The following is a 144,179-nucleotide window of genomic DNA, read 5'->3' on the forward strand; positions in this document are numbered from 1 at the left end:
ATTCTTCTGAATTCCAATGAGTATAGCCCCAGTCTACTCAGTCTCGCCTCATAAGCCAACCCTCACAACTCCAGAATCAACCTAGTGAATCTCTCCTGCAGCCCCCTCCAGTGCCAGTATATCCTTTCTCAAGTAAGGAGACCAAAACTGTACACAGTACTCCAGATGTGGCCTCACCAGCACCTTATACAGCTGCAACATAATCGCGCTGTTTTTAAACTCCATCCCTCTAGCAGTGAAGGACAAAATTCCATTTGCCTTCTTAATTATCTGCTGCACCTGCAAACCAACTCCTTGAGATTCCTGCACAAGGACACCCAGGTCCCTCTGCACAGCAGCATGCTGCAATTTTTTACCATTTAAATAATAGTCCATTTTGCTGTTATTCCGACCAAAATGGATGACCTCACATTTACCAACATTGTACTCCATCTGCCAGACCCTCGCCCCTCACTTAGACTATCTATATCCCTTTGCAGACTTTCAGCGTCCTCTGCACACTTTACTCTTCCACCCATCTTAGTGTCATCTGCGAATTTTGACACACTACACTTGGTCCCCAACTCCAAATCATCTATGTAAATTGTAAATATAGTAAGAGTTTTAACAATACCAGGTTAAAGTCCAACAGGTTTATTTGGTAGCAAATACCATTAGCTTTCGGAGCGCTGCTCCTTCGTCAGATGGAGTGGAAATGTGCTCTCAAACAGTGCACAGACACAAAATCAAGTAACAGAACACTGATTAGAATGCGAATCCCTACAACCAAGCAGATCTTAAAGATACAGACAATGTGGGTGGAGGGAGCATTAAGCACAGGTTAAAGAGATGTGTATTGTCTCCAGACAGGATAGCCCGCAAGTCCAGGAGGCAAGCTGTGGGGGTTACTGATAATGTGACATAAATCCAACATCCCGGTTTAGGCCGTCCTCATGTGTGCGGAACTTGGCTATCAGTTTCTGCTCAGCGACTCTGCGCTGTCATGTGTCGTGAAGGCCGCCTTGGAGAACGCTTACCTGAAGATCAGAGGCTGAATGCCAATGACTGCTGAAGTGCTCCCCCACAGGAAGAGAACAGTCTTGCCTGGTGATTGTCGAGCGGTGTTCATTCATCCGTTGTTGTAGCGTCTGCATGGTTTCCTCAATGTACCATGCCTCGGGACATCCTTTCCTGCAGCGTATCAGGTAGACAACGTTGGCCGAGTTGCAAGAGTATGTACCGTGTACCTGGTAGATGGTGTTCTCACGTGAGATGATGGCATCCATGTCGATGATCTGGCACATCTTGCAGAGGTTGCTGTGGAGGGTTGTGTGGTGTCGTGGTCACTGTTCTCCTGAAGGCTGGGTAGTTTGCTGCGGACAATGGTCTGCTTGAGGTTGCGCGGTTGTTTGAAGGCAAGAAGTGGGGGTGTGGGGAAAGCCTTGGCGAGATGTTCATCTTCATCAATGACATGTTGAAGGCTCCGGAGGAGATGCCATAGCTACTCCACTCCGGGGAAGTACTGGACGATGAAGGATACTCTGTCCACCGTGTCCTGTGTTTGTCTTCTGAGGAGATCGGTGCGGTTTTTCGCTGTGGCGCGTCGGAACTGTTGATCGATGAGTCGAGCGTCATATCCTGTTCTTATGAGGGCATCTTTCAGCATCTGGAGGTGTCTGTTATGATCCTCCTCATCCGAGCAGATCCTGTGTATACGGAGGGCTTGGCCGTAGGGGATGGCTTCTTTAACGTGTTTAGGGTGGAAGCTGGAGAAGTGGAGCATCGTGAGGTTATCCGTGGGCTTGCGGTACAGTGAAATGCTGAGGTGACCGTCCTTAATGGAGATGCGTGTCCAAGAATGCAACCGATTCCGGAGAGTAGTCCATGGTGAGTCTGATGGTGGGATGGAACTTGTTGATGTCATCATATAGTTGTTTCAGTGATTGTTCACCATGACTCCAAAGAAAGAAAATGTCATCGATGTATCTAGTGTATAGCATCGGTTGAAGGTCCTGTGCGGTGAAGAAGTCTTGTTCGAACCTGTGCATGAAGATGTTGGCATATTGAGGTGCGAATTTGGTCCCCATGGCTGTTCCGTGTGTCTGGATGAAGAACTGGTTGTTGAAGGTGAAGACATTGTGGTCCAGGATGAAGCGAATGAGTTGTAAAATTGCATCTGGAAACTGGCAGTCCACATCAATCGTAAACATGGCAGGGCTATGTTGCTGGGATTGACTTGGTAACGCAGGCAGGCTTGGTAACGTAGGCAAGTTTCCCAGCCTTTACCCAGGCGTGTATCAGTCAGTCTCTCATACAGTTGAGCAGGCTCCAAACTTTTCTCTCAGGCTTAGTCGAGTCTGAGAGAAAATACAATCATCCAACCATTTGTTCACCTCCCTCAGGGAATTTAAATCATGCCCACAACACTGGATATTAGAACTGGTAAGGCTTATCAGTAGGTCAGCTGCAGGCGACAGGAAAGGCAAGGACATGAGGAAGTGGTTCCTGAAGAATTTCTTGCCTTCTGCAATGGCTCAGTGACTGCTGTGCTCGCTGGCAACCAGTGGCTCCCAATGCCTCAATTTTGAAATTCTCAGATTCCTTCCCAGTCTCTCCCCTTCCTACCTCTAACTCCACTAGCAGTACAATCCTGAGATTCTCCTTCTTCCTCCAGCTTTGACCTCTTCCCCCTTCTCCTTCACCCCATCGTTGAAGGGTAACTTTTCCTGCCGAGAATCGCTGAAATTCCCTCCAGCGGCCATTCATCCATCTATACCTTTAAGATCCTTCTGCCTCTCGACCCTCCCTCTCTCTCCTCCTAATCCCTTTCTCTCCTCTCTCGCTCTCTCCTCACCCTTTCCGTTCTTCCTCTCCCAACTCTTCACCACCCCTCCCCTCTGATTTGATTTGATTTATTATTGTCACATGTATTAACACACAGTGAAAAGAATTGTTTCTTGCTCACTATACAGACAGAGCATACCGTTCATAGAGAAGGAAACGAAAGAGTGCAGAATGTAGTGTTACAGTCATAGCTAGGCTGTAAAGAAAGATCAACTTAATGCAAGGTAAGTCCATTCAAAAGTCTGAAAGCAGCAGGGAAGGAGCTGTTCTTGAGTCGGTTGGTACGTGACCTCAGATTTTTGTATCTTTTTCCCGACGGAAGAACGTGGAAGAGAGAATGTCCGGGGTGCGTGGGGTCCTTAATTATGCAGGCTGCTTTGCTGAGGCAGCGAGAAGTGTAGACAGAGTCAATGGATGGGAGCCTGGTTTGTGTGATGGATTGGGCTACATTCACGACCTTTTGTAGTTCCTTGCGGTCTTGCGCAGAGCAGGGGCCATACCAAGCTGTGATACAACCAGAAAGAATGCTTTCTATGGGGCATCTGTAAAAGTTGGTGAGAGTCATGGCTGACATGCCAAATTTCCTTCGTCTTCTGAGAAAGTAGAGGCATTGGTGGGCTTTCTTAACTATGGTGTTGGCATGGGGGTCCAGGACAGGTTGTTGGTGATCTGGACACCTAAAAACTTGAAGCTCTCGATCCTTTCTAATTCGTCCCCGTTGATATAGTCAGGGATATGTTCTCCTTTATGCTTCCTGAAGTCGATGACAATCTGATTCGTTTTGTTGACATTGAGGGAGAGATTATTGTCGAACCAGTTCACCAGATGGTGACTTCACCAGGTGGTGAGTCTGCCCTCTCCTCCTCCCCTCCCCCTACTCCCCCAACTCTGAAGCTTAGCCCTCTTGCACTCTCCCTTCTGCATCCTTATTCCTCCCTCTCATGCGTCTCACTCCTGTTCCCATCACCCCTCTTATCTCTCCTACTCCCCCACTGTCTCTCCTCACCCTCTCCATCCTCTCTCCACTTCTGTCTCTCCTCACTCTTTTCCCACTCCTTCCCCTCTCTCTCCTCCACCCCACTCTCTCTAACCCCTGCCCCTCCGCTCCCCTCCCCAACTCTCCTTACCCTCCCCTTGGTCTTCGTCCTCCAACATTTTGTCCTCCCCCTCTGTGTTTCTCTCCAATCTTCTCCACTCCATCTCCTTCTCCTCCACCTCTCCCATTCCACCCACTCTCTTCCCATCTCTTCCCCATTTCCCTCCCCCTCACATGTCCAAACCACTCCCCTGACCCTCCATCCCTCTCCCTTTCTCCTCCCCCTCTTCCCCTCCCCTCAAGCGCTCTTCCCAGCCCTCCGCCTCTCTTCCCAGCCCTCTTCTCCATCTCAACTGTGCCTCTCCTCTCTCACTCTCCCTGTCTCTCCCCTGCCCATACCCACACTCCCTCGCTATCTTACAACCCCTCCCCTCCTCTTCCCCCCTCCCTGTCTTCTATCTCCATCTCCCTAATGTCTCCGTTCAATACCCCTCCTGTCCTCTCCCAACACCCCCCCCCCACTTTGCCCACATCCAAACCCCTGTCCTCTCTACACCCTGTTCTCCGCCCCTCCCACCCCATCCTTACCCCCCCTCCTTTGCCCAATTCCCTCCCATCCCTTTACCCCATCCGATCCCTCTTCCTCTCCTCAACCCACTGCCTCCTCCCAGCCTGGCCTTTCTACCACATACCACTCCTCTCCCCGTTTTGCCTCCCCCTCACACTGCTTTCACTCCTCCTGCCCCTCCTCCTATCTGCCCTCCCCTTCCCTCTCCCCGCTCCACCTCTCCACCCTCTTCCGATTCTTCCGACTCTACCCCTTTATTTCCTCCCCCTCCCCATCTTCCTCCCTCTCTATTCCCATCCCCATCCTGCTCACTGTCTCGCACCCTCCCACTCTCTCCCTTCCCTCCACCCACCTCTTCCACCTCTGCTCCTAACTCCCCCTGCTCCATCCCCTCACCCCCAACGTACCCCCAAAATACCCAACCCTGCTCCATCCCCCTCGACCTCATGTCCTCCTCCCTCCCCTCCCCATGCACTCCCACTCATCCTCACTGCTCTCTCCCTCCCCTCTCTATCTCCCTCCGTTCCCCCTCCCCACCGCTCCTACCTCTCCCCCCTCCCTTAGCCCTTCCCACTTCCCTCTCTCTCTGCGCCTCTCTCCCCGATGCTGTCCCCTCACGCCACTCCTGTTCCAACCCCTGCAAGCCCAACCCTACTCTCCACACACTCCTATCCCATCCCCCCTTGTTTCTGATCACCCTCTCCTCCATTATCTTTCTTCCCATCCCGTCCCTCCATCCCCATCCATCTCTATCTTCTTCCCCTCCCTCCATTCCCCTTCCCCCTCCCACCTCCTCTCTTCCCCTCCACACCTCCTCTTCCACTCTCTTCCTCATCCATGCCTCTCACCACGTCCCCTCCCCACTCCCAACCCTCTGCCGGCTCCCTCACTTCCCTCTTTCTCCCTGCCCATCCTTCCCCATTCTGCCTTCCCCTTACTCTGATCCCTCTTCTTCCCTTCCAGCATCCCCTCCCCTTTCATTCCCCCTTACCCCTTCCCTCCTCCTAACCCTGGCCTGTCCCTTCAATCCTTCCCCTGTCCTCACCCCTCTCTTTCCGCCTCCCTTCCCCATCTCCCCCCCCCCCCTCTCCTTCCACCTCCCTTCCCCATCTCCCTCCTCCTCCCCTTCCACCTTGGTTTAACTCCTTCCTCTTCCCCTCCCCCTCACACTCCTCCACTCCCCTTGCCCCGTCCCTCCAACACCTTCCCATCATCTACCTTCCCTCTTCCTCTCCTCCTCCCTCTCCTCACCCCTCCACCATTGGACTCTCCGTTCCCTTCTTCCCCCTCAGCTCTCTCCTCCCCACCAGCTCCCCTCACCCCCTCCTCCAATCTCTTCCTTTTCCAATCTTTCTTTCGTCTTCTGGTACAGAAGGTGAAGTCTCACGGGATCAGAGGTGAGCTGGCAAGATGGATACAGAACTGACTTAGTCATAGAAGACAGAGGGTGGCATGGAAGGGTGCGTTTCTCAATGGAGGGCTGTGACTAATGACGTTCCTCAGGGATCAGTGCTGGGACCTTTGCTGTTTGTAATTTATATAAATGATTTGGAGGAAAATGTAACTGGTTTGATTCGTAAGTTTGCGGCCGACACAAAGGTTGGTGGATTTGCAGGTGGTAATGAGGACCGTCAGAGGATACAGCAGGATATAGATTGGTTAGAGACTTGGGCGGAGAGATGGCAGATAGAGTTTAATCCGGACAAATGTGAGGCAATGCATTTTGGAAGGTCTAAGACAGATAGGAAATGTACAGTAAATGGCAGAACCCTGAAGAGTATTGATAGGCAAAGAGATCTGGGTGTACAAGTACACAGGTCACTGAAAGTGGCATCGCAGGTAGAGAAGGTAATCAAGAAGGCATACGGCATGCTTGCCTTCATCGGCCGGGGCATTGAGTTAAAAATTGGCAAGTCATGTTGCAACTTTATAGAACCTTATGAGAACACACTTGGAATATAGTGTTCAATTCTAGTCGCCACACTACCAGAAAGATGTGGAGGCTTTGGAGAGGATACAGAAAAGATTTACCAGGATGTTGCCTGGTATGGAGGGCATTAGCTATGAGGAGAGGTTGGAAAAAATTGGTCTGTTCTCACTGGAACGATGGAGGTTGAGGGGAGGCCTGATAGAAGTCTACAAGATTATGAAGGGCTTGGACAGAGTGGATAGTCAGAAGTTTTTTCCCAGGGCGGAAGAGTCAATTACTAGGGGCACAAGTTTAAGGTGCGAGGGGCAAGGTTTAAAGGAGATGTATGAGGCAAGTTTTTTACACAGAGGGTAGTGTGTGCCTGGAACTCACTGCCGGGGGAGGAGTGGAAGCGGATACGATAGTGACTTTTAAAGGGCATCTGGACAAATACATGAATAAGATGGGAATAGAGGGATATGGTCCCCGGAAGGGTAGGGGGTTTTAGTTCAGTCGGGCAGCATGGTCGGTGTAGGCTTGGAGGACCGAAGGGCCTGTTCCTGTGCTGTAATTTTCTCACATTGTCCCACTCTTCTCTCCCTGCCTGTAGATTATGAGGAGAGACTGAGCAGATTAGGTTTGTACTCGTTGGAGTTTAGAAGGCTGAGGGGTGATCTTATAGAGGCATATAAGATAATGAAGGGGCTGGATAGGGTAGAAGTGGAGAGATTCTTTCCACTTAGAAAGGAAACCAGAACTAGAGGGCACAGCCTCAAAATAAAGGGGGGGGGGGTCAGTTTAGGACAGAGTTGAGGAGGAACTTCTTCTCTCAGAGGGTGGTGAATCTCTGGAATTCTCTGCCCACTGAAGTGGTGGAGGCTACCTTGTTGAATATGTTTAAGTCACGGATAGATGGATTCCTGATCGGTAAGGGAATTAAGGGTTATGGGGAGCAGGCGGGTAAGTGGAACTGATTCACTTCAGATCAGCCATGATCTTATTGAATGGCGGGGCAGGCTCAAGGGGCTAGATGGCCTACTCCTGCTCCTATTTCTTATGTTCTTATACCCATTCCCCAGCCACCTGGTTCTCTCTGTGGCTCCTCCCCGACCCCTCCCTACTCTCTCCTCTCCTCCCTCTTTCCCCACCCCCTTCTCCCTTCACCTCCCCCCAACTCCCCTCCCCTCTCTCCCCTGCTCTCCCCCCTTTCTCTTGTCCATCTTCCCATCTCTTCCCTTCCCTTACCCCCTCTCCCATCCCTCTATTCCTCGCACTCTTTACCCTCCCCTGCTCTCCTGTCTTCTCCCGCTGTAGAAACCTACAAAGTTCAAACAGGATTAGACAGGGAAGATTCAGAATGTTCTATGTTCTATAAGTCTTGGGGCTAAAGGGATCAAGGGATATGGGGGGAAGGGGGGATCAGGATATTGAATTCGATGATCAGCCATGATCATAATGAATGGCAGAGCAGGCTCGAAGGGCCGATTGGCCTACTTTTGTTTCCATTTTCTATGTTTCTATCTCCTCTTCTACCCTCCAGCTCCCTCCCCCTTATCCCTCCCTACCATATCCCCTCCCCAATTCTTCGCTCCTCAGATCCCTTCCCGCCCTCTCAGGCCCAGCCGCCTTCCCAGACGACTCCTCCTCCCCCCAGGTCCCTCCCCCACTCCCCAGGCTTCTCCACTCTCCCCAGACCCCTTCCTCTCTCCACAGGTCCCACCTCCTTTCTGAGGCTCTTCCCCACTCCCTGTGCCCCCTGCACCCTTCCCTCTCTCCTCAGACCCCTCCCCATCTTCCCAGGCTCACCCGCTCTCCCTAGGCCCCTCCTCCACTCCCCAGGCTTCTCCCCTGTCCCCAAACCCCTCCCAGGCTCCTCCCCTCCCCAATGGTCCCTCCCCCTCTCACCTGGCCCCTCCTACCCTCCCCTGGCCCCTCCCCTTTCCCCCTCTCCTGGCCCCCTCTTCCCCGGCCCCGCCTCCTCTCCCCTGGCCCCCCCTCCTCCTCCCTGGCCCTTCCCCCTTCCCAGGCCACGCCCCCTCGCCTCGGGCCCCTCCCCCTCTTCCCTGGCCCCGCCCCCTCTTCAGTCTCCTCACCTCCCCCGTGGCCCCATCCCCCCCACCGTGGCCCCTCCCCCTTCCCCAGGCCCCTCCCCCCGCCCTGGCCCCGCCCTCCCGCGCTGCAGTCTGGGAGCCGCCAGCAGAGGCCGAGGCTGCGAGAGGAGCGCGGGGCCCGGGAGGAGCAGCAGCAGCAGCAGCGCGGGGCCATGGCGGCTCGGGACGGCAAGCTGCCCACCGCCGAGCGGGTGGTGAAAGGTGAGTGAGGCCGCGGCTCAGGCCAGCACAGCACAGCCCGGGGAGGCGGCTCGGCGCCGGGGCGGACTGTCAGCCGGAGAGCCCGGGGCCTGGGCCCGTCCCCCAGCCTCAGCCCCGAGTGCTGGGAGCGAGGGCAGCGCCTGAGGCCCGGGGGAGGGGGTGTGGGAGGGAGGTGTGGGGGGTGAGGGAGGGAGAGGGGCTCTGGAGGTAACGGGTTGGGGATTGCAGAGCTTGGGGTGCGGGGTTGTCTCCTGTGGTCCTGTTAATTTTGGTCTGGGGGATGGGATTTCCCTCAGTTTGAGGAGACCCAGGGTTTGTGTCAGTGGCTCTGGATTTATCATCGTGTTCATGCTTTTCAGGTGCCTGGGTGAGATCAAAGAGTTCACTTGACCCCCCTCCCCCTCATTTCTTCGTATTCCTGAGTCCAGCACAGGATGATTTTCTCCTAACTTGTTCCTGATTGCAACAATTCCAAACTCTTTTAGTTGTCAAATGGTTTAGGACCCTGTTTCTGTGAAAATAGAGGTATAAATGCTCTTGCTTTCTGTTTGATTGTTGGCATTTTGTTTGTCCTGAGCACGATGTGGGGAGATCGCCTCTCCACATAATGCCAAACACTGCAGTTCAATATTGAGGGAGCGTTCTCTGTCAGGTGTGGCTGTTGTAGGTTGACCAGTGCAACTGACACACCATCTGTTTCCATGGCATGATATAAATGATCCCATTGCACTGTTTGAAGATCCAGTGGTGTTTTATCAATGTCCTGGCCAGTATTTACTCGTTCAGTCGCCAGATTAATCTTGTGGAACTTTGATGGGTGCAAACTTGGCAGCTACGCTGCATTACGAGCGTGACTACATGTCGGATGTGCTTCATTGGCTTTGAAGTGCTTTGGCACATCCATCCTTCGCTAACTCTAGTCTCGATCGTGGGGTGGCACGTTGGCACAGTGCTTAGCGCTGCTGCCTCACAGTGCCAGTCACCTGGGTTTGATTCCGGCCTTGGGTCACTGTCTGTGCGCAGTTTGCACGTTCTCCTGTGTCTGCGGGGTTTCCTCTGGGTGCTCCGGTTTCCTTCCACTGTCTGAAAGATATGCTGGTTAGGTGCATTGGCCATGCTAAATTGCCTGCAAAGATGTGCAGGTTAGGTGGATAATCATGCCAAATTGCCCCTTAGTGTCAAGGGTTTAGTGGAATAAATACGTGGGGTTTCAGGAATAGGGCCTGGGTGAGATTATTGGTGCAGGCTTGTTGGGCCGAATGATGACCTTCTGTGCTGTAGGGATTCTATGATTTTATGATCTTTATGTAAATACAACTGTATTAATCCATGTAAATAGTCTATTTAAATTCTTGATCCCATTAATTTGCATTTTGTGTTAATAATGTATCTGGGTCTTCTGATTTGATGTTTTATCCACCATTGATGCAACAGCACAAATGATAGCCCTTGTAAACCTCAAATCCACAGAGGAAACTCCAGAGGTAGAAATGGGGAAAGGAAATGTTTTGCCTGGGCTCCTTGCTTGGTAAGAAGTCTCACAACACCAGGTTAAAGAGTCAGGGGGTTGGGTTTAATGGCGAGAAATGGTTCAGTGGTAGTTGCTGTTGGCCTTGAGACACTGAAGGAAATGATGAAATACGCAGCGGTTGTATTTAACATGGAGAAGTTCTGTTGCAGGCCCATCTGCTTTGGGAATCTACTCTACGGTTGGTGAGACTTTGCTGCTGTTGTATAACATTTGTCGTGAATTACTTGTGCGTGTACTGAAGCAAAGCTCTTGTTTATGAAACAGCAAACAATCATGGTCGCCCAGTGCTTGTGGGTAATGCTGTTTGACGTGAGACCAGTGTGTTAATATTTTTATCTCTGTATTTTCTGTATTTTTCAGCTTTGACCAATTCTTTGCTTTGCAGAGGCAAATATCTGGAGGGGATGATGCTTGGATGTTTTAAAACAAAATATTGGGCTTACTCAAAACTTTTTGCTTCAAACTTTCTTGTTTTACTGAAATTGGCAGTTCTGTTTACCAGAGTGGAGGCCCTTTAAGTCATGTGTCCAAACTAAATCGCTAGCTGGATTCTGTTGCCTGGAAGATTTGCGTGCCAAACCTATGGAGTGGTTTTCCAAGGTTGGGCAGCACGTGGGTTAGTTTGGAGTCAGTCTGTGCTGCTTGATGAGTATCTGTGGGATCCTTCCCAAAATTGATGCTTCATGATGCAAGAGCTGCATGGGACTGTCTCTTTTCCGGCAATAAAATCTATTATTCAAACTGAGGGGGGGAGGCCATTGCCTCTATTCAATACAATGAAGGAACCATTTGAAACTTTTTAATAATTCCACCTTGCCCTTAGTTTGTGCTGTTCTGGTTGAAAGTAGTAAAAGTGTTATTCTGAAAATAGTGGACTAGCAGAGACATTGAGCAAGGACTATACTTGCAGGAGAAATGGAGGCAATTATGGAGGGTGAAAAGATAATACTGAGGATGTGATTCTGCTGTTTCAGAAAAGCAAACCGAAACCATTTTGATTTCTCAAATTGAAGTGCCCCAGATACCAGCAGTATTGTATTCTGTGAGCAGATGTTTTGCATTATTTTACATAAATGGTCTGCCAGTATTGCTTTTCTTTTTATGCATTCGAAATGCAGACTCCAGTTTTTGAATATCAGAAACAAGTATATTATGTATTTATCATATGCAAACTGAGCTTAAAGATGAAGTGGGCAGCTTATAATTACTGTAATCGGAGGCAGATGAACCATTGGATATTATTCGCAGACACCGTTCCATATTTTTTCACGAATTTCAGTCCAGTACTTCATAGTAAATTCTGCTTTGCTGTGCTCTTTGAATCATTGCCCATTCGTATACTCATGATTTTCTTTGAAAGAACTAAACATATTTAAATGTCTCTTATTTGCGTCGCAAAAGTCTTTCAGATTAATCGCAGGCAAGGCAGCAAGAAATGCTGTAGCTAGCCGATGAAATTCACTCCATAAGCCACAAAGGCCAGACATTCCCAAGTCTGATTCTAGCTCTGCTGAGTTAGCTGATCTTGGTTGGACAGCAGGTGAGGCACTACTATTAGCTTCACCATCCCTATGCCAAGAAGGGGGAGGGGAATGCGGCAGACTTCCAGCTTCTTTTAGCTGTCTAGAGACCCTGCTGGAAAAATGTGTTAGTACAGGAGTTGGCTTTGCTGTGCTCAATAGTCTTTGTTAACACTCACTATTCACGATCAGTGTGTGCTCGGTACCCACGGGCGAGGATCCAAACGAGTGCCAGCAGATTCACAGGGAATTTTAGTAAATATTAAATGTAATATTTTGGGAAGTGATGGCCTCGTGGTATTGTCACTAGACTATTAATCCAGATACTCAGCCAATGTTTTGGGGATCCAGGTTCGAATCCCGCCACAGCAAGTGGTAGAATTTGAATTCAACAAAAAATATCTGGAATTAAAAGTCTACCGATGGCCATGAAACCATTGTCAATTGTCGGAAAAACCCATCTGGTTCATTGATGTGCTTTAGGGAAGGAAATCTGCCATCCTTACCTGGTCTGGCCTACAGGTGACTCCAGAGCCACAGCAAAAGCCCCTGAGAACTCGGGATGGGCAGTAAATGCTGGCCAGCCAGCGACGCCCATGTTCCACGAATGAATATAAAAAAACAAAGTCGCTTCCTCCCCTTAATTTAGGGAGGAGTGTACCCATGTTGATTGTCAAACTTGCATCTCCACCCATGTAAAACTAAGCTGATTGACCTGTTGTTTAAGACACTGTAACTTGTGCGATCTTGTGCTTGGATTGCCTGCTGTGTTATGGAGACTATAATTCAAAAGTGTCTGATTGGCTGAAAAGTAATTTGAGACATCAGGCATTTGAAAGACCCTCACCAAATGCAATATCATCAGCTGGTCATCACCTCAGTTCAAATGTATTCTTGAGATTTACTGATTATGAAAATATATCTAATGGTTTGAGTTTATGAATTGAAATTCAAGTATATGCAAATTCTTCTCAAAAGGATGTAAATAAATAAAATTGCACACAGTTTTTGGGAAAGAAGGTTGCCAGCTTTTCTGTGGCAAAGTGGATAATGGGGTTCCTGTGGATGCAGTGTATCTGGACTTCCAGAAAGCATTTGATAAGGTGCCGCACTAAAGGTTAGTTCACATAGGGATAGGAGTAAGTTGTTAGCTTAGATAGAGGATTGGATAACCGACAGAAAGCAGAGAGTTTGGATAAATGGGTCTTTCTTGGATTGGCAAGATGTAATTAGTGGGGTGCCACAGAGTTCTGCCCTCGGGCACTTGCAGATGATACTAAAATAGGTGGGATAGTGAGTTGCAATAAGAAATGAGCAATTTATAAATGGGTATGGATAGGTTAGGTGAGTGGCCAAAATTTGGCAGATGGAGTTTAACGTGGATAAGTGTGAGGTTATCCATTTTGGTTAGAAAAATACAAAGGCAACTTATTATCTAAATGGAGAGAAACTTTGGGACGCTTCGTTGCAGAGGGATCCGAGTGTCCTCGTGCATGAATCACAGAAAACTGGTATTCGGGTGCAGCAGGTAATAAGGAAGGCAAATGGGAATTTGACATTTATTGTGAAAGGAATAGAATATAAAAGTAGTGAAGTGTTGCTGCTACTGTACAAAGCATTAGCTAGACCGCATTTACAATATTATGTATAGTTTTGGTCCCCTTACTTGAGGAGGAACGTAGTTGCATTGGAGGCGGTTCAGAGGAGGTTCACTAGATTGATTCCAGAGGCGAAGGATTTGACTTATGAAGAGAGATTGTGTAGTGTAGGCCTATACTCTCCCTAGAGTTTAGAAGAATGAGGGGAGATCTAATTGAGGTATACAAGATATAAAAGCAGATCGACAGGGTAGGTAAACATAGAGAAGATGTTTCCTCTTGTGAGCAACCTAGGATGAGAGATCATAATAGGATAAGGGGTAGCAAACTTAAAACCGCGATAAGGAGAAACTACTTCTCTCAAAGGGTGGTGAATCTGTGGAATTCACTACCCCAGAGTGCAGTGGATGCCGGGACATTGAGTACATTTAAGGAGGAGATACGGATTTTTAATTAGTAATGGATTGAAGGGTTATGGAGAATGGGCAGGAAAGTGGAGACAGGGCCGAGATATCAGCCATGATCATATTGAATGGTGGAGCAGCCTTGAGGGGCTGAATGGCCTGCACCTGTTCCTAGTTCCTGCAAGAAGTTGTGGCATGATCAAAACATTACAATGTACAATAGCATGTGTGAACTTGACTATAAAATTGTGACTTTGAATGCTTTCTGTAGCATTTCTGAAGACTTTATTCTGCCTTCAAACCTTGGATTTGTCTTATTAGTTCCCTCCTGAAAGCTGTAGCTCATCCAGTTGAAAGGGGATGCAACAGTGGTTTGGAAAAGGCTGTGTGCCTCTTCAAATTATTTTTCTTTCTTCCAATTAATTTGAAAACTGGTTCCAAATTGAATTATTCAGCTGTTAATTTATTGTTAGCAGTTTTAGTTCAGAGTGACAGAGTAAGTTAGAGATGGGAAAATGATTTGAGTTGTTTTTCAAAACGTAAACTAAACTGCAATAGAGCTCTGAAAGGTAAACATTACACCATGACAGAAGATAATTACAGACAACAAAGCACCCTTTGTTTATACCTCTTTCAAACATGTAATTAATACAGCTCTGTGGGAAAGGGTTCACAGTTTACAGGAGAAAAATATAGAATTGTGGAACTTCAAATTGGGCGGGGGTTTGGGAAGGAGCCTCTGGATAAGATAGCTCACTCCAGTAGCCTGCCCCCGCAGTTGAGTGCTGCCTCAATCATTTGTTTTTGTCCTCTTTGTGTTTTCCAGCTTTGCGAGGGAAATAATTTGTCAACAGTCCAACGGTCTCTCTCACCAACAAATCCTAAATTTCCAGAATAGGTTAATAGATATTAAAATGGTTCCATGATTTAAAAAAAAGTTAAAATCAGTGATAAAACACAGGCGATTCAAACTGTATGTGCCCTTCTGCTTCATTCTTTGAGTGACGACTTCTTCCCATATGCTGGGTGGCACAGTGGTTAGCACTGCTGCCTCAGCGCCAGGGACCCGGTTCGATTCCCAGCTTGGGTCACTGTCTGTGTGGAGTCTGCACGTTCGCCCTGTGTTTGCGTGGGTTTCCTCCGGGTGCTCCGGTTTCCTTCCACAGTCTGAAAGATATGCTGGTTAGGTGCATCGGCCATGCTAAATTCTCCCTCAGTGTACCTGAACAGGTGACCGAGTGTGGTGACTAGGGGATTTTCACAGTAATTTCTTTGCAGTGTTAATGTAAGCCTACTTGTGACACTAATAAATAAACTTTAAAACGCAATCAGACCGTATTGGGAGGATATTGCTTCCTCTGGAGAAGACTAGAAGGAGGAGATGCAGTAAGAATATTAGGTGGATTTTTGATAAACAATGGAGTCAGGGTTGTGGTGGCGGACAGGAAAGTGAGAGTTGAGACCATAACCAGATCAGCCACAATCTTATCGAATGGCCTCCTACTTGCTCCTATGTTCCAGTCAGTCTCTGCTTAGTTCGTGTCGGCATTGATGCTGCACTCAAGCCTCTCCTTCCTCATCTAACTTCATCATCCTAACCCATTGTCCTGTATATGTATGCCTGTCTGGCATCCTCTTTTATTCATCCCTGCTGTTTGCCTCCCTGCACAAGCAAATGGATTCTGCGTTCCCACTACTCTCTGGGTAAAGAAGCTTCTTCTGAATTCCTTATCGATATCTTTTTGGCCATCCCTTGTTGATGGTTTCATTTTTGCTTTGCCTTGCAGGATGAAACACACTGTATCCTCTATCAAAAATGTTAATAATTTTAGACACTGCTGTTCCTCAGCGTGCTCTTTTCAAGAGCAACGTGGGCTGAGCCTGTTGTAGAACATAGGAGCTAGATGTAGGAGTAAGCCATTTGGCCCTTCGAGCTTGCTCTGTCATTCATTTTGATCCTGGCTGATCATCAAATTTAATATCCTGATCTCTCCTTTCCCCTGTCCTTTCTGGGCAGATATCATCCTTGTAAATCTTTATTGCACTCTCTCCAGTGCCTTGATCTCCCTTCCATCAGAGTGGAACTCTTTGCCGCAGAACGCTGTGGAGGCCTGGTTATTGGGTGTCTTTAAGGTAGAGATAGATAGGTTCTTGATTAATAAGGGGATCAGAGGTTAAGGGGAAAATGCAGGAGAATGGGGATGAGAAAAATATCAGCCATGATTGAATGGTGGAACATACTTGATGGGCCGAGTGGCCTAATTCTGCTCCTGTGTCTTATGGTCCATGATTTGGGAAACAGATTGTACGTTGCACTCCCAAGTTTACCTTTATAATGGCCTTATTGACATGCAGCACCTTTTCGTGCTTTTTATGTATTGTCACTCCCAGGTACCTTTGCTGATTTAGATTTATACTTTCCGAGTAACATTACTTATTTACAAAATGTACTACCTAGCACTTATCCAAGGTCATTTAATTCATAAATTAATTTACATTTAAATTTTATTGCTGTTGTCTTCATAGCATAACATCCCTACAGTGCAGAAAGAGGCCATTTGGCCCATCGAGTCTGCACCGACCACAATCCCACCCAGATCCTACCCCCATATCCCTACATATTTACCTGCTACTCCCTCTAACCTATGCATCTCAGGACTCTAAGGTGCAATTTTTAGCATGGCCAATCAACCTAACCCGCACATCTTTGGACTGTGGGAGGAAACCAGAGCACCCGGAGGAAACCCACGCGCACACGAGGAGAATGTGCAAACTCCACAAAGACAGTGACCCAAGCCGGTAATTGAACCCAGGTTCCTGGAGCTGTGAAGCAGCAGTGCTAACCACTGTGCTACCGTGCCGCCCGATGTCTTGTAATTTATTTCACTCCCTCTCAGTGCAGACTCTCACTGGGCAGCACAGTGGCATAGTGGTTAGCACTGCTGTGTCTCAGCAGCAGGGACCCGGGCTCAATTCCAGCTTTGGGTGCCTGCCTGAGTGAAGTTCCCTAATGGAAGGGAAATCAAGGCACTGGAGAGAGTGCGAAAAAGGATTTATAAGGATGATATCTGCCCAGAAAGGACAAGGGAAAGGAGGGATCAGGATATTAAATTCGATGATCAGCCAGAATCAAAATGATCAGAGTGTGGTGACTAGGGGATTTTCATAGTAACTTCATTGCAGTGTTAATGTAAACCTACTTGTGACACTAATAAATAAACTTTAAAATACAATCAAACCATACTGGGAGGATATTGCTTCTGGAGAAGACTAGAACTAGGAGATGCAGTAAGAATATTAAATCCCCTAGTCATAGAATCATAGAAACCCTACAGTGCAGAAAGAGGCCATTCGGCCCATTGAGTCTGCACCGACCACAATCCCACCCAGGCCCTACCCCCATATCCCTACACGTTTACCTGCTAATCCCTCTAACCTACGTATCTCAGGACACCAAGGGGCAATTTTAGCATGGCCAGTTAACCTAACCTGCACATCTTTGGACTGTGGGAGGAAACCGGAGCACCCAGAGGAAACCCACGCAGACACGAGGAGAATGTGCAAACTCCACAGTGACCCAAGCCGGGAATCGAACCCAGATTCCTGGAGCTGTGAAGCAGCAGTGCTAACCACTGTGCTACCGTAGTCACCACACTCTGGCGTCTGTTCCCGTACACTGAGGGAGAATTTAGCATGGCCAATACATCTAACCAGCGTGTCTTTTGGACTGTGGGAGGAAACCGGAGCACCTGGAGGAAACCCGTGCAGACTCCGCACAGACATCTGATTCTCTGAAGTTGGTGTCATTCACAAATTTAGAAATTGTATTTCTGATTCAAAAGTCTCAAAAATAATAATCGTGGGCAGCAGTGATCTCAGTATCGATCCGTGTGGGTTCACACTGACAACATTTGTCACTTTTACGTCTGCTTTCTGTCTTGCAAACTGTTCACCATCCATTTTGCTAATTGTTCTCCAAGTCCATATGCACTGATTTTATCCATCAGTCTATTAAGTGGTGTCTTGTTGAAGGCCTTTTAGAAATGTAAATATATTACATCTCCTTAATTATGCTTTTCTGCTATCTCTGCCTCTTCAAAGAATTCAATGAGGCTTACCTTTTGCAATCCATGTCAACTATTCATTATTAGTCTTGGTTTCTGGTTGCTTTCCAATTTTATCTTTTAACATGGATCCCATTTTTTTTTCTGCTACCGATGTCATTGTTCCTTGGACATGTTTTCTCTCCCTCCTCAAAGACCACTGTAATGTCATTTACCCACCAATCCTCTGGCACTCATCTTATTAGCACAAATTATTCAATATATTTAATAGTGCCTTAGCTTTCTCTAGTTTCTTTCAGATTGCACATTGTGGAGGGATGTGGAGAATCTGAGACAACACTCGTTTGGAGGCTTCTAAAGTTTTTGTTATTTTAGTGTCACAAGTAGGCTTGCATTAACACTGCAATTAAATTACTGTGAAAATCCACTAGCTGCCACACTCCGGCACCTGTTCAGGTACACTGAGGAAGAATTTAGTATGGCCAATGCACCTAACCTTTCGGACTGTAGGAGGAAACCAGAGCATCCAGAGGAAACTCACGCAGACACGGGAAGAACATGCAAACTCCGCACAGACACAAGCCAGGAGCCGAACCCAGCTCCCTGGCAGTGAGGCAGCAGCACTAGCCACTGCACTACCCAATCTGTTCCCAGTAAGAAGTGTCACAACACCAGGTTAAAGTCCAACAGGTTTATTTGGTAGCAAATACCATAAGCTTTCGGAGTGCTGCTCCTTCGTCAGATGGAGTGGAAATGTGCTCTCAAACAGTGCACAGAGACACAAAATCAAGTTACAGAATACTATTCTGTATTCTGTAACTCTGTACTCTGTAACTTGATTTTGTGTCTCTGTGCACTGTTTGAGAGCACATTTCCACTCCATCTGACGAAGGAGCAGTGCTCCGAAAGCTTATGGTATTTGCTACCAAATAAACCTGTTGGACTTTAACCTGGTGTTGTGACACTTCTTACTGTGTTCACCCCAGTCCAACGCCGGCATCTCCACATCAATCTGTTCCAATCAGAGTTGTGCAATGAGTTCAATGGAAATATTGGGGAGAGGTGAAGAGAAGTATTCTCAATTTGAAGTATTCTTTCTGTGAAGGACTGTAACCAAAATTGTTAAAATTTTCTCCCCATCTGCAAGGTGAAATTTCACCTTCAGAAAGCTGTTTGATCGGTTGCACCTCTATCAGCTGCTGATGAACATCGATCATCTCTGATTGTGAGGATTGGCTTTGTTTTCTGCACTCACTGGCAATCCCAACTTTGTGACCCAGCTAGAAGTGTCGTTATTAATTGAGGAATAAGTCTGCCTTATTTTGTCGTGAGTGTGACAGGAGCGGGTACATGTAAATCAAGGATATGTTTGGAAGACCTGCAGTTCAGTCTGGAGTGGCAAGTCTTTGAAGCTGGACATTTCCTTTCTGGACTTTACCTGGTGTCTGACCATGGACAGCCTCGGTATTTAAACTTGCTGGAGTGCTTGGGTAAGTTCCACTCAAAGAAGGTTCCCTTCCACTGGGCAGCCATGTGGTGACAATCTGTCCCCCTTTAATTTAATGCCTCATGTCCAGGAGTGGACATGAGATGTACATACCAATATTCAGAAAAGCTATGAAAATATTAGTTTTGTCCAGAATTTTATATTTTTATGAAAGAAATTCTGTTTACATGGCACCTGCTTGTGTCTTCAAAGTTTTAATTGTTTGCTTTTTGAAATGAAGTCTGTGATATTTAATAAAATGTGGCAGCGCATTTACAAACAATCAATGGATGATCAGTTAGTCCGTTGTTTGCTGTTGGTTGAGGGAAGAATGTTGGCCTGGGTACTGGCAGAAGTGCTTGCCCATGGTGCTTGAAGCCACAACCTCGCTGATCAGTGGAGAGTACTGAGTTAAGCTAACACTTGTAAAGGAGTTTTGTGTGCTTTGGTTGCTCGTGGCATTTCAGTCCTCCACGCCTGATGGTTGCATTATTGGGGGAGGGGTAGCATTATTGGTCAGAGATTGTATCACAGTGTCAGAGAGGAGGTTTGATGAGGACTTATCTGTTGAGGTAGTATGGGCGGAGATTAGAAATAGGAGAGGAGAGGTCACCCTGTTGGGAGTCTTTTATAGACCTCCTAAAAGTTCTAGAGAGGTTGAGGAAAGGATTGCGGAGTCAATCCTGCTTAGGAGTGAAAGTAATAGGGCAATTGTTATGGGGGATTTTAACTTGACTAATATTGACTGGAATTGTTATAGCTCTAGCTCGTTAGAGGGGTGAGTTTTTGTTCAAAGCGTGCAGGAAGGTTTTTTGACTCAGTATGTAGACAGGCCAACTAGAGGTGAGGCTATATTGGATCTGGTGCTGGGAAATGAGCCAGACCAGGTGCTAGACTTGGAAGTTGGTGTGCATTTTGGTGATAGTGACCACAATTCGGTTACGTTCACCTTAGTGATGGAAAGGGATAGGCATGAACCTCGGGCCAATGGTTTTAGCTGGGGGAAGGGTAATTATGAGGCTATTAGGAGAGAATTAGGAAACATAGGTTGGACTAGGAGATTACAGGGACTGGGAACGTCCGACATGTGGAGTTTTTTCAAGGAGCAGCTACTGCGAGTCTGTGATAGGTATGTCCCTGTCAGGCAAGGAGGAATTGGTAGGGCTAGGGAACCGTGGTGCACCAAAAAAGTTTCTTTGTTGGTTAAAAAGAAAAAGGAGGCTTATGTTCGGATGAGACGTGAGCACTCGGGTAGTGCACTAGAAAGCTTTAGATTGGCTAAGAGGGAGTTGAAGAGCGAGCTTAGAAGGGCTAAAAGGGGACATGAGAAGACTTTGGCGGATAGGGTTAAAGAGAATCCTAAGGCGTTCTATAGGTATGTCAAGAACAGAAGGTTGGTTAGGGCAAGTTTAGGGCCAGTTATAGATGGCAGAGGGAAGTTATGTGTGGAACCGGAGGAGATTGGTGAAGCATTGAACCAATATTTCTCTTCGGTGTTCACGCAAGGGGACATGAATATAGCTGAGGAGGACACTGGGTTGCAAGGGAGTAGAATAGACAGTATTACAGTTGATAAGGAGGATGTGCAGGATATTCTGGAGGGTCTGAAAATAGATAAATCCCCTGGTCCGGATGGGATTTATCCAAGGATTCTCTGGGAGGCAAGAGAAGTGATTGCAGAGCCTCTGGCTCTGATCTTCAGGTCGTCGTTGGCCTCTGGTATAGTACCAGAAGATTGGAGGTTAGCGAATGTTGTCCCATTGTTTAAGAAGGGGAACAGAGACTTCCCCGGGAATTATAGACCGGTGAGTCTCACTTCTGTTGTCGGCAAGATGTTGGAAAAAATTATAAGGGATAGGATTTATAGTTATTTGGAGAGTAATGAATTGATAGGTGATAGTCAGCATGGTTTTGTGGCAGGTAGGTCGTGCCTTACTAACCTTATTGAGTTTTTTGAGAAAGTGACCAAGGAGGTGGATGGGGGCAAGGCAGTGGACGTGGTATATATGGATTTTAGTAAGGCGTTTGATAAGGTTCACCATGGTAGGCTTCTGCAGAAAATGCAGATGTATGGGATTGGGGGTGATCTCGGAAATTGGATCAGGAATTGGCTGGCGGATAGGAAACAGAGGGTGGTGGTTGATAGTAAATATTCATCATGGAGTGCGGTTACAAGTGGTGTACCTCAGGGATCTGTTTTGGGGCCACTGCTGTTTGTAATATTTATTAATGATCTGGATGAGGGTATAGTTGGGTGGATTAGCAAATTTGCTGATGACACCAAAGTCGGTGGTGTGGTAGACAGTGAGGAAGGGTGTCGTAGTTTGCAGGAAGACTTAGACAGGTTGCAAAGTTGGGCCGAGAGGTGGCGGATGGAGTTTAATGCGGAGAAGTGTGAGGTAATTCACTTTGGTAGGAATAACAGATGTGTTGAGTATAGGGCTAACGGGAGGACTTTGAATAGTGTGGAGGAGCAGAGGGATCTAGGTGTATGTGTGCATAGATCCCTGAAAGTTGGGAATCAAGTAGATAAGGTTGTTAAGAAGGCATATGGTGTCTTGGCGTTTATTGGTAGGGGGATTGAATTTAGGAGTCGTAGCGTTATGTTGCAACTGTACACAACTCTGGTGCGGCCGCACTTGGAGTACTGTGTGCAGTTCTGGTCCCCACATTACAGGAAGGATGTGGAGGCTTTGGAGAGGGTGCAGAGGAGGTTTACCAGGATGTTGCCTGGTATGGAGGGGAGATCCTATGAGGAGAGGCTGAGGGATTTGGGATTGTTTTCGCTGGAAAGGCGGCGGCTAAGAGGGGATCTTATTGAAACATATAAGATGATTAGAGGTTTAGATAGGGTGGATAGTGATAGCCTTTTTCCTCTGATGGAGAAATCCAGCACGAGGGGGCATGGCTTTAAATTGAGGGGGGGTAGTTATAGAACCGATGTCAGGGGTAGGTTCTTTACCCAGAGGGTGGTGAGGGATTGGAATGCCCTGCCAGCATCAGTAGTAAATGCGCCTAGTTTGGGGGCGTTTAAGAGATCCGTAGATAGGTTCATGGACGAAAAGAAATTGGTTTAGGTTGGAGGGTCACAGTTTTTTTTTTAACTGGTCGGTGCAACATCGTGGGCCGAAGGGCCTGTTCTGCGCTGTAATGTTCTATGTTCTATGTTCTATTATTCTGGATCTCAAAAGGATAAAAGAGTCCAGACTGCATTGATTTGATTGGTTAGAGTATTGCGCTGATAATTCTTTATCGTCCAGATCTTTAGTCTTCATGGTGGGATTTGCAATGTTTCATCTCAGTTCTGCTTTTCATACTCCTGTTACTCTCAACATTGTAATCTCTCCTCTAATCTGTTCTTTTGCTGTTGCCCAGAGTATAATTCACTAATGCCATTTAAGCAGGTATGCTCTCCTAATTGCTCCCAGAGGGATTCACTCAATTTGTCCCGAGTGGGTGGGTGGTGGGTTAAATGTTGAGATTAGACACTGATGTTGCTCGGATAAAGCACAGCGGTGGGCGTGTGAATTTTTTGTATTCTGACTACTTCAAGTTTAAAAAACACCCACTTATGGTTTTAGGTTCTGCAGGTAATGCCTGGAGGGAGCGCTTTGATTTGGACAAAATCATGCTTAAAATACCGGTTTATGCAATTTGCCAACAGCATTGTTACTGATTGTGCAATTTGAGGCAGTGAGTAAAGAACATCATAATAGAAGCACATCCCACAATATAATCATAGAATCATAAAACCCCTACCATGCAGAAGAGGCCAATTGAGTGCATCGGGTATTTTACCCAGGCCCCCTCCCCTGTCCTATTCCTGTAACCCCGCACATTTCCCATGGCTAATCCTGGGACACTAAGGGGTAATTTACCATGGCCAATCCACCTAATCTGCACATCTTTGGAATGTGGGAGGAAACTGGAGCACCCGGATGTGACACGTGCAAACCCCACACAGACAGTGACCCGAGGCTGGAATGGAACCCAGGTCCTTGGCGTTGTGAGGCAGCAGTGCTAACCACTGTGCCACCTTTGGCTGCAGCAGGAATGAACTCAACCCTTTACCCACTTGAGTCCCAATGTTATGTGGAGGAATTTACACTGTGTTCCTCATCAACTCCATTCCTGTTTCCGTTCTGATTAGACAGGATTGCCATCTTTAATTTGGTAAAACTGCAAAGGCATGTTGTCACCATGCTGCAAGCCTATTGGTGGATTCATCCTAAAGTCAGCAACACGGAGCAGACTTTCCAAACTGCCAGTTCAGCCACGCTTGCGCGGACGTTGCTGTACATAGGAACACCATACTGAAAAACACAACCATGTGTTTCCATTTGTCTGAACCACACTTCAGACGGCAAAAAAAATTCAGATTGAGGGAGCACTGAAACATAAATATGAATTTGGGGTGAACCTGCCTCTCGGCTCAGGGCCTCTGAATGTTACAATTCCACAGTTTTAATCCCGCTGCAGAGTCTCATTATTATTACATATAATTCATGGCGTGTGGTTTGCAGTAAGAGTAGGGAAATATTCAGTAATTAAACCACATGCCTACAACTTAAACACCATGGCAACATATGGATCTTTAACTTGTTCTGGCGTGCAACCTTGTTTTTCTGACGTGGAAACAATTCGGCGAGAACATCACAGCCTGTGCTTGATCCTGCCCTAACCTGATGTCCACACGTACACTCTCTCTCTTTGGAGAGGCCAATAAATAGTAAGCAGTAGTGGGAGCTTTGATTTCTGACCCTTTTGGAGTTTGTACCAAATATTCCCTTGGGTGCAGTACCATGAGTCACGAAACAGAAATTGTGTCTCTTGTGATCTCAGTTGATGTTTATTGCTGTTATCTAGTTAAACAATAGTGCCCCAGAGGTTACAACATTTATAGTCATAGAGCCCTTATTGTGCAGCCTGGCAATTGTACTTTTGTATGTCTCATAACAGGGAGTCGTGTCTTTGGGAGAGGCAGACTGCAAAGCACTCATGCAACAAGACAGAATTGTAAACCAGCAAGCTGGTTTAGTTTACATGAAATGCATGAATCAAGACAATACGATTATTACACAGACCCATCCATGAAAGTAGTAAAAGCACTAATTCAACTGACACTTCTGAGAAAACAGCACTTCCAGGGAGGCTAACCTTAAGCTTATTGGTCATGTAGCACATGTTCTTAACAGAATAGTAAGTCATAACTACTTTACTGTGGTCATGCCTGAAGTAGATAGGGAGAAGAACCCCTTAAGAATTTAACAGGAGTTAGGGGTGGTGGCTTGGTCCACAAGATGTTAAATCAAAATGATCATCTTGATTGAAATATTTCCCTATTGGTATAGTTGCATCCCAGTGCATGACAGTCTATTCTGTGGGAAAATCATTGCTATAATTAATACACAAAATATCAATGAATCATTCTTGTTGTTTACAAATTAATATTTCCAAGTGCATGTCAGCAGTTTTGCTTTAAATGTGGCTTTATTTAAACAAAATGTCGTTAATGTGATAAGAAGCACGACGAACTAAAAAACAATCTGCATGGGGAAGACTCAAAATATTGCAGTGGAGTTTCCCTTCATGATTTAGTTATACTTAATAACCCACAGGGCTATTTAGGTGTATTTTCCGCGAATTGTTTGCTTTCGTTCTGGTTGTAGAAAATAAAATTAACTAGTGACCCGGTAAATGTATAAATATTTTGGACCTTAGAACAAGTGGGGATCCCTCAGTTATTCACACCAATTTAAAAGGATTTATGCCCATAGTTTATGCGTGTTATTTGGACACATTATTTTCTCCTCTTTGGAAATATGGACCTTAGCTACAGTAGGGCCCAACGGGCACCTAAAATGTTTAATAATTTTTAAAGCTTATTATTAGTCACAAGTAGGCTTACATTAACACTGCAATGAAGTTGCTGTGAAAATCCCCTAGTCACCACACTCTAGCACCTGTTTGGGTACGCTGAGGAGGAATTTGGCATGGCCAATGCAGGTGACCAGCACGTCTTTCGGACTGTGGGAGGAAACCGGAGGACCCGGAGGAAACCCACACAGACACGGGGAGAAGGTGCAGACTCTGCACAGACAGTGACCCAAGCCAGGAATCGAACCTGCGTCCCTGACACTGAGAGGCAGCAGTGCTAACCACTCTGCGTCTCCGTAGAATTTCACAGCATAGAGGAGGTCATTTGATCTATTTCACACTCCAAAAAATACATCAACTTAGTCCTTTTTCAGTTATTTGCTTCCCTTATTCATATTCTACTTGTAGTTCTGCTTCCACCATTTTCCTTAAGAACCAGTAACCTATTCTTTACCCTTTAACCGCCTTCCCATCCTGCTCCAGACACCGCTTAATATTATCTGCCCTAGTCTTTTCCTCTGGTGTTCCAGTTTTCTCCCACAGTCCGAAAGATGTGTTGGTTAGGTGCATTGGCCATGCTAAATTCTCCCTCAATGTACCCGAACAGGCACCGGAGTGTGGTGATTATGGGATTTTCACAGTAACTTCATTAATGTATTAATGTAAGCCTACCTGTGACACTAATAAATAAACTTAAACTTTATCAATGGACCTTCTCTGTGGCATATTATCAACTCTTGTTAAAAATCTGCACACAGTATTCATGGTATAAAGAGAACCCCAAATAGTGCACATGGATTCATCTTTCCTTAGAGAGCAAAAATGCTGCCCAGTTGGAATCGTTGAACAGGAGTTAACAAATCACCTCAGTGACCATGGAGGAAAAATGAGTTGTGCCTCTTGTTTCTTGTCATTATTCAATCCATTTGGTTTAAATAATTTTAAGTTAGGCAGTGGACCAAGCAGTGTTTTTAATTTTGGCTTCCTGTGAGATCTATTTCAACTCTCCCTCCTTCCTCCCTTTATAAGAGCTGATTCTGCGGCTGCTACAGGAGTCATAGCAGTAGTCTAACTAGCAGATGGAGTGTTACAGCAGCAGCTTATTGCAATCAGTGCTTAGATTAGTGTGGAAAGTTAGCCATTGGGAAGTATGTCCCCTGACAAACCATACAACCAGACGGAAAATACAGTTATTGCTGTCAGTGTTACAGGCTGGACTGGAAGAATGTCATGGCAACAAAATGCAGATGCTGGAAATCTGAAACAAAAACAGAAAATGCTGGATAAACTCAACAGGTCTGGCAGCATCTGTGGAGAGAGAAGCAGAGTTAACGTTTCAAGTCCCCATGACACTTTCTCAGAAGGTCATTTTTATAATAAAGTGGTACTGTAACCATTTAAATATTCAAACATTGCAGAAACTTTCCATCCTACTTTCTCAAGAGAAACTCTTCTGGTCTTTTTTGTGAGCTAATCATTATGCTTGTTAAGGTGAAAGATGTCAAAACTGAGGAACGAAATATTGTAATTATTAACATTTTGCATTATCGGTTTATTCCACCATGGGGATTCCCCAGTCTATTTCTGAATTGGGTATAAAATTAGATGCAGCCATTTCTACTCTACTCAAACAATGCTTGAATAACCCTATTGTACTATGGACCTTTGCCCATTTGGACCTGTGCTAAAACTGCTTAGCTTTGTCCTTGGGAATAATGGATCATGTGCCAGGGGGGAAGCATTTAAGACACATGGATCATATTATTGTAAGGTTTAGGTTAGCCATGGAAAAGGACATGGAGCAATCTAGAGTAAAAATACTTAATTGGTGGAGGGATTATTTAGAACCATAGAATCTCTGCAGTGCAGAAAGAGAACATCCAGCCCATCGAGTCTACACCGAATCTCTGAAAGGGCGTTCCACCCAGGCCCTCCCTCCATCCTATCCTCATAAACCCCGTGCATTTACCATTGCTAATCCACCGAATGTACACATCTTTGGACACTAAGGGGCAATTTAGCATGGCCAATCCACCTAACCTGTGGATCTTTAGATTGGGAGGAAACCGGAGCACCTGGAGAAAACCCAAGCAGACATGGAGAGAATGTGTCAAATCCGCACAGTCACCCAAGGCTGAAATTGAATCTGGACTTCTGACGCTGTGAGGGAGCAGTGTTAACCACTGTGGCACCATGCTGCCCCTTGTGCCAATTTCTTTGGTAAATGTTTAAAACAATGTGTTAGTAAACTGTTGGCAAATTACTTCTGTCCCTGGAATGTGGAGGGGAAAATCCGTCAGGCGTCCTGCTTCTGATAACTATCCAATTTGTGTATTTAAAGAGTTATAGGCTGTTGCAGAATTGGTGTGTTTTAATTGGGTTAGCGAGAGGGAGAATTTCATCCAGAGTTCATTTGTTGCCTGACCACTAGCCAGTGAATCTTGCTGGAGAGAGAGAACGGTCAGTAACCTCAGACTAGTTGACTGAGATAATGTGCTGAATAGCCCTTCATTGTGCACAAGTTCTGGTGCATGAGGAATTATCCCAGCATGCCAGTACAGAACGGTTGAAAGAATCCTGGATGCAGCACATTTAAATGTTAACTCCTTGTCAATATTCCTTGTGAATGTACAAAAGGGAGATGGTGGGGGTGAATGCATCAAAAAACTTGAGAAAGATTGTTAAATACCGAGGGTAACATTCATAGGAGCTTGAGAGAGATGTGGTGAGATCTGATATTTTCTCGATTACGCCCACCAAGCTCTGCATTAGACAAAATAAAGAACAGTCGAGTGGGCTGAATTAATTGTTGAAGATTTGATACTAAACACTGGCGAGTAGGGCTTCCTATTCAACTCATCTGGCATCACTTGCCTTGGTCGATGTTTCAACTTCAACTAATATAGAGGCAAGGTTCTTTGTGTAGCTGTGGAATGGAGTAGTGGGGGTGAAAGAGCTGTAATAGGCCCCAGTTCATCAGAAATACATGAATTGATAAAAGTTTGTTAGGATCAGATTTAAGACCATAGACTATCCAGGACAAAGAAGTCTGCTTGATTGACATCCATCTACAAACATTCACTCCCTCCACCACCGATAAACAGTGGCAGCTGTGTGTACCGTTTACCAGATACACTACAAGAATTCATATTAAACGGCACCCTCAAAACCCATGACTGCTACCAGACAAGGGCAGCAGATACATGGGAACAACATGATCTGCAAGTTCGTCTTCCAAGTCACTCGCCATCCTGACTTGGAAATATATTGCTGTTACTTGAAACTGGGGCAAAATCCTTGAACCCCTTCCCTAACAGCACTGTGGGTGTACCAATATCACAGGACTGCTGTGGTTCAAGAAGGCAGTTCGCCACCACCTTCTCAAGGGCAGTGAAAGCTGGCCTTGCCAGCGACACCCACATCCTGTAAATGAACAATAAAGAAACTGATATGTTGGTGCCAGTAAGCTGCAGGACAACATTTCTGCTTCAGCAAATATGTATTAATGTTGTTTGCACTTTGGGAATATCTTGCTTCTATGCCTTTACTCCAAGTGTTCTCAGCACTAGTGACAGACAATGCCTATGGTTTCACCCTAGTATTCGAATTGTAATACACCAGGACTACGGCTTTCACGCTTTTCTGTATAGATGACACCTTGTTGCTGCACTCCATCTGTCATCCTGCTGCCCTCGATTCTGAAAGATGGTGTTAGCTAAATACAGCAGTGTTGCTGTTGCTTTTTAATTCTTTTGTGTTAACAAGAAATAGTGCAGTGGTTAATAAATCATAAGTTTATTTGATGGTATTGGAGACCAGTGATTCCCTCAGTGACCCTAGGATTCGGAGCCCCCAGTCAGAGAAGGTATCTCAAATTCACTTTATCGTCTCAATACAATATTGAAAAGATAAAATCTGGATGTTTAATTTGAACTAAACATATTGACCTGATTGGTTGGAATATAAAGAGTGGCAGACTAAATGGTTAATCTGGTGAAAGAAATTAGAACACGCAAGGAAGCCAGCTGGGAATATAAAAACAAGTAGCGAGAGTTTCTGGGTATTTAAACAGGAAAAGAGTAATTAAAGTGAGTCTTGGTCCTCCAGAGAGAGAGAATTGCAAATTAATACTCGAAAATAAGATGGTGCTTCTGTCTTTAGAATAGGGGATACAAGAAACACTCCCATAACAGCTGTAAATCGGGGGTGAGGGTGGGGTGGAAGCAAGAGGAACTTGATGAAGTTATAATCACAGGCAAACAGTACTGAGTGAACTGATGGAGCTGCGGGCTGACAAGCCTCAAGATCCTGATGGACTTCATCCCAGGTCTTAAAAACGGTGGCTAATGAGGTAGTTGATGGTTGGTGTGAATTTTCCAAAATTCCCTAGATTCTGGAAAGGTTCCATCAGAGTAGAAAGTAGAAAATATAATCCCTCTGTTCAAGAAAGGCGGGAGGTAGAAATCAGGAAACTATAGGCCCGTTAGCTTGATGTCTGTCGTGGAGAAGGTGTTAGAATCAATCATTAAAGAAGTTATAGTTGGGCACTTAGACAAGATGAAGGTAATGGGCAAGAATTAGCATGGCTTTATGAAAGGGAAATCCTGTTTAACCAATTTACTAGAGTTCTTTGAAGGTATAATGTGCTGTGAACTTGTAGATGTACTGTACTTGGATTTCCAGATAGAATTTGATAATGTGCCACATCAAAGGGTATTGGAAAAAATAGAACATGGCTTGAAGATTGGCTGAGAGAAGACAGCATGCATAAAATGGTCATTGTCTGATTGGTAGGATTTGATCATTAGAGTCCCGCAGGGGTCTGTAGTCTGTGAATTAGATGAGAGAAACAAAGGCAAGGTCGCTAAATTTGCAGATGATATAAAAATAGGTAGGAATGTATGTTGTGAAGAGTTTGCAGATATAAAGGTTGAGTGGGCAAAAAATCTGGCAGATGGGTATAATGTGGGAAAATGTGAAGTTGTTTACGTTGACAGGAAGAATAAAGAAGCAGAGGATTACTTAAATGGAGGACAACTGCAGAATTCCGAGGTGCAGCGGGTCCTATATGTTTTCCTGCATGAGCCTCAAAAAGTTAGTATGTAGGTGCAGCATGTAATCGAGAAGGGGAATGAAATGTTATCCTTTATTACGGGAGGAATTGAACCTCAATGTAAGCATCAAAAATACAAAATGCTGCATAATCTCAGCAGGTCTGACAGCATCTGTGGAGAGAGAACAGCGAACATTTCGAGTCTGGATGACCCTTCATCAGCCCTGACGTAAAGTATCCCGACTCAAAACGTTGGCTCCATTCTCTCTGCACAGATGCAGTCGGACCTGCTGAGATTTTCCAGCATTTTCTGTTTTTGTTTCAGATTCCAGCATCCGCAGTAATTTGCTTTTATAAAAGTAAGGATGTTATGCTTTTGTTATATGGGCATTGGTGAGAGCACATCTTGAATATTGTGTGCAGTCCTGGTCTCCTTATTTAAGGAAGTTTGTAAATATATTGGCGGCAGTTCACTGGAATGAGCAGGTTGTTATATGAGAAAAGGTTGGAAAGGACTTGTTTCCATTGGAGTTTAGAAATGGGGGTGGGGGGTGGGGGAAACAATGTCTCCTCTTGTGAGTGAATCCAGAACTAGGGGGCACTAATAGGAATGCTAAAACGTGCAGGCCCCCAAGTCAGTTTACCTCTGCCTCAGGATGCAGAACAAAGACTCTCGCAAAAGTAAATGTCTGAGCTGCCTGTGCCTTACAGGACAGATTGAGGAGAATTTCTTTGAGGGTTGGGTGACAATGAACTCTCTGCCTTAGAGGCAGGGTCATTGAATATTTTTAAGATGGAGGTAGATTCTTGTTGGGGACGGAAATCAAAGGTTTTCAGGGGTAGATAGGAATGTGGATCTCAGCCCAAATAGATCAGCCATGATCTTACTGAATGGTGGAGCGAGCTCAAGGGGCTGAGTGGCCTACTTCTGCTCCTATTTCGTATGTTCATATGTTCGTTTCGTAGGAAGAATGTGTCATTACACTTCACTGAAATCTTGAAGATAATACTGGGCATGATTTCCACTGAGTGTGATTTGTACAACAGCTGGTGGAGATATTTAGGCTTGTGGAAGCGATCACTGATTGGATATGTGGTTCCAAATGACACACATCATAGAATCCTACAATGCAGGAGGCCGCCATTTGGCCCATTGAGTCTGCACAGACCACAATCCAACCAAGGCCCTATTCTCATAACCCCATGCATTTACCCTAGCTAGTCCCCCTGACACTAAGGGGCAATTTAGCATGGCCAATCTACATCTTTGGACAGTGGAAGGAAACCGGAACACCCGGAGGAAGCCCACGGAGACACGGGAAGAATGTGCAAACTCCACACACAGTGACCCAAGCCGGGAATTGAACTGGGGTCCCTGGTGCCGTGAGAGAGATCATGCCCAGGCTATTAGTTTGTGATTTGGAAAAAAAAAGTGCAATCTGTATCGGCAGCATGCACATAGTCAAACTTGCATCATCTTCATTCTGACCTTGGTCTTTTCACTGGTATCTGGGATAGGTCAGGACAGCTGCAGTGTGAAATTCAGATTGCTGGTCTGTGGTTGGGCTGCAAGCTCAGCTTAACCAGAGATAGAATAAAGTGATCCCTTGAGGAAGGCACAGGCAGCTCAGACATTTACTTTTGCTGGAGTCTTTGTTCTGCATCCTGAGGCAGAGGTAAACGAGTCACTGGAGGTATTGCCTATCTTGGGGGCCTGCATGTTTTAGCATTTCTAGGTGCACTGTAATGTGAATGGAAGCGGAAGACATGAGTGTGTTTCAAAATTCTGAAGGGTCCCATATTCATACTCTGCTTAAGTTGGTATTGACGTAGCACACAGCAGAAAAACTGACAAAGAACAATACAGCACAGGAACAGGCCCTTCGGCCCTCCAAGCCCGCGCCGCTCCCTGGTCCAAACTAGACCATTCTTTTGTATCCCTCCATTCCCACTCCGTTCATGTGGCTATCCAGATAAGTCTTAAACGTTCCCAGTGTGTCCGCCTCCACCACCTTGCCCGGCAGCGGATTCCAGGCCCCCACCACCCTCTGTGTAAAATACGTCCTTCTGATATCTGTGTTAAACCTCCTCTCTCTCTCTCTCTCTTCCCCCCCCCCCCCCCCTATGACCCCTTGTGAACGTCACCACCGATCTGGGAAAAAGCTTCCCACCGTTCACCCTATCTATGCCTTTCATAATTTTATACACCTCTATTAGGTCACCCCTCATCCTCCGTCTTTCCAGTGAGAACAACCCCAGTTTACCCAATCTCCCCTCATAACTAAGCCCTTCCATACCAGGCAAAATCCTGGTAAACCTCCTCTGCACTCTCTCTAAAGCCTCCACGTCCTTCTGGTAGTGTGGCGACCAGAACTGGGCGCAATATTCCAAATGCGGCCGAATACTCTATGCCCCGTCCTATAAAGGCAAGCATGCCATATGCCTTATTCACTACCTTCTCCACCTGTGACGTCACCTTCAAGGACCATTCGGCTCAGCTTGTTAATGCTGTACATGAGCTTCCTCACATCCCTCTGCATCTGACCCTAACACAGTAAGAAGTTTAACAACACCAGGTTAAAGTCCAACAGGTTTGTTTGGTAGCAAAAGCCACACAAGCTTTCGGAGCTGCAAGCCCCTTCTTCAGGTGAGTGGGAATTCTGTTCACAAACCTGAAGAAGGGGCTTGCAGCTCCGAAAGCTTGTGTGGCTTTTGCTACCAAATAAACCTGTTGGACTTTAACCTGGTGTTGTTAAACTTCTTACTGTGTTTACCCCAGTCCAACGCCGGCATCTCCACATCTGACCCTAACAGCATATCCCTTTTCTTTCGCTTTCATGCTTATTTAGTTTCCCCTTTTATGCATCTATGCGTTTCTTCTCAACTGCTCCTTGTGGTCTTGAGCTCCATATTTTCACCACTCTTTGGGTAAAGACATTTCTTCTGAATTCTGTATTGGATTTATTGGTGACGATCTTGTAGTTATTGACTGAAGGATATTAAGTAGTAAGTCAGCTTTTCATGGTGGCAGTACTAGCATGAAAATTCATTTAGTTGACACTGTTTCTTGAGCTTTGAAAGAGTCAGTCTAGTGAATAACAAGATGACAGCACTGCCTTGGTAGCAATTTACATACAGCACTGAAATCCCACGAGCAAGTTGGCACCAGCCACACTTGATTTGGACAAGTCAGAGTTTGACAGTGTGCAGTACTGCATTTCCACTACGTTGTTTTGAGATTTAGATGGGTACAATGTTTGGCAGAGTCTTTGACAAAGTACGGGCTTGAAGATTGGTTGGCAAGGATACAATTTGTGACTTTTCTAGAATTGATGGTGCATTGCGGCTTAAACTTGACATTCTCCATTTCGCTGTGGTAACTCAGTTCTAATTGTATTTTACTTTCCTTGCACCTTGTGGGTGTCACAGTGGTTAGTGCTGCTGCCTCAGTGCCAGGGACCTGGGTTCGATTTCGGTCTCAGGTCACTCTCTGTGAGGAGTTTCCACATTCTCCCCGTGTCTGTGTGGGTTTCCTCGCACAGTCCAAAGATGTTTTTGACTGGTGATGCTAAATTGCCCCTTCATGTCAGGGGGATTAGAAGGGTACATATGTGGGGTTAAAGGGTTAGGGCCTGGGTGGGATTGTTGTCAGTGTAGGCTCGATGGGCTGAATAGCCTCCTTCTGCACTGTAGGGATTCTATGATTCACCTATTGATGTAGATATTGGGTGATTGTTTTAGGGAGAAGCCGATAGTACTGGGCCTTGGTCTTTGCTTGCTAGCTATTAATATCCTTTATGAAGAGAGTTTGAACAGTCTCAGCCCAGTTGCAGAGGGGCAACAGAAGCCTAAAGTTCAAACTCATTTCTAATTCACTGATTTAACACTGCAGAAATGGAGAAGTGCTGTATCTACAGCAGGATTTCACCTGAGGTACATTATTGGTAAAGGAGAGGCAGATTTACCCTCTTGCACATAATCTGAGGAAGGGTGTGGTGGCATTGGTGGCAATTCAGAGGAGGTTTACCAGATTGATTCGGGGATGAAAGGGTTGAAGTATGAGGAGAGATTAAATAGTTCGGGCTTGTACTTGCTGGAGTTTAGAAGGATGAGAGGGGATCTGCTCGAAGTATATAAAACTTAAAAAGGGATCGATAAAGTAAATATAGACCGAATGTTTCCTCTTGTGGGGCAATCTAGAACAAGAGGTCACAAGTATAGGTTGAGAGGTGGTGGATTGAAAACAGATGAGGAGGAACTACTTTTCGCGGAGTGTGGTGAATTTGTGGAACTCGCTGCCCCATGGCGCGGTGGAGTCTGAATTGTTGCATGGTTTCACGAAGGAGATAGATATATTTCAGATAAAGGGATATGGGGAACAGGTGGGGAGGTGGATTTGAGACCAGGGAGAGATCAGCCATGATCTGATTGAATGGCGGAGCAGAGTTGAAGGGCTGAATTTGCCTACCTCTGCTCCTAATTCCTGCGTTCCTGAGACTACCTGAAATGGGAAGCATTATATTTATTTGTACCAAAATCCTGAGACTTGGATGAGCACAAAAAGAATTGAAAAATTAAGTTGCATATTAAAATGGGTTCAAATTGAATTCTGCAAGCACATTTTGTGATAGAAGACCAGTAGGGGAATATTTTTGGGAGAAATACTTATTCTTCAGCCTCTTGCTATTCTGTCGAATTTTAAGAAATTATGTACAGGTACAAGCAATGTCTCTTCGATAGATGTGCGGTTTTCCAACTCTCATCTCACATTTTTAAGTTACCTGCCATTTTTAGTAAACCTTGAGTATAGCAAACGTTTTGAAAGCTTATATATAAACCTTTAACAGGATTAGTTTTAGATTTTAGTATACGTTTATAGCACTTTTAGGCAGATTTGAACATTTATCTTCCAGTCAGCGGTCATCCTTTAATGAAATACGATTAGCTGGTCACTGATCTCATCTGTTTTGTTTATGATTCCGATCAGTTACGTTGTTTGCTGACAAAGCAACAGCGATTGCACATCAAAACAGTTCACTCTGAACTTGAGGATGTACAAGATACCGTGGTTGCTGCTGTTGATTATACACTGGTCTGAAACTCTCCATCTCCTGGATGTGCAGGTCCTGTTTGTAACCAAATCCTGCTGTGCCCGCAACACAAAACAGCTTCAAAATCAGGGCTATGTTGTCATCATACCTTCAGAGGTCACAAATGGTTAATGTTAGAAGTAGAAATAAATGTTCCAGTGATGAATTGGAAGTCGGATACATTGCTGGAGGACTATAATGAGTGGGGGAGCTTCATCCCGCATCTTGCCATTGTTGGGCAGCAGCATGGTGGCACAGTGCTAGGGACCCGGGTTGATTCCCAGCTTGGGTCACTGTCTGTGGGGAGTCTGCACATTCTCCCCATGTCTGCATGTGTTTCCTCCCATAGTCCGAAAAATGTGCTGGTTAGGTGCATTGGCCATGCTAAATTCTCCCTCAGTGTACTCGGACAGGCGCCAGAGTGTGGTAACTAGGGGATTTTCATAGTAACTTCATTGCAGTGTTAATGTAAGCCTACTTGTGACTAATAAACTTTACAAAAAATATTTTACATTTGGTAGCAGCCCTGTCCTCCCCTCCTCCAGTACAAATATCCTTCATCTTGAGAAGTGCAAAAATGAAATCCTTTCGCAGGCCAAAGATGTTTGTTGTAAAGACTCCTGCCATTTTGGCTCATCTAACTGTGGGCAAATGTTTGGTTACAGTGGTTTGTGACTTTCCAGAGCTGTGTCTTTAGAGTCTACAAATCCGTAACCTTCTAATTGGGAATCCCCGAAGCAGACGGTGCAGTCTCTCAACCTTTGATTTGGTTTCAGGTGGCGGTATGAACTGAGCTGACCTGTATCTGAGTGGCGTGCCAACTCTTGCTGTCCAGGTCTGTTGTGTGAGGAAGAGCCAGTTCACTGGGTTCTAGAGGACTCTCCGGTACCACTGAAATCAATCGCCAGTGGGAAGGAATCTGAAACACCAAGGGAGAAATTTGTAAAGGAAAGGAAGTTGGCTTCCCACCTCTACAGTTTAGAAAATAGCAGCATCAAGGCTGTGCTTGTGCTAATCTGAACTTTCAGGACTCAATTGGCAGATAAGTGAAGGAATATTGAATGCGGATAATTTTATGTTGCATATTTTGGGTAATTTCAGTTTTTTAAGTACTTGGTCCAGAATATTGTATTCATGGGGGGAAAAAAGTGCCTCTTAAAAAATGCCGGAGTCACTAAAGTTGGCTTAAGCCATTCTTGTAAAATTTAGGAGAGATATATGCTATAAAAATCCTAGATTTTGACATTAAATGAGTTTAGACCAACATCGTAAGAGATTTTCAATTCAATGTATTTAGTATTTAGACTCTCCAACAGATCCCTGCCGTACAGATACTGGTATGTCAAGGTAACTTATTGTGTTCGCAACTCTGTCCTAATGAACGTAATTTATTTAATTAATAAAGCAGGCAAGCACCAAGATTGGAAAGTGTTTGTTCGAGCTCTGGGTGAATCAAGTAACACTCGGGAGTAAGGAGTTCCACTGGGTCAAGAATGAAGGGACACATGATTAAATGAAAGAGATTTAGTATAGAGGGTAGGAGAGACTTAACCCAGGAGGTTGTGGTATTTACTTTCAGGGTTAGTGATTAAGGTGGGTATTCAAGATTAGGTGGGATAGGTAGATGATTTTCACAGTAACTTATTTGCAGTATTAATGTAAGCCTACTTGTGACACTAAATAAATATAGGAAAAGAAGTTGTAGGGGTTTTGGGAATGGGCTGGGTGAATTGGAACTTGCATGAAGGGTGAACACTAACATGGGCAAGTTGGGCCAGGAGGCCTGTTTTCAGAACTAAGAACAAAATGCTGGATAAACTCAGTTTTGGCAGCATCTGTGGAGAGAAACAGCTAGTCTACAATTAGCTATGATAAATTACTCCTTAGTGCAGTGGTTCCCAAAGGGTGCGGCGCGCCACACTGGTGCAGCGAGAGAGGATGGCAAGTGTGGTGGGAAGATTCAAGGACCATCAAAGAAACATTTAAACATGGGTAGATATTTTTCCAAAGTGAGAGCAAGAGCATCAAGTGATGTTGAGGACGATCCGAGTCCACGTTGTGATACAGAATCGCTGTTCGAACCAGAGTGCTGAAGAAGAGTCGTTTAATTCTACACCAGTAGCAGGCCCAAGCAAACCTCCAAGAAAGAAAGTTTGTCGACAATATATGGATAGCTATCTGAGTCTCGGTTTCACATGGACTGGAGATGAAAACGTACCTCGGCCTATGTGTTTGATCAGTGGTAAGAAGCTTTCCAATTCCAATATGGTCCCAAGCAAGATCAAAAGACATCTGTTGTCAAAACATGGAAACCTGGCAAACAAGGATGTTCAATATTTTGAAAGGCTTTTAGAACAGCAGAAATGCCAACGATCACATTTTGAAAAACGAATGACAGTCTCAGATAAGATGCAGATTGTATCTTACCAAGTGGCTGAATTGATTGCTCAACAGACAAAACCACATACAATAGCTGGAAAATTGATTCAGCCTGCCTGCAGCTTGATTGTGAAAACTTTGTTTGGTGATGATGCTGAGCGAGAAGTTATGGAAATTCCTTTGTCTGATGATACAATTCGCAGAAGAATAGTTGATATGTCAGCTAATATAGAGAAGCGTGTTTCCGAAAGTATGAAGAATTCTAAATTTGCCATTCAAGTTGATGAATCGACCGACATTAGTGGAAAAGCACAGTTGCTTGCCTATATCAGATTCATTCACAATGACGAAATAATCACACAGTTTCTATTTTGCAAGGAACTTGAAAAACATACCAGAGGACAAAATATCTTCCAAACCTTGTCTGAGTATTTGGAAAAAGTTGAGATTTCATCGGATTCTTGTATTGGAATTTGTACGGATAGAGCGCCATGTATGATAGGGAATGTGAGAGGCTTGGCGGCACTCATCAAACAGAAAAATCCAGATGTAATATCAACTCACTGTTTTTACACAGAGGCATTAATCACCAAGACCCTTGTAGCTGATTTGAAGTTGGTTCTAGATCAGACTGTGCGCAATGTGAACTTCATCAAAACAAAACCACTAAAGGCGCGGTTATTTGCTCAACTCTGCAAAGACATGGAATCAAAACATCAATGCCTAATTCTGCACTCGGAGATTCGCTGGATGTCCCGCGGAAAAGTTTTAAATCGGGTGTTGGAACTGAAGAACGAATTAAGATAATCTTTGGAACAAGAAGGGAACCCATTGTACCACCAACTGGATGACAATGACTGGTGTGCAAAGCTGGCATATTTGGCCGATATCTTTTCCCAGTTGAATGTGCTCAATGCCAGTCTGCAAAGCCGCGATGACAATATCCTCACAACTACAGACAAACTAACTGCATTAAAAAAAAAGCTTCAGCTCTGGCTCGGAAGAGCGATGCAACATAACCTCAATGTTCCCACTGGTAAAAAGGTTTAAAACGAGCAATGAATTGTACGGCCTCATACAGGAACATCTTGTGACACTGGTAGAAAAGATTGATCATTACTTCCCATCATTGTCTACAGAAAAATTCGACTGGGTTAGAGACCCCTTTGCGAATTCCAGCTGTTCAGGTCTGACATTGGATGAGGAGGAGGAAATGGCCTGCATTTCGAGTGATCGCACCTTGAAAATGAAACACGGGAGTATGCTACTGGACTCTTTGTGGATATACAACCAGAAACAGTATCCACGCATCTCTTCAAGAGCATTAACTATTCTTCTACAGTTCTCCATGACATATTGTTGTGAACAGGGGTTTTCAGCTCTGACAAATATCAAAGACCAGAAAAGAGAAAGGCTTCTTTGTGTTGATGAGATGAGTGTTTGTTTGTCTCAAATTAGACCTAATATAAATGAGATTGCCCGACAAAAACAAGCTCTCACCTCTCATTGAGTTTGTATACTTAAGGTGACATATGTAAGAGGCTCGTCTATAAGTATATTTTAGGAATGAATCATGTTTTTATGTAGCTGCATTGTTTTATACTTTCTGGATGTCCTATGATCAAAGTAGTTGTGTTCTATGTTATGAATCTAGCACTGATAGGAGTTTTTTTTTGTTTTTGAATGTATTTATCATCAATAAAAAATTTGGTGTGGCGCGAGCAAATCTTTAGTGCGGCCCAGTGAAAAACTTGGGAACCACTGTCTTAGTGTCTAAAGATGTGCAGGTTAGGTGGATTGGCGTGCTAAATTGCCCCTTCGTGTCCAAAGATATATGGAATAGAATCATTAAACCATAGAATTCCTGCAGTGCCGAAGGAGCCATTCGACCCATCGAGTTTGCATCCACGCTCTGGCAGAGTATCTTACCCAGGCCCCCTCTTCCTAATCACGCACATCTTGGGACACTAGCCAATGCACCTAACCACATCTTTGGACTGTGGGAGGAAACTGAATCCCCCAGAGGAAACCCACGCAGACAGTCACCCAAGGCTGGAATTGAACCTGGTCTCTGGTGCTGAGGCAGCAGAGCTAACCACTTCGCCACTGTGCCACCCTAGATCAAGGGAGAGGTCGGGGCAAAGGAGAGAATGACAAATTTGTCCTGGACGTAAGACAAAGTGTTAATTCAGGGATGGGGAGAGCTAATACAATTAATAGCGTGTTAATAACATTGTTAATGCCATAGAGGTAAAATACTGTTTCCAGTTTGTTCTTTCTATGAATTTTTATGTATTAGTTTGAAGATCATGGACAAGAATGATTTAGACTAAGAATGTAGCGCGTTTTGAGTTCAACGTAGTGAAATCCAAATCTATCTATAGGTTCTGCTTATTCTGAAGTTTACTCATATGAGACTCCCTGGCTTTAGTTGATGAAGGAATTACATAGAATATATAGCACGGAAACAGGCCATTTGGCCCAACCAGGAAGGAAGCTAACCTATTGCCTTGGAACAGTGGGAATGAGAAGACGCCTGGTTACAAAGCTGTGCAACAAGAGCGTGGTTTACCCCCATGTGTGCTCTCACTCTCTATTCTAATGAGAGGATGACAGTAATCTATATATTGGTTATTGTTGCTGCTGTGTAATTTTATATCCTGCAAATACAGACTTCTGACATCTAAGCAAAGCTAAGCAACGGTCCGATATTGAATTACACGATAAGTATCTGAACCTGTTTCACTTAATTCCAAGATGGAAGCGAGAGCAGGAAATATCTCTCTTGCAATCTACAAGCTCAGTTTGTAAATGATATGAGAATGATTATGGTAAACCTCTGCTCACATGCTAATGTACACTCCAAGGTTGTCAGCACTAATTCAGGGAAATAGGTTCATGCAGAGACCTATGGACCAGTCGGGTACCATTATTTTGTAGAGGGCGCAGGAAAAGGCCCTTGAAAGGATTTCCACCAATGGTAAATTAGTGGGCTCCTGCTAACTGCAACTGAAAATAACGAGGGGCACACCTGGGATTGAACCAATGACCTGTATAATCTCCATAAAGTGGCCAAAGTAGCATGGTCATCCAAGTGGTCTGAGATAGAGACAGGTTTCCATGATTCACTCAGTTGTCTTGTGCTATCTTTTAAAGTTTGTTCATTATTGCCACAAGTAGGCTTACATTAACACTGCAATGAAGTTACTATGAAATTCCCCTAGTGGCCACAGTCCAGTGCCTGTTCGGGTCAGTGCACCTAACCAGCATGTCTTTCAGACTGTGGGAGGAAACCGGAGGAAACCCACGCAGTCACGGGGGAGAACATGCAAACAGACCCAAGCTGGGAATCGAACCCCGGTGCCTGGCACTGTAAAGCAGCAGTGCTAACCACTGTGCTACCATCTTGCCTGTTTGGGTTCACTGAGGGAAAATTTAGCATGGCCAATGCACCTAACCAGCACATCTTTTGGACTGTGGGAGGAAACCCACACAAAACGGGAAGAACGTGCAGACTCCACACAGACAGTGACCCAAGTAGGAATTGAACCTGGGTCCCTGGCACTGTGGTGGCAGTGCTAACCGCTGTGCCACCGTGATATAAATGTGGAGGTTTTTTTTTTAGGTGTTGGCAATTGTTTGCTCCAGCTATGGAGCGCGAACAGCCCAGTCACAGGTCTATGCCCCAGAAGGGAATGTATGTTATGGGCAGCACAGTGGTTAGCCCTGCTGCCTCTCACCGCCAAGCATCTGGGTTCAATTCCCGGCTTGGGTCACTGTCTGTGTGGAGTTTGTACGTTCTCCTTGTGACTTTGTGGGTTTCCTTCGGGTGCTCCAGTTTCCCCTCTCAGTCCAAAGATGTGCGGGTTAGTTTGATTGGCCATGCTAAATTGACCCTTGTGTTCAGGGAATTAGCAGGATAAATGTGTGGGGTTAAGGGAATAGGGCCTGGGTGGGATTGTGGTCGGTGCAGATTAGATGGGCCGGAAGGCCGCCTCCTGTAGGGATTCTATGATTAACTTATGTCCCTATTCTATAATCATAGAATCATGAAATGGTTACAGCATAGAAAGAGGCCATTCGACCTTTCGTGTCTGCGCTATCTGAAGGAACAGTTCACCTCACTACTCCACCACCTTCTCCCCACGGCCCTTTCACATCCATCCTTTTTAGATAAATATCAAATTCCCTTTTGAATACCTCCATTGAACTTGCCTCTGCTATACCCTTAGACAGTTCATTAAACTACTCGCCGTGTGAAAATGATTCTTCTGGGTGATCTTTGAATAGTGAGTGGTTTCAGCAACAAGAGACCATAATCTGGTAATGCTTTAAGTAATCCAGCCAGATATGACACTGCATGGTTAAACCAGTTGCTTCCAAAAGCATTCTAATCTGTGCCCTTTGGAGTTAAGGGAGCAGAGATTAGGGTCTTACCTTGAGAAGTGATTAGGGTGTGAGAGAGAGATGTGTCAAATACAGTGTACAACCTTTTAGTGCATTGCTTCTGTCCTTTTTGTTGCTGCATCTATGTCTCCCAAACAGATTGGGTATCTTATTGGAGGCTGTGCTTATCAAAGGAATTGCGTGCGCCCCCTGATTTCAGTTCTTATCTCAGGAGAAAACTTGTTGGAATGTTCATTCCAACCATAGTAAAACTTATGTCAAGATTTTGGTTGCAGCAGTGCTCAAGTACTTTATATTATAAACATAACCCCAAGATTGTTGATCTGTAACAGAATTCCCAGACATCTGTTTTATATAAAGTACTTTTTCTTACTTGCTGTCACCTTCTCCCTGTGTCCATGCTCTAGTTCTCTTTAACTGTATTTGTACAGGTGATGGATGACTGGCAGAATGGCCTTGAGGGGACCAACCTTCATAGATATGCACTACCTTCTGGTTTTTCTCCGCAAGTAAACTGATCTGTAATGGAACGTTAGGAAGGAGTCCTGCTATTTCTGCTGGCACTGGTTCTGCTCGGGTCCAGGAAAAGTCAGGCCCTGGAAACTGCTGGATGTGTTTGGCTCCATTATATGTTAATGTGTCATCGTTGGCAGGAGTGGCGACCATCTGTTGTTGAAAGTGCACTGAATGTAGCAGAAACTTTTGTACTCCATTCCAGACAAAGCCACATTGCAGTAGCTTTTAATTTCATTCTGAGCATATCACTTGTGCTAAACAGGTGATAAGTAGGTCATATTGTTCAGTTTTTACAATTTATGAACATTGCCATAGTTACAAGTCAATCTTAACCCACCTACTCACCCCTCAAAACCTCTGCACTATCTACAGGCTTCAGGTCCACTGGAATATTCACCCCTTCCAATGCAACAACACTCAATAAGCTCAATATCATCTCGGAGAGAGCATTTCACTTGATTGATGTTCCCTGCCATTTCACCCAATATCCACCCCCTTCAGCACTGGTGATTTAGCAGCATTGACTCACTACAGTGCAGAAGGAGGCCATTTGGCCGATCAAGCCTGCACCGGCACTCTGAAAGAGCATCTTACCAAGGCCCACCCCGTCCCTGCCCATTTACCATGTACAATCTACCCAATCTACACATCTTTGGACACTAAGGCGCAATTTAGCATGGCCAATCCATCTGACCTGCACATCGTTGGACTGTGGGAGGAAACCAGAGCACCCAGAGGAAACCCACAACATGCAAACTCCACACCAGCAATCACCTAAGGCCAGAATTGAACCTCGGTCCCTGGTGCTGAGGCAGCAGTGCTAACCACTATGCCACCATATGATCTACAAGGTGCATTGCATTCAATGTTACTTCACCAGCACTTCCATCCATCACTTCCATGTTTACTTACATGTCTCACACCCTCGTGACTGGGGAGGAAAATAAATGTAATGCTGTCAGCGTCATTGGCATTCTGAGAACAAATACTTAGCTCTTCCATGACCATATTGCCATCCGTGACACTATTTAATTGAGGTTCTGGAAGTTTTATTCCATATAAAGTTTAAATGAATGTTTTCATCAATTTGCATATATCTTGAGCTGCTAATATTAACATAACTTGGCGATGCTGTTAAAATGCTGATGTAGCTGCATCCTTTAATACATTGCTGTTTTTCTCTGTCCTTTCCCAAGTATCTGTATTGCAGTAGTAGTAATTTTTGGCTATTTGCTTTTTTGAGAAGAGAGGAGAGGGAACTGGTTGATAGACAGGAAACAAAGAGTAGGAATAAACTGGTCTTTTTCCAAATGGCAGGCAGTGACTCGTGGGGTACCGCAGGATCATTGCTGGGATCCCAGCTATAAGGGAATTAAATGTAATATCTCCAAATTTGCAGATGAGACAAAACTGGGGGTGAGAGGGTGAGCTGTAAGAAGGATGCAGAGATGTTTCATCGTTATTTAGACAAACTGAGTGAATGTCATAGAGGTTTACAGCATGGAAACAGCATGGAAACAGCATGGAAACAGGCCCTTCAGCCATGCCGCCCTTTTTTTAAAAACCCCTAAGCTCGTCCCAATTGCCCATATTTGGCCCATATCCCTCTATGCCCATCTTACCCATGTAACTGGGTTGTAATTGTACCCACCTCTACTACTACCTCTGGCTTGTTCCAGACACTCACCACCCTCTGTGTGAAAAAATTGCCCCTCTGGACCCTTTTGTACCTCTCCCCTCTCACCTTAAACCTATGCCCTCTAGTTTTAGACTCCCCTACCTTTGGGAAAAGATATTGACTATCTAGCTGATCTGTGCCCCTCATTATTTTATAGACCTCTATACGATCACCCTTCAGTCTTCTACGCTGCAGAGAAAAAAGTCCCAGTCTATCCAGCCTCTCCTTATAACTCAAACCATCAAGTCCCAATAGCATTCTAGTTAATCTCTTCACTCTTTCTGGTTTAATAATATCCTTTCTAAAATAGGGTGACCAGAACTGTACACAGTATTCCAAGTGTGGCCTTACCAATGTCTTATACAACTTCAACAAGACGTCCCAGCTCCTGTATTCAATGTTCTGACCAATGAAACCAAGCATGTTGAATGCCTTCTTCACCACTCTGTCCACCTGTGACTCCACTTGAGTGGCAAACTTACTAACATGGTTAGTAAGTTTGCAGACGACACCAAGTTGGTGGCATAGTGGACAGTGAAGGCTATCTCCGATTGCAACGGGACCTTGATCAATTGGGCCAGTAAGGAGCTATGAACCTGTACCCCTAGATCTCTTTGTTCTGTAACTCTCCCCAACGCCCTACCATGAACTGAGTAAATCCAGCGCTGGTTCAATCTACCAAAATGCATCACCTCGCATTTATCTAAATTGAACTCCATCTGCCATTCGTCAGCCTACTGGCCCAATTGATCAAGGTCCCGTTGCAATCGGAGATAGCCTTCACTGTCCACTATGCCACCAACTTGGTGTCGTCTACAAACTTACTAACCATGTTAGTAAGTTTACCACTCAAGTGGATAGAGCCGTGAAGAAGACCTATAGTGTGTTGGCGTTCATTAACAGGGGGTTTGAGTTTAAGAGCCGTGGGGTTATGCTGCAACTGTACAGGACCTTGGTGAGACCACATTTGGAATATTGTGTGCAGTTCTGGTCACCTCACTATAAGAAGGATGTGGAGACACTGGAAAGAGTGCAAAGGAGATTTACCAGGTTGCTGCCTGGTTTGGAGGGTAGGTCCTATGAGGAAAGGTTGAGGGAACTTGGGCTTTTCTCTTTGGAGCGGAGGAGGTTGAGAGGAGACTTGATAGAGGTTTATAAGATGATGAGGGGGATAGATAGAGTGAACGTTCAAAGACTATTTCCTCGGGTGAATGGAGTGGTAACTAGGGGGCATAACTATAGGGTTCATGGTGGGAGATATAGGAAGGATATCAGAGGTAGGTTCTTTACGCAGAGAGTGGTTGGGGTGTGGAATGGACTGCCTGCAGGGATAGTGGAGTCAGAAACTTTAGGAACATTTAAGAAGCTATTGGATAGGCACATGGAGTACTTTGGGATGATAGGGAGGAAATAGCTTGATCTGGGTTCAGACAAAGCTCGGCACAACATCGTGGGCTGAAGGGCCTGTTCTGTGCTGTACTGTTATATGTCTATGTTCTATGTCTCCTATATTCTCATCCAAATCATTAATATAAATGACAAATAACAGTGGACCCGGCACTGATCCCTGAGGCACACCGATGGTCACAGGTCTCCAGTTTGAAAAACTACCCTCTACAACCACCCTTGGGCTTCTGTCATCAAGCCAGTTTTGTGTCCATAAAGTGGACAAATGCGTGGAAGGTGCAGTATAGTGTGGCTAAATGTGAGCTTATCCACCTTGGTAGCAAAAAAGGAAGGCAGATTATTATCCGAATGACTATAAATTGAGAGAGGGAAATGTGCAACGAGACCTGGGTGGCCTCGTACACTAGGCACTGAAGGTAAGCATTCAGGTCCAGCAGACAGTAAAAAAGGCAAATAGTATTTTGACCTTCATAGCGAGAGGATTCGAGTACAGAAGCAGGGATGTCTTGCTGCAATTATACAGAGCCTTGGTAAGACCACACCTGGAATATTGTGTACATTTTTGGTGTAAGTGTTGGTATCCTTATCTGAGGAAGGATGCTCTTGCTATACAGGGAGTGCAACAAAAGTTGACCAGACTGATTACTGCGATGGCGGGACTGACATTTGAGGAGAGTTGGTGTTGGTTAGGATTATATTCGCGAGAGTGCAGAAGAATGAAAGAGAAATCTCATAGAAACCTATAAAATGGTGGTGGACAATTAACTTACTGGAGGAGGAGGCTGCGCAAATATCCCCACCTCAATAATGCAGGAACTCAGCACGTCAGTATAACAGATAAGGCTGAAGCATTCGCAGCAATCTTCAGCCAGAAGTGCTGAGTGGATGATCCACCACTGCTCCTTCAGTGGTCCCCAGCATCTCCGATGCCATTTTCCAACCAATTCTATTCTCTCCATGAGATATCAAGAAATGGTTGGAGGCACTGGATACTGTAAAGGCAATGGACCCTGATAACGGTCCTGCAATAGCACTGAAGACTTGTGCTGCAGAACTTGCCGCTCCGCGAGCCAAGCTCTTCGAGGACAGTTACAACACTGGCATCTACCCAACAATGTGGAAAATTGCCCAGCTATGTCCTGTACACACAAAGCAGGACAAATCCAACCCATCCAATTACCGCCCGATCTGTTCACTCTCAATCATCAGTTAGGTGATGGAAGGGGTCATCAATAGTGCTATCAAGCAGCACCTGCTCAGCAATAACCTGCTCAGTGATGCCCAGTTTAGGTTTCGCCAGCCTTGGTTCAAACATGGACAAAAGAGCTGAATTCTAGATGTGAGTGTGACAGCCCTTGACATCAAGGCCACATTCGACTGAGTGTGACATCAAGGAGCCCTAGCAAAACTGTAATCAATAGGAATCGGGGGGAAAACTCTCCGCTGTTTTCAGTCATACCTGGCACATAGGAAGATGGTTATGGTTGTGGAGAATCAGTCATCTCAACTCCAGGACATCTCTGCAGGAATCCCTCAGGGTAGTATTCTAGGCCGAATCATCTTTAGCTGTTTCATCAATGACCTTCCCTCAGTCATAAGGTGAGAAGTGGGGATGTTTGTCGATGATTGCACAATGTTCAGCACCATTCGCAATTCTTCAGATACGACAGTCCATGTTCAAATGCAACAAGACCTGGACAATATCCAGGCTTAGGTTGACAAGTGGCAAGTAACATTTGCGCCACACAAATGCCAGGCAATGGCCATCACTAATATGAGACACTCTAACCACTGCCCTTTGACATTCAATGGTGTCGCCATCACTGAATCCCCCACGCTCAACATCCCTGGGGTTGCCATTGACCAGAAACTCAACTGGACTCACCACATAAACACAGTGGCTACAAGAGCAGGTCAGGAGCTAGGAATACTGTGGCGAGTAACTCACCTCCTGATTCCCCAAAGCCTGTCCACCATCTACAAGTCAGGAGTGTGATGGAATACTCCCCACTTGCCTGGATGAGTGCAGGTACAATAACACTCCAGCTTGACACCATCCAGGACAAAGCACCCTGTTTGGCACCACATCTATAAACACTCCACCACCGACGCTCAATAGCAGCAGTGTGTACTCACTCTAAGATGCACTGTAGCAATTCACCAAAGATCCCTACACAGCACCTACCAAACCCACGACCACTTCCATCCAGAAGGACAAGGACAGCAGATATATAGGAACACCACAACCTGCAAGTTCCTCTTCAAGCCACTCACCATCCTGACTTGGAAATATGTTGCCATATCTTTGCAGTCGCTGGGTCAAAATCCTTCAATTTCCTCCTTAATGGCATTGTGGGTCAACCCACAGCATGTGGACTGCAGTGATTCAAGAAGGTAGCTCACCACCACCTTCTCAAGGGCAGCGAGCGATGGGCAATAAATGCTGGCCAGCCAGTGATGCCCACGTCCCATGAATTAATTTTTAAAAAAAATTCTAACAAGAGTAGACAGGGTAGATGCATGAAAGATGTTCCTTATGGTGGAGGAGTCCAGAACCAGGTGTCATGTCTCGGGATATGGGGTAAACCCTCAGATTTCTTCACCCAGAGAGTGGTGAGCCTGTGGAATTTGCAGTTGAGGCCAAAATATTTCATGTTTTCGAGAAGCAGTTAGATATAGCTCTTGGGTATAAGGGGATCATAGGACATGGGGGAAAGGCGGGATCAGACTGTTGAGTTGGATAATCAGCCATGATCATCATGAATGGCGGATCAGAATCAAAAAGCCTACTCCTGTTTTTTATGTTGCTATGTAGGAGAACTTTCTAATTTTGTTTTCATAATCAGTATCTTTAACTAGTTATACATAACCCACCTATGATTCATATCTCTCTAACTAGTTATACATAATCCACCTATGATTCATATCTCTCTAACTCGTTATACATAATCCACCTATGATTCATATCTCTCTAACTAGTTATACATAATCCACCTATGATTCATATCTCTCTAACTAGTTATACATAACCCACCTATGATTCATATCTCTCTAACTAGTTCTACATAACCCACCTATGATTCATATCTCTCTAACTAGTTATACATAATCCACCTATGATTCATATCTCTCTAACTAGTTCTACATAACCCACCTATGATTCATATCTCTCTAACTAGTTATACATAACCCACCTATGATTCATATCTCTCTAACTAGTTATACATAATCCACCTATGATTCATATCTCTCTAACTAGTTATACATAACCCACCTATGATTCATATCTCTAACTAGTTATACATAACCCACCTATGATTCATATCTCTCTAACTAGTTATACATAACCCACCTATGATTCATATCTCTCTAACTAGTTATACATAACCCACCTATGATTCATATCTCTCTAACTAGTTATACATAACCCACCTATGATTCATATCTCTCTAACTAGTTATACATAATCCACCTATGATTCATATCTCTCTAACTAGTTATACATAACCCACCTATGATTCTTTTGTATCTCATAAGGTAGTTAGTGGAAGCCTACTTAGGTTGGATCAACAAGATACAGAAACAATAAACTCACATTTGAAATCTGTATTTGAAAGATGCAGAAGTTTGGTTAGTTCACTGATTTATGGATTTGTTTTTGTCACGAGGGGCACCTGTAAGGCGGCAGTGAAGCTGGGTCCTCGTCATCTTCTAGAATGTAGGGAATTGCACTCATCTGTGTGACAGATTTCCACATATGTGCTGCATTTTAAGGTACATTGATTTAACATCTAGTTCTCCGTCAGTGAGAAAACAATGCTGAGAGATGATCTCAAACCCCAGACCCTTAAAACCAAGGCAAGCAAAGCGCATGAGTATTAGTGGAAAATTGAGTTGCCAGTGTTTCATGGGGCAGGTAGCCCAAGGCCACTGAGGCACATTGTGGATGCCCGAATCCTGGACTCGTTCATAAGGATTGACCACCTGGGCCAGGTATCGGACAGGTTAGAACCTTCAAAAGATGTGAAAATATTTAAAAAAGGAACTTGTGTGACAGGCATGTTTGATTGCATGTTGTTTGCAGAGGAAAATTTCAGAGATATGTTGTCAAAAGTTTGATCTTCTCAAACAGCAGCAATCTCCCACTGATCAGCTACAATCAGTGCTCAGGCACCTTGTGGCTGCTTCTAATGTTTTCTCGTGCTCCCTGTCTTCAGACTTGAATTGCATTCTTCCTTATTATGTCGTAACATGCAGTTTCAGTTCTCTCTCTCTCTACACCCACCCCATCCCCAACAAATCTCTTTAACACATGATATCAGACTAAGATCTTTCCCAGTGATGCAATTAGAAACATTATATTCTAACTGTTATATGAGATGGTAAACAATCTGTCTTTTGACTGGTTTGTATTTTTGGCTGCGATGATCCAATCTTCAGCAGTTGTGATTGATGTGATCCAGCACCGGGAGTTCCCCAGTAAGGGCATCCTTGGTTTCCCCATGCTGCATCTCATGGGATCAGTTTCCTGCGTGTATTTTGCATAATTGGAACTGAAACCAGGGAGAGGAGGCAGAAAGAAAGCTGATTAATAAGCTTAGAAGAAACGGCAATAAAGTTACCATAGTATTTGTCACATCCATAAAGGCAGTGAATTGCCATCTTTCAGATGAGATATTAAATCAAGGTCCTGTCTGCTCTATCCAACGGACATAAATGCCTTGGCCAATATTTATTCACAGTAAGAAGTCTCACAACAGCAGGTTAAAGTCGGAGCGCTGACCCTTCGTCAGGTGAGTGGGAGTTCTGTTCACAAATAGGGCATATAAAGACACAAACTCAATTTACAAAATAATGTTTGGAATTGCATGTTTTTACAGGTAATCAAGTCTTAAAGGTACAGACAATGTGAGTTAAGCACAGGTTAAAGAGATGTGTATTGTCTCCAGACAGGACAGTTAGTGAGATTTTGCAAGCCCAGACAAGTCGCTATGGGGGTAACAGACAGTGTGACATGAACCCAAGATCCCAGTTGAGGCCGTCCTCATGTGTGCGGAACTTGGCTGTCAGTCTCTGCTCAGCGACTCTGCGCTGTCGTGTGTCTTGAAGGCTGCCTTGGAGAACGCTTACCCGAAGATCAGAGGCCGAATGCACGTGACCGCTGAAGTGTTCCCCAACAGGAAGAGAACAGTCTTGCCTGGTGATTGTCGAGCGGTGTTCATTCATCCGTTGTCGTAGCATCTGCATGGTCTCCCCAATGTACCATGCCTTGGGACATCCTTTCCTGCAGCATATCCGGTAGACAACGTTGGCCGAGTTGCAAGAGTATGTACCGTGTACCTGGTGGATGGTGTTCTCACGTGAGATGATGGCATCCATGTCGATGATCCGGCACGTCTTGCAGAGGTTGCTGTGGCAGGGTTGTGTGGTGTCGTGGTCACTGTTCTCCTGAAGGCTGGGTAGTTTGCTGCGGACAATGGTCTGTTTGAGGTTGTGCAGTTGTTTGAAGGCAAGAAGTGGGGGTGTGGGGATGGCTTTGGTGAGATGTTCGTCGTCTTCAATGACATGTTGAAGGCTCCGGAGAAGATGTCGTAGCTTCTCCGCTCCGGGAAAGTACTGGACGACGAAGGGTACTCTGTCCACCGTGTCCCGTTTTTGTCTTCTGAGGAGGTCGGTGCGGTTCTTCACTGTGGCGCGTCGGAACTGTCGATCGATGAGTCGAGCGCCATATCCTGTTCTTATGAGGGCATCTTTCAGCGTCAGGAGGTGTTTGTTGCAATCCTCCTCATCTGAGCAGATCCTGTGTGTACGGAGGGCTTGTCCGTAGGGGATGGCTTCTTTAACGTGTTTAGGGTGGAAGCTGGAGAAGTGGAGCATCGTGAGGTTATCAGTGGGCTTGCGGTACAGTGAAGTGCTGAGGTGACCGTCCTTAATGGAGATGTGTGTGTCCAAGAATGCAACCAATTCCGGAGAGTAGTCCATGGTGAGTCTGATGGTGGGGTGGAACTTGTTGATGTCATCATATAGTTGTTTGTGATTGCTCACCATGAGTCCAAAGGAAGAAAATGTCATCGATGTATCTAGTGTATAGCATCAGTTGAAGGTCCTGTGCGGTGAAGACGTCTTGTTCGAACCTGTGCATGAAGATGTTGGCATATTGAGGTGCGAATCTGGTCCCCCTGGCTGTTCCGTGTGTCTGGATGAAGAACTGGTTGTTGAAGGTGAAGACATTGTGGTCCAGGATGAAGCGGATGAGTTGTAAAATTGCATCTGGAAACTGGCAGTTGTCGGCGTTGAGTACTGAGGCTGTTGCAGCAATGCCATCATCGTGGGGGATGCTGGTGTAGAGTGCCGAGACATCCATTGTGACGAGGAGTGCTCCTGGTTCAAGTGCTCCATGTGTGCTGAGTTTCTGTAGGAAGTCCGTAGTGTTGCGACAAAAGCTGGGGGTTCTTTGTACAATGGGTTTCAGGATGCCCTCGACATAGCCGGAGAGGTTCTCGCACAGAGTCCCATTGCCCGATACGATGTGACGGCCAGGTGTGTTTGCCTTGTGTATCTTCGGGAGGCAGTAGAGATCTCCAATGCAGGGAGTACGATGAGAGCATGGAGGGTGCTCTGAAGGTCTGGATCAAAGGTCTTGATCAGTCTGTTGAGTTGACGGGTGTGTTCTTTGGTCGGATCTGCGGGTAACTGTCTGTCGTGTTCCTCGTTGTTCAGTTGTCGGTACACTTTGCAGTAATCTGTTTTGTTCATTATGACGATGCCCCCTCCTTTGTCTGCTGGTTTGATGACAATGTTGCGGTTGGTCTTGAGAGCGCGGATGGCGTTGCGTTGTGCTTGGGTGATGTTCGGGGTTGTCTTGAGTGCGGCTGATGAATCTGGTGTTGATGCACCTCTTGATGGCTTGGCATACATGTCAAGTCGAGGGCAGCGGCCTTCCGGAGGAGTCCAATTCGACTCTTTCCTCTTCGGTTGCTGCACTGCGGATCTCTCTGTCAGCTGTTCCGGTTCATTGGCTGTCTCATCGGGTTCGCTGTTGGCCTCTTGGGGTTTGTGGAAGAGCTCCTGCAGCCTCATTCACCTGATTAATTCCTCTGTGTCTGCTGCAAGACTGATGGGGTCTATTTTGGTGGTGGGGCAGAAATTGAGCCCTCGGCTGAGAACTTCGATTTCATCTGGTTGAAGTGTGCAGTCCGACAAGTTGACAATGGACTTCCCTGCAGTGGTACTGTTTTCTACTGTGGTACCAAGGGAGGCTTGGTTGCTGCTGGTGGTGATGCCGAGTTTCTCAAGTTTCCTGTTCTTGGTGTGCATCTAGATGGTGTAGTTCCTTTGTCTCATCTGCTTGGCAGAGTTTCGCAGCTGGTCTGCGTCCTGAGCGCAAGTTGAGAATATGGATTCTATCTTGGTTTCCAGGATGCGGTGTTTGCTGTAGAGCTGGTGTACGAGGTGTTTGAGGAGTGTGAGAGAGGTGCGACGGCAAAGTCTCTCAGCGTAGTCTGTGTTATAGGTTGACCTGAGTGGGTTCGTGATCTGTAGCCCTTTCGGTATCTTGTCTGCTTTCTTGCATCTTTGTAGAAACTTGATGTCTGTGTCAATATGCGCGATCTTCTTGGAGATCCTCTCCACTTGGAGCCGGCAGTTTGCGGTGTCGATGGTAGTCATGATGTGGGGTTGCCGGCGTTGGACTGGGGTAAACACAGTAAGAAGTCTCACAACACCAGGTTAAAGTCCAACAGGTTTATTTGGTAGCAAAAGCCACAAGCTTTCGGAGCGCTGCGCTGTCGTGTGTCGTGAAGGCCGCCTTGGAGAACGCTTACCCGAAGTGAAGGAACCCGAGCAGAGACTGATAGCCAAGTTCCGCACACATGAGGACGGCCTCAACCAGGATCTTGGGTTCATGTCACACTATCTGTAACCCCCACGACTTGCCTGGGCTTGCAAAATCTCACTGTCCTGTCTGGAGACAACACACATCTCTTTAACCTGTGCTTAACGCTCTCTCCACTCACATTGTCTGTACCTTTAAGACTTGATTACCTGTAAAGACTCGCATTCCAACCATTATTTTGTAAATTGAGTTTGTGTCTTTATATGCCCTGTTTGTGAACAGAACTCCCACTCACCTGACGAAGGGGCAGCGCTCCGAAAGCTAGTGGCATTTGCTACTAAATAAACCTGTCGGACTTTAACCTGGTGTTGTGAGACTTCTTACTGTGTTTACCCCAGTCCAACGCCGGCATCTCCACATCAATATTTATTCATCAGTTAATATCATTAAAATAGGTGATCTCATCTTACCCACACTGCTTTGTGGGAGCTTGCTGTACACAAACTGGATATTGTGTTCCCTACATTACACCAGTGACTACCTTTAAAAAATACTTCATTGGCTACGAAACACTTGGCTGCCATGGGGGTGTAAAAGGTCTTACTTCCAGTCGATTACAAGCTGCTACTGCTAATTTAGCACTGCTGCCGCACAGCGCCAGGGACCCAGGTTTGATTCCCAGCTTGGGTCAATGTTTGTGTGGAATTTGCATGTTCTCTGTGTCCACGTGGGTTTCCTTTGGGTGCCCCGGTTTCCTCCCACAGTCCAAAAGACATGCTGGTTAGGTGCATTGACCATGCTAAGTTCTCCCTTGGTGTACCCGAACAGGTGCCGCAGTCTGGTAACTAGGGGATTTTCATAACTTCATTGCAGTGTCAATGTAAGCTTGCTTGTGACTAATAAATAAACTTGTATTTAAATTCATTTTTGCAGTTAGAAAATTTAGATTATTCAAAAATGTGAATGCAACGTAATTTCACGAATACAGCAGAAGAAATTGCTGTTCCTTGGTTGTCATTGGGTCACAACGCAGGAACTTGCTTTGTTCAGCGCGATGGGGAGCACTTCACCATATGGACTGCAACAGTTTGTTTTACTTTTTTGAAGTTTATTTGTTAGTGTCATAAGTGGGCTTACATTAACACTGCAATGAAGTTACTGTGAAAATCCCCTCGTCGTCACGTTCCTGTTCGGGTACACTGAGGGAGAGTTAGCATGGCCAATGCACCTAACCAGCATGTCTTTCAGAATGTGGGAGGAATCTGGAGCACCCGGAGCAAACCCACACAGACGTGGGGAGAATGTGCAAACTCCACACAGACCCAAGGTCAGAATCGAACCCGATTCTGAGGCAGCAGTACTAACCACTGTGCCACCGTGCTGCAGTTTGAGGGTCTAAAGCCCAAGACCTTGAGAGAAATGAGAGGTGGGTGGCAAATACAGAACTTGTCAGAGTGAGCCACACGCCAAAAACTAAAACAAAAAGGTTTAAATTATTTAAATCTGGCACAATTGCATTAAGCACAAGGCAGACACTTTGGATATCCCAGTACAAGGCTGTTGATGTGAAGTTGAGTTTGAGAGGCATTGTTGAGGTGCAGGAAAGAATGCTTTGCTTGTAATCATACCGCATCTACCAGGAAGTGTTTGGAGTTGATGGTGATTATCCAGCTAACATCCCAAACCTGATTGAACCCACAACTCCACAAGAGAAAAACAAGAGTTACCGTGTGTGGATATTGAAGTTTAGTAGTGCAGTTTGTGACACTTGAGACAAATGACCTTCCGTTCCTTTCTCCACAGTGTAGGCAGCTGAGTTGTTGAGGATTTTACTCTGTACTAGTGGAAATTTCTAGCCTTATTATGTAACTGTGTTTTATTGGTTTTCATGCTGTTATAGTCTTCTCCAATTTGTTCATTAAATATTACACAGCTGCTTTAATAAGTTGTGCATATCACCAGTTCCATGAAGGTTTGTCAATTTTCATTGTTTTTTTTCTCCTCCCTTTTTGTTCAGTTGGTGGCAGGTACCTTGTTCATGTATCAAACTGAATGATGAGTTGGCAGGTGATTCATCCAGGTAGAGCCTCACAATGGAACTCGCTTCTTTCTTCAGCCACTTTTGTGTGCAGTTTCCAACAGGAGTTGATTGGCGATGTAAAATATTGCGAGCAATTCACTGATTATTATTCCTTTCCTTATCCCTGAAACACTGAGCTTTAGTGTCCTGTTGCTTGAGATCAGCTTAGTCCACAATATAGATCAAGCCTGTACCTCATGGGCAATGTAGCTGCACTGGGCAGTCTCTTTATCTGCTAAATCATCAGGGCCGAGTGAGATAAATCGCAACTAAGAACAGATGGCAGAATGAGGAATAAAAACTGAGCTGCTGGGGTTCAAGAGAATTCTTTAATATTTGACCGAGATCTGTTGTGATATATTTTGGTCTCATCCTTTCCCCATCCCAAATTGCCAACTCATTTGTTGTTGGAACTATGCAACGTTTTGCGTTGCTTTTGATGTTTAGATTAATGTGGTTCATCAGTGCCAGTTGTCATCTGTTTTCTATTCAGAAGCAATTGACGCATTTTACTTTGCTCTGTGTCACCCTCCTACAGCTGTGCCCTTTCCACCGACCCATCGCTTGTCATTTGAGGAGGTCTTCGACGTCAACGGCAAACCTAGGGTGGACGTTTTGAAAAATCATTTAATTAAGGAAGGTCGGGTAGAGGAAGAAATTGCACTTAGAATTATTAATGATGGAGCTGAAATCCTGCGAAGGGAAAAGACCATGATTGAAGTGGAAGCCCCAATAACAGGTGAGGCGCCAGCTTACTTCCTGTGCCTGCTGATTTAAATGTGTGTATTCCTCTCTCCTTCCCCTCACTCCCATTGAAAACCTAGTTAACGCCAGACTCAGTTGAAATAAATGATCTACTTTATTATTGCTGCCCAGTGCAACATTTCTTGAGGCAATGTACCATGTGGGTGCATACTCTAGGATTACGACTCTGGAATTTGGCTCCTTTTCTAAAGTAAATCATTAAACTTTAGAATTTACTGCTTGAATGCCTTTTTAGTGCTTGCCAGATGGCTTAGTGAGTGTAGGAACAACACCAAATAAGCCAGAAGGTCCTGGAATTGATTGAAGGTCAGTGTCGAATTAGCTCGTTTTGTTTATTCTTTCATGGGTTGACTGTCACTGGCAAAGCCAGCATTTGCTCTCCATCATCATTGCCCTTGAGAAAACAGCAATGAACCGCATTTGTGAACTGCTGCAACCCATCTTGTGTAGGTATATGCACTGTTAAGGAAGGGAGTTGCAATATTTTGAATCCACAAAGGTGAAGGAACGTGTTATATATTTATACACACATTAAGAGCTGAACACATGATTTGATGGTGATGTCATTAGGGCCTTGCCACGGGCTGCTGTTTTACTTAGAGCTTTGTACTGTGCAGAACAGAAAACAGCTCTTCAATAAATCTGATGTTACTTTGAATCCAAATGTGCATACTACATCTTTTCTTGTGCAAAACCACACCCCCCAAGATAGTTGGACATTGCAGAATGGCAACATAGTTCCAAGTCATGATGCTGTGTGGCTCGGAGGGTAACTTGCAAAAGGTAATTTTCCCTTGCACCTACTGCCCATGTCCTTATGGGGGTAGAGGTCACAGGTTGGAAGGTGCTGGTGACTTATTGCAGAGCATCTTGTATATCAGACTGTTGTCACTGCACCAGTGGTGGAGGGAGTGGATGTTTAAGGTTGTGGATGGGATGCCAAACATGTAGCCTCCTTTTTCCTTCATAGCTTTGCACTTCTTGAGTGTTGGAGTTGCACTCATCCAGGCAAGTGGTGAGTATTGCAGCACATTCCTGATTTTGATTTGAAGATAGAACAGGCTTTGGTGAGTTACTGTAGAATTCCCAGTCTCTGACCTGCTCTTGTAGTCACAGTATTTAAGTAGCTGGTCCAGTTAAATTTCTGGTCAGTCATAGCTTCCAGTATGTTAATATTGAGGGATTCAGTGATGGAAGGCCATTTAATGACAAGGGGAGATGGTTCTCTCTTGTTGGAGATGGTCATTGCCTAACCCTCGTTTGGCGAGAAAGTTACTTGCCTCTTATCAGCCCAAGCATGAATGCTGTCCAGGCCTTGCTGCATATGGTCACAGACTGCTTCAGTATCTGAGGAGTTGTGAACGGTGCTGAACATTGTGCAATCATTAGCGAGCGTCCCCATTTCTGAACCTTGTGATGGAGGGAAGGTCATTGATGAAGCAGCTGAAGATGGTTGAGCCTAGGACACTACCCTGAGGAATGTCTGTGGTGATGTCTTGGGATTGAGATAATTGGCTTTCAAGAAGCATTACTATCTTCCTTTGTGCGAGCTTCCATCAACTAGTGGAGAGCTTTCCCACCGATTCCCATTGATTTCAATTTTGCTCGGGCTCCTTGATCCACATTCGGTCAAATGTTGGCTTAATGTCAAGGGCCATCACTTGTATCTCATCTGGATTTCAACTCTTTTGCCCATGTTTGAACCATAAGCTAAGGAACCAAGTGAGCCTAGCAGAACCCAAACTGAACATCAGTCAGCAGCTTATTGTGGTGTAAAGTGTCGCTTGATAGCATTATTAATGTGTGATAACTCCCATCACTTTGCTGATGGTCTGGTCTAGTCTAGAGGAGGCTGATGGAGCAGTATTTGGCCTGATTTGATTTGTCCTGCTGTCCAGGTGGGTGCCAGTATTGTAGCTGTACTGGAACAGCGTGGCTAGTGGATAGCTAGTCCTGGAGCATGAGTACAGTTGGCCTCTGTATCCTTGTGCGATGCAGTGAAAAGGACAGTCAGATTTTCTTCCTTTGTCTGTTATCCCCACAAGAAAATTGTCTTGATTGTAGATCAACTGAAATTTGGATTAGTTTTGGCTTTGGCGGTTAGGACTGACCAGCAAAGCCCACAAGTAATTGCAAAAGAACAAATTTCAGGTCAATGCGGGAAGAAAGAGGTGGATAGTTCTTTAAAATAACCAAAGCAGGCACAGAATGCACCAAATGATGACGAACTCTGCTGTAAGATTCTATTGCCAGAGGTAAACACGCACTCAGTATAATCAGGCTGCTGCTTCTGATTCATATTATAAAGAAGAGTTTGAAACACGTTTGGATTTGTGTACCATTCATAGCAAGACTTTCTAGTTGTTCCGTTCCTGGACAATGACAGCAGAAAGAACTGACTGGCGTCGTCTGCCTCACTGAAATGAAAATACACTTTTTTAATGTGTAAATTTTTCAAATAGTAATTATACTTAAGATTATAATGCATTGCCTTCCTGTTAGGGTCCTGCAACCTGTATTCCTCAAGCACCTTATACCTTAAATATTGTGAGAGCTAGGGACCTGCTCCTCATTGGATGCTGGGTGATGTCGAAAGTAAATTTATTAAGCTGAATTATCAAGTGTCAGACACCAGGTTGCAGCTAACTTATCACAATTCGCTTTTCAGTGCCATTTCTTTTTAACTCTCTGTAGATACCACCAAAGGTAAAGTTAAAAAAGCAAATAGATAATTAACGAATGTTGGTGATGAATGAATGTAAGTGTCAGTCCACATTTTGAAAGGGTTTGTAGAATTTTGGGTGGAAGCCAAGACTTCATATTTTTAAATGAGTTCCCAAGGGTGGATAGCTCTATATTTTGCACCTTGTGTCGAAGGCACTGCAGGTGTTCCATAGCGTTAGGAGACTGATTAACCTTTTTGAAGAAGGATCTGATGAAGGGCACAGACAAAAAAATTAATATTCGACTGTGTTTTGATACTCTTCTTATACTTTTCTTCTTGCTCCCAGCTTAGTTGAGAAGTTAGTCAGCAAGACCGCTCACAGCAAGGAACTACAGCAGGTGCTGCATCAGTTGCCATACACTAGAAAAAGTTCAGCTAATTGACCTTTATTGCACGGTTGCTAAACAGTTAACTGTCAGTATGTGATTTATGTAATTAACCCTTCTCACTGCTGCACACAGAATCTAGATTAAGCCTCTTATTATTAGTAATCACTGATTGCTGCCTGATTAAGCAAAATTATAATACGTTAATACTGTTCAACAGACACCCCTGAATGTAAGCTGATAGCAGGAGCCTGAAGGTTAACATTACCGTATCCACTTTGTTTCAGGCTGGATTTACCATTGGTTTGAAGTGTGCAATTTTCAATGTGATCTCATCAGTAAAAACAAAAATCTCAGATGATTCCATTTAAACTAGAATAACATCATTTTAACCTGGTTATTTAAGTGTGGGTGTCAGTTAGCTCAGTTGGATAGATGGCTAGAGTGTGATGCACGATGACGCCAGCGGAGCAGGTTCGATCCCGTATCGACTAGGAAGGCCTGTCTCCTTGCCTCTTCCATGCTTGTGGAGTAGTGCCCCTCGTGTCATATATAACCAATGGGGCCTCTCCATTGAAGATAAATATCTGTGTTCTTTATGGATGATAGCTAATTACTTCCTTCACGCACAAAGTGAAAGGAGTGCGTTTCTATGCAGTAGATGTTCTGGGTGAGTATCGGTGCTTTGATGATAAATGTTGATTTGAGTCTAAAATGCAGCTATTGTCTTCTTCTAGTATGCGGTGACATTCATGGTCAGTTTTTTGACATGATGAAGCTATTTGAAGTGGGAGGGTCACCAGCCAGTACCAGATACCTCTTCCTTGGCGATTATGTGGACAGAGGTTATTTCAGCATAGAGGTAAGCAGGCTTGGTGAAATCCCATTGCCAGCAGACTTTGCTTTGCCCAGTAAGTGAAGAGGAAGGACGGTTGGATGAGAGAGTGCAAGAACGATCATTGTTGAATTTGAGCTTGGATCAGTCTGTTTTGTTCATTTTGCAAAACAAGTTGCTTTCTGTTATCCCATTAGATATTATCAATTATTGACTTAATCATACTAGTTTTGTACTGCATTTTAGCAATGTAAAATGTTCATCTGCATTGCAGGATACGACATTGATGGTCATGTTGCATTTCTGGGGGTCAGTGTTGTTGAACCCGAGTTGGGATTCTTGCTGTCGATTGCTGTTTGCCTCTTACAGAACTGCACCTTAAACAAAACAGGGATCAAGTTTAACCATATGCACGCAGAAATTGCATAATCTGCTGTACAGATTTCTCTCAAGTAACTCATTGGTCAAGAAAGCACAATATTGCCACTACCAATTCTGAATTCGGTACCCAGCAGGAGTCGGCTCTTCCTAAACAGGAGGGGAGAAATGCTTCAAAAAGTGGTCTTTGTAGAAATAGCCTTTAATAGACTATTTTTTTCAGTTTTGGAACAGACCAGATTTGCCACTTTTATCTTGTAGTGTCATGGGGGTTTCCTCTCTTCAAAGATGCTCCCGAGGAGTCTGCCGATGATCTTGAACTGTTTGAATATATATTCAGATTTCTGCGTTCAAGCGCACATATTAAACCATATTGCACATGGCACCGTGCTTAGTGCTACTGCCTCACAGCGCCAGGGACCTGGGTTCAATTCCCGGCTTGGATCATTGTGTGGAGTTTGCACGTTCTCGGTGTGTCTGCGTAAGTTTCCTCCGGGTGCTCCAGTTTCCTCCCACAGCCTGAAAGACGTGCTAGCTAGGTGCATTGACCTGAAGAGGTGCCATAGTGTGACGACTAGGGGAATTTCACAGTAACTTCATTGCAGTGTTAATGTAAGCCTTATTTGTGACTAATAAGTAAACTTTAACTGATGGAGTGCTCATAGCATCATTGTTATTCTTGAAAATCATGCATGAAATCCAAGCATTTGTCACGCGTCACACTTTCAGCTTTTATGATGAAGGACGATGTTTTTCAGATGAAGCCTGTTGGTCTGTGCCAAATCTGGCCAAAACTTGAGGATGTACAGTTCTGCAGGCGCTGCTATGAAAAGCCAGTCTCCTCTTATTCTCATAAGCACACCCCCCAGTTGAGATCACTGCATAGTTTTCAAGAGCAGGAGCCCTCTGGCTAACTTTTTCTCGCTCCGGAGTTGGTTGTAATGCCCTAACCACTCTAATGAAATCAGTAACTTACCTGAATTGGACCTTGCCCTTTTGGCACAATTTCCCAAACCAAGCAACCCTTGTTGGCTGGTTAAGGCACTGCTTGAGGAAGAGATCCCATAAATATTTTAGTAATGTTATTCCCTTTTCCCTGTTTAGTTGTCCTGGCCCAATTAATAAGTGACTAATTAAAATCTCCCAAACAACTTTATTTTAATTTGTCTTTTTAGGTTGAATACAGCTTTCTTCTTTGATTTATTTTCACAATTTGGAGGTTTGTAAAGCACCCTAAAAATGTAACAAGCCTTATTTTTAACATTAATGTCCAACCATATTAATTCCTTTTCCTTCAGCATGTGTTCTCATCTTTTCCGGTGTTGCCACTCCAAGTCCTATCTCATCATTTCTATACTGTCTCCATTTCTTCTAAATAGATACTTGGCCAGTATTTATTTTCCACTTTGTCCCGTTTGAAACCAGTCTTTTTATTTGAGCCTAGATCTTGCAAGGGATGGTCATTTAGTCCATCAATCATGTTCCGCAATTTAATGAGACCAATGCCGATCTGTAACCTATCGCCATATAGGTATCCTTGCTCTATTAACCTTAATACCTGGATTATCAAAAATCAATCAATTTGGGTGGCACAGTGGTTAGTACTGCTGTCTCACAGTGCCAGGGGCCCAGTGTCAATTCTGGCCTTGGGTGACTGTGTGGAGTTTGCACATGCTCCCTGTCTGTGTGGGTTTCCTCCCACAGTCCAAAGATGTACAGGTTAGGTTGTTTAGCCATGCTAAATTGCCGCTTAGTGTCCCAAGATGTGTAGGTTAGTGGGATTAGCAGGGTTCATACATGGAGTTACAGGGATAGGGCCTGGGTAAGATGTTCTGTTTAAGGGTCAGTGTAGATTTGATGGGCCGAATGGCGACCTCCTGCACTGAAAGGATTCCGATTCAGATCAAAAATTAATTGATCTCTCATCAGTTGCTGTTTGTAGTTGGAAGAGAGAAAACTGCCTTCACTTTCCTCAATTTTTTATGCAATACATCAAATTATGCAATACATCAACCGATGCTATACACTAGATACAACATCTTCATGCACAGGTTCGAACAAGACTTCTTCACCACACAGGACCTTCAACCGATGCTATACGCTAGATACATCGATGACATTTTCTTCCTTTGGACTCATGGTGAACAATCACTGAAACAACTCTATGATGACATCAACAAGTTCCATCCCACCATCAGACTCACCATGGACTACTCTCTGGAATCGGTTGCATTCTTGGACACACACATCTCCATTAAGGACGGCCACCTCAGCACCTCACTATACCGCAACCCCACGGATAACCTCACAATGCTCCACTTCTCCAGCTTCCACCCTAAACACGTTAAAGAAGCCATCCCCTATGGACAAGCCCTCCGTACACACAGGATCTGCTCGGATGAGGAGGATCGCAACAGACACCTCCAGACGCTGAAAGATGCCCTCATAAGAACAGGATATGGCGCTCGACTCATTGATCGACAGTTCCAACGCGCCACAGCGAAAAACCACACCGACCTCCTCAGAAGACAAACACAGGACACGGTGGACAGAGTCCCCTTTGTCGTCCAGTACTTCCCCGGAGCGGAGAAGTTACGGCATCTCCTGCGGCGCCTTCAACATGTCATTGATGAAGACGAACATCTCGCCAAGGCCATCCCCACACCCCCACTTCTTGCCTTCAAACAACCGCACAACCACAAACAGACCATTGTCCGCAGCAAACTACCCAGCCTTCAGGAGAACAGTGACCACGACACCACACAACCCTGCCACAGCAACCTCTGCAAGCCGTGCCGGATCATCGACACAGATGCCATCATCTCACGTGAGAACACCATCCACCAGGTACACGGTACATACTCTTGCAACTCGGCCAACGTTGTCTACCTGATACGCTGCAGAAAAGGATGTCCCGAGGCATGGTACAGTGGGGAAACCATGCAGATGCTGCGACAACGGATGAATGAACACCGCTCGACAATCACCAGGCAAGACTGTTCTCTTCCTGTTGGGGAGCACTTCAGCGGTCACGGGCATTCGGCCTCTGATCTTCAGGTAAGCGTTCTCCAACAGCCTTCATGACACACGACGGCGCAGAGTCGCTGAGCAGAAACTGATAGCCAAGTTCCGCACATATGAGGGCGGCCTCAACCGGGATATTGGGTTCATGTCACACTATCTGTAATCCCCACAGCTTGCCTGGACTTGCAGAGTCTCACTGGCTGTCCTGTCTGGAGATTATACACATCTCTTTAACCTGTCTTAATGCTCTCTCCACTCAGATTGTTTGTACCTTTAAGATTTGATTAGTTGTAAGTATTCGCATTCCAACCATTATTCTGTAAATTGAGTTTGTGTCTTTATATGCCCTGTTTGTGAACAGAATTCCCACTCACCTGAGGAAGGAGCTTAAGGCTCCGAAAGCTTGTGGCTTTTGCTACCAAATAAACCTGTTGGACTTTAACCTGGTGTTGTTAAACTTCTTACTGTGTTTACCCCAGTCCAACTCCGGCATCTCCACATCATGGCCGCTTATTATCCAGGCATTAATTTCTCTAATCTTCCCATTCATGTCGTAGAATGGCAGTGTAAATCAGAGATTACCACCTGTGAAACTCTTATCTTCTGCCTGTTTCTTAATCGACATTCATCTTTCTAGACTTCAGACCACTCTGCTTACATTATTAACTTCAACAGGGGCCACAGTAACTGATTGCTGTCTTTCTTCCACAGCCCTTTCCAGTCAGCGCAGTGTTAATATATCCAAGCATCTAAGAGCCAACAAAACAGCAGGAATGTCTGTCTAACTTGTAGTTGATAGACTGTTAAGTGTCAACTGAACTGCGTTGCAGAAATGTTGATACGTAGGATTCACAAGGATGGTTACATGCGCTGCTTGACTCTTGAGACCCTGCTGTGAGCCTGGATGACCCTTGAATGGGATTGCAGTGTGTTCACTGGGAGCTTTCCACTAATGGTGGGCGCTGTTAGGCATACTGTGTTTTGTCAACATAGCTAACCACTTCCAACTTTAAAAAAAAAGTTAGGCATGCGTTTTTCATTTAACTGGGCCCACTGGTATTGGGGGTGTGCTCCTCTTGAGAGAAACATTTATAAAATAATTTAGTGTTTAAGGAGGCCAGTCAGCTCATCACGCTTGGACTGGCTCTTTGGCAGAGCTATCCAATTAGACACACTCCCCTGCTCTTTTCCATTGGCCTTGCCAGTTCTTTTCACTTGTGTGTCCATTTGCTTTTTGAAAATTGTTGAATCTGTTTCCACCATCCTTTTCAGACAGTGCAATCCCGATCATTTACGTTTGATGTATTTAAGAATAGATTCTCCTCATCTCATCTCTGCTTTTTTTCTTTGAATTATCTTAATTCCATGTTGACTGATTATCAACTCACCCACTATTTAAAAACTGCTCCTCCACATTTACTAAACCACATCAATTTAAAACAGCTGTGTTCGATCTGCCCCCAGTAATGCAATAATGTAAATGATGCTGACTTCTGCACTCCCTCCACAGAACTGGAGTTGGTCATTCCTGTTAGTTTATTCTTTTTTGTCTAAGTGGCATTGTGTTCCTGCCCAGTGATACGATTGATCCAGACCAAAGGAGCAGAATTTTAAAATTTAACCTTAAAATTTCAGTTCAATAAGCAACACAGATTATCTCCTCCTCGCCAATGAATTTCCACTCTTGTGTGTCAGTCATGGCTCAGTTCATAGCACTGACTCACCTCTGAGTCAGACAGTTATGGGTTCAAACCCCTCCCAGAGAGTTCGGCTCACACCCAGGATGAAACTTCAGTGCATTACTGAGGGAGTGCTGCACTGCCAAGACATTAAACTGAGGCCCCTGCCCTTTCTCAGATAGAGAACCGGGTGGCACGGTAGCACAGTGGTTAGCACTGCTGCTTCACAGCTCCAGGGACCTGGGTTCGATTCCCGGCTTGGGTCACTGTCTGTGTGGAGTTTGCACATTGTCCTCGTGTCTGCATGGGTTTCCTCCGGGTGCTCCCACAGTCCAAAGATGTGCGGGTTAGGTTGATTGGCCATGCTAAAATTGCCCTTGGTGTCCTGAGATGCGTAGGTTAGAGGGATTAGTGGGTAAATATGTAGGGATTTGGGGGGAGGGCCTGGGTGGGATTGTGGTCGGTGCAGACTCAATGGGCCGAATGGCCTCTTTCTGTGCTGAAGGGTTTCTATGATTCTATGTTAAAGATCCCGTGGCAGTATTTCCAAAAGAGCAGGCGAGCTTTCCTTGCTGTCCTGTCCAGTGTGTGTTTAATGCAGGAGTTCCCTAATTGTGGTCCAGTTGAGAACTCCAGGACAGCAATGGCTGAGGCTGTATCACAAACATGCACACAATGTTTGTAGTTCTGAGGACCCTAGAGTCTCCCAAACTATTGTAGACAAAACCGTTTGCCTCGGTCAGCAATTCCTCCCCCCACCACCCATCGCTGCTCTCACTCCTGCGGTTGCACCGATTTGATGTGGGAATGCTGGCATTAATGATCTGAAATGTTGTGATTTCAAGAAGAAATTAGATATAGCTCCTGGGGCTAAAGGGATATGGGGGGAAAGGGGGGGAATCAGGATATAGAGTTTGATCAGCCATGATAATGAATGGTAGAGCAGGCTCAAAGGGCTGAATGACCTATTCCCCTCCTAGTTTCTATGAACGAATGTTTCCCATTGCCTAGCACAAATTCCATTCACCAAGATTAAAACAAAGGTATATCAAAATCATCATGATGTTTGGTACCAACATTTATATCGCTGAACTATTGAAAATAAACTGCCTAACTCATGAGTTAACTTTTCCAATATTTCACAGCTTCTTGTGGAAAGGTGCCTATATGTGTCTGCTAATCTGAATCCTAATTTGATGTTTTTTTTTAAACAGTGTGTACTCTACTTGTGGGCTCTTAAAATTCTATACCCAAATACGTTGTTCCTTTTGCGCGGGAATCACGAATGCCGACACCTCACAGAATATTTCACATTTAAACAAGAATGTAAGTAACTGTTAGCTTATATTGCATAGTTTAAGAGCAGGCTGTGTGACTTGTATTCTGTAGCTGTATAATGTTGAGGGTGATTAATAATGACGAGTCTATATTCTGGGGTTTGCCCTGTGGTTACTGTAAACTGGGATGACCGTACAGTTCTGCAGTTATTAAGGATGGGCAAATAGTAACACTGTGATATTCGCATGGAGCCTGTAATGGTTGATCTTCAGTCTCTGTAGCCCGGTCACAGAAACACTGAATTGAATAATTTGTGCTTTTAATTGTCAGCTGCCTTTTAAACTAATGGGAAGGTTTTGTCAATATCTTCAAGTTGAAATCCACATTGGATAGCTGTTCACTGCTTGTGCATCCCAGTCATTATTCAGAGCCTCTTATTCTGGTCTTGGTGGCACTCTGTGGAACAGCAGCTGTCACTGGTGATTGGCCGTGGATGCTTTGCAATAGTGGAGCTTTAACCATGGTGGGGAAAATATTTCTTCCTATATGCTACAAAGTGCATAGTTGAGTTGTGGCTGTGAGTACCTGTGTCACACAGAGAAGGAAGAGCTCTGTGTCAATCCCAGTCTGAGTTTACTGATCTGTAATGGTTGCAGTGGTGACACTACTGACTTTATGCCTCAGGTGGTGGGTGCTGAAATCTGCCAGGTTCTCACTCCTGGAATTTTCATTAGGTGAGGACAGAATCGAGTGGGCAACCTGTTCCCATTGTCCATCTCTGACGTGGGAAAGGCCTTGGGCTGCTGGAGGGTGGCTGGAGCCTGGGTCTTGTATCATCGCAACTAAAGAATGCTAGGGGAAGGAGGAAGAGAAATATTGGCACACAGATAGTTGTCTAGACTTGGGGTTACAATAGCAGAGGTAGTTGTTAATGTTGGAATCATGCTGCAGTAGAGTTTGGGGGAGGCGTTGGCTCAGTGGTATTGTCGCTGGACTAGTAATCCAGAGTCCCAAGATAATGCTGTGGAGACCTGGGTTCGAATCCCACCATGATAGATGGTGAAATTTGAAAATCACTGTTGATTGTTTAAAAACCCATCTGGTTCACTCATGTCCTTGAGGGAAGGAAACCTGCCAACCTTACCCACAGCATGTGACTCCAGACCCACAACAATATCATTGATTCTTAAATGCCCTTGGGGATAGGCAATAAATGTTGGCCCAGCAGCGGCGCCCACATCCCATGAACAAATGATTTTTAAAAATTGCTAGTTAAGAGCAGTTGTCCCCAATTGGAGAAAGATTAGCAGTGGGATTCTCCAATCCCATCCATGGTCAGCGAGAATGGAGAATTTGGCATTCCAGTCATAACTCCATTCATTTTCAACACCACTGGAGAATCCCAGCCGCCAACGAGATTTTTGGTGTTGGGAGCACTTTGAAAAATTGTGGCAATTGGGAGAATGGGGATGGGATTCCCTGATCTCATTCATTCCCGCCCGGATGCCAGCGAGAACGGATAATTTGGTGCTCAGCCAAAACTCCATTTGCTTTCAGTGGCACTGGACAACCCCAGCCGCGGGTGAGGTGGGAGGTTTTTGGTGTAGAAATATAAAAAACAAGTTCACACTGGATGCTGAGAAAACACGGGGAAACTATGTCATTACTCTGCTGTCTTAGAAATAAACCTGGCTTAAGGAAAAGACTGGCTTTGGACTCGCCCTTTCCTCAATATATGATTAGTGAGTCTCTGAGAGACTGAAGGACTCTACTTGGAAGCAAGCAAACTCTATGGGCTAAAATGACAAAAGGGTTCGTAGTGGGAAGGGAAGAGGGATGAAAGTAAATGTTACCCAAGGTAAATATGAATATTTAATTGCATAATTATTTAGTAGGCGGCAAATGCAAGACCAGAATATTAATCCACATTTCTTTTCAAATAGGTAAAATCAAATATTCGGAAAGAGTGTACGATGCGTGTATGGACGCTTTTGACTGCCTTCCCCTTGCTGCACTGTTAAATCAGCAGTTTCTTTGTGTTCATGGAGGGCTTTCACCAGAAATTCATAGTTTAGAAGATATTAGAAAAGTAAGTATTTTGTACAATGTTTATGTAAATGTAGTAGCATCTCAGGCAGGGATGAGGAGAAATTATCTTCCACAATCTGCAGAAATTTCCAAGCTTGTATTTTTGATCACCATTTTGATCTTTCCTGTGGGTCTGGGTGATCACTAGAATACAAAAATACATTCTTATTTGCTCAGCCTCCACGTGTGAATGGATTACCCTTCAAGAAGTGCCTGAAAAGTTCTGTGTGACCCGTTGAGCTACAGTTGATCAGTGCCTGTTCACCACTCCTTCCCCTCACTCTCTGTAGTAGCTCTAATATGTTTCCCATGCCAGAAATGATAGGCAAAATATTATTTTTTTGTCATGCTCAAGTCTGCAGACAATGGAATAGAAGTTCCTGTTTTTTTTCCTGGTGCTTACTGACACCATCGCTGCCTCCCTTTAGAGACACCATTTTCCTTCATTCAAAACTGCTTCCTTGCCTGTCTTAACAAGCCTATGCTAAATACCTCCATATCTCTTAAGCTTGTGTCCCTTCTGTGAACACCTTTTTCTCAAAGTTCCTTCAGGATGTTCTTGCCACCCACCTAGATGCTCAATTTGCCCGTGTTTTCAGGCAAACCCCTTAAATCCAGTTTCCACATTCCCCACATTTGGCCACAGTACAACTTTGCACTTTGACTGTGTTACAGACAGAAAAGGTGATCAAAGATAGCCCTGACTCCTCACCTCACTACCCATCTGTAAACAGGTATTTTTGATTTCCCCTTTTATAAGCAATGTCATATTTTCTCCAACCCTTCAGTTTAGGAGTGATCCTATCATCTCTTCATGATCCCACAGCAAACTTAAGATGGGGTAAACCCCCCTCACCCCCAACCCTACCTTTTCCATTCTAACAAAAGAGGAGAAAGAGAGAGAGAGCAAAAAAAAATTATTGTTTCACGTTAAGTCCAGTGGTATATTAATTCAGAGAGGCTGGAGGCCGAAGTGAGTTAGTCCACTTTTCCACTAGCACTAACTTCCACGGGCTCAAGGGATAGGAGGGGGAGGGGGGGATCAGGATATCAAATTCGATGATCAGCCATGATCAAATGGATGGTAGAGGAGGCTCAAAGGGCCGACTACTGTTTCTAATTTCTATCTGTTTTTATGATAAGAGAAGCATGTAGAGATGAATTTGTAATGCACTGGTACAGGATTTCAGACATTCCAGTGGAAAACACTGTAAATGAGAGCCAGGCAAATTAAAACTGGACAGAGCTGATAATTCTCACTTCTTCCCCTTTGGACAGAGAATGCACATTCCTGGTCTGGTTCTTGAGATGGTTAATGTTTCATCCATTAATAATTTTACCAGAAGTTTTGGGGTCCTTAGTCTCTGTGGATGGGTTGTCTCTACGGGCCAGGGCTTTGTTTTAAATGTAAAGGATCCTTTGTGCATTTCCTCAGAATTTGATTTCTGTAGCCGTGTGGGCGTTCGTGCATCATTAGAGATTGCTGTGGTTTTCAGAAGGCTGGAAAGTCCTTTTTTGAGAGTTACAGCCAGTTCTGGCTTCAATCAGTGTAAAGCCTTAGGGCCTCACTTGTCTGAGACCATAAAATCCTGCTCGAGGTCAGTGGACCTTCCCATTGTCCGCCCCTTGCCTGCTCCGATTCCCGTGGCAGGCAGAGTGGTAAAATTCCAGCCTTAGTCTTTATCATAGAAATCATAGAAACCCTACAGTGCAGAAGGAGGCCATTTGGCCTATTGAGCCTGCACCGACAACAATCCCACCCAAGTCTTATCCCCGCAACCCCACATATTTGCCTCGCTAATTCCCTCTAACCTACGCATCCCGGGACACTAAGGGGCAATTTAGCATGGCGAATCAACCTAACCCGCACATCTTTGGACTGTTGGAGGAAACCAGAGCACCCGGAGGAAACCCACGCAGACACATTCCATTATCATTGATCGTTTTCTATCCCTGGTCCACCTCCATGGACATGGTATAATTTTGCTCTTATCTATCCCTATGTCATCATCACATCTCTGGCAAAATGCCCACTCCTGTTCACATAGCCTAAGGCTCCATCTTTTACTTTTTCTTGTTTGCTGTTTCTGAATGGCAGAATTCACAGCAATGGTATTCATTACACAGCCCTCTGGCTGCTTGCAACGCACACTTGTCTTGTATTATAATTACCCCCCCCATCCCCCATGCAAATTGACAAATGTCCCATTCTTTTCTCTTCAGTTTCAGCAACCCTTTGCTTACGGTCACTGTGCATTGGTGGAAGGGCCTACAGCATTTGAGTCCTAACAAGGCATCTTCATTGAAACCCCTTGCTTTGCCGCAATTTGTCTCGATCATTACTCTTCAAAGCTTGTCTTTTTAATCATTTTTTTCTCAGTTCTGCTTGGCAGCTTTCCTTCTGTGAAAAACAGCTTGGGGCATTGCCGACAATAAAAATACATGTGAGCTGTTTGGAAAACAGGCATGGTTATCCACTGTCAGGAGGGGTCTCCAAGGCGCGTGCTCTTTTTCCCCTGTAGTTGCATTTGCAGGGTATGGGGGGTTGGAAGGTTTTATGGAAGTGGGGACATATTAAAGGAGTGGTAATGAGATGAATTGGTTCTGAATCCAGAGCTACTGATATCCCCCACTGGACCTGCAGGTTTGGATTCTGGTATTGAGCAATTTCTGAGAACCACCTTCACAGGCTCAGATGAAGCAGAACTATTTGCTGCAAGGAGACCTGTAGCCAACCTTTATTGAGAATAGACGGCAGTCAGTGTCACCACTGACCTCAAATTGCACATGTCCATTGTAACCATCCACAGTGTATCAAACTGGTAGAAAAGCAAAGCGCTGTGGATGCTGGAAGCTCAAATAAAAACAATACACAGCAGGTCAGGCAGCATCTGTGCAGCAACAATTTGTGTTCAGCTCAAAGACCTTCATTGGACATTCAACAGTTCTGACAAAAGATCATCAACCTGAAACATCAATTCCTGTGCACAGACCTTTTGAGTATTTCCATCATTATCCGGCTGTTATGTATCAGAGTCTGATGCAGTCTTGGGCAAAGCTAACATATTCACCTCCAAACCCAATGAACAAACATGGCCTCCTAGTTTCAGCTCTTGATATGTCAAACCCAACAGTGTGCATTGGGCCCACTATCACAGCACATGGAACTGAAGGAATAAGACAAATTGAGGAACCCCTATAGAGCTATGGCCTGAGCTATTTAAATCCTATACCAACAACTGGGATTGAATTGTAACTCTTAGAAATGGGGTTAGAGTCATGTTAGAGGTTAAAATGCGCACGCATTAAATGGGAACCAAACTATTCATTTTCCTGCTTTACCTGAGTTGGGATGAGGGGCGTGAGCCATCTTGCGGAAAGCCAGTTGGTCATTGAAATATTATAATTGGGTTGCATGTCTTCATTTTAACAAGCATTGTAGATGATAGATGGCTGGCTCTTACAGGCCTCAGGGAAACTCTGCGGATTAAAAGGGGCCTAACTGTCTATAACTTCCGTTCTTCCTCATTGCCCTGATCTGACTGACATTGCGTCGTTTCCCCCCCCCCCCTTCACCAAATGCCTGACTGTCAGCCAAACTTTCTCAACTATTAGGCCCTCCCTTGCTCTGCAGGCATTGCCCCACCCTGGCCATATAGAACTTTTTCCAGTTTAAAATCCAGGTTATAGTCAGTTTTTTTGGAGCTGTCTAATTTGTAAGTGTTGCTGATTTATATCAATTGAAATTATTGTGTTATAAGTACTATTGACTCTCATTTTCCTGACTTGTCTCTTCACAGTTAGATAGATTTAAGGAGCCACCTGCATTTGGGCCAATGTGTGACTTGTTGTGGTCGGATCCTTCAGAGGATTTTGGAAATGAGAAAACACAAGAACACTTCAGTCATAATACAGTGCGGGGATGCTCCTATTTCTACAGGTGCTGTTTGTGGGCAGGTGCACGGTTTTGTCAATGTGCATTCAACTTCAGCTTTCTGACATTTTTAATGGATACTAATTGGCCACCTTTGTGTTTCAGTTACCCAGCTGTTTGTGAATTTTTACAACACAATAATTTGCTATCAATAATTCGAGCTCATGAGGCCCAGGATGCAGGGTAAGCAACACTGAATTAAACCATTTTCGTTGCAGTGACACAGATCGTACATTTTAACAGTTAAACAAGATTCTAAAAGCAAAAGCATGAACGTGAAAGAGGATCATTGACCTGTGGTTTTGTAATTCCAAAGGAGAAAGTGATGTGTTGGAGCGTTGCTAGTGCCGGATGGGTCTGAGTTGATGCTGATGTTATTGAATCCTCCTATAACCTGCCCAGTTCAGGTATTAGACACAGCTGAAAGCAATGCAAAACATGTGGTACAGAATCATCAGTCTGTGATCAGGCGCTGGGAGTTTGGATGTCATGTGAAATAGATTGTGCTGGACGGCCTTTATGTGGAATATCGTGCTAACACTCAGTGCAAAGCCGCACAGATGAAAATGGTCACTTGGGTTTCCAGAATTAGGGGACTATATCAAGCGATTGATATAGAATGATATAGAAACCCTACAGTGCAGAAGGAGGCCATTCGGCCCATCGAGTCTGCACCGACCACAATCCCACCCAGGCCCTACCCCCACATATTTACCCACTAATCCCTCTAACCTACGCATCCCAAGGGGCAATTTTTAACCTGGCCAATCAACCTAACCCGCACATCTTTGGACTGTGGGAGGAAACCGGAGCACCCGGAGGAAACCCACGCAGACACGAGGAGAATGTGCAAACTCCACACAGACAGTGACCCAAGCTGGGAATCGAACCCGAGACCCTGGAGCTGTGAAGCAGCAGTGCTAACCACTGTGCTACCGTGCCGCCCCACGCGGGGGCATTGGAGCGTTTGATACTCAAGCCCAAGTCCACAGTACAGCTGGAAAATTTATATCACAGGATCATGCACCCATACATTAACCATGATTAGTTTGAAATTCCTGACCAAACAAAGTGTACCACTGATGCAGGGGCGATTTCATAATGACCTTGATGTCTAGAGTTTACTGTATGTTGTGTTTACCATAGATGAAGTAGCAGTTAGCAGTGCTAACCACTGCCTCCATGGAGGTGTGGGGAGGGTGCACAATGTTGATCAGATTGGGGCAATGAGGAGGAATGGAAGTTATAGTCCTGCCATCCCCCTGCTGGTTGGCATTGGCCATGCTAAATTCTCCCTCAGTGTACCCGAACAGGCTCTGGAGTGTGGCAACTTGGGGATTTTCACAGCAACTGCATTGCAGTGTTAATGTAAGCTTACTTGTCACACCAATAAATAAATTTAAACTTAAGAACGGCTCAAATTTGTATCTCCTAACACTTTTTCCATTTACGTAACACTTTTTCCATTTACGTAATTAAAATGCGGAGATAACCTAGTAATAGAAATCTTCAAAAATAATGTAGCGAGTGGGTTTTAGACCTACATAGCACAGTGTAAGAACAATACAGCACAGGAAAAGGCCCTTCGGCCCTCCAAGCCTGCGCCGCTCATGTGCCCACTAGACCACTCTTTTGTATCCCTCTATTCCCAGTCTATTCATGTGGCGATCTAGATAAGTCTTAAACGATCCCAGCGTGTCCGCCTCAATCACCTTGCTTGGGAGTGCATTCCAGGCCCCCACCACCCTCTGTGTAAAATACGATCCCCTGACAACTGTGTTGAACCTTGCCCCCCTCACCTTGAACCTGTGACCCCTTGTGTTCGTCCCTCCGACCTGAGAAAAAGCTTCCCACTGTTGACCCTATCTATGCCCTTCATAATTTTATACACCTCTATTAGGTCGCCCCCCCCATCCTCTGTCTTTCCAGGGAGAACAACCCCAGTTTACCCCATCTCTCCTCATAACTAAGACCCTCCATACCAGGCAACATCCTGGTAAATCTTCTCTGTACTCTCTCCAAAGCCTCCACGTCCTTCTGGTAGTGTGGCAACTAGAACTGGATGCAGTATTCCAAATGTGGCCTAACCATCATTCTATACAGCTGCAACATCATATGCCAACTTTTATATTCTATGCCCCGTCCAATAAAGGCAAGCATGCCATGTGCCTTCTTCACCACCCTCTCCACCTGTGCTGCCACCTTTAAGGATCTGTGGACTTATACACCCAGGTCCCTCTGTGTGTCTATACTCCTGATGGTTCTGCCATTTATTGTATAGATCTACCGAAATGCATCACTTCGCATTTATCTGGATTAAATTCCATCTGCCATTTCTCCGCCCAATGTTCCAGCCTACCTATATCCTGCTGTTTCTCTGACAATGTTTATCACTATCTGCAACTCCAGCAATCTTCGTGTTGTCCACAAACTTACTGATCACACCAGTTACATCTTCCTCCAAATCATTTTTATATATCACAAATAGCAGAGGTCCCAGTACAGAGCCCTGCGGAACACCACTAGTAAGAAGTTTAACAACACCAGGTTAAAGTCCAATAGGTTTATTTGGTAGCAAAAGCCACACAAGCTTTCGGAGCCCCAAGCCCCTTCTTCAGGTGAGTGGGAATTCTGTTCACAAACATAGAAAGAAACATAGAAACATAGAAACCCTACAGTGCAGAAGGAGGCCATTCGGCCCATCGAGTCTGCACCGACCACAATCCCACCCAGGCCCTACCCCCACATATTTTAACCGCTAATCTACACATCCCAGGACTCTAAGGGGCAATTTTTAACCTGGCCAATCAACCTAACCCGCACATCTTTGGACTGTGGGAGGAAACCGGAGCACCCGGAGGAAACCCACGCAGACACGAGGAGAATGTGCAAACTCCACACAGACAGTGACCCGAGCATCGAACTCAGGACCCTGGAGCTGTGAAGCAGCAGTGCTAACCACTGTGCTACCGTGCCGAACACAAGGGGTCACAGGTTCAAGGTGAGGGGGGCAAGGTTCAACACAGTTGTCAGGGGATCGTATTTTACACAGAGGGTGGTGGGGGCCTGGAATGCACTCCCAAGCAAGGTGATTGAGGCGGACACGCTGGGATCGTTTAAGACTTATCTAGATCACCACATGAATAGACTGGGAATAGAGGGATACAAAAGAGTGGTCTAGTGGGCACATGAGCGGCGCAGGCTTGGAGGGCCGAAGGGCCTTTTCCTGTGCTGTATTGTTCTGTATTGTTCACAGGGCATATAACGACACAAACTCAATTTACATGAATAATGGTTGGAATGCGAATACTTACAGCTAATCAAATCTTTAAGATACAAACAATGTGAGTGGAGAGAGCATCAAGACAGGCTAAAAAGATGTGTATTGTCTCCAGACAGGACAGCCAGTGAAACTCTGCAGGTCCAGGCAGGCTGTGGGGATTACAAATAGTGTGACATGAACCCAATATCCCGGTTGAGGCCGTCCTCGTGTGTGGAACTTGGCTATCAGTTTCTGCTCAGCGACTCGGCGCCGTCGTGTGTCGTTAACCTGGCGTTGTTAAAACTCTTACTGTGTTTACCCCAGTCCAACGCCGGCATCTCCACATTATGAACACCACTAATCACAGACCTCCAACCGGAAAAAGACCCCTCCACTGCTACCCTCTGTCTTCTATGGCTAATCATGATGTGGAGATGCCGGCGTTGGACTGGGGTAAACACAGTAAGAGTTTTAACAACGCCAGGTTAAAGTCCAACAGGTTTATTTGGTAGCAAATACCATTAGCTTTCGGAGCGCTGCTCCTTTGTCAGGATTTGGAAATCAGGAAATCGACGAAGGAGCAGCGCTCCGAAAGCTAATGGTATTTGCTACCAAATAAACCTGTTGGACTTTAACATGGTGTTGTTAAAACTCTTTCTATAGCTAAGTCAGTTCTCCACCCATCTAGCGAGCTCACCTTTTATCCCGTGAGATTTAACCTTTTGCACCAGCCTGCCATGAGGGACCTTGTCAAACGCTTTACTAAAATCCATAAAGATGACATCCACGGCCCTTCCCTCATCAATCGTTTTTGTCACCTCCTCAAAAAACTCAACCAAATTTGTGAGGCATGACCTCCCTCGTACAAAACCATGCTGTCTATCGCTAATGAGATTATTCAGTTCTAAATGCGCATATATCCTATCTCTAAGAATCTTCTCCAACAACTTCCCTACCACAGACGTCAAGCTCACCGGCCTCTAATTACCCGGGTTGAGGTGTGGAATGGACTGCCTGCAGTGATAGTGGAGTCAGACACTTTAGGAACATTTAAGCGGTTATTGGATAGGCACATGGAGCACACCAGGATGATAGGGAGTGGGATAGCTTGACCTTGGTTTCAGATAAAGCTCAGCACAACATCGTGGGCCGAAGGGCCTGTTCTGTGCTGTACTGTTCTATGTTCTATGTTATCCTTGCTACCCTTCTTAAATAATGGGAACACATTTGCTATCTTCCAATCCTCTGGGATCTCACCTGTGTCCAGTGAAGAGACAAAGATTTCTGTCAGAGGCCCAGCAATTGCATCTCTCGCCTCCCTGAGGAGTCTAGGATAGATGCCATCCGGCCCTGGGGATTTGTCTGTCTTAATGTTCCCTAAAAAACTAACACTTCCTCCCTTGTAATTGAGATTTTTTCTAACGGGTCAACACATCTCTCTGAGACACTACCAGTCAACATGTCCCTCTCCTTTGTGAATACTGATGCAAAGTATTCGTTTAGGATCTCACCTACTTCCTTTGATTCCAAGCATAATTCCCCTCCTTTGTCCCTGAGAGGTCCGATTCTTTCCCTAACAACCCTCTTGTTCCTAACGTATGTATAAAATGCCTTAGGATTCTCCTTAATCCTGTCTGCCAAGGACATTTCGTGACCCCTTTTTGCCCTTAAGTCCCTGTTTGAGTTCTTTTCTACTTTCTCTGTATTCCTCCAGTGCTCCATCTGTTTTTAGCTGCCTGGACCTCATGTATGCCTCTTTTTTCTTTTTGATTAGACCCACAATTTTACTGGTTATCCACGGCTCTCAAATCCTACTTTTCCTATCCTTCCTTTTTACAGGCCCATGCCTGTCCTGCAGTCCTATCAACTGCTCCTTAAAAGACTCCCATATGCCAGATGTGAATTTACCCTCGAACAGCCTCTCCCAATCAACAGCCACCAAATCCTGCCTAATCCGGCTGTAGTTGGCTTTCCCCCAATTCAGTACCTTACCCATAGGACAACACTCATCTTTTTCCATGACTATCCTAAAGTTTACAGAATTGTGGTTACTATTTGCCACATGTTCCCCTACTGCAACTTTGATGACCTGACCGGGCTCATTCCCCAGTACTAGGTCCAGTATAGCCCCCTCTCTAGTTGGACTATCAACATATTGTTCCAAAGAACCTTCCTGTACGCATTTTATAAATTCTTCCCCGTCCAAGCCCCCAGCCCTAAGCGATTTCCAGTCTATGCAAGGGAAATTAAAATCTCCCACTACAACAACCCTATTTTTTCTGCACCTTTCCAGAATCTCCTTGCATATCCGTTCCTCAACTTCCCATGGGCTGTTGGGAGGCCTGTAGTATACCCCCAGCATAGTGACTGCGCCCTTCCTGTTTCTGAGCTCCACCCACAGTGACCCGTTACCTGACCCTTCCATATTGTCCACCCTCTGTACCGCTGTAATATGCTCCCTAACCAGCATTGCTACTCCCCCACGTCTCCTCGCCCCTCCTCTGTCTCGCCCAAAACACTTACGCCCCGGGATATTCAGCTGCCAGTCCTGTCCTTTTAACCAAGTCTCCGTCACTGCAACCACATCCAAGTTCCGCACAAGCATTAAGGCTCTAAGCTCGTCTGTCTTGCCCGTGACGCTCCTTGCATTGAAGCAGATGCACTCCAGACCTCCAGACCCACTGAGGTCATCCTCTCCCAGAATGTCCTTCCTCTTAGACAGCCTTGTCTTGGCCCCAACCTCGTCCCCAGCCTCTATGCTTATTGACCTATTGTTCTGATCCCCACCCCCCTGCCACATTAGTTTAAACCCACCCGAACCACACTCGCAAAACTCCCAGCTAGGATATTCGTGCCCCTCCAGTTTAGTTGCAACCCGTCCTTGTACAGGTGCCATCCTCTCTTGAAGACTTCCCAGTGATCCAAGAAATCGAAACCCTCCCTCCTGCACTAGTCCTTTAGCCACGCGTTCAGCTGTGCAGTCTCCCTGTTCCTAGCCTCACTAGTTGTGGCACTGGGAGTAGTTCAGAGATCGCTACCCTAGAGGCCCTGCTTTTTAGCCGACTACCCAACTCCCTGAATTGCTCTCTCAGGACCTCCCTGCTCTTTCTGCCTACGTCATTTGCACCAATGTGGACAATGACGTCTATCTGGTTACCCGCCCCTTTTAGGATGCTTCCTACCCGCTCAGAGACATCCAGGACCCCGGCACCAGGGAGGCAGACTACCATCCTGGAGTCTCGTTCATGCCCACAGAACCGCCTGTCTGTGCTTCCAACCATTTCATCCCCCACTACTATTGCTCTCCTGGTTCCTCTCTTTCCCTTCTGAGCCACAGAGCCCGATTCCATGCCAGTGACCTAGTCACCGTGGCTTACCCCTGGAGGGTCATTCTCTCTCCCCCTCCTCTCTCTCTCTCTCTCTCTCTCTCTCTCTCTCTCTCTCTCTCTCTCCTCCCCCCCCCCCCTTCCAAAATGGTACTTTGGAGGGGGACAACCACGGGATACCATCACTGACTGCTCTCTCCCCTCATCTCTCCCGTCTGACACCCATCCCTTACTGTTAAGGGGGACAACCACCGGGGTACACTCTGGTACGTGACCTTTACCCTTCCTAACCGTGACCCACGTGCCTTCCTCCCGTGGCCCTGGTGTGACGTCGTGCCTGTAACTTCTATCTATTAACTTCTCATTTTCCCTGACTAGACTAAGGTCATCGAGCTGCAGCTCCAGTTCACTAACGCGGTCTCTCAGGAGCTGCAGTTCGACGCACCTGGCGCAGATATGGACTTCCGGGAGGCTAGGCGACTCCGTGAACTCCCACATCTGACACCGACAGCAAAAAATTGGCCTCCCACTCATAATTACCCCTTTCTTTAAATTACTGGGTGAACGAAGAGCAGTACCAACCCTGTCTCTGCCTGTTTACGCCGAAGCCTGGTGAGCCAAAGCCCTTTAGCTCTCACTCTGGTCCCTGCTCTCTCCGCTTCCCGCAACAACGCTGCCCGCTGAATAGTGTGACCTGCTTTTAAACCTCCCGCGCGCTTAACAAAAAAACAATTTTCTTCCCAGGTCACCCCACGCCCGGACTACTTCCGCTTTTCCCTTAAAGTTAGTAACAAGGAAACCCCGCGAAAAGGTAAGTAATAAAAGTCGATCCCTTACCCTTTGTACTGTGGCCTCAAATCGCTCCTCTCAGCCTTGCTCCGGTAGAACAATTAGCTGGGTTTAGGTCCATATAACACAACTCAGTCTGTCAGCCTTGACTGGGTTTAGTTTAATATAGCATCTCTTAATCTAGCAATTAGTTTGGAGGACTGTGTTACACATAGTCTAATGGAGTTTGGATAGCAGTATAGTTGATGGTCATATGTGCAAATCTTGTGTATTAGTAAAAAATATGCAACTCCTATTCTGCAAATTAACTTCTCTGGGCTATGGTGGATGATTACTGCATCTGGATCATGTCTTCAACTAACCCTTTACAATCCTTTCATTGCTTGTTCAGCAGGAATCTTCTCTGTGCGGCTTAACTGTTAACCTATACATGTCCTTCAAGAGCTTGTGTTACTAAGTTGCCGTGGCTGCTACATCTCTGAACTGAATTTTTGTTAGCTTTTTAATGCTTTCCAATTCCCTTTTCTTCTTTTCTGTTAGTCTTTTTGGTTCTCTTCATTCCTAAACTTTAGGCTGTCTGGCCTGACAGTCATTCTTTCAGCAAGCCCCAAATTCTTTTCCTTCTAACGAATCTATCAAAAGCTTCTTTGGATCCGGGATCCATTAAAGTTCACCAGCGCCTCAGGCTAGAGGGAAGACATTTTACTATCCCAACACAACCCTGAGCTTTTAATGCCGTCAGAAATTGCCACAGTGAATTATTATTACAGATGTCACTCAAGCTCAAGTCAGTGGTCCTTTGGTATCGCCGAGGGGGAGCAGGGTAACCATGATCGCTGCTTTTCTGTTTATTCTTGGCTATGCTCCACTGGCTGTTACAGCGCTCCAGAGCAGGAGTTTATCTGATATGGGCTGTCATCAGAAATTGATCCTCGGGATTTAATACTTTGCACGGTGCTGCATACAGGCCCTCTCACTTCTCCCCTGTAACTTCAAAGAGCTTCAGAAACCCAGGGGATAATATAAACAGTATTTAAGCTTTGGGTTTCCAAAGTTTCTTGGCTAGAAGTGGTGATGGGGCAGGAGCGCTTCTGTGAAAACGCGATCTGTAAAGCATGTTTTTATTAGTGTTTGTGAAGTTTAGCCATTTGCTTGTGTTGTTTAATTTGATCAATAAACTGTTCCTTTTTAATAATCTTTCAGTATTGAGCAAGGTGGAATTTTAGCCTTGTCTGAGCTAATGCAATTAATTTTATTACAGTAGTATTAATGGGCACTGGAGAATAAATATGGTAAAGCATTATGAAGAAATTCTCTCCTGAAATAATCGATTTCTACAAACATGCTGCAAAAGCAGTAACAAGCCCTTGGATCCAGTTAGTAATCTGATTTGGTAACACTTTGAAGTAGGGAAAATGAATCACTCAACCAATTTGAGGGGGGTTCTGATATATTTGCAGACAGTGATGTAATGTAAATCTCCTGGAGTTGGGTGTATCGGAATCTCTAACGCAGCTCAATAATCAAATATATTATAAATGCTGAATTTTGCTTATCACTCAACTGATAAAGCAAAGTATCCTGCCTTTCATTTGCAGTTTATTTTCAATAATATTTTGATGGCATGTTTTGATTTCATAGAATCATAGAAACCCTACAGTACAGGAAGAGGCCATTCGGCCCATCGAGTCTGCACCGACCACAATCCCACCCAGGCCCTACCCCGATATCCCACCTGCTAATCCACACATCCCAGGACATTAAGGGGCAATTTTATCATGGCCAATCAACCTAGCCCACACATCTTTGGACTTTGATTTATTATTGTCACGTGCATTGGTATACAGTGAAAAATACTGTTTCTTGGGTGCTATATAGGAAAAGCATACCGTTCGTATAGTGCATGGGGAGAAGGAAAGGAGAGGGTGCAGAATATGGTGCTACAGTTATAGAAAGGTCAGCTTATTCAAAAGTCTGAGCAGCAGGGAAGAAGCTGTTCTTGAGTCGGTTGGTACGTGATCTCAGACTTTTGTACCTTTTTCCGACAAGAAGGTGGAAGAGAGAATGTCTGGGATGATTGGGGTCCATGATTATGCTGGCTGCTTTCTTGAGACAGCGATGCCGTACATGTTACTCAGCCACCTTTCTATAGGAAACCGGAACCTATAATAATGCGCAGTTCTTTGGCATGTGCAATCTTGGACTCCATCATACCTGTAATTACGTAGCATTCGCAATCATGTTACGCAAAGCAAATTAACTCTACGCCATAAGGCAACAGATCAGTATTAACCGTGGAATGAGATTTTCATTCAAATTGTCAGACTTAGAATCACAAAATAAGCATGCAGAAATGGAAATTAAAAGCATAAACCTTACTTGACAGCTCAGTGGGTTTGTTCTGGGAATAGTTGAGCCCCAACGGACCAATAGTTTGGACCCTGCTCTGTCACAAGTTAGCCAAGTTGGATTTTTCAGATTGCTGCAGTGCACACATTAGTAGACACCACGTTACCTCAGGCCATCAATCAGCAATAAATATATCTTCCCATGAATCTGAGTTGAGGGTGCAATCACCAAAGAGGCGGCAGAGTTCCTTCACGTATTACTCGAGATTGTGTTGAAAACAGCTCTTTTCAAACTCTGCACCCACAAACTTCAAACAGGGCACACCGTTTAATACAAGGATAAATCGGATTGAGCTTCATGGGCTTTAAATGTGCTGCAAATGTGTCGAGGTTGGGCGATCCTGCTCTAATGGGCTGAATTTTCCGAGTCCTTCTCAGGCAGGCTGCAAGCAATAGCACACTGGTCACTGTCCTGGCACCTTTCCACTTCCAAGTGGTTTTGCCAGATGTGGAGTCAAACCTGCACTGGTTACCCATCTGCTAGTGACAGACTTGGTGATAAATTACTCAGGCCTCCAGGATCTTCCGGTTGGATAGGCTCCCTGCTGAGGCTAAATCCTGGCAGATTCCTGAAGACAGCCTCCTAGTGGCTGCACACTCTCTACGACTCCCATGGGCATCAGAGAGCTATAGCCACAACCAAGCAATCCTGTGGGGGGGGGGGCTCCCACTCCTTCATGATGGATACTATTTTTAAATTTGCTGAGCTGTTCAAAAAGCATCTCCATCTCGAGGTGCCATTGCACTCCCCTGCCTACCTCCATGGTGGTCACTTCTCTCTCTGTTGCTGCTCTTTGATCTGTACTACAGATCCTCTGGATCTTCCACCTCAGAAATATTCCCATCCTGCCATCAATGAATGGGTAGCAAGCGCAGACGCGCCAATTAGGTGGCCCAGAATATGGTGCAGGCAGGCATCCAGGCGACACATATGCAGGTTCAGAAGTGTCATGTCATCCCAATGTTGCTGGAATATTCAATCCAGTGTGTCTGTTTAATTTCCATTTCTTGCATCCACCTTCTTAGAAGACCTTGTCCATTTTTGCAGTTGTTAGGCTGCACAGGCTAATTTCATATGGAACCTTTCCCATCAGACTCTGCTCGGTTACTGGTATCTGACCTCCTACAGGGGGACTGTTGCCATTATTGTCGGTTATCTCAGGCCAGATCCAAGCGCATGATCCAGGCTAATGCTGGCACACTGTATTGTTAAGAGGTATCTTCATTTGGCTGTAATGTTAAACTAAGGTCTCATTTTCCTTTCCCCATTAAATAAAAGATGCCTAAACACTGGAGACTTCCCTCTGGTGCCCTGATCAACATGTTAATAGTTATTTGTCATCTTGCTGTTTGCCGGAGTTGGGTATTTGTAATTAGGCTGTCGAGATTCCCTATGAAGTAACATTTTAAAAGCACTTCGTTGCTTTAAAGTGCTCAAGGATGTTTTGTGGTTTTGAAATGTGCTGCGTAAATGCAAATTATTTTTCTTCGGTCAACCAGTAATGGTAACTTTATAATAATTATAAGGCTAGTTTCATTGTTTTAAATTTATTGTGACTAAATATGATTGCTTTCAATATTTTTGTTTCTACAGCTACAGAATGTACAGAAAAAGCCAAACCACTGGGTTCCCCTCATTAATCACAATATTTTCTGCACCAAACTATCTAGATGTCTACAATAATAAAGGTAAGTTCTTTAATATTTATTTATTAGTGTCACAAGTAGGTTTACATTAACACTGCAATGAAGTTACTGTGAAAATCCTCTAGTCGCTACACTCCGGCATCTGTTCGGGTACACTGAGGGAGAATTTAGCATGACCAATGCACCTTAGCAGCGCGTCTTTCAGACTGTGGGAGGAAACTGCAACGCCCGGAAGAAAACCCCCACAGACACGGGGAGAACGTGCAGACTCGCACAGACAGTGACCCAATCGAACCCGGGTCCCTGGCATTGTGAGTCAGCAGTGCTAGCCACCATGCAGCCCATTTCAACCTTATTTCATTGGTTTTCACCTTTTTTCGAAAAAAAGTCTTTCCTTTTAGCCAGTACTGACAGAGAGACACTCATTGCCGTTATTGGGTGCTCCCAGATCATTGTCGTCTTCACACCCAGAACCTGTCACTAGAATATTTGATTGCAGGGGGACCTCATTATGATTGACAGTGCTCACTCTCACATGAGCTCATGAATTGTTACTGTAGAGGGTTATTGGATAGCGATCAGCATCGAGAATCTTGGCTAATGTGTATTTCCATGCCTTTGAGTATTGAGGACAATTATAGTAGCATTTGACCATTGCCATGAATAGAGCTAATTGGACAACCACCCGGGGAATATTTAGCCAGTGTACCTCTGTTTTACCTTTCACAGTGCACTTACCAACTCAGCTCTCAAAGTAAATTCAACATGTTATTAAAAACAGTCCAAAATAAAGTTGTTCTTCTGTCTTTGAAATGCCTCTCCCTATTTTACAGTGCTGTACTCACTGCGTCATAGAAACATAGAAGATAGGAGCAGGAGGAGGCCATTTGACCCTTCTGAGCCTGCTCCGCCATTCATTACGATCATGGCTGATCATCAACTCAATAGCCTAATCCTGCTTTTTCACCATAACGTTCGATCCCATTCACCCCAAGTGCTATATCTAGCCACCTCTTGAATACATTCAATGTTTTGGCATCAACTACTTCCTGTGGTAATGAATTCCACAGGCTCACCACTCTCTGGGTGAAGAAATGTCTCCTCACCTCCGTCCTAAATGGCCTACCTTGAATCCTCAGACTGTGACCCCTGGTTCTGGACTCCCCCACCATCGGGAACATCCTCCCTGCATCTACCCTGTCTAGTCCTGTTAGAATTTTATAAGTCTCTATGAGATTCCCCCTCATTCGTCTGACCTCCAGCGAAAACAATCCTAACCTAGTCAATCTTTCCTCATACGTCAGTCCCGCCATCCCCAAAATCAGCCTGATAAATCTTCGCTGCACTCCCTCGAGAGCAAGAACATTTTTCCTCAAAAAAGGAGACCAAAACTGCACACAATACTCTGGGTGTGGCCTCATCAAGACCCTGTATAATTGCAACAACACATCCCTGCTCCTGTACTTGTAACCCCTCACAATGAAGGCCAACATATCATTTGCCTTCTTTACAGCCTGCTGCACCTGCATGCTTACCTTCAGTGACTGGTGCACAAGGGCACCCAGGTCCCACTGCACACTCCTGTCTCCCAATTTACAACCATTCAGATAGTAATCTACCACCTTGTTTTTGCTTCCAAAGTGAATAACCTCGCATTTATCCAAATTATACTGCATCTGCCGTTGATTTGCTGGTCCAAAGATGTGTGGGTTAGGTTAATTGGTCATGCTAAACTGACCCTAGTGTCAGGGAGATTAGCAGGGTAAATATGTGGAGTTATGGGAATAAGTTCTGGGTGGGATTTTGGTTGATGCAGATCAATGGACCAACTGGCCTCCTTCTGCACTGTAGGGATTCTATGATTGATTTGCCTACTCACCCAACCTGTCTAGATCATTCAGAAGAATCTCTGCACCCTCGTCACAGCTCGCCCTCCCATCCAACTTGGTATCATCTGCAAACTTTGAGATGTTACATTTTGTTCCCTCATCCAAATCATTAATATATATTGTGAATATATTTTACATAGGTAGAGAGATCATTGAAAGATTGTTTTTAATTTCAGCTGCTGTATTGAAGTATGAAAACAATGTGATGAATATTCGACAGTTCAACTGTTCCCCTCATCCCTACTGGCTGCCTAACTTCATGGATGTCTTTACATGGTCGCTGCCGTTTGTCGGAGAAAAAGGTATAGCTATTGAACACTCATTTTGCTAAAGGTAAATTTAAAATATTAGCAAAGTAAAAATTGAAACATGTGACATGGATGAAAGGTAATCTTAAATTAAACAAAATTATTTCTGTTGTACAGTGACAGAGATGCTGGTTAACGTCCTCAATATCTGCTCTGATGATGAGCTCATGTCTGAGGGAGAGGATGCATTTGACGGTAAAAGCTTTTTATTTAATTGGTATGTGGCTTAATCCATTTATCAATGAGTATTCAGTTGTATGAGTTCTGAGAACATGTGATATATCTATGTATCAGGAGCACTGATTTTGATATTTGCAGTGGTGCCTCTGTGTCAAACATAATTCCTTCATCGCTGAGATTGAAGGGTAGATGTAGAGAGGATGTTTCCTGTTGTTGGACATTCTAGAATGAAAGACCATGATTTTAAATGAAGGGATGACGGATTTAAAACACAAATGAGGAGGAATTACTTCACTCAAAAAGGCCTGTGAACCTGTGGAATTCTCTACCCCAGAATGCGGTGGATGCCGGAACACGAAACAAATTTAAGGAGGAGATAATAGGTTTCTAATTAGTAGAGGGATGAAGAGTTATGGGGTTAGGACAGGGAGGTGGAGGTGAGACCAGCCATGATTGTATTGAATGGCTGAGCAGGCTCAGGGAGCTAGGAACTCCTGCTCCTAGTTCTCATGTTCTTCTGTGCTTCGAAAGAATCCAGAGGAGGTTCACAAGAATGATCCCTGAAATGTCTTCATGCTTGTCGTATGAGGAACGGTTGAGGACTCTGGGTCTGTACTCGATGGAGCTTAGAAGGATGAAGGGGGGAATTATTGAAATTTACAGGGTACTTTGAGGCCTGGATAGAGTGGACGTGGAGAGGATGTTTCCACTAGCAGGAAAAACTAGAACCAGAGGGCACAACCTCAGGCTAAAGGGACAATCCTTTAAAACACAGATGAGGAGGAATTTCTTCAGCCAGAGAGTGGTGAATCTGTGGAACTCTTTGCTGCAGAAGGCTGTGGAGGCCAGATCATTGAATGTCTTTAACACAGAGATAGATAGGTTCTTGATTGATAAGAGGATCAGGGGTGATGGGGAAAAGGCTGGAGAATGGGAATGAGAAAAATATCAGCCGTGATTGAATGGTGGAGCAGACTCGATGGACTGAGTGGCCTAATTCTGCTCCTATGTCTTATGGTCTTATGAAACTGTGTGGTAGCTTGGTGAGAGTTGATTGATTTGCAATGCATTGGTTTTTGTTAATGGAGGCTGACTAGTTCACTTCACCCAGCCAAGGATTTCTACAACATGTTACAAAACACTCTTCCACCCACCTTTCAATTCCTAGCTTCAGTGCTCGAGTTTGTCCCAAGCCTGGCTGCAGCAATGACCCTTCTTTGATGGAGGCAGTTATTCCATTGGCAAATTAGCTTTCTCTGAATGGGATCTGAATCGTTAATTCTATGAAAGGGGAACAGATCGCAGAGTCATATGTAAGTGAGCGAACGTGATATAGAAAAATTGCTACCAAGTGACTGAGCTTTCAGCATTGTCTGTTTTTTAAATAGGTACAGCTGCAGCTCGGAAGGAGATAATTCGGAACAAGATTCGAGCGATTGGCAAAATGGCCAGAGTATTCTCAGTCCTCAGGTGAGGGTTGCGATGTGGGTTTTTTATTTAATAATCTTATTGGACTTCCCTCCTTTTGAGGTGCTCGTTTAAATCTCTCTGAGCAAGCTGACCATCGTATCACTGTCTTAATATCTATTTATGTGGCTCAGTGCCTCAACTTGACAGTGGTTCCAATTTGCTAATCCAGATTATAAATCAAAATAAAAGCATGGATTGACAAAGTGAAAATGGCTCCATGCTCCCATCATGGCTGAACGATCAATTAGCCTGCAAGGTCTGATATTGAATGATATTCATAGAAATCATAGAAACCCTACAGTACAGAAAGAGGTCATTCGGCCCATCAAGTCTGCACCGACCACAATCCCACCCAGGCCCTACCCCCATATCCCTACATATTTTACCTGCTAATCCTTCTAATCTACGCATCCCAGGACACTAATGGGGCAATTTTTAGCATGGCCAATCAACCTAACCCGCACATCTTTGGACTGTGGGAGGAAACCAGAGCACCCGGAGGAAACCCACGCAGACACGAGGAGAATGTGCAAACTCCACACAGACAGTGACCCAAGCCGGGAATCGAACCCAATTCCCTGGAGCTGTGAAGCAGCAGTGCTAACCACTGTGCTACCATGCATATTGATTGGGATGTTCCTAAATCAATGCTGTCGTGAGGTAGCTGATCTCGGTGATGACCCTACAATTGATCTTAGTGCAACCCTGACAAGGAAGGGAGCAATCAACCTGGCCTTGGCCCCCTGATTGACACCCCCACTTCAGATTTCTCCCTCCCCACCCTCAATAAAAGTACGCACATCTGCTGAGTTAGTTGAACTTGACCGGATAGCCGAATGACACTCGGACAAAAACTGGCCGCATGGATGGAAATTTGACCCAACATGGGCCGGAATCCTCAAAAACAGTGGGGGTTGGAATTTAAATAGTCTCTCGCCAAGTGACAGAACGTGCTCCATTTACATTACGTAGGAATTTTATTTCCCTTATGCAGTTCTGAATCCATTCTCAAATGTTTTCCAGAGAGGAGAGTGAGAGTGTGCTGACACTGAAGGGATTAACTCCCACTGGAATGCTACCAAGTGGCGTGTTGGCAGGAGGACGACAGACCCTACAAAGTGGTAATGATGCATTGCCTCTTCATGTGCCTCAGGTGGATTGGGGCACGTCTCGCTGTTTCACTAGCTCTGCACATAATGCATGTTGGGAATTTGTGATGCTTTTTAGCTCCTGTCTCGGTGGCTGATCCAAGTATAATGTTACATGTAGCCTGGGTAATTTGTATGCACGCTAACCAAGGTTTAGATATGAAAGCTAATATTGGCCATGTTTTCTTAAATTAATTTTTATTTTTCCTGGCTTTTGCCTAGAACCTTTTCAGATCTGGAATATTGGTATTTTCAAAGAAGATGACTATTTTAGCAGAGCTGTCCTGTAGGTTCTGATTTCAGACAGTTAAATATTTTAAACCGTGTCACCTACAACCCTTGGTGCCATCAGCTAAGCAGTCAAGACGCACATGTTGACCATGACCCCACATACCAAATATTGTGTTAGCACACACATTTACAAGCTACTTCCCATACTACAAACCTATTTTATTTATGATTATTGTATGACATTTCAGCCTTTTTCTTGGGAAGAGGAATAAATGAGGCTCGGTAACCATGGAGTACACCACATTTGCTTCATGAAATGACCCCAAAATATTGGGCTTCTGTTCATGTTTGTGTGCTGTGTACTGGTGTCTCCGCAGTCAGCTTGCCTTCAGAATTGTCTTTCAGATCTTGTAACTTGCCTTTCCTTCATCCACAGATAAAACAGTCTTCTATGACTCTGTCCTTCAGTGTTAGGTGTAGTTATATGTTTGTATAACTGTCAGCCAGCAGCATCCCTGCAGGAAACATTGTGCAGTTTGTATGTTAATTTATATCGGCACTTTAGATGGTTGCATGTGCAAGAGTGAGTGTTTGGAATTGTGATCAAATCTTTTTGAGACTATTTCATTCGAATGGGAAGAAACTCGTGTCCCAGCATTGGCTCATGATTAAACTTCATTTGAGTGTGCATACTTGTTTTATTTCAAAATAAAAGTAGTCTGTGCAATTCCAACTATAAACTGGTTTGATTCTCTAATGCTTTACTACACTGGGAGGGAGAAAGCTGTATACCAAAATGTTTCTCAAGTTCAGCTGGAACATAATTCAGTGTTTGCGAGTGCGTGTGTTTGTGTGTAACATTGTAGAACATCTATGCTAGTACTAGCAGGTCAAACGAGCTATCTACCTTAATCACATTTCCTTGTGCTTACCAATGTCGTTTCATTTTCTTCCTGCTAAAATGCTGATCCAATTTCACTTTAAATTATTTTATAGCCTTTGCCTCATTAGCCACTTGTAAAATGCTCCATGTTGTGATAACCCTCTGTATGAAACAAGTTATTTTGACTTCTCCCTTTGCCCTATTGATATCTTCTGTGCTCCCTCATTAATTGATTTGCTCGCCAGTGATTGCAATCTGTCGTTTGTCTCAATGACCTTTCATTGTTTTTCTAACTTTCATTACATTTTTCCCCCTTAACCTCTCTTCAGGTGGAAAATGAGACATCTTTATAACCCCTCATTGATATAATTCTTGTTGGACCCATTGACTTGCTCATAATCCTTCTACCCAAGGTCTTGCTTTATATATTGGAACATGGATTTTTTTTGGCCTTTTCTATGTACAATTTTCACCAGTTAAAGATCTGCATATCTGCTGTGTTACATCAGTCAGTTCCTGCAACCTGTTGAGGATCCTGCTGTGTAGCATGTGTTTTCTTTCACTATTCCCGAAAATGTATCAGTTTGCATTTCTCCGCATTGAACTACATCTACCGTTTTCTGCTAACCCACCTGTGCTCTTCACAACAGTTTGCCTTGTCGTCTAAGTTGGTATCAGCAGCAAACCTCAGTGGTACTTCTCTTGTACCCAGGTTCATGGTACTCACATCTCGGCAGTTTGAAAAAATAACTGGTTATCCTCAATTCGTGTCCTCCTGCCAGCTTTGTAGCCTTACCTCACTCTAATACAAAAATCATTAATTTCATAGTCAATCTCTTGCGACGTGTTAATTGCCTTCTGAAAATTTATAGATCTAACCACTGCATTTGTTCTATCTCTGCACCTTAATTTTATCAAGTGCAGTCTACCTTTCAGAAACATTTGTCATCTACCCCTGCCTAACCTTTGTCTTTCTAAGTGTTTACTACCCTCATCCCTTATTATGGGCTTTCAAAGTTTACCAACAACCGAGGTAAGATTGATTGTATATACTTCCTTGTCTGATTGCTTTCCTGGCAGATTATTGGCAGTGTTAGATTACTATTATACCTCATGATTTGATGGCATTTGTCATTGCATGTGACATGCAAGCCCAGATATTTCATCCCTGTGCTAAAGAAAACAGTGAGTGCTCACACAACTGATTTCTTTCACAGAAAAAATAGTCAATACCCAAATTACACTTTACTTAAATCCAAATAATCTATAAAGTTGCACTTGTAATGAAAAATGTCATGCACCCTACACCACTGAAACCCTAATGGCCAGACTGATGCAGCTTCACGTGCATGTTCCCAGGTTCTGTAGATGCCAAACAGAAATTGGTTTCAGAACTGTAGTGATTGGTCAGCTTTTCAGATCAGATCTTTCTTCCAAATCCATTTCCTATTTTTATCAGCGTATCTGTCCTCATATAATTGACAAACTTTTATTTGTAAGAATCAAATTAGTATCTTTAATTCTTGAGGAGCAGGGAAATTTTGCACCTTAGTTTGATACTTTCTCTGACAATGAGTTGCAATTCATTGCTCGTCAGTGTCCTATTTAGAACTGATTTGACCTGTGTTAATGATGAATCCAATTAAAACATATTCAAGTCGGCCATGGATACTTTGTGATTCGGAGCATCAGATGCCTCCAGTAAGCAGACTAACAAAGGTAGGGGAGTCTAAAACTAGAGGGCATAGGTTTAAAGTGAGAGGCACTTTTTCTCTCTCAGGGTGGTGAGTGTCTGGAAAGAGCTGCCAGAGGCAGTAGTAGAGATGGATACAATTTTGTCTTTTAAAAAGCATTTAGACAGTTACATGGGTAAGATGGGTACAGAGGGATATGGGCGAAACGTGGGCAATTGGGACTAACTTAATGGTAAAAACTGGGTGGCATGGGCAAGTTGGGCCGAAGGGCCTGTTTCCATGCTGTAAACCTCTATGACTCTAAGTAAATTGACCTCACTCAGCATAACATCTATTTACATCTCCTGGGTACACTGCTATTTAACAATGAACCCCTCCTTAACATTTCAAATTGGATATTATATGTGTGAAATTGGTCTTCACCAGGAGTGTGAAATGCACTTGTACTAAATGGACAGGCTGGTTTTCACCAAGCCTGATTTTCTTTGCAATTTAAATCATTGATAAGGGAAATCCAATATGGTGTAAAACAGTTAGCAATTCACTGAACACATTCTGCACTACTGGCAGAGCCCAATTTCATTCTCCGTGCCTTAGATGGAAGAAGTCGTCACTTGGTAAGATGTGCAATTGTTGGAGTTCCTCTATTTTACATGCAACAATTAAGCATTGATCTGTAATCAGTACAATTTGTCTTCATTCCATCAAAAAATAATGAAAATATCTCACTTCCTCACGTCAATGGGTTATTTAATCTTGACCAACACAATGCTTATTAACTGTCTGCATTCTAATCTCTCAGTCTTTGCTTTAGCTCCCTGCTCTCAGCTTTGTTTTCTTTAACAAGCACAACCTGACTGCCTATGTGTCTGTCTTTTAATCTCTCTCAAGCCCTGCTGAACACGTGAAGCCAGGCACCCCTCAATACAGTGAGCAAGGCATGTTTATCAATTGTCAAGACAGGCTAACTAATTGTAGGGGAGACAGTGGTGTAGTGGTATTGTCACTGGACTAGCAATCCAGAGACGCAGGGTAATGTTCTGGGGACCCTGGTTCGAATCCCACCACTGCAGATGATATTTGAATTGAGTAAAAATCTGGAATTAAGAAACTACTGATGACCATGAAACCATTGTCGATTGTCATAAAAACCCATTTGGTTCACTAATGTCCTTTAGGGAAGGAAATGTGCCGTCCTTACCTGGTCATGTGAATCCAGACCCACAGTTCTTAACTGCCCTCAGGGATGGGCAATAAATGCTGGCCAGTCAGCAACATACCATGAATGAATAAAAAAATGTTTATGGTTTTGAGTGGGGAAGGGGAAATAGAATCAATGTCTAACTCATTAATAATACGATCTATAAAGGTATATACAGTGTCCAGGAATAGAGAGATCTGGAGGTTCACGTGCACAAATCTTTAAAGGATAAGGAGGGAAATTGGTTTTAAACAACTTATTTATATAGCAGCGTTAACAAAAAATCCCAAGGGTCTTTCCAGGAGCATTATAAAACAAAATGTGACACTGAGCCACATCAGGAGCAATGAGATCAGATGACCAGAATCTTGGTCAAAAGAGTATCTTACAGGAGGAAAGCGAGGTCGAGGGGCTTGGTGGTATCAGGAGGGTATTACAGAGCTAACGGTCTAGGCAACTGGAGCCATGGCCATCACTGGTGGCGTGATTAAATAGGATGCTTGAGGCTAGAAAACTGAAGGGTTCCTTGGTATTATGAACAGAAGCATAGAGTACAAAAGCATAGAAGTTGTGTAAACCTTTATAAATTACTAGTTAGGTCGCATTCAGTTCTTGGCACCACACTTCAGGAAGGATATTCAAGGTGTTAGAGAGGGCACAGAAAAGGTTTACTAGGACTGTACCAGGGAAGAGGAACATCAGTATGTGGAGAAACTGAGACTATTTTCCTTAGAGCAGCTGAAGGTCACAGGGAGGTTTAATGCAGTTTAAAATTATGAAAGGTTTTGATAATGTAGATTTGGATAAATTGTTTCCACCGGCAGGAAGGTAATAAACAGAAGACACATTTAACATAACGAGCAAAACAACCAGAAGACTGATAAGAATTATTTTATTCGGTGATATTATGATTATTTGAAATATATTGCCTGAAAAATTGTGTGGGAAGCAGATGCTGCAGGGACTTGCAAAAGAAAATTGGATAAATACCTAAAAAGGCAAAATTTCCTGGGGTATGGAGAAAGAGTGGGAAGTGAGACTAATTACATAGCTCTTCCAAAGGAGCGGGATGGGCCAAATGACCACCTCACCTTCAGCACCATTTTAAATCTCACCAGGGCAATTTGAGCACTTGAATTCAGCTTTAAAAGTAATAACCTGGAAAGAGTAAAAGTGGTCATGCAACAGTTGGATTGTGGTTAAAAGCACAACTGATTCATTAATGTTTTTGAGGATGAGGAACCTTTACACCTTGACTTGGACTGAACATTTAAGAGACTCAGTCCAACACCATCATATGTGTCTGCCACCTGAAATAACAGAGCTAAGGCAGGTCAGGGTATCTAGGAAGATCTAAATATTAAACTCCAGTACTGCCAGCAATATCCGTGTCCTGAGATACAATTTAAAACCAGAACCCAGATTGGAACTAAAGCTTTGTTAAAGGCCAAAATATTGAAACTGAACTCTGAAGCTACTTCAAACGTTTCAAGCAGGCTGTCTTGTATCTATTGTTTGCTACACCATGTGATTGCTACTGTTTGCCAATAAATAATGAAAGACGTTGCTGCTTGGACAGTGATCAACGAGAACTGTAACTAAGGTTAACCCAATTCCACTCAACATAATGAAACACAGAAAGCATGCTTTATGCAATTTGCTATTTATTTCAATTAAAGTGGGAGATCGCTAAAACCACGCCTTGAGAACATTATGGATATTGCCTATAGGCATGCTAAGGACGACTAGTGCAGTTTCTTTAGAGTCATAGAGCATTACAGCACAGAAAGAGGCCCTTTGGTCCATCACGCCTGCGCCAGTCATCAAACATCTATCTATTTTAATCCCATTTTCCAGCACTTGCTCTTTAGCCTTGTATGCATTTAAAGTGCTCATCTAAATGCTTCTTCAGGCAGAGAGTTCTAGATTCCCTCAAATCCCTTCTAAATCTCCTGCTCCATACTTAAATCTGTGCCGCCTGGTTATTGACCCCTCTACTAAGGGGTAAAGTTTATCTGCCCTATCTATGTCCCTCATTTTGTACACCTCAATCAGGTCCCCCCTCAGTCCTCTCTGCTAAGGAAAACAAACCCAGCCTAACTAGCCTCTATTCATAGCTGAAACACTCAGGCCCTGGTAACATCTTGGTGAATCTCCTCTGCACCCTTACTAGTGCAATCACATCCTTCCTATAGAGTGGTGACCAGAACTGTACACAGTACTCTAGCTGTGGCCTAGCGAGCATTTTATATAGCTCCATCATAACCCCTTTGCTCTTATATTCTATCCCTCAGCTAATAAAGGCAAGTATCCCATACGCCTTCTTAACCACCTATCTACTTGTCCTGCTGCCTTCAGGGATCTTTCGACATGCACCCCAAGATCCCTCTGGTCCTTTGTACTTCCAAACGTCCTTGTGTATTCCCTTGCCTTGTTAGTTCCCCCAAAATACATCACCTCACTTTTCATTTGCCACTGTCCCGCCCATTTCACCAGCCGGTCTACATCATCCTGTAATCTAAGGCAGGAGATTGTCTTAGATTTGGGATGGCATGGTGGCACAGTGGTTAGCGCTGCTGCCGCACAGCGCCAGGGACCCAGGTTCAATTCTGGCCTTGGGTCACTGTCTGTGTGGAGTTTGTATGTTTTCCCCGTGTCTGCGTGTGTTTCCTCCGGTTTCCTCCCACAGTCTAAAGATAAACAAAGAAAGAAAGAAAACTACAGCACAGGAACAGGCCCTTCGGCCCTCCAAGCCTGCACCGACCATGCTGCCTGACTTAACTAAAACCCCCTACGCTTCTGGGGACCATATCCCTCTATTCCCATCCTATTCATGTATTTGTCAAGACGCCCCTTAAAAGTCACTACCGTATCCGCTTCCACTACCTCCCCCGGCAACGAGTTCCAGGCACCCACCACTCTGTGTAAAAAATCTGCCTCGTACATCTCTTTTAAAACTTGCCCCTCGCACCTTAAACCTATGCCCCCTAGTAATTGACTCTTCCACCCTGGGAAAAAGCTTCTGACTATCCACTCTGTCCATGTGTAAACTTCTATCAGGTCTCCCCTCAACCTCCGTCGCTGCAGTGAGAACAAACCAAGGTTCTCCAATGTCTCCTCATAGCTAATGCCCTCCATACCAGGCAACATCCTGTGCGGGTTAGGTTGATTGGCCATTCTAAATTGACCCAAGTGTCCGGGGAGGGGAGCGGATTAGCAGGGTAAATACATGGGTTTATGGGGATAGGGCCTGGGTGGGATTGTTGTCAGTGCAGGCTTGATGGGCTGAATGGTCTTCTGCACTGTAGGGATTCTATGATTGCAGGGACTCCAATGCTAATTTTTAAATCCTCTTGTTATTTCCTCCTCGCTATTTACCACACCGCCAATGTTTGTGTCATCTGCAAACTTACTGATCATACCTGCCGATTCACATAACGATCATTAATTTATACTATAAACAGCAAGGCACTCAGCAACGATCCACAAGGTGTACTACTGGACACAGGATTCAGTCACAAAAAAAACCTTCAACCATCACCCCCTGCCTCCTGTCCCTAACACAGTAAGAAGTTTAACAACACCAGGTTAAAGTCCAACAGGTTTATTTGGTAGCAAAAGCCACACAAGCTTTCGGAGCTCCAAGCCCCTTCGTCCAAGAAGAAGAAGCCTCTTCTGAAGAAGGGGCTTGGAGCTCCGAAAGCTTGTGTGGCTTTTGCTACCAAATAAACCTGTTGGACTTTAACCTGGTGTTGTTAAACTTCTTACTGTGTTTACCCCAGTCCAACGCCGGCAACTCCACATCCTGTCCCTAAGCCAATTTTGGATCCAATTTGTCAAATTGTCCTGGGTCCCATGGGCTCTTATCTTCTTCATCAGCCTCCCATGTGGGACCTTCTCAAAAGTCTTAGTGAAGTTCATGTAGACCACATCATCTGCACTGCCCTCGTCCATGCACCTAGTCACCACCTCAAAAAATCCGCTGGACTTGCGGATAGCGTAGAGCATTGTCGGGCAATACAGCAGGATATAGATAGGCTGGAAAATTGGGCGGAGAGGTGGCAGATGGAGTTTAATCCGGATAAATGCGAAGTGATGCATTTTGGAAGAAATAATGTAGGGAGGAGTTATACAATAAATGGCAGAGTCATCAGGAGTATAGAAACACAGAGGGACCTAGGTGTGCAAGTCCACAAATCCTTGAAGGTGGCAACACAGGTGGAGAAGGTGGTGAAGAAGGCATATGGTATGCTTGCCTTTATAGGACGGGGTATAGAGTATAAAAGCTGGAGTCTGATGATGCAGCTGTATAGAACGCTGGTTAGGCCACATTTGGAGTACTGCGTCCAGTTCTGGTCGCCGCACTACCAGAAGGACGTGGAGGCGTTGGAGAGAGTGCAGAGAAGGTTTGCCAGGATGTTGCCTGGTATGGAGGGTCTTGGCTATGAGGAGAGATTGGGTAGACTGGGGTTGTTCTCCTTGGAAAGACGGAGAATGAGGGGAGATCTGATAGAGGTGTACAAGATTATGAAGGGTATAGATAGGGTGAACAGTGGGAAGCTTTTTCCCAGGTCGGAGGTGACGATCACGGGCTCAAGGTGAGAGGGGCGAAGTATAACTCAGATATCAGAGGGACGTTTTTTACACAGAGGGTGGTGGGGGCCTGGAATGCGCTGCCAAGTAGGGTGGTGGAGGCAGGCATGCTGACATTGTTTAAGACTTACCTGGATAGTCACATGAGCAGCCTGGGAATGGAGGGATACAAACGATTGGTCTAGTTGGACCAAGGAGCGGCACAGGCTTGGAGGGCCGAAGGGCCTGTTTCCTGTGCTGTACTGTTCTTTGTTCTTTGAGTTTGTTAGACATGATCTCCCCCTGATAAGGCAATGCTGACAATCCTTGATTAATCCTTGCCCCTCCAAATGGAAATTAATTCTGTCCTTCAGAATTCTTTTTCCAATAATTTCCTAACCACTGATGTTAGATTCACTGGCCTGTAATTACCTGGTTTTTCCCTACTTCCCTTCTTGAATAATGGTGCCACATTAGTTGTCCTCCAGTCCTCTGTCACTTCTCCTGTGGAGATGCCGGCGTTGGACTGGGGTAAACACAGTAAGAAGTTTAACAACTTGTGTGGCTTTTGCTACCAAATAAACCTGTTGGACTTTAACCTGGTGTTGTTAAACTTCTTACGGACTTCTCCTGTGGCCAGAGAGGATTTGAAAATCAAGTGTCAGAGCCCCTACAATCTCCCCTTTTCCCATAGGGTACATCTCATTTGAGCCGGGAGATTTATCCACCTATAAGCCCACTAAAACCGCTAACACCACCTCTCCCTCGATGCTGATTTGTTCAGTTATATCACAGTCCCCTTCCCTGCTTTCTATACCGACATCGTCCTTCTCCATATTGAACACATGCAAAATACTCATTTAAAACCTCACCTACGTCTTTCAGCTCCACACTCACATTGCCACTTTGATCCCTAATGGGCCCTACTCTTTCCCTGGTTACCCTCTTGCTCTTAACTTACTTAACAGCTTGGGATTTCCCTTTATTTTGCCTGGTTTTTAAAATTTTTACTCAATTCATAAAGTTACAAAGCCAATGCACAGAGCGGACAGGGTAAGCCTTTCAAATCCTCTCCTTGCTTGCTCGGAAAACCAATTCAAATTGAATCTGATTGATGGTCCCCACAAGGAAGACGAGCAAGATCCAAACTGACAAGGAAAGGCATTACATCTGATCTTGGGCTTGATCTGACACTTGGTCAAATGCACGGTGGCACAGTGATTGGCACTGCTGTCTCACAGTGCCAGGGACCCGAGTTCGATTCCCGGCTTGGTTCACTGTCAGTGTGGAGTTTTCACATTCTCCCTGTATCTGCGTGGGTTTCCTCCGGGGGCTCCGGCTTCCTCCCACAGTCCAAAGATGTGCGGGTTAGGTTGATTGACCATGCTAAATTGACCCTAGTGTCCCGGGATGTGTAGGTTAGAGGGATTAGTGGGGTAAATGTGTGGGGTTGTGGGGACAGGGCCTGTGATGGGAATGCTGTTGGTGCAGACTCAATGGGCTGAATGGCCTCCTTCTGCACTGTAGGGATTCTATGATTCCATAAATACCCTTTCTTAGCTTTCATTTGTTTTTTTAAGTCCCCCCCCCCTGCACTTTCTATACTCCTCTCAGGCATCCACTGTTCTGAGCCCCCTGTCTCTGCCATAAGGCTCCCTTTTTTGCCTTGTCCAATCCTGTATATCTCTGGCATCCAACGGTCTCTGGACTGGACATTTTGATTCCACCCTTTATCATTGCGTGAGCGTGGTGGCTTTGTACTCTCTGTATTTCCTTTTTGAATGACTCCCACTGCGCTGATGTGGATTTTCCTGCAAGTAGCTGACCCCCAGTCCACTTTGGCCAGATCCTGTCTGACCCTTCCCTCAATTCAGAACCTGTTATTTCCGGTCCATCTTTGACCCTTTCCATAACTACCTTAAATCTTACCAAGTTATGGTCACTATCACCAAAATGCTCCCCCACTGACATTTCTGCCACCTGCCTGGCTTCATTCCCTAAAGTGAAGTCCTATACTGCCCCTCTTTTGTAGGACTTCCTACGAGCTGACTCAAAAAGCTCTCCTAGATGAACTTTGGATTTCCTCCCCTCTAAGCCTTTTGCACTTTGCCAATTAATATTGCCAATTAAAATTGGGGAAGTGAAATCCCCTACAATATTATGCTATTGTTTTTACACTTTGAGATCTGCCTACCTATCTGCTTTTCCATCCCACCCTGACTCCCAGCAACACGATTGCCCTCTTTTTAAATTCCAACCTCAATTGAGGAGCGTGCAAAAATATCATCTCTCATCACTGGACGAATTGACTTCTTGATCAATAATGTAACAACACCTCTTTTACATATTCCATACCGTGGAATATTGAGCTGCCAGTCCTGCCCCTCCCTCAACTATGTCTCTGTGATAGCAATAATATCATACTCCCATGTGTTAATCAATGCCCTCCATTCATCTGCCTTACCTGTTAGGCTCCTTGCATTAAAATAAATGCCATCCAACCTTGCCATATTCCCTTTTTACTTTCATTTCCAGATTTTCATGGTGTGGGAGTAAACTAAATATTGAAAACGTGCTTTCATTTTCGATATAAGCAGAGATCGATGGGGAGAAAAAAAAACTATTTTGTGATTTAAGTTAATATCTTCAGGATCAAGCTCTCCATGTTGGTCCCGACCCTCTACGTATCTGCATCTTAGAATCATAGAATAGAATCATGACAGTACAGAAGGAAGCCATTTGGCCCGTGGAGCCTGCACCAACCACAATCCCACCCAAGCCCTATTCCCGTAACCCCACATATTTACCCTGTTAATCTCCTGACACTAGTGTCAATTTAGCATGGTCAATCAACCTAATCCACACATCTTTGGCCTGTGGGAGGAAATCCACACAGACACGGGGAGAACGTGCAAACTCCACAGTCACCCGAGGGCGGAATTGAGCCCGAGTCCCTGGCACTGTGAGGCAGCAGTGCGAACCACTGTGCCGCCCACTTAGCTGACCATCTTAACCTGAATGCTTGTCCTCATGTACATTAAGTGTGACACTGCCATAATTCCTATTCCAAAACTCTGTCTTGTGATTCTCCAGCATCGGTTCACTCCTTATTCTGCACTCCTCCTCTGTACCATTGGCTCAGCTGTTTCATCTTTTGCTCCCTTGTCCCCTGGAACTCCACGATTGAATCCTTCTTTCTTCCCACCTCTGTCATTTTTAGAATCGTAAATTCCACCCCCCCCCCCCCCTCCCATTGTCCCCCTCCTGATTTTATATTGTCCACTCCAACCCAACCTATTTAGTGCTCAGTAAATGTGTCCAAGGAGCATGAAGTGAAAAGTTTTCAAGATCTCCGTTAAGTTTTGGCCTCTAACACCAATGAATTAAGATGACTGCACTGATCCTAGAGTCTCAACAATTGCATTTTTAGTCTCTAATTATCCCTACACTCTCACCCAAATTGTCTTGTCTGCAATATTTATTTTGAAATTGATCCTACTTTAATACATCGCTGTTAAGCCATTCGTTTGTCTAATCCACAGAGTACCACAAATAAAATTTATTATTTGGAGATTTAATGAAAGCTTGCTTGTCCAAATAAACATGAGGTTTGAAATAAACCTCGTGACCGATTATACTCCCCGGTTAATACCAGCTTATTAACTGTTGGATTTAAATTAGCCCAGTAGAAAGCTGATTTTAAACCACTGAGCACACAAGTGAAGGCAAAACACTGAACAAGATGCTTTAAGTAGTTCCCTATGCTCAGAATTGCAAGGTAACCCACAGTACCTCCCTAAGTGCTGCTGCGGATAGCAATCCAAACGCCATGTGAATGAGGTGATGTGGTTGTCTCCAGGGCCATCTGATATAGTTAGGAAACTGCAATCCCTTATATGGTGACCATGAACAGGCTCAACAGTGAAACTCCTTGCACAGGAGTGGCTTACATTCATCTTCCTTATCTCCGTTAAAGAAAGATCCAAACTGGATTCTGTCTGCAATGTAAAGAAAGTAGAATCCACGGGAGCCTGGCTCTCCTATTGCAGAGTTGATTTGGACATTAACACTTAAATCGCCAAGGCGCAGCAGGCTATGGACCTCATGCTGGTAAATGGGATTGGTATAAAGAACATAGAAAAGTACAGCACAGGAACAGGACCATTGGCCCTCCAGGCCTGCGCCGATCATGATTCCTGCCTAAACTACAACCATATGTACTTACGGAGTCCGTATCCTTCCATTCCCATCCTATTCATGTATTTGTCTAGTTGCCCCTTAAATGCCGCTATCATACCCGCTCCCACCACCTCCCCGGGCAGTGTTTTCCAGACATTCCCCACCCTCTGTGTAAAAAAAAAAAAAACTTGCCTCGTGCATCTCCTTTAAACTTTCCCACGCACCTTAAACCTATGCCCCCTAGTACTTGACTTTTCTACCCTAGGAAAGAGCATCTGACTATCCACTCTGTCCATGCCACTCATAATCTTGTAAACCTCTATCAGGTCACCCCTCAACCTCTGTTGTTCCAGTGAGAACAAACTGAGTTTATCCAACCTCTCCTCATAGCTAATACCCTCCAGACCAGGCAACATCCTCGTAAACCTGTTCTGCACCCTCTCCAAAGCATCCACATCCTTCTGGTAGTGTGGCGACCAGAATTGTACACAGTATTCTAAATGAGGTTTAACTAGGGTTCTGTTCAGCTGCAGCATGACCTGCCAATTTTTATACTCAGTGCCCCGACCAGTGAAGGCAAGCATGCCGTATGCTTTCTTGACTACCTTATCCACCTGCGTTGCCACTTTGTGATCGGTGGACATGTACGCCCAGATTGGTATTTGCTGGTTGGCATGATGACTGAAGGGCCCGTTTCTGTGCTGTGTGACCCTGACTGTATTCCAGAAACTACATAAAAGCCATATATAGTTCAGTACCTCTTCTAACAAAATGTTAAGAAATTCAGCTGCTGTTGAGCATGCTTCATGCTTTGACTGTAATGGACTGTGTATACATGGTGTTTATACGTCCATTTACCTTGATGCTACATGCACTTAAGTATTTGATAAATCACTGACTCTTCTGTTCCCTGCCCAACTTTCTTCCAGCTAAGAAGAGCTGTGCTCTGCAAAACGTAGAGCAAAATGACGTGGCTGGTTTCAGTGAGAGCTGCTTCATTTTATTTTGTCTAAGTTACTGAATAAGGCTCGTCCGTCATTTAAATGAAGATACTACACATTTAAATACGCCCCTCGGTTTACGGTTTCTTCAGAAATTCTCTGAAATGCCTCAAAGGGTTTTACCCAGGGCCTAGCTTAGCTTTACACCTGGAATGTCCCACGTTCAATAACTGGTTCGTGCTGATCGCAGCAGTTGAGTTGATATAATTCATCTGCTCGGGCAAGATTAGTCTAGATTTTCCATTCATTCATGGGATGCATTGCTGGCTGGACCAACATTTATTGCCCATCTCTAAATGCCCTTCAGCTGAGTGGCTTGCTGGGCCATTTCCGAGGGCATTTAAGAGTCAACCACGTTGCTGTGTAATGGCAGCACGGTGGCACAGTGGTTAGTATTACTGCCTCACAACGCCCAGATCTGTGTGGAGTCTGCACGTTCTCTCCGTGCCTGTGTGGGTTTCCTCCGGGTGCTCCAGTTTCCTCCCACACTCCAAAGATGTGCGGGTTTGGTGGATTGGCTATGCTAAATTGCCCCTTAGTGTCAGGGAGATTAGCAGGGTAAATACGTAGGGTAACAGGGATAGGGCTGGTGGGATTGTTGTCGGTGCAGGCTTGATGGACTGAATGGCCTCCTGCACTGCAGGGATTGTGTGTGTCTGGAGTTGCATATAGTTCAGACCAGGTAAGGATGGCAGATTTCCTTCCCTAAATTTGATTTGATTTATTGTCACATGTATTAGTTACAGTGAAAAGTATTGTTTCTTGTGTGCTATATAGGCAGAGCATAGCGTAGATAGAGAAGGAAAGGAGAGAGTGCAGAATGTAGTGTTACAGTCATAGCTAGAATGTAGAGAAAGATCAACTTAATATGAGGAGGTCCATTCAAAAGTCTGGGAGTAGGGAAGAAGCTATTCTTGAGTCAGTTGGTACGTACCCTCAGACTCTTATCTTTTTCCTGGCGGAGGAAGGTGGAAAAGAGCATGTCCGGAGTGCGTGGGGTTGGCACAATGGTTAGCACTGCTGTTTCACAGCGCTAGGGACCTGAGTTCGATGGCCGGCTTGGGTCAGTGTCCGTGTGGAGTTTGTATGTTCTCACTCTGCATGGGTTCCCTGCGGGTGCTCCAGTTTCCTCCCACAATCTGAAAGATGTGCTGAACAGGTGCCGGAGTGCGACGACTCAGGGAATTTCACAGTAACTTCATTGCAGTGTTAATGTAAGCCTTACTTGTGATTAATAAATAAATTTTACTTGATTATGTTGGCTGCTTTTCCGAGGCAGTGGGAAGTGTAGTCAATGGATCAGAGGCCAATTTGCGTGATGGACTGGGCTTCGTTCATGACCCTCTGTAGTTTTTTGCGGTCTTGGACAGAGCAGGAGCCATACCAAGCTGTGATACAACCAGAAAGAATGTTTTCTGTGGTGCATCTGTAAAGCTTGGTGAGAGTCGTAGCGGACATACCAAATTTCCTCAGCCTCCTGAGAAAGTAGAGGCATTGGTGGGAACTTCATCTCTGTTGGTGTAGTCAGGGGTATGTTCTCCACTATGCTTCCTGAAAGGGCATTAGTGGATCAGATGGATTTTTACGAGAATTAACAATGGTTTCATGGTCATTGTTAGACTTCTAATTCCAGATTTTTGTTGAATTCCTATTTCACCATCAGCTGTGGTGGGATTTGAACCCCGGTCCCCAAAGAATAGCTCTGGGTCTCTGGATTGCTAGTCCAGTTACAATACCATTATGCCACCGTCTCCCCATCTGGGTTCATCCACAAGCTATGGCAACTTGGGTGAGATATCTTAGGGGCATCATCCACAGAACTATACCTGAGCTAAGTGGAGAGAATTTGGATGGGGGAGGAAAATGGGTTGGAAAAGGAGCAAAAATATTGGAATTGTAACCAGGCCTCAAAATGGATGTGGGTTTGATCGATTGATGTGCCGTTGTTTTCAGAATATCGTTGGGGAGTGACTGAAGCTGTAGTTTCATTCTCCCAGTAATCCCTGTGGACAGAGAAACGCAAGAGAAACACATTTCAGCTTCTGAAAAAATGTCCTCAACTCTATTTCTCTCTCGCAATGCTATAAAGAACAGTACAGCACAGGAACAGGCCCTTCGGCCCACCAAGCCTGCGCCGATCATGATGATCATGCTACCCGACCTGCTGAGAGTTTCCAGTGTTTTCTGTTTGTGTCACAGATTTCCAGCATTCTCTATATTTTGCTGCAACCATCTTCCGCCTTGCTACCAATGTCACTTTCACTCAGTGAACATCAAGTTTGTTTTTGTTTCACCCTTAAGTTTTAGAAAATAGAACTCTTGAAGAAAATACGGAAAAATCCTAAAGACTGCAACAGTTAGTTTAAACTATTTCTGATAAAATGTTTGTCTGCATTCCCTCGTCTATCGCTGTGTGTTCTTTCTGTACTGTGGTGTCTGGTCCAAGCCTTGCCATGTGTTTCCTTGAATGGGACCTTGCTTATCAGAATAGTTCCTGAAATTCTGCCTGTAGAATTTGTAAATGGAGATTGATTTTGAAAGTGGTAGATATGTTCCAATTCTAAGTACCATTATGGTAAGTAATTGTGAAAATGATACAGAAAATAGCAAAAAATGCATCGCACAGTGGCACTGTGGTTAGCATTGCTCCCTCGCAGCGCCAGGGACCCGGGTTCGATTCACAGCTTGGGTCACTGTCTGTGCGGAGTCTGCATGTTCTCCCCGTGTCTGCGTGGGTTTCCTCCCACAGTCCGAAAGATATGCTGGTTAGGTGCATTGGTCATGCTAAATTCTCCCTCAGTGTACCCAAACAGACGCCAGAGTGTGGCGACTAGGGGATTTTCACAACTTCATTGCAGTCTTAATGTAAGCCTACTTGTGACAATAATAAACAAAGTTAACTTAAATGAGCTGGTTGGTGAACTCTGTTTCTTATACCTGGAACATTCAGTTGCCCCTGACAGGGTATTTGTCAGCATCTGTTAAGTTTCTTCCCAGCATGTTCCATTTTGATTTATAATGTCCAGCTTCTGCAGTTTTTGATAAATTTTCAATTTTGCCAACCGATAAACCTATTTTAATTAAAGCTTATTTTACAGTGTTGCATTAATGATAACTAAAGCTCCTTAGCATGGGGTAATTCCCTTCTGGTGCCCAATGAGCTTGCTGTTCAATTAAAAAACTTAAAACTACCTCCTTTGTATCAAAAGCATTTATCGTGTAAAATCACTGTTTGGTCCCATTAGGTTTTGTGTCGATTATTTCCACCTATAGAACAGTTGCGGCAGTAACAGGTCCTGATTTAAAATGAACTTTCTTGCATATAGCAGTTGTATTTGAAGAGAACTGTATTCCTGCTGTCTTTTATTTGTGTTGAGGACCATGTGTTCTTTAGAAGGAACCCAATATGTTAAGTGAAGATATCCGTACACTCTGGTTTCCATATACATAAATCCACAGCAAGTTGAAAAGGCGGTTAAAATGCATCTGTGTTTCTTGGATTCATATATAGCGGAAAAGAATATAAAAGTAGAGAGATCATGCCAGGACTTTATAAATCACTGTTAGTCCTCTGGTAGAGTATCGTGGGCATTATGAACACTTCAGGAAGGATGTACATGCTTTAGAAAGGGTACAGAGGATGTTTAGCAGGATTTTACTAGGGATGAGGAGACTTTGCTTCTGAGGAGAGGTTGGAAAAGTAAACAGTTTGATATAAATTGGTAGAGAAAAATGATTCTGTTTTGTTCAGAGTTGATAACCAGGGGTCATAGATTCAAAGGTCGAGAGAGGGGAAGTGAGAATTTTTTTCACTTGGTTGCTGGAACCATGTTCACCAACTGTAGAATCCTGCTTTACAGGATAATTTGCCTGGGGCTAGGAAAGCAAAACTTGCAGACCTCTGAATCATCTCCAGCCTCCTCCTTTCTGTGACTGGTCTCCAATTCTATTTTATCTACTCTTATAATGGGTATACCATGAATAATATGCACTTGGATCGGTGTCCAGAGTGCTGAATCTATGTAGCTTACTGTTCTCAGCTTGGGACTTAAAGCTCCAAAGATCTTTTACCTTTCTACAGAGTCGTTATGTTCTCTTTGGATTGGGGGAGGGGCAAAACTGAGCGCAATGCTACAGCTGAGTTCCTGCCAACTAAATGGTTAAATTGCTAGGCGAGCTGTGGTCTGTGAGTGCCCCTCGGTCAGAAGGTTTGTGGATTTAAGTCGCACTCCAGAAGCTTGTAGACAGAATCTAGCCCAGTGATACTGAAGGAATGCTGCCTTGTCAGAGTTGCTGTGTTTCAGATGAGACATTAAACGGAGGCAAATATAAAAGATCCCATGGTGCTGTTACAAAAAGAGAAATTCCTCTGGTTCCCTGTCCAATATTTGTCCCTCATTCAAACGATTATCTAGTCATGTGTGCCATTGCCTTTTGTGGGATCTTACTGTGTAGTAAATTGTATTTCTTTATTTTACCTAAACTCCAAATTTACCTGATAGGCTGCAAAGCCCTCTGGAGCATTCTGCTTCATGAAAGGCACTATATAAATGCAAATCCAGAGAGGCAATTTACAGGTAAGAAGCTAGTGATAATATTGATGGGGAACAGGAAGGGGACACTGTAGGTGATGTATATTTGTATTCAAGAGGCAAAAGATCAGGGTACCAGAAGTTGAATAATATTAGAGGGAATTATTTGATTCAGAAACTGATGGTGAAAAGTAAATTTAATTTCCATGCCACTTCACTCTGTGTACATATACATTCTAAATATATATCGTGGTGATGCACTTAACTGTGACTCACTGATACAGGACATATATTTGTACTAGGATTTAAACCTTTTTAGCCATTTTCAGTTTTCTTATTAAACCAAAGTCCTCTTCAAAAGCTGCTGATGCAAAATTAGAATCCTTTTTCTCTGCTGAGAGTAATACTGAACTATACACGTAGGATGATTCCAGATCAAATTCCTGTTCAGTGGCAAGTTAATGGATCTTGCCAGAGCTGCTTTTCACAGTAACTTCATTGCAGTGTCAATGTAAGCCTACTTGTGACACTAATAAATAAACTTTTTTAAAAAAACAATTGACGTTTGTGTCCCCTGGGCTCAGGAGGGGTGGGGAATAAAGCCCAGGATTCCTTCGCCTGATTGCTTCCCAACTGAAAAGTGTGTGCATTTAAGCATTGATTGAGGATTTGGTCAATTGTGATACCTCTGCAGATGAATAATCTTGATGTGGAGATGCCGGCGTTGGACTGGGGTAAACACGGTAAGAAGTTTAACAACACCAGGTTAAAGTCCAACAGGTTTATTTGAAAAACCTGTTGGACTTTAACCTGGTGTTGTTAAACTTCTTACGATGAATAATCTGCCAGCATTGAATTTCTCAGCTTGCAGGTTACAGAAATGCCAATTGGACAAGGTACTGGAAAGCTATCAGATCCCAGTGAGTCGAGAGAGTGTAGAAATTTAGATGGTTAAAAAATATATATTTCTTAAATTAGGCTTGAGGAAGAAGAAATACACAAAGTAAGTTTGGGGCTTTTATTCAGACTGAATTATATTTGTTGGATTAGTAGGCTATTTGCAGCAGAAGCCAATGTACAGCATCATGCTGCTTTTTGGTTATCTTGATCACAGAGAATTGATATTTGCACCCATTAAAATCTTTGATTAAGTTGATTTGTTTCTGCACTGCTGGTATATCTTTTGGGTTATTGAATCCCAATTCTAAATATAGCATTATTGTTTGATTATTCCAGCTTTGAATTTGGAATAAGGCTGAAATTGAGCCACGGAATCAGTAACCCTGGATGCCTGTGAATTCTTGCTGAGTTTCAGTCCGGTGGAGTAGAGGGAGCTTTCCTCTGTGTATGGGGATGCTTGGCATTGGAAGCCCAAAAAGGATTGCCTTCTGGTTTCCCGGTGCTGACATCCCTCACATTAATGAGCATAATGATTCAAACTGTTTTCACACACGTTAAAAATGTACCAACAATGATGTGGAGAGACTTGACAAATGTTTAAGAGATAAACTATGTCTTGGAATCCTGTATTTCCCCACCTCTCCCTCATTCTTTATCGGACCTTCCACCCTGCAGACTTTTATACCCTGGAGTTGTACAGTAGAGTGGCACAGCACAGAAACAGGCACTTCGGCCCACCATGGCTATGCCAACCATCAAATATCAATCTATACTAATCCCATTTACCAGCTCTTGATCCATAGTGTACTGTGCCTTTGTCATTTATGTGCTCGTCCAGATACTTAACAATTGACACCTTTGCCCAAATCAGCCCAACCTAAATCCACCCAATTTTCTTTTCAGCTAACATTGATATATGTGTTACCGCTTGCCCTGTTACAGTGTATATGTATGTACCAGTTAGGAGCGGGATTGGCCATTTGGCCCCTCAAGCCTCTTCCACCATTCAATGAGCAACATGGTAGATCTAATTGTGGTTTCAATGCCACTTTCTGCCAACCCCTTACAGCCTTTGACTCCCTTGTTAGCCAAGAACCTGTCGAACTCGGCCTTAAAAATATTCATTGACTGTGCCTCCGCTGCTGTCTGAGAAAAGAGAGTTCCACAGACACTCGACCCCCTCGGTATAAAATTATTCCTGAGCCATTATTGGTTTTCTTTCTCTCTTGAGGCTAAGATTTTTTTTAAAACTACAATAAGAGCTAAAATAATTCATTTCCATGTTGTTTTGCATTAAAAGGTCCGTAGTAAGTATGGATTGAATGAATGGTAAACTATGCATTGTTTGAAACTTCCTATATTGTGTATTAATGCTTCTGTGTATTCAAGCTGCGTGCGGTCTGAATCTGGAATTCATTACGGTTCTGACTGGGGATAATATGTTATGCTGCTGTTTGTTCCTTGCTATTCCTATGAAATACTACACTACTCATCTCTCTCATTCATTTTGCATGCAACTGCTCACTTCTGTACAGCCACAGTTGAGGCAATTGAGGCTGATGAAGGTACGCCCAGTGTGTCAGCAATCAGATGTGGTGCGGAATTTGGGAGGGGGTGGGCAGGGAAGAGGGGGGGAAAATGATTGGGTGTCGGGTGTATCTTAACTTGCACAAACAGGAATTGAATTGGTTTATCATTCATTTTTTATCGTGAATATAGAACATTTTTTGAGGCTTAGTGTGTTTTTTCTTTGCAAAGGTGAGTTAGGTTTAGTCGTCTCACTGTCTATATTATCTTGTATGAGGTAATATTGTGGAAATGAGTTTGTTTCTGAATAATTTCATTAACAGCTTTGTCGCGTTGTATACAGCATGCTTCATTAGTTTCTGCATGGTATTGTGCAGTCTTTCCAGTGTTTGAAGTTATTGCATGAGAGTGCTGAATCTGTTTGCATGTTTCTGTTTGACTCCCAAAGTCAAGTGCGCCACCATCTTGATAGTAAGTGAGCTGAAGAGCGATTGCCTATTTCAGTGGCTTCAGAACCAAGCTGGGTGATGCCGCATTGGGCTTTCTCGGAGCTATACCTCAAAAACAAAGGCGAACGGTTAAAAGTTCGGATCATGCCGCTCTGTGATCTGAGTGGCTGAGCTCAGCCACACTAGGGGGCAGTGTTGGATGTTGCAGCATTTGTGCAGTCAGAATTTGGCAAATCGACATTAAGATTGGGACACTTTCAATCGCAAAAGATGGCCCAATTTGTGCATTTTTTTCGAATTTGCAGTCGGATAAGTTGTGATTTCTTCTGGAACAGGTGATGCATTAGAATTTGAAGAAATTGGGCAAACCAACTCAAAAGCTGTAAAATACTGATAAACATCCCTCCCAAATAAGCTGCCTGCAAACCTTGCCAATGAAAGCTGTAACGCAATAGGCCTTTAGCTTACTTACGATCTGTCAAAGATAAGGTTGCACCTTGCCTTTATATAGATTAGTATTTGGTTCACAACACATCATCTGCCTGGTTGTGCAAGATTAATGGTGATAGATTTGAAACAAAGTTTGTTGGAAGCCCTCTGATTAAAGGTATTGTTGACTTTTCCAACTGCCTTCAAGTGAGGGAACAGGGTTATACTCAATATAGACACTTAGTTACTTCTGATAAACTACTTCATAATAGATGTTTTAATTGGTTGCGATGTTGTTTTACATATTATATGGATGTTGGTAGATTTATCTTCCAAAAATACTTAAGTATGCTTATACCAAATTCTTGTGTACCAGTCTAAGCTCTGCTTACACATCCGTAGACAACAACCATGCTATCATGGAGTCGATCACTTTATATGATTGAATTGTTACCCTTTAAAACTCTTACCCTTTTTAACAGTCTCTCTTTGAGTAGCAGTGTTTGGAATCAAACTCACCCACATATTCCTCTGTTTAAAATCTTCTGCTTCCATTCCTCCCCTGTCCTTCCAGCAGACAGGTCTGAGTTGGAGATTCCAGCCAGCCCTACATAACATAAAATAGCTGCAAGGCTCCCTGTCATTGGCACATATTTAGAAATTGGATCCCGAAGATTGGCTCAGAATTCAACTTGCAAATGCAAAAACCCAAGCTGGACTAATTAAAAATGAACTAAACTGCTTTTTAAAAAAAAAAGCGAAAGCCTTTGCAATGATTTGCTGCTATCAGATCTCACTTAGTGTGGGAGAGAGTGGGGGGCGGTGAATAAAGAACAGTACAGCACAGGAAACAGGCCCTTTGGCCCTCCAAGCCTGTGCCGCTCCTTGGTCCAACTAGACCAATCGTTTGTATCCCTCCATTCCCAGGCTGCTCATGTGACTATCCAGGTAAGTCTTAAACGATGTCAGCGTGCCTGCCTCCACCACCCTACTTGGCAGCGCATTCCAGGCCCCCACCACCCTCTGTGTAAAAAACATCCCTCTAATATCTGAGTTATACTTCGCCCCTCTCACCTTGAGCCCGTGACCCCTCGTGAACGTCACTTCTGATCTGGGAAAAAGCTTCCCACCGTTCACCCTATCTATCCCCTTCATAATCTTGTACACCTCTATTAGATCTCCCCTCATTCTCCGTCTTTCCAGGGAGAACAACCCCAGTTTACCCAATCTCTCCTCATAGCTAAGACCCTCCATACCAGGCAACATCCTGGTAAACCTTCTCTGCACTCTCTCTAACGCCTCCACGTCCTTCTGGTAGTGCGGCGACCAGGACTGGACGCAGTACTCCAAATGTGGCCTAACCAGCGTTCTATACAGCTGCATCATCAGACTCCAGCTTTTATACTCTATACCCCGTCCTATAAAGGCAAGCATACCATATGCTGCCTTCACCACCTTCTCCACCTGTGTTGCCACCTTCAAGGATTTGTGGACTTGCACACCTAGGTCCCTCTGTGTTTCTATACTCCTGATGACTGTGCCATTTATTGTATAACTCCTCCCTACATTATTTCTTCCAAAATGCATCACTTCGCGTTTATCCGGATTAAACTCCATCTGTCACCTCTCCGCCCAATTTTCCAGCCTATCTATATCCTGCTGTATTGCCCGACAATGCTCATCGCTATCCGCAAGTCCAGCCATCTTCGTGTCATCCGCAAAATTGCTGATTACACCAGTTACACCTTCGTCCAAATCATTTATATATATCACAAATAGCAGAGGTCCCAGTACAGAGCCCTGCGGAACACCACTGGTCACAGACCTCCAGCCGGAAAAAGACCCTTCGACCACTACCCTCTGTCTCCTATGGCCAAGCCAGTTCTCCACCCATCTAGCCACTTCTCCTTGTATCCCATGAGCCTTAACCTTCTTAACCAACCTGCCATGTGGGACTTTGTCAAATGCCTTACTGAAATCCATATAGACGACATCCACGGCCCTTCCTTCATCAACCGTTTTTGTCACTTCCTCAAAAAACTCCACCAAATTTGTAAGGCACGACCTCCCTCTTACAAAACCATGCTGTCTGTCACTAATGAGATTGTTCCGTTCTAAATGCACATACATCCTGTCTCTAAGAATCCTCTCCAACAACTTCCCTACCACGGACGTCAAGCTCACCGGCCTATAATTTCCTGGGTTATCCCTGCTACCCTTCTTTAACAACGGGACCACATTCGCTATCCTCCAATCCTCAGGGACCTCACCCGTGTCCAAAGAAGCGACAAAGATTTCCGTCAGAGGCCCAGCAATTTCATCTCTCATCTCCCTGAGCAGTCGAGGATAGATGCCATCAGGCCCTGGGGCTTTGTCAGTTTTAATGTTCCCTAAAAAACCTAACACTTCCTCTCTTGTAATGGAGATTTTCTCTAACGGGTCAACACCTCCCTCCGAGACACTCCCGGTTAACACGCCCCTCTCCTCCGTGAATACCGATGCAAAGTATTCATTTAGGATCTCCCCTATTCCCTTGGGTTCTAAGCATAATTCCCCCTCCTTTGGTGATACAGGTTAGAAGAATCCTTCACTATAAAACATGTGGCCAAGAGGTGAAGAAAATGTCACTTTTCAGATACTATTTCTTCTCAAACTTCTCATCGGGTTGTTCTGCTGGTTTGGTAAATTTCACAGGACAGGAGAACCTCGTTTACCCCAGTAATCTATTGGGAAATCCAGCCCTCGTATACATTAGATTTCCCTGATTGTTCTTGGGCTGTTTGGTTCAATGGGTCTTGAGTGCTCTGTAGTTTCTCTACCAAGTGCCATATTGCTATCCAGCACGATGGAGCAATGTCTGGTGACAGACTGCTATGTTGGTGAGCGAGTGACAGAAATGTTTCACTTGATGACAAACAAAACATCCTTAAAACCGCCCAATTCCTTTGGTTTTGAGCAGCCCATTTGTTGTTTCTGAGGCATTTACTTGCTGCTGTGTCATTTCCATCACTTACCCATTTATTCTGCGTTTCATTAAGCAATCCGAGGATTCTCGCCACAACACAAGATCTGCAGCTTTGAGGAAGCTAAGGGCCTGGACCGGATTAATGAGCGAATGCCTCCACGGAAAGATGCACCCCAGCAAGATGGTATCAATTCAGTAAGCACGACAAATTCTAATGAGAACAATGGAACTGGCAACAGCAACATACAGTGACCGTCTCCCCTTCACACACTCGCATCGCCTGAGATTTCCCTGAATCACAGCTTCTGAAATGGCTTCATTTTCTTGGCCAAAGCCATCTATCCATATGTTTTTGAACAGCTGAACAAATTTGGTGACCTTTAAGTGATCAGATACAGTAAAGCCATCCTGCTTTTGAGAGAACGGCCTGTGGTAACTGGTGACTGATGTGCATGCAGCGTATACTCAAGACTTCTGGACCCTTGGAAAGACTGTTTTCACTAAATCACATCTAGAATAGCATCTCGCACCCATCGACTTCAACACCTGTTAAGTTTACAAGCAGAATCTTTCTCGAATAGCTTTAGTCAATTCCAATCAGGATTTGAACAGAAATCTCATTGCCGAAGAGCTGACTATTTATTGCTGAACATTGTTTCATAACGTCTACTAAAGACAAGTTTTTAAATGATGGAATGGTCTTAAAAAGTAATTCTGAGGCTGCGAAAAGATGTATTTTAAATTTAGATAATGCCAAAATAAATCTATTGAATGGCAGGGCCTGGTAACATGCTGACCTCAGCCTGATTCCTTCTATTGGACATTATTAATCCTGAGTTACAATAGCTGCATCACAGTTTGTAGGGAGATTTTTTTTTTGCTCTAAAAGAAACCAAAGCTATTTCACCCGGGAAAAACGACACAGGCCCGTAAAATCCCAGCGGCTGTTAAATTGACATTTCTTGTTCCCTTTTAAGTTTCAACATGTCTTTTGAATGAATCGCCCACACACAATATTAATTGAGAGGTACTTTGAATTTAATTTTGTACATTATGGTAAGACATTTGGTTCATATCAAGTCTGTAAAGCTTAGCCATGTATTCTGTGTATGCATGTTTTATTTTCATTTTGCAGATATTTAATATATAGACTTATAATGTACAGGAGCAGCATCCCCTCGGGTTACATAAGTGTAATGGGTACCTTTTAGCGCGTTGTGAGTATTCGACTGGCTTATATTGCACCGACCTCCCCCACCGGGTGGGAAAGCTTCAGGCATTTTGACATGTTTCGGTTTATGCGATGCAAGCTATGGCCCGGTTTAAAAACAGAATTGTGGTGGCTGTGCCGAATCAAGGTTGCATGTAAATTTTTTATAAGGTTGCTTTGATCAGGTACATCGTGTCAAAAAAGGTAATGTTTTATTCGATTAATAATAATACTGATTGTCACAGTACTTGGCTGCATATTTATGCATTCATGACTTGATTCATTTCTCAACCTCTTCTCTCCCCCCCCCCCCCCCCCCCTCTCCCACCCCCTGTCAAACTTTAAAACATACATCATGAGGAACAAAAAGTAGTTTCCCCCCACCCCCCTTTTTTTTGTTTGCCATGAGCACATGTACATAAGTCTGTCTCAGCTGGAAGCTGTATGCCTGCTCTGAAATATTTAAGTATTTTCTAAGACGGTACACAATAAATGTTGTGTATGGGCCACTATTTGTATTGGACGGTGTGGATTTATTCTTCCTCCTGTGGTGGAAATGGTAAAGTTCCTCCCAGTCATTGCTGAAAGCATTTGTAATGTTCAGTCTCTCAAAGGTAAATGGGGGCATTCAGTCAGACCCTTGGCTTGATTTGATCAGAGTCCATTGAGCGCTAAGTTTTTATGGATGTATTCATTGTCTGGTGCATGGTTTCGTGCCCCAAGATGGCAGGGATTGTAAAGACTGTGATTTCTCCCCTCTCCTTCCTCTCCTGAAAGTTCTGACTCTACTCAAAATTATCCATTTTATATTTGATGGTTTTACATCTAATTATAACGGAGTCTCGGTTTAACAGCTTAGTGTTTTTCGTTTTGACTTGCGTTTTGTGACCAACTTGGGAAGAAAAATGGAAGTAGTTCCCATGAGAATTCGATCTCAACTGCGCATCCTCCACGCTGTGTGTGTGTTGAGAATATCACTCTATTCCTTCAAAATATTATGACATGAGGATGTCATGGTTGCTCCTTTTCCCACAGCATTTAAGGTGTCAACCTTGTCCAGCTGGTAATACACTCGCCACTGAGTGAACTTGGGGGCTCAAGTCCAATTCCAGAAACTTCAGTGCATAACGTTGGCTAACGTAGAAGATAGAAGCAGGAATAGGTCATTCAGCCCTTCCTGCCTGTTCCACCATGCTGGTCATCAAATTCAACATCCTGATCCCACCTTCCCCCCCTATCCCTTGATTCCTTTAGCCCCAAGAGCTATATCTAATTTCTTCGTAAAATTACACGTTTTGGCCTCAACTATTTTCTTTGGGAGTGAATTCCACACATTCGCCACTCTCTGGCTGAAGAAATTTCTCCTCACCTCAGTCCTCAAACTATGACCTCTCGTTCTGGACTTCCCCCACCATTGGGAACATTCTGAATCTACCCTGTCTAATCCAGTTGGAATTTTATAAGTTTCTATGACATCCCCTCTCACTTGAACTCCAATGAATACAATCCTAAGTGACTCAGTCTCTCCTCATATGACAGACCTGCCATCGCAGGAATCATAGCAGTGCAGTCCTGAAGATGCAACCTAATAGATGGAGCATAAAACCAAAGTCCATGACTGGCTACTTGAGTGGATGTGAAAGATTTGATGACATTATTCTTAGAGCAGGAAAATTCTCCTTAGTATCTTTGCAAATATTTATCCGTCAACCAACAATTTATGGGCGGCACGGTAGCACAGTGGTTAGCACTGCTGCTTCACAGCTCCAGGGTCCCGGGTTCGATTCCCGGCTCGGGTCACTGTCTGTGTGGAGTTTGCACATTCTCCTCGTGTCTGCGTGGGTTTCCTCCGGGTGCTCCGGTTTCCTCCCACACTCCAAAGATGTGCGGGTTAGGTTGATTGGCCAGGTTAAAAATTGCCCCTTAGTGTCCTGGGATGCGTAGGTTAGAGGGATTAGCGGGTAAATATGTGGGGGTAGGGCCTGGGTGGGATTGTGGTCGGTGCAGACTCGATGGGCCGAATGGCCTCCTTCTGCTCTGTAGGGTTTCTATGATTCTAATTAATTAAATACAGGCGTGGATGAAGGTACCTTCCATCCATGATGAGCAGGGGCAGTTGGAGTAATTGAATAACTCATTTTTAAAATTCTAATGCAATTGATGAACACTTTGGAGATATTGTAGCTGCCTTTTCTCAATCAGCCAGTCATTCCTCTCTTCTTTTGTTCTCATACTATTATCGCTTTTTCTGTTAACCAATATTTTCCACCAGTGGTGAGCATTTTGTTGAGCTACTTTTTATTACCCATGTCTCACTGTCAAAAAGGATGGCTGGGGTGGCGAGATTTGGCTCCCCTTTCACATTGTATGTCTGTCTGCCTCTTCCTGCTCCCAATATAGATCAGCAGGTTTTGCTTCCCACCATTAACAATGGAACATAATCCTGTCCTCCTTTTTTGAGCCTCATGCCCTTTGATTAGAATGTGATAAAAGCTGCCCACAGCATCTGCTTTCCTTGGATATGATCAAAACAGGATTGTTCACAAATTAAGCAATTTTTCCTGTGACAGTTAGACTACCGTGTGGAAAATTGCTGAGATTTTCCACGTTTGCCCCACGAGCTGCACCAATCTCGTTGTTGACTTGCTGCCTCCACAATTTCTCAAATTTCTAATTAGTAATATAGTATAATATATAGTAATCATACGAATTTCTAATTAGTGATTATGGTATTAGTAATACAATGGCACAGTGGTTAGCACTGCTGTGTCACTGCACCAGGGACCCGGGTTCGATTCACAGCTTGGGTCACTGTCTGTGTGGAGTTTGCACAGTCCACACAGTCCTGTGTCTGCGTGGGTTTCCTCCGGGTGCTCCAGTTTCCTCCCACAGTTCAAAGATGTGCAGGTTAGGTGGATTGGTCATGCTAAATTGCCCCTTAGTGTCCAAAGATGTGTTGGTTAGGTGGATTGGTCATGCTGAATTGCCCCTTAGTGTCCAAAGATGTGTTGATTAGGTGGATTGGTCATGCTAAATTGCCCCTTAGTGTCAGGAGGATTTGCAAGGATAGGGTGGGATTGTTGTCGATGCAGGCTTGATGGGCCAAATGGCCTCTTTCTGCACTGGAGAGATTCTCTGTTCACTGCAAATCTCAAGCACCAAAGCCAAAGGGCAGTTTGCGACCCAGATGCTAATGGGGTGATAGTCATGAGGTACATGACTAATTTATACTCGTGACCTGTGAGGGACACCAACCCTCAAAAAGGATATGCTGACCTTGGAGGTGGGTTGGGGAGGGGGGGTGGGGGGGGGGGGGGGGGGTGCGGTGCAACAGATTCTCTGTAATGTTACCAGGTCTTAGAATATTGAATTATTGAGGATGGGTTACAGAAGCTTGTATTCCCTTGAGTTTAGGGGACTGAGGTGTTGTTGAAATATAAAAGGAACCTGGATAATTGGGGCTCATTCTGGGGTAGGTGGGACCTCTACAAACGGGATGGTCTTCACCTGGACCAGAGGGGTACCAATATCCTGGGGGGGGTGGAATTTGCTAATGCTCTTCGGGAGGGTTTAAACTAATTCGGCAAGGGGATGGGAACCTGGATTGTTGACCCAGTGTACAGGAGGATGTGAGTGGTGAGGTCATGAATAAGGTTTCAAGGTCGCAGGAGTGTACCGGCAGGCAGGAAGGTGGTTTGAAGTGTGCATACTTCAACACCAGGAGCATCCGGAATACGGTGGGTGAACTTGCAGCATGGGTTGGTACCGAGGACTTCGATGTTGTGGCCATTTCGGAGACATGGATAGAGCAGGGACAGGAATGGTTGTTGCAGGTTCCGGGGTTTAGATGTTTCAGTAAGATCAGGGAAGGTGGTAAAAGAGGGGGAGGTGTGGCATTGTTAGTCAAGGACAGTATTATGGTGGCAGAAAGGACGTTTGATGAGGACTCGTCTACTGAGGTAGTATGGGCTGAGGTGAGAAACAGGAAAGGAGAGGTCACCCTGTTGGGAGTTTTCTATAGGCCTCCAAAAAGTTCCAGAGATGTAGAGGAAAGGATTGCAAAGATGATTCTGGATAGGAGCGAAAGTAACAGGGTAGTTGTTATGGGGGACTTTAACTTTACAAATATTAACTGGAAACGCTATAGTTCGAGTACTTTAGATGGGTCAGTTTTTGTCCAATGTGTGCAGGAGGGTTTCCTGACACAGTATGTAGATAGGCCAACAAGAGGCGAGGCCACATTGATTTGGTACTGGGTAATGAACCAGGCCAGGTGTTAGATTTGGAGGTAGGTGAGCACTTTGGTGATAGTGACCACAATTCGGTTACGTTTACTTTAGCGATGGAAAGGGATAGGTATATACTGCAGGGCAAGTGTTATAGCTGGGGGAAAGGAAATTATGATGCGATTAAGCGAGATTTAGGATGCATAGGATGGGGAAGAAATCTGCAGGGGATGGGCACAATTGTAATGTGGAGCTTGTTCAAGGAACAGCTACTACGTGTCCTTGATAAGCATGTGGTCAGACAGGGAGGAAGAGATCGAGCGAGGGAACCGTGGTTTACTAAAGAAGTGGAATCTCTTGTGAAGAGGAAGAAGGAGACTTATGTAAAGATGAGACGTGAAGGCTCAGTTAGGGCGCTTGAGAGTTACAAGTTAGCCAGGAAGGACCTGAAGAGAGAGCTAAGAGGAGCCAGGAGGGGACATGAGAAGCCTTTGGCAGGTAGGATCAAGGAAAACCCTAAAGCTTTCTATAGGTATGTCAGGAATAAAAGAATGACTAGGGTAAGATTAGGGCCAGTCAAGGACAGTAGTGAGAAGTTGTGCGTGGAGTCCGAAGAGATGATAGAGGCGCTAAATGAATATTTTTCGTCAGTATTCACACAAGAAAAAGACAATGTTGTCGAAGAGAATACTGAGATACAGCCTATTAGACTAGATGGGATTGAGGTTAATAAGGAGGAGGTGTTAGCAATTCTGGAAAGTGTGAAAATAGATAAGTCCCCTGGGCCGGATGGGATTTATCCTAGGATTCTCTGGGAAGCTAGGGAGGAGATTGCAGAGCCTTTGGCTTTGATCTTTATGTCATCATTGTCTACAGGAATAGTGCCAGAAGACTGGAGGATAGCAAATGTTGTCCCATTGTTCAAGAAGGGAAGTAGAGACAATCCTGGTAATTATAGACCAGTGAGCCTTACTTCTGTTGTGGGAAAGGTTTTGGAAAGGATTATAAGAGAGAGGATTTATAATCATCTAGAAAGGAACAATTTGATTAGGGATAGTCAACACGGTTTTGTGAAGGGGAAGTCGTGCCTCACAAACCTTATTGAGTTCTTTGAGAAGGCGACCAAAGAGGTGGACAAGGGTAAAGCAGTTGATGTGGTGTATATGGATTTCAGTAAAGCGTTTGATAAGGTTCCCCACGGTAAGCTATTGCAGAAAATACGGAGGCATGGGATTGAGGGTGATTTAGCGGTTTGGATCAGAAATTGGCTAGCTGTAAGAAGACAGAGGGTGGTGGTTGATGGGAAATGTTCATCCTGGAGTTCAGTTACTAGTGGTGTTCCGCAAGGATCTGTTTTGGGGCCACTGCTGTTTGTCATTTTTATGAATGACCTGGATGAGGGCGTAGAAGGATGGGTTAGTAAATTTGCGAATGACACTAAAGTCAGTGGAGTTGTGGACAGTGCGGAAGGATGTTGCAGGTTACAGAGGGACATAGAGCTGGGCTGAGAGGTGGCAAATTGAGTTTAATGCGGAAAAGTGTGAGGTGATTCAGTTTGGAAAGAGTAACAGGATTACAGAGTACTGGGCTAATGGTAAGATACTTGGTAGTGTGGATGAGCAGAGAGATCTCGGTATCCATGTGCCTAGATCCCTGAAAGTTGGCACCCCAGGTTGATAGGGTTGTTAAGAAGGCTCACAGTGTGTTAGCTTTTATTGGTAGAGGGATTGAGTTTCGGAGCCATTATGTCATGTTGCAGCTGCTGTTTGTCATGAGCGGCACGGTAGCACAGTGGTTAGCAGGGCAGCACGGTAGCACAGTGGTTAGCACTGCTGCTTCACAGCTCCGGGGTCCCGGGTTCGATTCCCGGTTCGGGTCACTGTCTGTGTGGAGTTTGCACATTCTCCTCGTGTCTGCGTGGGTTTCCTCCGGGTGCTCCGCTTTCCTCCCACAGTCCAAAGATGTGCAGGTTAGGTTGATTGGCCCGGTTAAAAATTGTCCCTTAGAGTCCTGGGATGTGTAGGTTAGAGGGATTAGCGGGTAAAATATGTGGGGGTAGGGCCTGGGTGGGATTGTGGTCGGTGCAGACTCGATGGGCCGAATGGCCTCCTTCTGCACTGTAGGGTTTCTATGATTCTATGAGCTGTACAAAACTCTGGTGTGGCTGCACTTGGAGTATTGCGTACAGTTCTGGTCACCGCATTATAGGAAGGATGTGGAAGCATTGGAAAGGGTGCAGAGGAGATTTACGAGGATGTTGCCTGGTATGGTGGGAATGTCTTATGAGGAAAGGTTGAGTGACTTGAGGCTGTTTTCATTAGAGAGAAGAAGGTTAAGAGGCGACTTAATAGAGGCTTACAAGATGATCCGAGGATTAGATAGGGTGGATAGTGTAAGCCTTTTTCCTTGGATGGTGATGGCTAGCACGAGGGGACATAGCTTTAAATTGAGGGGTGATAGATATAGGACAGATGTCAGAGATAGGTTCTTTACTCAGAGAGTAGTAAGGGCGTGGAATGCCCTGCCTGCAACAGTAGTGGACTCGTCAACATTTAAGGGCATTTAAAGGGTCATTGGATAAACATATGGATGATATTGGAATAGTGTAGGTTAGATGGGCTTTAGATTAGTTTCACAGGTCGGCGCAACATCGAGGGCCGAAGGGCCTGTACTGCGCTGTAATAGAACATAGAACATAGAACAGTACAGCACAGAACAGGTCCTTCGGCCCACGATGTTGTGCCGAGCTTTATCTGAAACCAAGATCAAGCTATCCCACTCCCTATTATCCTGGTGTGCTCCATGTGCCTATCCAATAACCGCTTAAATGTTTCTAAAGTGTCTGACTCCACTATCACTGCAGGCAGTCCATTCCACACCCCACCCACTCTCTGCGTAAAGAACCTACCTCTGATATCCGTCCTGTATCTCCCACCACGAACCCTATAGTTATGCCCCCTTGTAATAGCTCCATCCACCCGAGGAAATAGTCTTTGAACGTTCACTCTATCTATCCCCTTCATCATTTTATACACCTCTATTAAGTCTCCCCTCAGCCTCCTCCGCTCCAGAGAGAATAGCCCTAGCTCCCTCAACCTTTCCTCATATGACCTACCCTCCAAACCAGGCAGCATCCTGGTAAATCTCCTCTGCACTCCTTCCAGCGCTTCCACATCCTTCCTATAGTGAGGTGACCAGAACTGCACACAATATTCCAAATGTGGTCTCACCAAGGTCCTGTACAGTTGCATAACCCCACGGCTCTTAAACTCCAACCCCCTGTTCATAAAAGCTAACACACTACAGGCCTTCTTCACAGCTCTATCCACTTGAGTGGCAACCTTTAGAGATCTGTGGATATGGACCCCAAGATCTCTCTGTTCCTCCACAGTCTTCAGAACCCTACCTTTGACCCTGTAATCCACATTTAAATTTGTCCTACCAAAATGAATCACCTCACATTTATCAGGGTTAAACTCCATTTGCCATTTTTCAGCCCAGCTTTGCATCCTATCTATGTCTCTTTGCAGCCTACAACAGCCCTCCACCTCATCCACTACTCCACCAATCTTGGTGTCATCAGCAAATTTACTGATCCACCCTTCAGCCCCCTCCTCTAAGTCATTAATAAAAATCACAAAGAGCAGAGGACCAAGCACTGATCCCTGCGGCACACCGCTAGCAACCTGCCTCCAATCCGAAAATTTTCCATCGACCACCACCCTCTGTCTTCGGTCAGACAGCCAGTTGCCTATCCAATCGGCCAACTTTCCCTCTATCCCACACCTCCTCACTTTCATCATAAGCCGACCATGGGGGACCTTATCAAACGCCTTACTAAAATCCATGTATATGACATCAACTGCCCTACCTTCATCAACACACTTAGTTACCTCCTCAAAAAATTCTATCAAATTTGTGAGGCACGACTTGCCCTTCACGAATCCATGCTGACTATCTCGGATTAATCCGCATCTTTCTAAATGGTCGTAAATCCCATCCCTAAGGACCCTTTCCATCAATTTACCAACCACCGAAGTAAGACTAACCCGTCTATAATTACCAGGGTCATTTCTATTCCCTTTCTTAAACAGAGGAACAACATTCGCCATTCTCCAGTCCTCTGGCACCATCCCCGTGGACAGCGAGGACCCAAAGATCAACGCCAAAGGCTCTGCAATCTCATCCCTTGCCTCCCAAAGAATCCTAGGATACATTTCATCAGGCCCAGGGGACTTATCGACCTTCAGTTTATTCAAAACTGCCAAGACATCCTCCCTCCGAACATCTATTTCCTCCAGCCTATTAGCCTGTAACACCTTCTCTTCCTCAAAAACATGGCCCCTCTCCTTGGTGAACACTGAAGAAAAGTATTCATTCATCACCTCGCCTATCTCTACTGACTCCATACACAAGTTCCCACTACTGTCCTTGACCGGCCCTAACCTCACCCTGGTCATTCTTTTATTCCTCACATAAGAGTAAAAAGCCTTGGGGTTTTCCTTGATCCGACCCGCCAAGGACTTCTCATGTCCCCTCCTAGCTCTCCTAAGCCCCTTTTTCAGCTCATTCCTTGCTAACTTGTAACCCTCAATCGAGCCATCTGAACCTTGTTTCCTCATCCCGACATAAGCTTCCCTCTTCCTTTTCACAAGACATTCCACCTCTTTTGTGAACCATGGTTCCCTCACTCGGCCATTTCCTCCCTGCCTGACAGGAACATACCTATCAAGGACATCCAGTATTTGTTCCTTGAAAAAATTCCACTTTTCATTAGTTCCTTTCTCTGACAGTTTCTGTTCCCAACTTATGCCCCCTAATTCTTGCCTAATCGCATCATAATTACCCCTCCCCCAATTGTAAACCTTGCCCTGCCGTACGGCCCTATCCCTCTCCATTGCAATAACAAAATACACCGAATTGTGGTCACTATCTCCAAATTGCTCTCCCACAACCAAATCTAACACTTGGCCCGGTTCATTTCCCAGTACCAAATCCAATGTGGCCTCACCTCTAGTCGGCCCATCCACATATTGTGTCAGGAAACCCTCCCGCACACACTGCACAAAAACTGCCCCATCCAAACTATTTGACCTACAAAGGTTCCAATCAATATTTGGAAAGTTAAAGTCCCCCATGACAACTACCCTGTGACCCCCACACATATCCATAATCTGCTTAGCAATTTCTTCCTCCACATCTCTATTACTATTTGGGGGCCTATAGTAAACTCCTAGCAACGTGACCGCTCCTTTCCTATTTCTAACTTCAGCCCATATTACCTCAGTGTGCAGATCCCCCACGAAGTGCCTTTCCGCAGCCGTTAAACTATCCTTGATTAACAATGCCACTCCTCCACCTCTTTTACCAGCTTCCCTACACTTAGTGAAACATCTATACCCCGGAATGTCCAACAACCATTCCTGTCCTTGTTCTACCCACGTCTCCGTAATGGCCACAACATCGTAGTCCCAAGTACCAATCCACGCCCCAAGTTCATCTACCTTGTTCCGGATGCTCCTTGCATTGAAGTAGACACACTTCAACCCACCTTCCTGTCTACCAGTACCCACCCTTGACCCTGATACCTTCCCCAATACCTCACCACCCTCACTGACTTCTGGACTACAACTCCCTTTCCCACTCCCCTGACAAATTAGTTTAAACCCCCCTGAAGAGCCGTAACAAATTTCCCTCCGTTCTATGTTCTATGAATCAAGGTGGTAGATAGATCCCCTCTTTCCTGGGGAATTCGGAACAAGTAGCATGATGTTCCTGATCGTTCAGGTATTTTGTGTAGAGCACCCACCCAGAAGATGCTGGGACAGTTAGAACTTTCAAGACGGAGAGATTTTTTTATTGGGTAAGGGTATCAGAGACATTGTTACAATCCCTGTAGAGACAGATAACTTGTAAAAAGATATTTTAATTTCCAGTGAGCGACTAAAAGGACCACGTGAAAAGATTTCAAGTTTTAAGACTGTTACTATAATACATTGACTAATTTTGTAGGCAACTTATACTCCGAACTACAGAAAGGTTTCTTGATTTAACTTTTGAAAGGATTAAAAAAGAACTAAAAGTAAAAACTCCTGCCACGGTTATACATTACGCTGTGCCTTACATAGACACTTCATTTCCCCGGAACTAGTCTAAAATAATTCTTCGTTCATGATGCCCTATATTTTTTTTCTCAGCTGGGCAACTTCTTGAACCCAGAACTAAGCTTTCACTGTGAGGGTTACAATGGAGGTCCTTCCCTCTAGCCTAAGCTAGGTAAATCTTCCAACCTCCCAAATCCTCACAAATCTGGTCTTTTCATCAGGTTGGCATTTCCTTTGCTTCAGTTATTCGACAAGCTGCTATCTCCTTTATCTCTTACAAGTCTGGAGAGTGACTTGTCTGCAAGTTTCGTAGGTATCTTAGAAACTTTAGAAGTCTGATAATACAATGGCATTGCATGGACTCTTCCCTTCCAAAGCTCCTACCTGTGCCAACATGAATCACATGGGCGTCACGGTGCCACAGTGGTTAGCACTGCTGCCTCACAGCGCCAGGGACCCAGGTTCGATTCCCGGCTTGGGTCACTGTCTGTGTGGAGTTTGCACGTTCTCCTCGTGTCTGCGTGGGTTTCCTCCGGGTGCTCCGGTTTCCTCCCACAGTCCAAAGATGTGCGGGTTAGGTTGATTGGCCATGCTAAAATTGCCCCTTAGTGTCTTGAGATGGGTATGTTAGAGGGATTAGCGGGTAAATATGTAGGGATATGGGGGTAGGGCCTGGGTGGGATTGTGGTCGGTGTAGACTCGATGGGCCAAACGGCCTCTTTCTACACTGTAGGGATTCTATGATGATTCCATGCCTGCGTGGGTTTTCTCCGGGTGCTCCGGTTTCCTGAAAGATGTGCTGGTTAGGTGCATTGACCCGAACAGGCGCCGGAGTGTGGTGACTAGGGGAATTTCACAGTAACCTCATTGCAGGGCTAATGTCAGCCTTACTTGTGACTAATAAATAAACTTTACATGGGCCTTTTATTCAGATAGAAATTTCCCTCTGGACCTCCAACTCAAATCTTCCTTTTATAAAATTTGACATTCATAGAATAGAATCATAGAATCCCTACAGTGCAGAAGGAGGCCATTCAGCCCATCAAGTCCGCAATGACGCTCCAACAGCATCTCACCCAGGCCCTATCCCTGTAACCCCACATATTTACCACACTAACCTCCCTAAACCTACACATCTTTGGACACTCGGGGCAATTTAACATGGCCAATCCATCTAACCTGCACATCTTTGTACGTGGGAGGAAACTGGAGCACCCAAAAGAAACCCAAGCAGACATGGGGAGAAGGTGCAAACTCCACACAGTCACCTAACGCTGGAATTGAACCCAGGTCCCTAATGCTGATAGGCAGCAGTGCTAACCGCTGTGCCACCCAAACCTAAGAGATTTGAATGACAGCGCAACTGCTCTTTCCATTGTGTGCAGGTGTGAAAACCTTGCACTTGCTCAGCTAGTCTCTTGACTTGGGGTCTCTCTCGTCCCCATAGCAACCACACCGCATGGGCTTTCTATCAGTAGAAATTGGAACGGTCACATGATCCTTTGCATTGTTCCATTTTATCATAAAATAAAGAGACACCCCAAACATAATCTTTTAAATTTTGTAACAATATGGAGGGGTGATGTGTGATAGCGGAAGTTGTGCTATGGCTCCCATGATCAAATCGAATGGCCAATCAAATCCGGGGCACTGAATGGCCTACTATTCCTGAGTTCAGCAATTTGAGATCCCAAGGAATTGGCTTTTCCAGCTGTTATTAGTAGTTCAATTTCTGTGAAATGAATATATAGATGTGTCCCTACAATTGATTAATGCAATGAAACCCAAACCCTATAATTGATCATATCCAATTGGAGGAAGGGGTGGATTATTTGATCATCTTGAATATCATAAATCAAACATCTTAAATGAATTTAAAATGTTAAATAAGGCTGAGGATTTACTGGATGGGTCATTATCAGGAAGGTTTGAATATCGTTGGGCTCCTGTCCTTTCTAGCTATTACTCAAACTACTATTTTTACAGTTGACCCCAGGAATCAGATTTTTCCATGATTGCATAGGAATTCACAGATACCAGGAGAGAGGGCAGCACATGACAGCCTGATTTTCACATTGTGACAAAGTTGTCAAATCTAGTAGGAGATTAGTAAATGAATCAGATTTAAATCACTGCATGAAAGGTAACATCGGTGGCACAGTGGTGAGCACTGCTGCCTCACAGCGCTAGGGACCTGGGTTCGATTCCAGCCTTGGCTCAGTCTGTGTGGAGTCTGCACATTCCAGTCTGCGTGGATTTCCTTCAGCTGCTCCGGTTTCCTCCCACAGTTCAAACATGCACGTTGGGTGGATTGGCCATGATAAATTGCCCCTTAGTATCCACAGATGTGCAGTTGGGTGGATGGACCATGTTACATTTTCCCTCAGTGTCCAAAGATGAGCAGGTTAGGTGGATTGGTAATGGTAAAAATTCAGGTTTATGGGATGGAGGAGAGCCTGGATGGGATGACCTTTCAGAAGGTCAGTACAGACTTATGAGCCAAATAGCCTGTCTGCACTGTAGGATTCTGTGGTTCTATAATTTGAATTGGACTGCATGAATTATTCGTTAAATTAATGCACCATATGTATTGAGGATGATTAGTGTTTCAACTGGGCCTCGGCAGCATTCACATATTCCAAATAAATGTGTGGAGCCTGAGTATGACTACAGATGGGGATTAATTGCTGCAAATGCATTGATTACTGAGCAGTGTCATTCAATACCCACCATCTGAACTCTGATCAAGCTGTAGTCAGTTTGCTGAGTTGGGGTAGGATTGTGCTGTCGATAGTGATGGTTGCAGGTGAAGTTCAGGTGAGATTCTTAACTTGAAGCCACCAGATTTGAAACTCTGCATTTTAAAGACTGGTGTTGGAACAATAGTCACGCTGCTACTCAGATTGTCTGATTTAGTAACAGCATACTGAATGCAGGAAGCCTACGATTGTCATTAATAATAACCACGATGGAACATTGATTACTGTCTCACTGTTCTTATCATGACCAAGCAGACTGGTCTCAGGAGAATGTGGACTGTCATAATTTTCATTTTTTGATGGGGCGTGGGCAAGGCCAACATTTGTTGCCCATCCCTAATTATGCTTACGCTGAGTGGCTTGCTGGACCAACATGAGCAGTTAAGAGTCAACCCCACTGCTGTAGATCTGGAGTCACATACAGGCCAGACCAGGTAAGTATGGCAGATTTCTTTCCCTAAAGGACATTAGTTTTTAAAAAATTAATTCAAGGAATGTAGGTGTCACTGGCTACACCAGCTTTTTTTCCCATCCCTAATTGCCCTTGAGAAGGTGGTGGTGAGCTGCCTTCTTGAACCACTGCATCCATGTGATGTAGATATACCCACGATGCTGTTAGGGAGGGAGTTCCAGGATTTTGACCCAGCGACACTGAAGGAACGCTGTTATAGTTCTAAGTCAGGAAGGTGAGTGACTTATAGGGGAGCCGCTAAGTAGTGATGTTCCCAGGTGTTTGCTGCCCTTGTCCTTCCAGATGGTAGTGATTGTGGGTCTGCAAAGTGCTGTCTAAGGAGCCTCGGTGAATTATAGAGTCATAGAGGTTTACAGCATGGAAACAGGTCCTTCAGCCCAACTTGTCCATGCCGCCCAGTTTTTACCACTAAGCTAGTCCCAATTGCCCGCATTTGGCCCATATCCATCTATACCTATCCTACCCATGTAAGTGTCTAAACGCTTTTTAAGAGATAAAATTGTACCCGCCCCTACTACTATCTCTGGCAGCTCATTCCAGACACTCACCACCCTTTGAATGTAAAAATTGCCCCTCTGGACTCTTTTGTATTTCCCCTCTCACCTTAAACCTATGCCCTCTAGTTTTAGACTCCCCTACCTTTGGGAAAAGATGCTGACTATCTAGCTGATTTATGCCCCTCATTATTATATAGACCTCTATAAGATCACACCTAAGCCTCCTATGCTCCAGGGAAAAATATCCCAGCCTATTCAGCCTCTCCTTATAACTCAAACCATCAAGTCCCGGAAGCATCTTAGTAAATCTTTTCTGCAGTCTTTCTAGTTTAATAATATCCTTTCTATAATAGGGTGACCAGAACTGTACACAGTATTCCAAGTATGGCCTTACCAATGTCTTGTACAATTTCAACAAGATGTTCCAACTCCTGTAGTCAATATTCTGACGAATGAAACCAAGCATGCCGAATGCCTTCTTCACCACCCTGTCCACCTGTGCCTCCACTTTTAAGGAACTATCTCCTTGTACTCCTAGATCTCTTTGTTCTATAACTCTCCCCGACGCCCTACCATCAACTGAGTAGGTCCTGCCATTCGACCTACCAAAATGCATCACCTCACATTTATCCAAATTAAACTCCATCTTCCATTCATTGGCCCACTGGCCCAATTGATCAAGATCCCATTACGATCCTAAATAATCTTCACTGTCCACTATGCCATCAATCTTGATGTCACCTGCAAACTTGCTAACCATGCCTCCTAAATTCTCATCCAAATCATTAATATAAATAACAAATAACAGTGGACTCAGTACTGATCCCTGAGGCACACCGCTGGTCACAGGCCTCCAGTTTGAAAAACAACCCTCTACAACCTTATGTCATCAAGCCAATTTTGTATCCAATTGGCTACCTCACCCTGGATCCCGTGAGATTTAACCTTATGTAGAGTTCCTGCAGTGCATCTTGTAGATGGTACACTCGGCGGCTGCTGTTTGTCAGTGGTGGAGGGATTGAATGTTTATGGATGGGGTAGCAATCAAGCAGGTTGCTTTGTCCCGGATGGTGTTGAGTTTTTCTTTTAGTATTGTTGGAGTTGCACTCATCCAGACCACTGAAGACTATTTCATTACATTCCTACTTGTGCCTTGTAGATGCTGGACAGGTTTTGGGGAGTCAGGCGATGAGTTACCTGCCACAGGATTCCCAGTCTTTGACTTGCTCTGGGAGCCATGGTTTTTATTCGGCTAGTCCAGTTCAGCTTCTCGTCAATGGTAACAGCCAGGATATTGGTAGTGGGGATTTCAGGAATGGTAATACTGTTGAATGTCAAGGGACAATGGTTAGATCCTCTCTTGTTGGAGATGGTCATTGCCTGGCACTTGTGTGGCACAAATATTACTTGTCACATGTCAGCTTCAGCCTGGATATTGTCCAGTTCTTGCTGCATTTGGGCATGAACTGCTTCAGTACATGAGGAGTCATGAATGGTGCTGAACATTGTGCAATCATCAGTGAACATCCTCACTTCTAACCTTATGATGGAAGAAAGGTCATTAATGAAGCAGTTGAAGATGGTTGGGTCGAGGGCACTACCCTGAGGAACTCTTGCAAAGATGTTCTGGAGCTGAGATTGATCTCCAACCACCACAACCATCTTCCTTAGTGCCAGGTATCCCTCCAACCAGCAGAGAGTTTTCCCCCATTTCAATTGATTCCAGTTTTGCTCGGGCTCCTTGATGCCACGTTCAGTCAAATGCGGCCTTGATGTCAAGGGCTGTCACTCTCACCTCATCTCTGAAATTCAGCTCTTTTGTCCATTTTTGAATCAAGGCTGTAATGAAGTCAGGAGCTGAGTGACCCCAGCTGAACCCAAACTGAACTTCAGTGAACAGGTTATCGCTGAGCAGATGCTGCTTGATAGCGCAGATGACCCCTTCCATCACTTTATTGATGATCAAAAGTAGACTGATGGTTCAGTAATTGGCTGGGTTGGATTTGTCCTGTTTCTTGCGTGTAGGACATACCCGGGCAATTTTTCACATTGTTGGGTAGATGCCAGTATTGAAGCAGCACTGGAACAGCTTGGCTAGGGGAGCAGCAAGCTCTGGTGCAGTTTTTTAGAAGTTTATTTTATTAGTGTCACAAACAGGCTTACATTAATGCTGAAATGAAGTTACTGTGCAAATCCCCTAGTCGCCAAAATCCGGTGCCTTTTCGGATACATTGAGAGAATTTGGCATTGCCAATGCATCTCACCAGCACATCTTTTGGACTGTGGGAGGAAACCGGAGCACCTGGAGGAAACCCACACAGACACGGGGAGAATGTGCAAACTCCACACAGACTGTGACCTAAGCCAGGAATCGAACCCCGGTCTCTAGCGCTGTGAGGCAGCAGTGCGAACTATTGTGCCACTGTGCCGCCCTATTATTTCTGTATTACAGTATTACTGAAATATTGTCAGGGCCCATACCTTTGCAGTATCCAACGCCTTCAGTTTCTTGATGTCACATGGAGTGAATCGAATTTTCTGGAAACTGACATCTGAGATGTTGGGGATCTCCGGAAGAGGCTGAGATGGATCATCCACTCAGCACTTCTGGCTGAAGATTGCTGCGAATGCTTCAGCCTTATCTTTTGCACTGATGCGCTGGGCTCCTCCATCATTGAGGATGGGGATATTTGTGGAGCCTCCTCCTCCTCCAGTGAGTTGTTTAATTGTTCACCACCATTCACAGCTGGACGTAGCTTCGATCTGATTTGTTGGTTGTGGGATCATTTATCTCTATTGCTTGTTTATGCTGTTTGACATGCAAGTGGCCCTGTGTTGTAGCTTCACCAGGTTGACACCTCATTTTTAAGTATGCCTGGTGCTGCTCCTGACATGCCCTCCTGCACCCTCCATTGAACCAGGGTTGATCCCGTGGCTTGGTGGTAATGGTTGAGTGGGGATATGCCGGGCCATGAGGTTACAGATTGTGCTGGAGGACAGTCCCGCTGCTCATGGCCCACAGCGCCTCATGGAGTCCCGTCTTGAGTTGCTCGAACAGTTTGATGTCTGTCCCATTTAGCACAGGGTTAGTGCCACACAACACAATGGAGGTTATTCTCAATGTGAAGGCGGGACTTTGTCTCCACAAGGACTATGCGGTGATCACTCTTACCGATGCTGTCATGGACGGATGCATCTGCGGTAGGTTGGTGAGGATGAGGTCACCATGATTTTTCCTCTTGTTGGTTAGCTGTTTAAAGTTTATTCGTCGCAAGTAGGTTTACATTAACACGGCAATGAAGTTACTGTGAAAATCCCCTCGTCACCACACTCCAGCAGTGTTCGGGTACACTGAGGGAGAATTTAGCACAGCCAATGCACCTAATCAGCAAGTTTTTCGGACTGTGGGAGGAAACCGGAGCACCCAGAGGAAACCCACACAGACACGGGGAGAATGTGCAGACTTCACAGACAGTGACCCAAGCTGGGAATCGAACCCAGGTCTCTGGTGCTATATGAGAGCAGTGTTAACCACAGTGTCACCGTGCCACAGTCCTATTCTAGCAGCTATGTCCTTTAGGACCCGGCCAACTCAGTCTGTGGTGATGCAACCGAGCCACTCGTGGTGATGGGTATTGAAATCCCCCACCCAGAGTACATTCTGTGACCTTGCCACCCTCAGTGCTCCCTCCAAGTGTTGTTCAATATGGAGGAATACTGATTCATCAGCTGAAGGAGACGGCGTGTGGTCAGATGTTTCCTTGCCCATGTTTAACCTGACGCCATGAGTCTTCATGGGGTCCAGAGTCGATATTGAGGGCTCTCAGGGCAACTCCCTCCCGACTGGGCGGCACGGTAGCACAGTGGTTAGCACTGCTGCTTCACAGCTCCAGGGACCTGGGTTCGATTCCCGGCTTGGGTCACTGTCTGTCTGGAGTTTGCACATTCTCCTCGTGTCTGCGTGGGTTTCCTCCGGGTGCTCCGGTTTCCTCCCACAGTCCAAAGATGTGCGGGTTAGGTTGATTGGCCATGCTAAAAAAAAATTGCCACTTGGTGTCCTGAGATGCGTAGGTTAGAGGGATTAGTGGGTAAATGTGTAGGGATATGTGGGTAGGGCCTGGGTGGGATTGTGGTCAGTGCAGACTCGATGGGCCGAATGGCCTCTTTCTGCACTGTAGGGTTTCTATGATTCTATGACTGTATACCACTGTGCCGCCACCACCTCGGCTGGGTGTGTCCTGCAGTGGGACAGGATATATCCAGGGATGGTAATGATGGTGTCTGGGAAGTTATTTGTAAGGTATGATTCTGTGGGAATGACTGTGTCAGGCTGTTGCCTGACTAGTCTGTGAGACAGCTCTCCCAGTTTTGGCACTAGCCCCGAGATTTTAGTAAGGAGGACTTTGCAGGATCAACAGGGCTGGGTTTGCCGTTGTCTTTTCCGGTCCCTGAGTTGATGCTGGTTTCATCCCTTTGTGTTTTCTTCATAACATAGCTTGCTGGGCCATTTCAGAGGGAAGTTAAGAGGCAACCACATTGTTATGGGTCTTGAGTTCCATGTAGGCCAGCCCAGGTCAGGACGGCAGATTTCCTTCCCTGATGGACATTAGTGAACCAGATGGGTTTTTACAAAAATCGACAATGGTTTCATGTTTTCAGTAGATTCTTAATTCCAGATTTTTAAAATTGATTTCAAGTTCCACCACGTACCGGGATTCGAACCCAGGTCACCAGAACATTACCCTGGGTCTCTGGATTACTAGTCCAACAATAATGCCACTGGCTCCCTTTCAAATGAGAAGCTTTCTGCTTCAATCAGTGTGTACAAGGGCACTCCTTTATTGAACAGCACATGGTTTGAGTGTTGGGAAGATGGATGGGGCTGTAACCTGCTTTAGTGAATGGGTTCCTGAGTGGGGCTGGCCCCAGTCCCATCTGTCCAAAGCTTTAAAAACTCAGCAAAATGCAATTATTGATTTGCAATTACTTGGCACAGTCTTAAGCACAGGTTTGAAGTGATTAACCTGATGTGGCTCAGGTGCACTAAGTATTTCAACATATCTCCACAACGACCCGGAAGAGAATAGATTCTATTGTTCCCAGTCAGTGTAACTTGCACTGGCAGCAAACAGCTTTATTTGCCTGGAGGAATGACAAGAGCAGAAAACATTGTCATTTATAACCTCCTAACAGTGGTTATAGCATTGAACAGAGAAACAAGCAAGAAATTACTGGAGCTTGTAACTGAAGCAATGTAACAGTTGTGGGGACTTTAATCATCACATTGATGAGATATAATGCTTGACCTAATTTTAGGGAATGAAGTAGGCAGGTGGTAGAAGTATCATTGGGGAACAATTTGGTGATAGTGACCATAACTCGATAAAATTTAAGGTAATTATGGAAAAGGTCCCAAAGGACAGGAAATAAAGGTTCTGAATTGGGGGGAGGGTGATTTTAATAGGATCTGGCCAAAGTGGACTGGGATCAGCTACTTGCAGGAAAATCCACATCAGAGCAGTGGGAGTCATTCAGGAAGGAAATACAGAGTGTACGAAGCCACCATGTTCACGTAATGATCAAAGATGGGACCAAAATATCCAGTCCAGAGACCCCTGGATGTCAGAGATATACATGATTGGACAAGGCAAAAAGGGAGCCTTACGGTAGATACAGGGGGCACAGAAGAGTGGATGCCCTAGAAGAGTATAGAAAGTGCAGGGGGGAATACTTAAAAGATATATTAGGAGAATGAAGAAGGCCTTGGCGGGTAAGATTAAGGAGAATCCCAAGGCTTTCTACAAATATGTCAAGAGTAAAAGGATGAGATGTGAAGGCATAGGACCCTTAAAAGGTGAAGGGGGAAAAGTTTGTGCGGAACCGTTAGAAATGGCGGAGCTGCTTAATGAATACTTTACCTCGGTATTCACGGTGGAAAGGGATCTGGGTGGTTGTACTGCTGGTTTGCAGTGGACAGAAAGGATCGAGCATGTGGACATAAAGAAAGAGGATGTGTTGGAACTATTGAATGGCATCAAGGTTGGTAAGTCGCCGGGACCGGATGGGATGTACCCCAGGTTACTGTGGGAGGCGAGGGAGGAGATTGCGGAGCCTTTGGCGATGATCTTTGCATCGTCGATGGAGACGGGAGAGGTTCCGGAGGATTGGAGGATTGCAGATGTGGTCCCTATATTCAAGAAAGGGAACAGGGACAGCCCGGGAAATTACCGACCGGTGAGTCTAACCTCAGTGGTTGGTAAGTTGATGGAGAGGATCCTGAGAGACAGGATTTATGATCATCTAGAGAAGTTTAGTATGATCAAAAGTAGTCAGCACGGCTTTGTCAAGGGCAGGTCGTGCCTTACGAGCCTGGTTGAGTTCTTTGAAAATGTGACCAAACACATTGACGAAGGAAGAGCGGTGGATGTGGTCTATATGGACTTCAGCAAGGCGTTCGATAAGGTCCCCCATGCAAGACTTCTTGAGAAAGTGAGAGGGCATGGGATCCAAGGGGCTGTTGCCTTGTGGATCCAGAACTGGCTTGCCTGCAGAAGGCAGAGAGTGGCTGTGGAGGGGTCTTTCTCTGCATGGAGGTCAGTGACCAGTGGAGTGCCCCAGGGATCTGTTCTGGGACCCTTGCTGTTTGTCATTTTCATAAATGACCTGGATGAGGAAGTGGAGGGATGGGTTGGTAAGTTTGCTGACGACACCAAGGTAGGTGGTGTTGTGGATAGTTTGGAGGGATGTCAGAAGTTGCAGCGAGACATAGATAGAATGCAAGACTGGGCGGAGAAGTGGCAGATGGACTTCAACCCGGATAAGTGTGTGGTGATCCATTTTGGCAGATCCAATGGGATGAAGCAGCAGTATAATATGAAGGGTACCATTCTTAGCAGTGTAGAGGATCAGAAGGACCTTGGGGTCCGGGTCCATAGGACTCTTAAATCGGCCTCGCAGGTGGAGGATGCGGTCAAGAAGGCGTACGGCGTACTGGCCTTCATTAATCGAGGGATTGAGTTTAGGAGTCGGGAGATAATGCTGCAGCTTTATAGGACCCTGGTTAGACCCCACTTGGAGTACTGCGCGCAGTTCTGGTCACCTCATTACAGGAAAGATGTTGAAGCCATTGAAAGGGTGCAGAGGAGATTTACAAGGATGTTGCCTGGATTGGGGGGCATGCCTTATGAGGATAGGTTGAGGGAGCTTGGTCTCTTCTCCCTGGAGAGACGAAGGATGAGAGGTGACCTGATAGAGGTTTACAAGATGTTGAGAGGTCTGGATAGGGTAGACTCTCAGAGGCTATTTCCAAGGGCTGAAATGGTTGCTACGAGAGGACACAGGTTTAAGGTGCTGGGGGGTAGGTACAGAGGAGATGTCAGGGGTAAGTTTTTCACTCAGAGGGTGGTGGGTGAGTGGAATCGGCTGACGTTGGGGTCTTTTAAGAGACTTCTGGATGAGTACATGGGATTTAATGGGATTGAGGGCTATAGATAGGCCTAGAGGTGGGGATGTGATCGGCGCAACTTGTGGGCCGAAGGGCCTGTTTGTGCTGTGGCTTTCTATGTTCTATGTTCTATAATGAAGAGGGGGGCATGAAAAACATTGGTGGGTAAAATAAAGGAAAATCCCAAGCTATTTGTAAATATATAAAGAGCAAGAGGGTAATCTGGAAGAGTAGGCCAGTGAGTAACATCGGTGGTAGGGAAATTATTGGGAAAAAGTCTGAGGGACAGAGATAGAACCATAGAAAATTACAGCTCAGAAACAGGCCTTTTGGCCCTTCTTGTCTGTGCCAAACCATTTTTTGCCTAGTCCCACTGACCTGCACTTGGACCATATCCCTCCACACCCCTCTCATCCATGAACCCGTCCAAGTTTTTCTTAAATGCTAAAAGTTAAATGCTCAATGCATTTACCACTTTATCCGGCAGCTCATTCCACACTCCCACCACTCTGCGTGAAGAAGCCCTCCCTAATATTCCCTTTAAACTTTTCTCCTTTCACCCTTACCCCATGCCCTCTGGTTTTTTTCTCCCCGAGCCTCAGTGGAAAAAGCCTGCTTGCATTCACTCTATCTGTACCCATCAAAATCTTATACACCTCTATCAAATCTCCCCTCAATCTTCTACGCTCCAGGGAATAAAGTCCCAACCTATTCAATCTCTCTCTGTAACTCAGCTTCTCAAGTCCCAGCAACGTCCTTGTGAACCTTCTCTGCACTCTTTCAACCTTATTTACATCCTTCCTGTAACTAGGTGACCAAAACTGTACACAATACTCTAAATTCAGCCTCATCAATGCCTTACATAACCTTACTAGAACACTCCAACTTTTATACTCGATACTCCACTTTATAAAGGCCAAGTTACCAAAGACACTCTTTACGACCCTATCCACCCGTGACATCACTTTTAGGGAATTCTGTACCTGTATTCCCAGATCCCTCTGTTCAACTGCACTCTTCAGAGTCCTACCATTTACCCTGTACGTTCTACTTTGGTTTGTCCTTCCAAAGTGCAATATCTCTCACTTGTCTGCGTTAAATTCCATTTGCCATTTTTCAGCCCGTTTTTCTAGTTGGTCCAAATCCCTCTGCAAGCTTTGAAAACCTTCCTCACTGTCCACTACACCTCCAATCTTTGTATCATCAGCAAATTTGCTGATCCAATTTACCACATTATCATCCAGATCATTGATATAGATGACAAACAACAATGGACCCAACACCAACCCCTGTGGCACACGACTAGTCACAGGCCTCCACTCAGAGAAGCAATCCTTTACAACCACTCTCTGGCTTCTTCCATTGAAAGACAGTAAGAAGTCTCACAACACCAGGTTAAAGTCCAACAGGTTTGCCAGTGTCTAATCCAATTTACTACCTCTCCATGTATACCTCGCGACTGAACCTTCCTGACTAACCTCCCATGAGGGACCTTGTCAAAGGCCTTGCTGAAATCCAGGTAGACAACATCCACCGCCTTCCCTTCATCCATTTTCCTGGTAACCTCCTCGAAAAACTCTAATAGATTGGTCAAACATGACCTACCACGCACAAAGCCATGTTGACTCTCCCTAATAAGTCCCTGTCTATCCAAATATTTGTAGATCCTATCCCTTATCACACATTCCAATAACTTGCCCACCACCGACGTCAAACTTACTGGCCTATAATTTCCCGGATTTCTGTTGGAACCTTTTTTAAACAATGGAACAACATGAGCCACCCTCCAATCATCCGGCGCCTCCCCCGTGAATACTGGCATTTTAAATATGTCTGCCAGGGCCCCTGCAAGTTCAACACTAGCTTCCCTCAAGGTCCGTGGGAATACCCTGTCCGGTCCTGGGGATTTATCCACTCTGATTTGCCTCAAGACAGCAAGCACCTCCTCCCCTTTAACCTGTAAAGGTTCCATGACCTCCCTACTTGTTTGCCCTATTTCCGTAGACTCCATGCCCGTTTCCTCAGTAAATAAGGATGCAGAAAAACCATTTAGTATCTCCCCCATCTCTTTTGGTTCCATACACAGTCTACCACTCTGGTCTTCAACAGGACCAATTTTATCCCTCACTATTCTTTGCTCCTAACATACCTATAGAAGCTCTGGATTTTCCTTCACTCTGTCTGCCAAAGCATACTCGCGTCTTCTTTTAGCCCTCCTGATTTCCCTCTTAAGTAGCTTCTTGCACTTTTTATACTCCTCGAGCATCTGATCTGTTCCTTGCTGCCTGTACATTTCATACAACTCTCTCTTCCTCTTAATCAGTGTTACAATCTCCCTCGAGAACCAAGGTTCCTTATTCCGATTTACTTTGCCTTTAATCCTGACAGGAACATACAAACTCTGCACTCTCAAAATTTCTCCTTTGAAGGCCTCCCACTTTCCGTTTACATCCTTACCAGAGAACAGCCTGTGCCAATCCACACTTCCCAGATCCCTTCTCATTTCATCAAATTTGGCCTTTTTCCAGTTCAGAACTTCAACCCGAGGACCAGATCTATCCTTATCCACGATCAGGTTGAAACTAATGGCATTATGATCACTGGATCCAAAGTGTTCCCTCACACTCACATCCATCACCTGCCCTAACTCATTTCCCAATAGGAGATCCAATATCGCATCCTCTCTAGTTGGCACCTCTATATACTGCTGTAGAAAATTCTCCTGAACACATTTTACAAACTCTACCCCGTCTAAACCTTTAACAGTATGCGAGTCCCAATCTATATGTGGAAAATTAAAATCCCTTACTATCACAACTTTGTGTTTCTTGCAGTTGTCAGCTATCTCTCTGCTGATTTGCTCCTCCAATTCTCGCTGTCTATTGGGTGGTCTATAATACAACCCCATTAATGTGGTCATACTTTTCCTGTTTCTCAGTTCCACCCATGGGGCCTCTGTAGACAATCTCCCTAATCTTTCCTGCCTGAGTACCGCTGTAACATTTTCCCTGACCAACAATGCCACCCCCCCACCTTTTATCCCTCTGCCTCTATTCCGCCTGAAACATTGGAACCCTGGAACAATGAGCTGCCAGTCCTGCCCCTCCTGTAGCCAAGTTTCACTAATGGCTATAATGTCATATTTCCATGTGTCTATCCACGCCTTCAGCTCATCTGCCTTCCACACAATACTCCTGGAATTGAAATCGACAGACCTCAAAAGGTTATTTCCACCACACTCAACCCTTCCTTTTGTGATTTTACTTGAACTAACCTGTCTTTTTACCCCTGCTCCACTATCTGCTCTGGCACTCTGGTTCCCATCCCTCTGCAAATCTAGTTTCAACGCTCCCCAATAACACTAGCAAACCTCCCTGCAAGTATATTGGCCCCCTTGTAGTTTAGGTATAACCCGTCTCTCTTGTACAGTGTACATTTTAGGGCAAATCCTCCATGATTAAAGAACCCCGGGATAAGGAAAATGGCCGGCTGGCTGTCAGGCCACATGAATATGCAAGAGGCTGGGAATAACGAGAAGGTCGAGACAGGGATGATCTAATCAACAGGAAACAAAGGAGAAACCATGGCCAGCAGACGAGGAGTAAATAGCCCAGCAGCAAGATAATGAGAACAGAGATCATTCCATCCACGGACAACATCAATGACTCAGCTCGCTGATGGGACTCCAATCAGGCTGACTCAGAGAACATTTAAAAGACATTAAAATATCAATTAAGGGCGGTCCCGACAGTTCCGGACCTTTTATTCCAGTCAATCAAAACTACCAATGATCAGAAACTGTTGTGTGTGAGAGAATGACTGGTTTAGGTTTTAAAAAGGGACAAGCAAGCTCTGGTCTCTCTCTCCTCTCCTCCTGTTCCTGGCTGCCTCTCATTCATCTCCAGCACGCAGCCCGAAGCCCATTGAGCAATTTAAACTAGGATTGTGAGTATCCTCTGGTAATTCGCGAAGTTCCCGAGATCATCATAGTGGATGAGGCTTTGGGGAAAGGGGAGGGGGGCTTTTGCATGCACCTTTCATAGTTTAAGATACTGGTAAACTTGTGTAAAGTAAGCATTCCCGTTGTGCCCGTTTTAGTATTCCTTCCATAGCTATAGTCTTATTGAGCATAAGGCATTGTGTGTTGTTTTCCTGGTGTTTGGTGATCTTGACACACAAATATATATATATATATCTTTGACTTCCATTGGAGTCCGTTTTGATCTTTTCAATTTCTCACCACCGATCTCTGACCAAGTCACAATATTAAATATCCCTTACCATAATTCCGGAGTCTAGAACTGAGGGTACCCTGGGCGCTTCGAAACCGCCCACTCAGGAAAGGCTGTCAGGTGGTGGATAGGGTGCAGTTTCCTTTTCTCTCTTGGGAGCGCTACTCGAGTGAAGTAGGCACAAGGTGGCCGTTGTTCCATTGGCGAGAGAGAGAATCACTCGGGCATTGGTGGAGTTTGGGTAACGGAGAACCAAACCTGAGATAAGCCCACGAGTGGAGTTAAAAAGGGGATCCCGCTACAAGGGCGGCCGCGGCAGGACTCCGGTGGTCTGGGATATGTGACTTATCAGAGAGGGTGAGGGAAAGAAGTAAAATGGAGGAGAGAATCTCCTCATATCTGTGGAAAAAGGTCAACCTCACCAAAACGTGGGTATTAGCGCTAATCAATGCAGAGCAGCCCGTAATGGCTGTGGCTGCATGGACAGAGAGCAAGGAATACACTAAAGGGTTGGAAAAGGCAGTTTGGCTAGCCTGCCTGTCCCAGCAGGTAGCCAAAATGGAAAGGAGAATTGCTGTTCTGGAGGGAGAGTTGAGAGAAGTTAGGGCCAGCGCGGAGGACAGCGCTAGAGCAGAGGAACAGTTATTTAATGAATTAACTGATGCGAGGCAGTGCATCCTACAAGCTAGCGAGTCACACCGATATGAAAAGGAATTCCTCCAATGCCAGGTAGTTGAGGCAAAGGAGAGGGAACGGAAGGCCCAGGAACTCCTGGCTCAAGGTGCGCAGAGGTACAAGGAGCTGGAAGGGAGGTTCAGGGACATCCAGGCAGCGTACAGGGTGGCTTGCGACGGGTTCGGTGACGGCGAGCATAGGCCGTGCCAGGCATGGATAGAAGAGCTGGAGGAGGCTCTGTCTAAGGTCAGGGGACGGGTGCACCTGGGAGGTCCAGGAGGGTCCCCTAGGGGCAGAGGGCTCCTCGCAGCGGATGATTCCCCGGGCGCTAAGGGGAATAGACCGCCTCCTGAGGCGCCGGAAACGTGTCCGGGTCGGCAGGTGGGGTTCGGGCTGTCCAGAGAGGGGCAGGTCCAAGGGTGGTCAACGGGGTACCCCCAGGTGGTGGCGTGTCCGCCGGGTATAGCGCACCATTCCTTTGGGAAAAGAGACAGACCGCTGCCTAAGATGCCAGTAATGTGTCCGGGTCAGCAGGTAGGGTTCGGGACGTCCAGGGAGGGACGGGTCCAAGGGGGGTCAGTGGAGCATCCCCAGGTTGTGGTGTCTCCGACATGGGTAGCACACCCCGGAGTGGTGGGGCTACCGAGCAAGGAGGGAGAGCCGGATGCCGATGAGGCAGGGGGGCAACAGACCCAGGTGCGGCAGATGTGCCCAGTTAGACAAAGAAAGTATGGTCCCCCGGTGGGAGGGGACGCAAGGGGACCGATAGAGAGCGATATAATAATTCCCCATGGGGCACACGTGCTCAGGGGGATGGTAACCCACTTCCCAAGACTGACTAGGGCGGGAGACCCATCGTTACATTTTATGGAGGTGCAACAGGCAGCCGACATAACTGATTGCGATGAGGTGGAACGGGTGAAACTACTGCTAATGACCCTGGATTCCTGTTTATGTAAGGCAGTGACCTCCAGGGAAGGGGGAAGACCTGCAACATGGGTAGTGGCACAGGCAGCGGTTCTGGAGGCCATGGGGTTAAATCAGGGTAGTCCCTTCACGAGGGTGTGGGAGACAAGGCAGCAAGTTGCAGAGTCCCCGGACATGTTCGCAGACAGGCTGTGGACTGTGTATGAGGGAGCGTGTGGGACTCCCTTAGACAGGCAACATCTGGACGAGAGGACAGCCCACTGGCTGAAGACTCTCGTGGCTAACTGCCTTCCGCGAGTTAGGGCAAAGGCCGAGCATTGGTTCGACCCGCTGGACCCCAACCTTAACGAGGCGGAGGTAATAAGGAAGCTCACCCTTGCGTATCGCAACGGGGAGAGAAGTGAGGAAAAGCCCCATAAGGGCAAGGTGCATGAGGTCGCACCAGCACCCCTCCCTAGGAGGGAGTGGAAGCAGGAAGGCAGCCGGGCCTCAGACCAGAGGCCAGTGTGCTACGGGTGTGGGAAGCCCGGGCACTTCAGGAGGGAGTGTAGGAACCCGAGCAAGGAGGAAAGGGCTCCCATGAAAAAGACACCAACCCCGGTGGTAGGAGCACTTACCCGGAGACAATCGATGTAAAGGATCTGCTGGCTTATCTGCAGACCAAGGCAACAGGGTCCGGGCAGGTAGCGATGGCAACAGGCCAGGGCCAGCCCGCACCCGCACCACGAGCTCCCTTATGACTGCCAGCGGGGCAGCCCACCTTCCTATGTTCATTAGAGTATGGCCCATGCGGGAGACCCTGGGTCAGGATGGAGGTCCAGGATGGGGTCGGGAGTTACCTACTGGACACAGGTGCTTCCAGTACCATTGTCCACACGGACAATCCCCAAACATCCCCTCTATCCAGCGGGGCGCCCTACAGTCTTGTCGGCTTCACGGGAAATGAGAAGACTGGTTTTTTTCTCTGTTCCCCTGTCCATCAGGTTGGGGACACTCCAGGCACGGTGGAAATGTGTCCTGATGAGATGGCAGCAGGAGGGAAAGGGGATCTTAGGCGCCGATTTTATAGTGGCTCATCAGGTCTTGGTGGACCTGAGGAACCACTGTTTGTGGGGCATAGCAGGGGAAGGGGCAGAGAAGGAGGTCATGGTCATAGAGAGGGCACAAGAAAGGGGGGCTTTGTGTGTAGTGAAACCCAAGGAGGGGTATGATTTGGAAGCCAGGGTAGGGAATACCTCGGAGGAATATAGGGGGTATGTCCGGAAGAATTTGGTCGCCTTTGCGACCCACAAGCACGATTGTGGGAGGGTCACTGGGACAGAGGTCAGGATAGATGGAGACCCCATGTCCCGACCCCAGAAACAGTATAGTTTCCCCTGGGAAGCGGAGGCAGATTTAGAGGTGGCCCTAAATTCACTGGTAAGGCAAAGCGTTTTGAGGCCAATTGCCACACATGTGAACTCACCGCTCTGGCCGGTGAGGAAGCCAGATAATTCCTGGAGGGCCACAGTGGACTACAGAGTCCTTAATAAGAATATTCCGGCATGCGCCCCAATGGTAGCAGCCGTGGCGGACCTGTTAGGAGAAATTCCAGCGTCAGCCTCTGTTTTTACAGTGCTGGATATTTCGAATGGGTTTTGGTCCATCCCAGTCAGGCAGGAGGATCAGTATAAGTTCGCCTTCATGTTTAAGGGGCAGCAGTATACATGGAGCTGTCTCCCACAGGGTTTCCACGACAGCCCCAGCATTTTTCACCAGTGCCTGGCCGAATGTCTGAAAGAGTTTAGTGAGCCCCACAGACTGGTCCAGTATGTGGACGATATACTACTGTTCACAGACAGTAGCGAGGAACATGGCCCCCTGGTAGACGAGTTGTTGGGGTTACTCCTTAAGGGAGGGTTAAAAGTTAACCCCAAGAAAGCCCAAATCGGGTTGAGGGAGGTCAAGTTTCTGAGAGAGGGATAGATGCGGCCAGGAGACAGGCAGTGCAGGAACTCCCAGTCCCGGTAGACGTTAGGGGGGTACGGTCCTTTTTGGGA

The 144,179-nt window shown here is 45.0% G+C and overlaps 1 protein-coding gene and 1 non-coding gene across 5 annotated transcripts; both read left to right on the plus strand.

The window, feature by feature from the left end:
- The first annotated feature begins 8,507 nt into the window (after positions 1–8,507).
- Positions 8,508–115,316, plus strand: LOC144480360 (serine/threonine-protein phosphatase 2B catalytic subunit beta isoform). Of its 4 annotated transcripts, XM_078199780.1 has the most exons (14): positions 8,515–8,648; positions 56,111–56,311; positions 60,126–60,250; positions 66,519–66,630; positions 68,526–68,671; positions 72,471–72,610; positions 72,710–72,787; positions 83,984–84,078; positions 86,102–86,227; positions 86,351–86,428; positions 87,802–87,883; positions 88,907–89,004; positions 109,760–109,789; positions 113,668–115,316. In XM_078199780.1, exons 1-14 carry the CDS (start codon positions 8,600–8,602, stop codon positions 113,844–113,846), a joined length of 1,539 nt encoding a protein of 512 aa, XP_078055906.1. In that variant the 5' UTR covers positions 8,515–8,599; the 3' UTR covers positions 113,847–115,316. The 4 variants fall into 4 exon arrangements, with proteins under 4 accessions (XP_078055907.1, XP_078055906.1, XP_078055908.1 ...); XM_078199781.1 differs by lacking the exon at positions 109,760–109,789 and having other exon boundaries at positions 8,508–8,648; XM_078199782.1 differs by lacking the exon at positions 109,760–109,789 and having other exon boundaries at positions 88,907–89,036.
- Positions 66,745–66,882, plus strand: LOC144480382 (small nucleolar RNA SNORA84). The gene has a single exon (XR_013495662.1). It is a non-coding gene; the product is annotated as a small nucleolar RNA SNORA84 (small nucleolar RNA).
- Positions 115,317–144,179: the final 28,863 nt, after the last annotated feature.

The sequence above is a fragment of the Mustelus asterias genome, chromosome 28 (assembly GCF_964213995.1).
Source record: "Mustelus asterias chromosome 28, sMusAst1.hap1.1, whole genome shotgun sequence".
Lineage (NCBI taxonomy): Eukaryota > Metazoa > Chordata > Chondrichthyes > Carcharhiniformes > Triakidae > Mustelus > Mustelus asterias.

Bases quoted from the DNA above. Each gene is read 5' to 3' on its own strand.
- LOC144480360 (XM_078199780.1), top strand. From the start codon at position 8,600: ATGGCGGCTCGGGACGGCAAGCTGCCCACCGCCGAGCGGGTGGTGAAA. The intron at 8,649-56,110 runs GTGAGTGAGGCC...ACCCTCCTACAG, and splicing joins CGCCGAGCGGGTGGTGAAAG to CTGTGCCCTTTCCACCGACC. The intron at 66,631-68,525 runs GTAAGTAACTGT...CTTTTCAAATAG, and splicing joins TTTCACATTTAAACAAGAAT to GTAAAATCAAATATTCGGAA.